General features: G+C 39.2%; 3 protein-coding genes across 5 annotated transcripts; all 3 read left to right on the plus strand.

Moving 5' to 3' along the window:
* Nucleotides 1-27,316: 27,316 nt before the first annotated feature.
* Nucleotides 27,317-54,919, plus strand: LOC136676767 (collagen alpha-1(VIII) chain-like). Its single transcript, XM_066653982.1, has 3 exons — nucleotides 27,317-27,440; nucleotides 48,717-49,023; nucleotides 51,948-54,919. Exons 2-3 carry the CDS (start codon nucleotides 48,726-48,728, stop codon nucleotides 53,855-53,857), a joined length of 2,208 nt encoding a protein of 735 aa, XP_066510079.1. The 5' UTR covers nucleotides 27,317-27,440; nucleotides 48,717-48,725; the 3' UTR covers nucleotides 53,858-54,919.
* An 805-nt stretch (nucleotides 54,920-55,724) lies between these two features.
* LOC136677106 (protein jagunal homolog 1-B) lies at nucleotides 55,725-61,967 on the plus strand. Of its 3 annotated transcripts, none has more exons than XM_066654522.1 (3): nucleotides 55,725-55,795; nucleotides 58,759-58,854; nucleotides 60,419-61,967. In XM_066654522.1, exons 2-3 carry the CDS (start codon nucleotides 58,766-58,768, stop codon nucleotides 60,879-60,881), a joined length of 552 nt encoding a protein of 183 aa, XP_066510619.1. In that variant the 5' UTR covers nucleotides 55,725-55,795; nucleotides 58,759-58,765; the 3' UTR covers nucleotides 60,882-61,967. The 3 variants fall into 3 exon arrangements, with proteins under 3 accessions (XP_066510619.1, XP_066510618.1, XP_066510620.1); XM_066654521.1 differs by lacking the exon at nucleotides 55,725-55,795 and adding an exon at nucleotides 56,661-56,809; XM_066654523.1 differs by lacking the exon at nucleotides 55,725-55,795 and adding an exon at nucleotides 56,668-56,797.
* Nucleotides 61,968-75,593: 13,626 nt separating this feature from the next.
* LOC136676239 (adhesion G-protein coupled receptor G7-like) lies at nucleotides 75,594-118,703 on the plus strand. The gene is made up of 15 exons (XM_066653092.1): nucleotides 75,594-75,906; nucleotides 78,374-78,478; nucleotides 91,083-91,183; nucleotides 92,131-92,271; nucleotides 93,317-93,408; nucleotides 93,673-93,806; nucleotides 98,540-98,647; nucleotides 104,583-104,755; nucleotides 104,950-105,117; nucleotides 106,908-107,020; nucleotides 109,974-110,299; nucleotides 112,049-112,130; nucleotides 112,547-112,705; nucleotides 115,854-116,013; nucleotides 118,225-118,703. The coding sequence occupies exons 1-15, from the start codon at nucleotides 75,672-75,674 to the stop codon at nucleotides 118,408-118,410; spliced, it is 2,283 nt and encodes a 760-aa protein (XP_066509189.1). The 5' UTR covers nucleotides 75,594-75,671; the 3' UTR covers nucleotides 118,411-118,703.
* Nucleotides 118,704-144,179: the final 25,476 nt, after the last annotated feature.

Here is a 144,179-nt window from a genome sequence, read left to right on the forward strand (position 1 = left end):
CGAATCACAAGGATCATTTACATGTGAAAATTCTGCCTGCAGCTCTTTTAGCAAGTAAGTGTTATGATTGTAGTCATTATGTTTATCATTGGTTTGTATGGATGGAGTGTGTTATGGTGCTCCTGTAGTGCTTATGGAGCAGGGCATCCTCAGAGAGAGAGAGAGAGAGAGAGCACCTCGCAGCTGGCCTTGGATAGGAGCAAAAGCAATAAACAGGCTCAGAGAGATGGAGGGCTTGTAAAGGGATGAGTTCACTACTTTTATGCCTGGGCAGATCTGCCTTTGGCCCCAATTTTTGGATGCAAACTCTCTTTGTAGCTCAGGAACAAAGTCTGCTGCGTATAGCCCTGCCTTCCTTGTCCTTGAAGGCTCAAGTGTCTTGTGGATCTTGAAGGTCATGTAATTCTTTCAGTTTAAGGTAGTTTGGCTATCTGCATTATATGGCCAACATTATTTTTTTGAATCAAGGGAAGGTTGTCCTCCCTTTGCTGCAGGAACAGCTTCTACTCTTCTGGGAAGGCTTTACACTAGATGCCAGAGCATTACTTTAAGGTTTATTGCATACATACACTAGTACATTGGTGTCGGGTATTGATGTTCATTCCAGAAGTAATGGATGGAGCTCATTTTCTCCAGAAAATGCAGTTCCACTGTTCACAGCCCCTTGCTGTTTTATTTTATTTATTAATTTTTTATTTTTTTGGATGATGAACTTAACTCTTGCAGTTGTATCCGACTTAATTTCCTGTATTTCTATAGAGATTATATAAGATGGATTGAGCTCTAAGTTTTTAAACCTGTCACAATTATGATTAAGATCTGCTGACTTGTCCCTGAAGTTTGCTTGCTTGCCCATTAAGGAAGATTTAAATATTTTTTTAAACATCCACACTGAGAAATTTTGACCCAGGCTCTGCAGAAGTTGTGATTCTAAGTTGGTATGAGTGGTTTAGATCAAATATATCAGTGCGGTAATTTAGGTAAATACTGTATATTGCTTCTTGCTAAGAAGACACTGCACATTCCAACCACAGGAATTGTAGGAAATGGAGCATGTAGGTATCACAGTCCAGCTCCCTATGACATACATGCAAACTTACACTTAGGTAACTTAAATTAATTAAAAAATCTTGTTTAAATACAGTATATGTCCAAACATTTATAGACATGCCCTTAAGACCAATTAGTAGGGACACGGGTGTGTTTTTTTTTTGTAGCATTTTTTACAACTCGTTGTTGCAAAATAACTCCATAGAATTATGGTGCTTTTCCACTGCATGGTGCCTGCTCTACTAGACTCTACATGGCTTCGGAGACCACAGCAACAGTGTCAGTTACATGAAATATTGTATACTCACTGTGTGTTCACATGTTGTTTTGTTGCTTTTCGGGACTGAACACAGCTCCGTGCCCGTATTTGGATGTCCAAAATGGACAAAAGGATCCAACACAGCTGCACACACCAGAGCAGCTCTGCTACATAGAGATGATGTTGGATTGTCTGTCCTCTGTGTATGGTTTGTTTTTAACACACAGTCACGATTATTGTTAAATCCTGGGACCTCACATCCTTTGTTTGGTTCATTTTAAAGCCTCTGATTCATGTTGCATTATAAAGGCCCTAGACACACATGCTCAGGTGGAATTGGTCCACTTGTTTGGTGCACACCAGAATTGGAAAGGGAGGGTTCACACATACTCTAACAAACTTCACCCAAAATCGTTTTTAGTATTCGGTACAAGAGATCTACGATGCGAATCAGAAAACCCACTGAATGTGCAAAAGCTGCCAAACATGAGCCTAATGCCAAGTGTGGTCTTGGCTATAACCGTGCCTTTGCACTGAGCTGTGGATTAGTGGAAAACTTTTTATTTATTTATTTATTTATTTTTGAGTGATAGAGCTCCATTTGGGATTAGTTCAGATGATTCAGAACTAATCATCCATATAACATGTCACTAAACATCTTTTGGATGAATGCCATCAAATCCTCACAACAATGTTGTAATGTCTAGCCTAAGACCTTTCCAGAAAAGTAGAGGGTGATACTGCAGCAAAAAGATGTAACATTACTTAACCCAATACCTGTATATAAGGAACATTTTTGGATCAGCAAGTGTTCTCAAAATTATGGCCACATAGAGTACATGATTATATCAGGATTTTTTTAACGTGAGAAAGTTACTGTGGGTTATCCATATTCCCTGGTAACCTTAAAATTCCCCGAAGGCCTGCTCCCAAGCATGATCTCCTGACACTGGGCCTTGTGAAAGGCTGTTATTATAATGATGAATGGGCGGCACTGGGAGTGGGGTGTGTTAGTGTAGCAGATTAGCGGCTGTTTTTCTAGCATTAGTGGTGAGTCGTCAGCCAGTGTCCATCCCAGAGATCTCAGGAATCTGACACGGCTTCTGTACAACAGTCCATCTGTCTGTATTTGATTATTTCAACTCTACTGACCTCTCTGTCTAGCGCAGGAGCTGTACATTCAGGATCAACTTGGATTTCTTGTTTATGAGTGATTTCTGTGCAGTCATAAGTTGAGGATTTTTTTAATTTTTTCGGTTTAAGAAAGGAGCAAGAAACCAAACTTGTATCAGAATTCAACCTCACATTGTTCTGAACTATTAAATAATTTCAACCACAGTCTTTTGCAAGGTTCAGCTTTTATTGTTATTACGTTGTTTAAGGATTTGTTGGAAGCTAGTAGAGATTCCAAACCACGATCTCTAAGAAGGACCCCTTTCGATGCACCCTATTCACCAGCACTAGAGGCCACTTCTAGTCCAAGGGCAGTTTGGGTAAACCTGGAAGGGCACAATGATACACAAGCATACCTGAAAGGGTCATGCTGTCTATGCCATGCCTCCACGACAGGGCTGCATTTCGTCCCCTGTTATATTTGCCTTGCTAGACTTGGAGATGGACTCAGTTTGATATACACAGCCAAAGCAAATCCCATAAAAGTATATTAGCGAAAAAACAAGAAAGCAAGACCTCAACTCCAGAATGTGAAAAGTATGCCACATATGATGATGACCCTGCCAAGTTTAACCATGCAGCAACGCAGAACAAAAGTGTGAAACTGTCTGCAGCACGGCTTTCGCTCCCAAATATGAAAGAAAGCCTTGGCCTGAGGAGCTGCTTGACAGCGTTATTTGATGTTCTGCTTAAATCTCCCCCAAATTACAGTAATATTACCCTGGAGCCTGTTGCAGACCACATTAGACTCGCCAAGCTCTCCGTAGGTGTGACCATGAATCAGGAATGAATACAATCAGGAGCGACCCGTTGTTTCAGATGGTTCCCTCTTAATTCTAAACACGGAGGGCACTGGAATTCATCATCTCTGAAGCAGCATGAGCTGTATTAATAGAGACTGTGAGACTTCTGGGAATATTAATCTTACAGCACAGAGTTCTGTTGATAGGATCAGAGCAGCATAGTTTAGTGTAGAGGAAACAATGTTGAGGTTTTTGTAATTCTCAACAAGCCACAACTCACTGGAGTCAAACTACTGGAAAATGCTACATATTGCAACTAAATAAGGCTAGAAAGGGTTTTCTCACAAAATTACATTTTATTTTCCCAGATTTTCTGATCGTGTTTATTGAAAATTAAAATTGGGTTTATTGAAAATGAATTTTTAACTTTCACTCATTCCTTGTCAAATTAATTTTAAGAAATACATATAATATTTACCTTTTTTTTTTTAGTCTGCAAGCATTTGTTTTCATAATTTTAGGCCCTTAAATCAATAAGCCCTTAAAAGTTTAATGTTTGTCAAATTACGGGTGGAGGGGGTGAACCTAAGAGTATCACTTCAGTACATATAGTTTGGGAACATAATGAAATACATTCTATTTTGAAATGTCACAGAACTGTAAAATTCACAAAATGAGTCTTTCCCAGTAAGAATATAATAGTATGCCAATAGTATGTTGTCCCTCCTTTCCCTCAGTAACAGCCTCTTCAATTGTACGAACGCTTTATACTAAATGTTTGAACATTTGCTACGAGGGTTGCATGAATGAGACCAGGTAATGGTGCTGAATGATTGTCATGGATGAAGCTCCAGATCTCTAGAGAACACCATTCCACTGTTCCACAGCCCAATGCCAGGGAGGTTTATACTGCTTTATATGATTAGCATGGGATTTGGTGTCCTTGAGGCTAGTTTATAACTACGCCACGACATCCCATTTTATTAGTAAGTGTTTTTCTATAGAGATTATTTATTGTCTGTTTTTATTGTCCCTTCATTGTCCATCTGTTGCACTGCAAAATTTGTTAGCCCCCTTTTATTCAACTCTTCAGTGGTCAGGGACCCCATAAGGTCATCAGCAGGTTTGATTTTGGTGGTGGATCATTCTCAGCCCTGCCATTGTGGTGTTGTGTTTTATTGTGCTGGCACAAGTGGATCAGACACAGCAGTCCTGTTGAAGTTTTTAAACACATTGCACAGTGCATCTATATGATAAATAGAGCTGTTAAAATGGACAATGTATGATTTTACTGGCTGAGCAGGGTAAAATTGTTTGCTCACGATATGTGCAGGTTTTTAAAGGTTTTTAAACTTCACTGCAAGTGTATGAACTATTTAAATAATACATTAGGGTACATCTTTTTGTACAATGGCAAATGTAGCTTTTTCCCTCTGATAGTGTAGTGAAAGATCTGTGTAGAATTCACACCTGTTTCACCAATGCACAGAGAAAGCAGTCCAAGTATAGAAAAAAAGCAGCTGAAGTCATTTATTTTTGCTTCTCGGCAAGGAATGCCTGCAGGAAGCAAGCAGTTTGGAGGGAGGAGGAGGGGAAAACGGGGATTGTTGAGTGAGCAGCAGAGAAGCATTTGAATAAAACAACTGAGACTAAACATTTAGAATCTGTCTGAACACACACACTTTTTGTCCTGTACTGCAAAAGGGATCAGGAGGCTGTTAATGGTGGTGACATGATGCATCCACCTCTTTGATAACTTCCTAGACCCCTGCATTCCCTAAACCTGGGACAGTAACGAGGTGTGTCCTTTTATAAGTATTTGCTATGTGGCTATTATTTTCCAGTGGATTTTGCTATTTGTGTTGTTTTGGGCAGATGCTCAAGCCTTTGCTGGGACGTACTGTTGAATGAATTCTCCTATCAGACTAAACATTTAGAATGCTGGCCGTTCAACTGTATACAACCTAGTTTGTGGCCACAAAGGGCGGAGGAAAGTGCAAGTTAATTGTCATATCTTGCGGGGCATCCAGGTCTGCTCGGGAATGCTGTTAAACTCTCAGTAGTTGCTAACGTTGGTGGTCTCTAAACAAGACTTCACACAAAGAGTTTTAAGTTCATTGTGTGGCTTTGGTAAACATTGCAGCTTGCACTAGGCTACACTTGAATGAGAAAAACAAATCTAAAGATTCAACCAATTTAGCTTGGTTTTGTCAGTATTTCTGAATATAAAATTAATTTCATGCCTGAAAACAAAGATACCACACGAGGAGACAGTTAGCCACAGTTGGTGGTCCACCACTAGCTTGTTCCTCTCAACCTCAAGACGTGTAATGTTTGTTTTGGTTTGGACATAAGAGACTTGGCTCCTAGATCTCCAGTGAAATATAGCTCACTCAGCTTCAGGGCCGACCCAGGAAAAGTCAGAGTTTACCCAAAGAGAGCATGGTAAACAAATCTGTTGTATAATTCATTGGGGCCAAGCTTTCCAGATGTGTGTAACAGATACACATAACCTGAGTAGCTGTAATCATGTAATTAAGTTAGCATCTGATCTTTGCAATCCACTATTTGATTTATTCTCTATAAGCCTCATACACTGTGGTAGAAGTTTTTTTTTTTTTTTTTTTTTTTTTTTTTTTTTAGCCCAAAGACTAGCTGAAAGTGCTTGTATGTATTGTTGCACAGTGTTAAGTTATTCAGACCTATGTCTGAGGTTTTGTAATACAGTAAGTGGGCTCCTGTTTCTCCACAGTAGCCCCCCTCCAGGGCAGCCCCTAGGGAACATTGATCACTATATATCCCCCACCCAGTTGAATAGCTCTCATTGCTGATAGATAGGAGGTAGCCGGGCAGTGTGTACACTGGCAAGAGACTTCTTTGAATATTTGTCCAATATGTGTCTGAAATATTTGCGGAGTTGAGACGCTCAAGCACTGTCTGAGGCGCTCATGGCTTTGGTATTCGAAAATAAACCTTTGGGATAAGGCGCAGGAGCGGGGCATACCACTGAAGCAGGGAACAGGGGTGATAGAGCTGTGCTCTACACTCTCAGAAAAAAGGCAAGATGGGAACATGTCACTAATGGTACAAACTGTGTAAATGTACCTTTTAAGGTACCTAAGTGGTTTTAAACTTAAGTTGTTTTCCCTAAATATACATTATGTTGTCTTCTTCAAAAATAGAGGTGAATATCTGTAATATTTTTAGGACTGTGTAAAAGTCCTAGAGATTAAATATATATGAAAATCAATACAATTTTCAAATCTACAATTATAATAGAATAAGGTACATCTATGTTCCCTAAATAAAGGTACAGAATATGGAACCTTCAGGGTACCACCACAGTGAAGGTTTTTCTGACAGTGTAGGACAAGCCTCTGGCCATTGTGCTCAATCTCCAGTTGATTGTCACTGGATTACATTCACAGTTATGGGATATTTTATAAGGAATAACTTGTTTACAGAGTGACTTACAGTTTGAATCTGAGATAAAGATAGGAGGTATCATTAAGAGTCTGGCTTAGGTACTCTTATTTGGTGTGATTTCCTGGCTTATGAATCACAGCACAGTCTGCCTAGGAATGCTTGAAGAGGAACAGGCCTCTTCAGAACTGTAGTCAATGTGGTCAAGGTATTTGTTATGGTCAAGTAGTAAGAATATAATGATCTCAGACTAAAATTACTTATTAAAGACAGGGATGATCTTTAGTACTTTAAAAGGACCACTAGGTAAAAGGTGGTGCTTTTACACTTGTGCTTATATCAAAGGAGACAAGGGAGGGAGGGTGATGGTCTCAAACCCTACATACTGCAGTTTCTGCAGTGCTAAACCCAGAGAAGCAACAACAGAGGCTCTATTCTCACTTGTACAGGTCAGTGAAACATCATAATAATTTTGAAACTGTCATTTTAAGATGAATACACTACCTGGTGTTTCTTTAATTTAGGGAACAGAATTTTGCCTTATTAAAAAATATTTTTAAAAAATTGTTAATGAAAGGTACAAATATAACCTTTTCCCCTGTGTACAAAATTAAGGTAGTTTTTAGCTATTTCAATATTCCTAACAACGGATCACCTCCCAGAAAATGTCAGCACTGTTAATAATGACTAAAAGCGAGAAGTTGGGGAACAAATACGTTCCAAAGGCCTTTGTTGTGTTTTCCTTCATGTAAATTTTTCCTCATGTTTAGTTAATCAATATTGCTATAGGCAAGAGACAAAGAACATTTAACATCCATCTTTATGACCATCTGCTGTCATGTGTTTAATTTCAGGCTCCAGGAGAAGGGTGCCAGGATAAATGTGCTGTATTCAGAGGTCAAAGAGAGCCCCCTCATCTGTCAGACGGTCAGTAAATACTCGCCCCAATATTTCTACCATCCACTCATTTCCTCTCAGAGATCCAGACGGCCAGAACCGTCAGCAAATTTCAAAGACTGTTTGCTTTTAGTGGTTCTTTCTATTTTTTTTGTAATCATGTGATGCGTTTCTTTCATGCACTAGTTTTATTTGTAGTATGTATAAATAGCATAAAAATAAACACAACTCTCCACACAATGTTCTGAAATACTGTTCAGATTATTATAGACCTGTCAATGTTACTACTCTATTAACACATTTTTGCAGCTCATAGAATGCATTTTTTCTAGTTTAAATTTTGAATCTTCCATTCCCATTATTTAAAAAGGGCCTGAATTTGTCTGATTAACTAATCAACTACTGATTGTTGTATGTTACATCACTAATCACCCCTCGTGCACCTCCGTTCATGAAAAACATGCAAAAACATCTTTACTCCGGGATATGACAGTTTTCACCCACATGTCAATTCACACTAGATTGATATAACCTGGAGTTCTTTTTGTCTGCTTGTTTTACAGTAAGTAAGAGGGTCTGTTGTGATAAAGCTCACCCCTTCACCATCGCAAAGTGAAATGGTGGAAGGTGTTCTCTATGGGTAGAGTCGGGCGAGAGGCCTGAGATGATATAAGGTCGACTCGAAATAACACCGAGAGGTTCGATTTTTGGTTCCCTTCCACCTTTATTTACACACCAGACTTTAAATTACAATTTACAATATATATACACGCGCGCTCCTTGTGAACAAAAAAAAAATAACAAAACAAAATTCTCTATAAGCAGAGACAAAAAGGATAAAGACAACTAAATCAATTGAGTCTTATTATGCCCTTAGGTTATGCTCCTCTCGCTACGGTCTAGCAGAGTCTCCCTCTTTTACCCTTGTGTGGTATATATATATAGGTAGCCCCGCCCCTTAGAATATACCATTCCCTGAAGAGGTAAAAGTTATTGTGTCTTGGATACACAAGTTTCATAAACAATAAAAATAACAATGAACTAACAACTGTACAAAGATTCAATTACGGCCATGGCATGTTTAACATTCATTCATAATATCACTATTTATTAGATAATATATTTTCCCACTTCTAGATGCTAGTTCCCCCTTCCCTCTGTGGAGAATGGATTCAACCAGGTAAGTAAAACTCAGCATCAAGAGATAGTACTCTTTTCCCTCTCACATGACCCGTATGCAGGTGAGTAAGTACAGGTAAGTATACATAATGGTTTCTCTTGGTGATGTGTCACAGGTACTGTACATCATCACATCTGTTTTTTTTTTGTTTTGTTTTTTTTTCTCTTCAAACTGGAATGCACAGTCTGGAAAAATGAATGAAATTGTTTATTAAGACGGGATTAAAACCTCCGAGACACACTGGTAATGATTAGGGCTGTCCCGAATAAAATTTTTTTTTTTTGGGCTTCAGAGCTTCGGCCGGAATATTCGGTGAATATTTAAATACTCAGAGAGTGGGATGGTGTATATTGTTGTCATTAACAAAATACTCTTCCAACCCATGCTTAAATATCCCTCACTCCAGGCTGCGCCGCGGCTCAAAGCATGGCTTCACTCACTACGCTCCCTAACCTGCTGACTAGCTTGCTAACTAAGGGCACAGAGTATACACAGTTTAACCAGTTTGAGTGGAGGTGCTCTAATTTCAGACACAAAGCTGAAAAAATAAACCATCACCTCGCTTTGTTGTTAGTGTGTTATTTTAGCATGTTAGGCTGTTTTATATGACTGAGGTTTAGGCTTCATTTGCACAAAGACTTTTATGTTGATGAGCCTGAATATGGGTGGAGTGGGGAGATCACTGTGATTACTGCTGGAGCATTGCCTTTATCGATAATCTCATTTATTCAAAAATATGAATCTCAAAATTAGAAACCGAATACATACCCAACAAACAAATGTGAATACCCGAATATTTGGGGCCAGCGCATATTGTTCAGAAAATCAGCTCTCAGCACCCACTGTAAAAATTAAAGCCGCACTTTGGCTGCCAGCAAGGCTCAGCTCGCTGGGTCGTTCGCTAACTTGTGCGCTACACAGTGCCACTAAGGGCACAGAGCTTCTTTGAGGTTCAAAGCTGACAAAATGTAAAAACTGTAGCTTTGTCATGCTTTGTTCTAAGTAGGTCGCTGTAGTGTGTTAGGCTGTTTTAGGCTTTGTTCATGACTGTTATATATGTTAAATACATGTGGAGTGGAGGGTTGTTTTTTTAACCAAAAAAAATTAATCTCAAAATTATAAACCAAATACCTACCCATCGAATGAATATCCGAATATTGGAAGCCAGCCAGAGTAATGATCATATTACCCTAAAACTAAACTTGTCAGAATTTTTGTGACTCCTGCAAACCTCTTTGGACCCCCCCCCCCTTCTTTCTCTTCCGTTTCCCAAAATGACCACTAAACACCTGTAGGTGTTTGTTTTTAGTACTGCAGAAAACAGCCAACTGACAGAGTAGTTTCACTATTTGCAAATACAGCTTTTTATTTATTTTTGAGCTGCAAATGTATTCCAAATGTATAATCCCAACATCACGCAAATGCAGCATGAGTTGCACCTATGACCAGCTAGAAGGTTATTTGTGATTGTAAATATACGGGAAGGAAACCAGAAAGCAGAATGGTCCACAGTGTCCTATAGCATGCACTGGAGAACAGTTCAGGTACAGACTTCAAGCTTTTGCCTGTAAATGCATGTTTGTTTGCATGTTGACTTGCTTTAAATGCCAAACCAGCAATTACTTAGGTGGCGCCATTCCTGTGGGTATACCAGAGTTTATTAGTAAGTTAATTGCTTCAATTTAATGAAATTTGACTTGGGCACGAAATAATTGTTTGACGTTCTTTGAAAAACATTGTTTACTCCTGTTTAAATACTGTTAGCTTCCTTACCCATGAATATAGATCCTAAGCCCCTGACTGGTGCTTATACATGAGTCAACCATACTATTATGACCACCTCCTTGTATCTACACTATGTCCTTTCACTCAGCTCCACTTACCATAGAAAAACACTTTTGTAGTTCGGCAGTAACAGTGTAGTTCTTCAGTTGATCTGCATTCTTTTTGCTCCCTTTCACCCTGTTCTTAAATGATCACAGAACTACCACTGAGCAGGTAAGATTTGTATGGTGGATCATTCTCATCACTGCTGTGACACTGAGGTGGTGGTGTGTTAGAGTAGAGAGTGTGAGGACATTCATTTGTGGCATTGCAAGACACACTCCTACAACCTTGTTAGTCCACTTTGTAGATGTAAATTCAGAGACATTTATGTGGGTCAACATCTAGTCCTTTATCATTGGTCATTGGCTGGATCATTTTGGTCGGAGGACTACAGTGCCACTGAGGGTTATAAAAATTACAGCAGCACTGCTGTGTCTGATCCACTCCTACCAGCAAAACACGCACTAATGCATCAGGTGTCACTGCAGTGCTGAGAATGGTTCAACACCCATAGAAATCTTTCTCTGTGGTGGTCCCGTGGGTGGGGCCTTACTAGGACTGGATGTTATGGTCAAAAGTTTTTAATTTCCGTTGATACAATATAATTCCGATAACAATATAAAAGCCAAACTGTCAAGAACAAAGAAGAAACGATCAAACATAAAATTCTTTGCTTTGTCAATATTAATATTTTTACATTTAAAGTTGACTGCAATGAACTGAAGGCAGCGCCCTGTAATGAACATCTGTCAATTACAGATGATGTAAATGATGTTTATTGAAGTGTTGCTAATGTGTTTAAAAATCATATCATTTTTATTGGATCATTGTATATTGTGATATATATTAATATTGAATTATTGTCCAGACTGTTTGAAGAACAGGGTGAAAGGGGGTAAAGTATGGAGAGCTACAGATGGACTAAAGTTCTTCTGTACATTGCTGTGAGAATTTGATTGCATTCAGTCTTGAAATGTTAGTTGAATTGTTCTTGATCACAAACACCATTCCAGCTCATTCCCAAGATACTAAATGGAGCCCCACTGCTTCATAGCACGTTGCTGGAAGTTTTATAACCCTGTGGCTTATATCTCAATAGTGCTTTGTTGTAAGAAAATGCAACACCCTTTTACCTAAACGTGAGACCAGACCATCCATATCTGTTCAAAATCATGAATAAATGCAAGAAAGCATTTTTAATGTAATCAATATCGCAGTGATGCGTTCCAGCCCCCATTTGGCGGGATTCATTAGATGGATGGTTTGTGCTTGGGAAGAAAGTGCTGGGTGTGTTTGGATGTTAAATTACCCATAAAGACTTGCTCCTGCATTCACACGAAGTGTTTGCATGTGAGGATGAAGGCCCCTGCCCATGTTTGATAAAAGTGATGAAACATAATCGTTTTGTATCAACAATGGGCACCCTTTGCATGCTGGCAAAATTCCTGTGAAGGAGCCAAAACAGATATTAATCTCAGAGACGCCATTAGACAGCAATTAACCATCAATATGAGCGATGTGAAGAAAATAATGGATGATTAAGGGCCCATCATTTTGCCGGCCTCTTGTTCTCAAAACAGCCAATTCCCAGAATTTTGGATTTAGGGGAATTTGACAACTAAAACTGGGATGAGACCCACTACAGTGGGGGTGTTCAACTCATTTTTGGTATTGGCCCACATTACGCTGCGATATCACATAGGTCAGATACCAAAAAAGGTCCATTAACTCATCTTGATTAAGGTACATCATAAAACACACCATATGCCCAAAAGGTTTTGGAAACCAAGTTATTAACAATTTCTTATTAAAAGCAAGGTATTATTTAGGGCTCTCAATCAATTAAAAAAAGATTAATTAAATGTACAATTTGCTGTGATTAATCACAATTAGCTACAGTGTTTCTCCTTAAGACTTAAGCTTAATGGATATTTGAATATATATTAAAGGATAAATGTAGGATTATATTTATATTAGTAGTGTATCTATTAAAATGTAATTGCAGCAAAAGTTATCAGTTAAAATTAAAATTGTACTTTTGGAAGGGAAATAAACATGTCATGTGCATGACAAAATGGTTACAGGAAACTTCAAAATTTGGTAAAATGATTAATTAGGATTTAAAAAATGAATGTGTAAATTTCTTGCATGCCATAACATGTTAATTCTAAGAGAATGAGTATTAATAGCTTTTACTATAAGAGTGCACTTTACAGCACAGTGCTGAAAGGTTTTATACACTTGTTGCCAACACTTGGCATTAAGCCATGTCAGGTAACGGCATCCGCTGGGGGTTCACTGTGTAACTGAATTCACTAATAAGTTATGGTGTCTTCAAACTTTTAGACATATAATGTAGTTCTAAATAATTGTTGGTTGACACTCAACATCAACAAAGTAAAGTTTCCTCTTGCAGCCAAATAGTCTTAGTCTAAACCAGTCTCTCTCTCTCTCTCTCTCTCCCTCTCTTATTCTGTACATTCCTCCCACACATGCTCTCTGTTTTCACTTCCCCCACGATGCATTCTTTTGCCTAACCAGACGTGTTAAGTGCACACTCAGCATTTAGCACTTAGTACATATTTGCCTTTTTGGATTACGTCTGCTTTTTATGTTTGCTCGAATTCTTGTATATTTTCTAGCTGTTTCTCATCTTTAAAGTCTTCTTTATCTTCAGACATTTTCTCTTTTGCTCCATTCAAGTGTTGTGAAATATCAACTAGTGATTAGACCTGTAACAACAAGCTGACCAAGCAAATTATTGATGATGGTGAGTATGGTTTATCTTAGAGCACTTTTTAAAGTGGTGGTTCTATCATCAGGTGATTGCAAGTTTGATTCTCAAGGATGCCACATCCAAAAAAGCATAATTGGCCTTGCTCACTGGATGGTCCCCCGTCACTTGACATTTTCAGGACTCTGTCAGAGGAGCTGTACCTGTGAAAGTAAACATCTGTACTAAAAAATACCCCAGACCCAGATGCTAAAAATCTCAGCCTGTGCACTACATGTGTGAAAGGACAACTCCGGAAAATGTCTGGACTTAATTTCCAGTGTTCATTTGTGAAACACTCTCTGTATGTCATAATCCTATTTTTACCAAGGCTTCTTGGATACCACTGTTCCCCATCGTTCCTGTCCTAACACTTCCAGATGGTCTATGTTTCAGTAGAGAGTAAGGAAATGTAGAAAAATACACTTATTTGGGAGAGGGGAACGCTGTCATTTCTCTTTCTGCTAAACGCACGACTACCTCATGCAACGATATGGATGAAAGTGTTGGGACTGTTGGCCTGACAGCCGTGGGGATGATCAGACAGTGAGTCAGCAGCCCTTCACATCATCTTTTGAGTTGAGGGTAGGAGAAGCTCCAGTCAAAACAACCCACCGCTGTCGTCCCTCTCAGACCACAGCGCAACAAGATCCCCAGCATGCAGGCTAGCCAAATAAATATGGAGCCATTTACAGAGAGGGAGAGAAGTCTCCCCCAGTGCCACGGTAGGCTGTCATAAATCATTCAGTTATCACATGGAGGGACAGATTCAAAAGAAGTTTGGCATAAATTAAGGCCCAGGATTTCAAACAGACTGTGAAAATTGCACCATGGACTTTTGGACAGATTTTTATTTTTGTGCTGCCTACTCTGCTCCTTCAACAGGATTTTGTCCTTGTAAAACTACAGACACGTGTCTTGCAATTGAGAATGTGCACAGCATGAAATGAAATGGGATAGTCTGGTGCAGCTGTATATGAGCATAATGTGACTTGAGCATGGTGCCGTGTCAGCTAGAGGGCTTTAAAACCACTCAGCATTGTGCTGTGGAGCAGTGGAAGTGTTTTCGATAGTGTTGTTTTGGAATGAGATGGACCTGAACCAATTCTTCTGGTCTTGTAACAGAATGCCATCAAATCCTCCTAAATCTATAAAATGTTGATATCAGCTTCGTAGAACATCTGATGGTGGCTTGTGAATTCTACTACAAGCTGGTTATAAATGTTAGCGTATTGTTAAATTTTTTTAAACATTATTTACTGCTTATGTACTTTATTTTTTTTATGAATTCTCTGTGTAGGTATCCTTCAAATAGTGTGCTACTTAATAATATTGCTGACCCTTTAGAAAAAAGCTTGGGAATCTTTTGGGAAGATTGTGAGGTTTTTACTGGGTGGATTCACCAGGAAATGTACAGAATTTTCTGGCAAAAGGGAAGCAAGTCTATCCTTTCCAGCCACTCCCTCATTCCGTCTCTAGTCTCTTTCCAATATCAGTGAATTATATGTTTTCTGTGGGATCTAAGGGCTTTCAAACATGAATACTGCAGTTGATGGCCCAGCTTTCCTAGTTTGTTTTTTGTTGAAAAAGTAGACGGCTAAAACAAACTGCTGTCGTCTTTAGTGTTCTTAAGTGTAGCTGCTGCCGGAGCGGGGTGGGGGGGGGGGTTGTGGCAAAAGGGTTTTAGAGAGACTTTCTAAGTGATTTTCACTTCAAGGTGCCCGCATTGTTTACACAGGTGATCAATTTTGAAAATGAATTTTGTATGATCTCCATAGAAAATTCACAAATGAAAAGAAACTGGATCAGCCCCAGAAGAGTCTAGGATACCTGCCCAATGCCAAGCTACAGATATTGTTGTGTAAAACTTGAAAGGTCACAGCAAGCACAGGCTGCCTCTGGAATGTGAAGCCATCCACAGCTTCATTTCAAACAGCTGCTAACTGTGTTGCTGCAGCTCAGCACTTTTGAAGGAGAACACTAATCAGCTCTGGTATATCACTTAATATACACCTTTGTTGGCTTGTACTACACTGAGTGATGGATGGAGAAAGATGGCCATCCTCCTCACCCAGAGAGAGAGAGAGAGAGAGAGAGAAAGGTAGGCCATCAGATGTGGACTAATTTAAGTATTGCCATTGGCTGACTTTTCTGAAACTATTCTGAGGCATTAACAGCTCGTAACTGTTGAAAATGCATACAGTGTTCTAGTGTTTGTGACTGTGGTGTAAACGAGTGAGTCAGTTAAAGGAACGCTATTCTACACAAGTCCGCATTTCAGTGAGACTGAACGCCCCATAATGGTGTAAGGCCTCTAGTTGGATTCCTGTTTGTTATGCTATGACATCATACTTGCATAGTGGTGTTTAATGATGATAGCCTACAGCACACTGAACACACACACTTTTCCTTTGCATCTGAACAGAGCGTACATTCACAAATTTAAGTCCAATGAGGGCCCATTTGTAGCCTTATACTGTGTTGATACACTTACTGGAATCGTTTTAACAAATAAAGGATATACACAAGAATAATCAACAAAAAATGAAAAACGAAATGTAGATTGAAAAAAAGATTGAAAGTAAAAGATTATTATAATTTTGAGGCTGGAATAAAACATCTTGGTTCAAGATGAAACATCCAGTGAGGTGTCCAGTTTAAGAGCAGTTGGTTTATTTGCACCCTCCATAATAAATTAGCAGGGTGTCAGACTTGCTGCAGAGAGAGAAATGACTCACTGGAATGCTAGCCATTTGTAACGCTATGCTAACATGATTTAGTGCTATGAGAAAGCCTATTCATTTACATGCAATTACCTATACTTACCCATTCATTTACTTTAGCAGCAGTAAAAGGAACCATGGCACTTATTGTGTAACCATCCATCATGTTGAAAGTGTTACTGAGCCAAGAAGCAACCCAGAAGTTTAAGAGTAGAGGCTGTTACTGCAGCACTCCCGTTTAATACCTCTCGTTATGAAAGAAATTCTGGAAGAGCAGGTGTCCACAAATTTATGTCAGTCATCTGTGTAAAACGTGATCTCCAATAAAACAAAAATATGTATTGAATCCAAAAAAAATAAATAAATTGGTCAAAATGCACAATAACTTTACCCCTCAATAACCTTAGTCCCTTAGGGGTGCTAGCAGGAATGTTTGTAGAGGGTTTATTTGTTTATTTATTTTTTTTCCTTCCCCCGTTTTGAATTTTGCCATTTATGGCCTAAACTGAAGGCCCAGCTCTAATAGTAATTCCATTGGAGGTCACTTAAAGTTGGCTTCACTAGCCTTTCACATACCTTTGTGAATATTTGTTTAAAAACTAGAGTTTGGAGATATTTCAATGCTGGAAGTTTCTTCCTTTTTTCCTTTCCTTTCTTTCTGAGGACTGTAGACAGCCTCCAGACCCATGGCTCATGTAGGTGCTATTCTGTCTGGGGATTAGCCTTGGAGAAGTCACCACAGGAAGCCACTCAGCCAGGTAATGACCCACTTCCTGCCAGCTGAGCAGCCGGATTTGGTTTGCTGCTAGTGGTTGGGAGCAGTTGTAATGTTTTTAGAATCATTTGTGTCTGTCATCTCTCACTCTCGCTCTCTCTCACACACACACACTCTCTCTCACTTTTCCTTTTTCCCTATTGGTTTGCCTCCACTATGAACTAATGTTGTTTTTATGCAGTGAAGCCTTTACTGGAGTCTCGTTCCATGAAAGGCAGCATAAAAACCTGACGTCTGACAGTTTGACTGGTGTAAATATTGCCGTGGTGTTATGAGAGCAGTTAGACTTGTTTTAGCAAAAAACATGGCCTTGTTAAAGCTCACCACTGAAGTCTGGGACTGAACGTTTACAGAACGATAGGACGTGTGAAACTTTTCCATTGTTGATTTATGTAGTGCCTTTGTCGGCCATATTTAGCTCTGTTTTGGGAACAGAATGGTCATTTTTTTAAAAGAATTTTGTTAGTCTGCATATTGGGGGCCCATGAGATAGATGGACCTAGAATGTTGGATTTTGCAGAGGAATTGTCAGTTTCATTGTTGAAAACAGGACAAGTGTGCCATCTTTTCAAATAGATAGGAAGGTTAAGCAAAGCGTCTAATGAGCCCTTTTCTAGGGGAACTTATATAATCCTAGATTGCTAGCTTGATATTTGCCTAGCAGGCGAGCTTAGAAGATGCTTTTGTTATTTGGCCTAATTTACTTACCCTGTTGAAAAGCTCATGTCTAAGTGTATGTGGCTGAGGTTTGGGAGAGGAGGAGGTTTGGATTTTTCGGGTTTGAATATTGATTGAGTAGAGTTATTGATTGCACTGGAGTTAGCTCACAGAGTGGGTGGAGAGAGTCTTAATTGCCCTGCCATAACTCTTGGAATAGCAAGTAAGGTGAGTTTTAGTAATCCCATAGCTCGTAGAGTGATCGTAAGACACCTTTAGACAAGCAAGGTTTATTTGCAGCCTGGATAGTTCATGGAGTGGCCTGAACAAATTTTCCTGCCTGTAGCTTCAGAACACGTTGCCATTTAAATTTTTATTCTGATTGTGTTAATTCATTTTTAGATGCTCTATGTTCTTTGTTGATTCTTTGTACTCCCCCACACTTATCTGACTATCTCCAGTCACAGGGCTAGACCTGTGTTTTTCTGAGAGTGCAAAGATGTTAAACTGAGCAAGTCACACACAAATAGTGCAAAAAAATAAGAGTACTGAGCAAAAATGAGAATGGTGAATAAAGAGAACCAGACAGAAAGTGCATGTAAAATATGTTAAGTAATTCCAATAAAATATGATTTAATTTTCACTGTTTAACATCATAACACAAAAGATATTATGAATGAAATTGTGAGTAACTGCTTCAAATTATATTTAAAACTATGGCCTACATTTTCAGGCTCTGAGGAAAAGCCTTTTTAAACAGGGGCACAAGAAATTAAACAAAATAGAAATAATATTTTAAGCCAATAAAGGAAAATACCCCTAAATCTAAATGACTGAATAAATTCTCATGAGAAGCATGTGTATTGTGGGCCCCCATGAACGACTGCTTTTCCACTACTGAAATATTGCTGATGTATCTGTGAAAATTTTTTAACAGTGTGCATTGTAAAACATTTTTCCTAAATTCTTCTTGGGTGTTTTAAAGGCAAAACATTATTTGATTACTGGAACTAGGGCTTCAGTTCATGTTAGTAATATAAAGATCTGATGGATGAACACCTAATTTCTGTTGCCATCCCTAAGTGATACTAATAGTATGTTAGCAATAACTTAACAGAATGTCCTTAGCAGAAATTCAGTTTGAATTATCTCCATCTGGACATTTAACTTCTTTGCACCATTCAAAAATTAACAACAAAATAAGAGTACTTGGAGAGTTGCCAATTGCATTTACAGCATCACACTTGCATCAAACATAGATTTGTGAGTTAAACTCGAGCAGACTTCTTTATGGTTTGACTTACCAATGCATGTTTTTGGACCAAGGTAAGAAGCCAAAGCACTTGAAGGAAACCCACTCAGTCACTGGGAGAACACACCTGTAGTGCCTATAGATTTGCTAAAATTACTGACAAAGAAGAAGAATTTGAGTGCTGTTACTACTATTTTTAGCCATGCAACATGCTCTCTCTAAAACTGGTTTTGTTATTCAGACCAGTAAAGAGAGTGGGCTATGAAGGAAAGCTCCTTCTTCATTGGAATGATGCAGTATGTTTCCAGTGAGTGTGCTCAGTAAGGAATAAGACCAGTGCTACATTGGAAGAGGCTATTCAAAGGCATGATGGTATTGGTGTAAGAGATACAGAGACTGTGAAAAACTGACCTGTCCTCCCTGAGCAGATGGTTGTTCTTAACATTTGGCACTAAGACCAGACGATACTCAATAAGCTTATAAAAGTTCTCAAAGAAGAATGGGCCATCCCAAATCAGTATTGGCTGATGGGGTTTATTTAATTGCAAGTGACCTTTTCAGTGTTTTTGTTATGAATTCTTTATGAAATAAACAATTCATGAATCATGTGACTTTCTTAAAAATATTTATTTATTTGTTTTTCAAAATTTTGTCAGGAATTAGTGGTAACACTACCAACATCACTCTAAATGAAAGACTTCTAAACATATGCTGAAAATCAAGTTATTGGCCCCTGAATACAAATGCATGGTGGACCCCTACCTGGCTACTTTTATTTTGATGGTCAAGGGAATTTTGTATGACTTCACGTTAAGTTATATAAAGGCTGTGTAATGTATGTCAGTATAATAAATACAGTGTTGGACTTTTAATGCATTTCCTGGTGCTTGTGGCATGGAAAAATATATCAGGTTATTTAACTTTCTAATAATTTTTCTCCATAAGCAACATAATCACCTTATCCCACTCCATGAACAAGAGGTCCTCTGTGATGCATTATGGATATAAAAAATACAAAAACTTTAAAAGGTTTACACATGAACAAAGTTAAAATAATCTAAACCTAGTCATAGTGGTGATACCCATTGCTGTTACTGTGGTTGTAGCCTCAAGGTACCTTTAGTTAAGGAACATAATTTTACCTTATTCTTTATAATTGTAGGTTTAAAAATTATTTTGGTTTCATACACCCATGTTCATCTCTAGGCCTTATTACTATTCTTTATTGAAAACAGTTAATCACCTCTCCTTTTGTAATAAGGAAATAATATAGCGTTATCAAACAAAACTGGGCTTTAAATCCACTGTTGTAGCACTGTTGTAAAGGTACATTTACACTGTACCTTTTTTTGGAGAGTGTACAAACAATTGCAGTGTGCATTTCAAAGTCCAGAAGAAATAGATGCAAACAATCAGATCTCCTAAACTAAAGCGACAGCTTACTGCTGGGTGAACAGTGTTGCAAAGGTTTGACCTGTTGAAGCTCTTCAGTAGGTGCTATTTGCTTAAATATTTTAGGTGTTTAGTGCAGCCATGAAAGTTAATTTTGTGTGTACAGAATGTTGTCCAGTTGTAAACACATATTTACAAAACACTGGCTCATTGTTTAAGGATTAGAAACCATATTCATTTTCTTTATTGCCCCCAAATAAACTAGAGCAATGAAGCTAAAGCATACAATATATTGCCAAATATATGTACACACCTTTCCCAAATTTTCTTCTGAAATGAAAGACATTAATGGGTCATTTGCCTGTTCTAGAGGGTTGGTCCTGCCCCTAAATTTCAGTGTCAAGTTTTTTTCTATACGGTACCACCTGTTTCTGGTCCATTTTTGCCCATATTGGCATCACCTGATAAACGTTCATATTCAGGATTTGTTTTTGTTCAACAGAGGCTGCAATGCATTCTCTATGGCTTCTGTGGGGGCCTAATGTGTTTCATCATGTGTAACTTGAGGCATATTCAAAATGGTTCCCTACAAACTATTCCCTGCATTAATCTCTATATGATGAATAGGGCATTGTGACATATGTGGCAAAAAGAAAGGTACATGTTGCAATCTCTTTGGTTACTTGTGGTATTTCTACATGAGGTAAACATTCATTCATTCATTATCTGTAACCCTCATCCAGTTCAGGGTCGTGGTGGGTCCAGAGCCTACCTGTAATCATTGGGCGCAAGGCAGGAATATACCCTGGAGGGGGCGCCAGTCTTTCACAGGGCAACACACACACTCACCTACGGACACTTTTGAGTCGCCAATCCACCTACCAACGTGCGTTTTTGGACTGTGGGAGGAAACCAGAGTACCCAGAGGAAACCCACACGGACACAGGGAGAACACACCAAACTCCTCATGAGGTAAACAGAAAAAGATGCCAGATGATTTGGCAGGAGCCCCACTAGCCTCTAAAGATAGCATTGATTTTTATTAAAATAAATATATAGATGCTCATTATTAACAAATAGCATTTATGATGTCAGGGACTGATGAAGCATACTTTGTTCTAGATCACAAACACCATTCCAACTTATCCCAAAGGTATTGAATGGTGTGCCATCACTCCAGAGAACTCAGTACTGTAGTAGTGGTGGTGGGAGGGGGGTTATACTTGGAATTGAGCATGGTGACCTTAGACTCAAGTGCAGCTGCTCCAAAATATTTAAAGGAGGGACCAGTGAGGTCATTTTTAAAAGTCAGAAAACTGTCAAGAACAAAGAGTCACCAATGATGTTATACATATTCCAGCTATTGGTTATGAGAACATGGAGGGGGGATAAGGAGTTCAGTGTGATTGTTCAACAATGTTCCCCATTATTTTTCCCAAGGAACCTCATTCTGTGTTCAACACAATGTCTCACCTGTCTGTGTGAAAATGAAGGAGTGAGAAGACATTACCTCAAGGGGTGTAAAAAATGTTTAATATTTCATCTTCTAGATCCAACCAGCCACAATATAATTGAAACATTGCAGAGGGAGGCTAAAAGTAGAGGCTAAAAATCCTACTCTGTGAGAATGAAAGAGCCTGGAGGAAAAGGGCATTGTTTAACCATATCAATAATACTCTGATTCACATGTGCAGATGAAAAACAAATGGACAAAAAAGTGAACAAATGTTGTTGTTTTTTTCAGGCCAGCTGTTGTCTGTAAAGCTAATTCATTCAGGGCTGTCTGTAGATCAAGCCAAACCCAGAATGTGACTCACACTGTATATTTTTGTGCTTCTCCCGAGCACATTACACGCACCATGGACAAGACATTTGGGGCTTGAAGTGGTTGATAGATATACTTCTAGATTTAACAGTTAGGGAGCTAAACTTCAAGGTTAATTTAAGGTGAGTGGAGGCAAATTCATCAAATTGAAAGCTGAAATGGTTTCCTCAAAAAGAGAGTTTTTGTGTCTAGACAGAAATTAATTGGGAACATTTTCATGTTTCTAGGGTCTTGTTTTCATTAAAGAAAAGAAAAGAAAAAAAAAGCATCACGATATAATGTAACGCTTCATACCTGTAGATGCCTATAAAATCGCCCCTTTACAGGAGCACTGTGTAATATTTTTACCTTAAAATTACAGCTTCAAAATCATTATGATACTTCACTGACCTGTAATAGGGAGAACAGAGTCTCTGCTATTGCTACTCTGTGCTCAGCACTGCAGAAACTGCACTATTGATTTCAGTTCAGTGCTGTAAAATGAATTACACTAAGGGGAGCTCCAGGAGCAAAAACCAAAATCTTACTTAGAGTTCCTTTAATAAGTTTTGCTTTTGCCAAATAGTGAACACCCCCCACCCCCCCACCCCTACCAAAAAAAAAAAAGCAAAAGCCTACAGAACTTTACTTTTAAAAGTTTCATTCCATCTTCAAGACAAAGGTGGTTTGCATATCCTTTCTCTGGGAAAACTGTTTACAGCAGATGTAGCAATATTTACATTTTTGATTGTGTGCTTTTATAAGAAAAATATTCATATGCGGATGCATTTTGTTATTGCAGAGTGCATGGGCTGTGAAGTGGATGATGTTTCCTTTGCCCGGTGATAGCCATCTGATGGCTAGTATTTGTTATTCACAGGCCATGTAAAGTCCACTTTCCTGACCGTTTTGGCTGAGACTAGGTGTTGAAAAGTGAAAAGTTCAGAGCTGGACATTGGAGGCTGCAGTCGTCAGGACTGGGAGAAAGCGAGCCGGGTCATAATGTGTCTGTGGCTGGCCCGAGCTGGTTCTGGCTAAAGCCGGAGTATTCTGGATGATCAAGGATGCAGAGTGGAGGTTTTGGAAAATGGCACAGTCTGAATATTTGAGGGGAGTCATGTGATGCCTTTTATGAAATATTCTCACAGGCGAGCGTGGACGTGTCTGTAGCTCGGCCAAACTCGGCAGCTGCAATGTCAGCTTTGGGACACAAGGGGCTCCCTATTTAGATATTTGAGGGTGTGTGTGTGTGTGTGTGTGAGTGTGAGAGGGAGAGACCCTTTTCCATTACCTGCATTTGAATCAAAACTGGACCATGTTTGTATGGAGAGATTAGTCTTAAAATACTTTACAAATGCATAAATGTTAATCCACAAATTAGTCACAAATATATTTCAGTATTCACAAATGAATACATCCCAATCTGTCTCATGGTCTGCAGTTTGTACAAATACAGTTACGTTCATAAATTCATGTGTTTGGTTTTCGTAGATATATATAATTTTATGTGAAAATAAATACATTGGTTTAAATTTACACGTGTTTTCCATGACGTGCATTGTTTTCGTTTCCTCTCGCAAGTTTTTGGATTTTGAGACTTTCCTTTCGCATTTCACCCGATCCAAATACAAATGCAGCCTGATCGACAAATGTGGCCATGGCAATGGATCCACAAATGTGGCTGCATTTGCAATAACATCATAATGGTTGTTTTGTTCATTTGTTTATATATATATATAATCTCCAGTTTCCTCCCACGGTCCAAAAAAAAAAGTTACTATTTTGGAAATATTGTTTTTCTTCCGACAGCAATGAGATGTCCGTAACACTTCCGTAACCACCTGTTCAGGTTCACGGTGAGACCAGCTCCTACCTGGAATCATTGAGCGCAAGGCAGTAACACACCCTGGACAGTGCGGCAGTCCACCACAGGGCATCACACACTCACACCTGTGGACAACAGGTTCAACATTCAACACAGCTTATCCTTCCACCAATGGGTTTTTGGACTGTGGGAGGAAACCAAAACTGACACAGGGAAAACACATCAAACTCCCAGAGGCAGGGATCCTTTGGCTTTTGAACAACCCTAGTACTTCCCTTGACGAACCTGAATCTTTTGTAATTTCTGAACAACTAGGTCCCTTTTAAAAGTGTAATCTTTTCATTTTTAATACTCACAATACTTGGGTCCTCCTTATGAAATGACTGAGACTGAATGAGCATAATTGCTGGAAATTGCTGACCCTGGAGTGCTGGCCTCTCTTATAAACCCAAAGACCTCACGTCTGCTTTCCATGTTCTTAGAGCTCTAACCGTGGACTTTGGCAGGTAAGCACCCACATTCATTAGGAACACTACACAAGCCTACAATAAGTGTAAACATTTCTGGCTGCTGCTTGTGTGTTGGCGCAGCAATGTGATGTTTACAGAAGATTTATCATTTTACCCTTTATCATTAGGTGTTCTAAGACAAATATTCCAATATAATCAGATATGGACAGTGCCTGGGCTGTTCTTTCATAGCTTTGGTATTGGGCGGCGTATAGGTCTGTAATCTAGCAGTTAGATGAATAGGCACCATTAGTGTAGCCTCTGTGGTCTTATGTTATCTTTAGCCTCCAGGAGAGAATGCATCCTCTCTGCTAGTTTGATGCCATGTTTTTACAATGATCGGAAGACTTTTGGCCACCCTGGAAGAGTCCTTTATTTCTGTGGTCGAAATCTCTGACTCCTTTGCCGAAACCACCAAAATGATTGCCGTGTATTTATAAAATTAACGTCAGCTCTTGCTTCCCCAATAAATGTCCCATTAAGCATCAGCTTACGCCTTGCTCACAAGAGAGATCTTGATTGCTCCACAGATTTTTTCCTACATCCTCAAACCATTGCCATTTTGGTCCCCTTTCGTGCCAGGGCTCACGTTGGAAGCGTGTACAAGGAGACTCTGGTTTCAGCGGCTCTCGAACAGAAGAGGAAAAGGGCTGCCTGTGAGTCCGGCTGCTCGCGTGAGTCACCGGCGCTACCTGCCAATGCCTGTAGATTAAAGCTTTGGGATCAAACAACAGGAAACGGTGCATTAATAACACTGCAATTTCCGAGCCTTGTGAGATAGCCACAGCATGGCCTTCAGATGTGTGGTGGGAAGAACTGAGAGAACACAGAGACTTTTTTTTCCTGTCATATAGTTATTTTTGAGTTATTAGCATCATCTGTTTGATTATGATTATGCTTCCAAAAATGAAGGTGCAAACTGGAGCAGGGAATTAGAGTGTATAACTCACGCATAACTGCTACATCCTGATTAGGGTTGCAGAGGGTTTAATTGGAATAATTGGGCACACTCATTGAGTCTCTCTCTCTCTCACACACACACAGACATATGGATAGTTTCACACAGATAATCCACCTACCAACATGTGGTTTTGAATTGTGGGATGAAAACTGAGCACCCGGAGGAAATCCACAGAAACACTGGGAGAATAAACCAAACTCCTCACTCCTCATAAGCAGTGACCCAAGGCGAGGATCAAACCCAGGATCCCAGGACTCTTGAGCTGTGTGGCAGCAGACACTGTGCCCCCGCAAGCAAACTCATGCTTTTGACAAATGTGAAAAAGCTCTCGTTGCTGTGGAGGGTACTGGGTATCTGCATATAACCACATGATTTCTGTATCATCATACAACACTAGTAAGGTGTTAAGGGGAATGTTAGCTGCTGTCATAGCAGGTTTAGAAATGACTTTGTGGAACTTCATGCAGTATTGAAGTATGATTCCAAAATGTTTTGCTAAGATGTTGAGGGTAAAATCTGTTTGTGTAGAAATGTTGAGTAACTTGGTGTAAATTTATGTTAAGGTGTGATTGTTGAAGTACGGTTGGAAGGTGTTTTTAACCATTTCATCTGGTGATGCAGTAAGGTGCAGAAGGCATTGATGAGTTCGGGATGTGTGTTTGGTAAGTAATGGTGCTTTTCCACTGCATGGTACCTACAATATTTGCCTTCACTTGACTTTTGGATACTTGAAACCTGGTTTATTTTTCATTACAACCCCCCCCCCCCCTAAAAATTTTACCTGTGACATTCCAAAATCCCATCAATAACAGGGACTGAAGGCTTTGGAAACCATGGCAGTGGCGGTAAAGTCAAACATTGTTTAATCATTGTGTATTCGCTTGTGCACATCATTTCTAATAGATCAGTGTAGTTTTGTTGTTCCATGTTGCACCATCCAGCTCTCACTGGATTCTTTCGTCAGCTACCAATCCAAGGAATGTTTGTACCTCTTCAAACGACTGTTGCGTAATTTTACATGCTGCTGTAGTGGGTCAGGGAAAAAAAAATCACGTTCACTGCTTGAGCTTGCAGAATTGAAAAATGGCTAGTTTGTGCCGGATGTCTGCATTCTGTGATATAGAATGACAAATCGTACTGGCAAATCAGCATTCTGTAGTCTGCGGTTTACACATCACAATTTAGTCCCTGCTCTCTAAAGTACCCAGTTCCATGTACTAAGTATGCCTAACGGAAAAGGGAAACATCAGAGTTGAGTCGACTACTGTAGGTACTATGCAGTGGAAAAGCCCTGTTACTTTTTCATGTGTATGTTTTGGGGTAGGACTGGAAGTTGTTGAATGTTGTCACAGCAGGTGTTGGGTCAGACTGAAAGGTGTTTAGGGTTTTCAGCATGGGTTGAGCTAGGATTGGAATGTGTTGCGGATTCTCAGCAGGCTTTGCTCTGGGATTGGAAGGTGTTGAGGGTTGTGTCAGCAGGTGTTGGGTAGTTTAAGAGATGCTAGGTAGGGGGTTAGCAATTCAGTGTTCACATTAGAACTGACAGTGCGATTTGAAGAAGCAAGGATCTGCAGCTTGGGCAGAGATACATGGTGTGAGCAGGGGGTGAGATGGTCCAGGGCTGTGATAATGTTTTCCCCATAAACAGGCCCAGAGCTGGGAGCAACACAGCAGGCGGCAACATTACAACACAAACAAAAACATATTTTCAGCACTGACCCAAATGGGAACCAGCTGCTGGACAGAGACCTTTCTCTTTCTCTCTCTCTCCCTCTCTCCTATGGCACTGTGTATTCCGCATTTATTATATGTTACTCTTTTTTTTTTCTCTCTCTCTGGAGGAGACTTGTTTTTTTTCTCGATCTCCAGATCTCATTATACCTTTATTTGTCTCCCACTCCCTCAGTTTTTCCTCTAATACCCACAAAAATTTCTCTCACTTTCCCTCTGCTCTCTGTCTTGCTCCCTATTTTTCTTCTCTCTCATTCTCTCTCACTCTCTCTCTTCCCACCTCTTCTGTGAGTTGGCCAGACCCCTCCCATCTGCCCATAAAAGTCTGCAGCATGCTGCCTGAAGTTTTTAACTGCAGTTCACTTTCTGAATTTCTGCCCTTCTTTATCTTTCTATTGAGGTCCCACTTCTTTTTACTTCACTGAGAGAGACAGAGACAAGGCGAGAGACAAAAGGGAAAGAGGAGGGCAAGGAAGAGAGGGAGAGGTAAGCACAACCCAGGCTCACACATTAACAGAGAATGTCACACTTTCCCACATGTTGTGAAGTGTTCCTCTAGGTGAAGATTCAGCTGGACAGACTTTGGCTTCTCTGAAATGTTGTGTAACATGGAGCAAACAGCAGGCAGCCTTAGATGCTCTGAATGCTATGTATGGTATGCGTGCAGTGTTTCTTACCTGAATTACAGATCAGACCGGGGCAAATCCACTTGTGACAAATTTAATTTGAGCAGTTTTAATGCTGACTTAAAATTGTGTGTGAGTCTTGCACCTATAATATCATGTTTCCTAGACCTGGTAATGGAGTTGATCTAGGATAATGGTTTTGGAGCCACTGCTCCATATTGGAACATGAGCTTGAACTGATGCTCAAACCTGATCTTACCTGTAGCCCAACTCTGGCTTTAAATACAATATTAATTTTGACCCCTTTAGTTGAGGGGTCAAGTAGCAGACTGCTGAAAGTGTGAGATGTTTCTTTACTGAAATGCCTGTGTCCGAATGTAGGATTGAGGGTTCTGATACCAGCTTGATATCTGTGGACTTGATATAAACCCCTAGATGGCCATTTCATTCTACCTGTTTCTGTGTGGCAATGCCCTGGCAGTAGCAGCAGCAGCAGTAAAACTGAAAAAAAGATCTGACTGTAGTTCTGAAGCCTTGGGCACCTATGTCCTGGATCATTGCCCCCTCAGGCAGCTGTACACAGTTACATAGTAACTCAGTTACACAGTACACACCTACTACATATTCCTGCTGGGATCAGCAGACTTTTACAGTGTTTGCTCTCTGGTGTTTCTAAGAGGAGAGGAGATGTTTTGCTGCCTTTCTGTGTCACCTCATGCTGTGCTAGCAAACAGGTCACAAAGATCAGGTGTGCTCAGACCAACCAACATAATTTAGTTAACACGTATTATTCATCTATATATTATTTCTTGATGACTCAGAATAAAGCTTCTGTGATTTAAGACTGATGCAAAATGATCACAAACACCTCAGTATTTAATTGTTTTTTCACACTATTTTTGGCACATTTTAGATCAATTCTACCGTTTTTAAAAATGTTTCTGCATAAGTTTGTAGTTAAATTGTAATCATATTGATTCAGAATGATGTGGTGACAAAGACTATTTGTTTTACAGTGGCAGGGATAGGAACCAGACGCCTTTAAAGCTGGGCATACATTGTGTTATTTAAATATGGTTATAAGCCTGATGTTTTTGTCAGCGACTAAGCTAAGGGATCAAGTTAAGTTGCAACCTTCATAATTTGAAGTGCAGTTTAAGCAGGGAAGCAATGTCTGTAATGAAATACACAATAACAGTGTTTTGGACTGAAAATGGTTCTGGATAACACCAAGCTAATCTCTATAAACACTAAGGAGTCAAAAGTTTGTGGACACACGTTCATTGTACTTTTTTTTATGTCACGGAAAGGATTGCAGTGTAAAACATGGCACAAATCAGCAAAGCTATATTCTTGCTCAGTGTCTGCAACACTGTACTGAATGGAAAGCTTGCTGGTCAACAGAGCTATCCGTATAGGGTTGAGGTTCATGCACAGTTTAAGCACCCACTTTGTGTCATGTCATTCAGAACAATTTCTCAGTGTGTGCATATGATTTGGGGGCATTGACTGTTTATGAGGAAAACATCACAAATACATTCTGACTCGTCATCAATTCCTAAGTGTTCTGGAATCTCATTCTGCTCAGCTTAAAACCTACTCACATAATGTTACTATATGAAATGGTTATGAATACACATCTGATGCCTGAAAATGTATTATATGAATGTTTTGAATATAAATTCATTCCTGCTGGAGAGGTACATTCAGGATGTTCAAGGGCCAAAAACATCCCCCCCAAATTATCTCTGTTTTGCCATAATCAGTATTGCATATACAAACTCAGAGAATACATGTATGTTCACTGTGGAGAGCAAGTGCCATATTTGTACTGGAGACATTGAGATGCCTGGTTGCCATCAATACTATACATCTACTATATAGAACATTATTCTTTAATGAACCAATGCACTTTAAAGCCACATTTATTTGGTTTAATTTCAGTGGTTGAATTATGCTAATACAAAATTATCCACATTTCCAGTTTAGTGAACAATATACAATGTTTCAATTGATTGATCCAACTTTTTCACAGTAAAAACAATTATTTCATTTTCAATTAATTACAATTCTTTCTTATTTTTAATTTTATGTATTTTTTTTTCCATTTATTCCTTCATACTTGAAACCTGCTGAGTATAATTGTAGCTTCATTCTTCTATAAGTAATTACAATTATATTGATATGAATTGTGCTTCTGGATGAATTTCACAAATTTCTTCAGACTCAGAAATTGAATTTAGATTTGCTTTATGTCCATGAATACTCCTCTCTGTCTTTTTGGCTCTGTTCTTTTGTACACTAGGTGGCCAAAAGTTTGTGGACATCTACGCATACCTCCTTTCTTCTGAAATTAAGTGAAAATTAGTCAGAAGTGTGTTCCACTTTTTGCTTTAGTTACACCATGTACCCTTCTAAGAACAAGTTTGCATGCTGGGACATTTCTGTGTGTGAAATTGATGAATTATGATGAATAGCTTGAATGTCCTCAACATTTACGATAATGTTATGAGTCCTAAAACCTCTCTACTCTGTTGGAATAGTGTAATATATAGCAGACATTTCTAAGCCAATATTCTGTCTTTCTCTGATCCACTGAGCCGTTTAGCCTTTTTCCAGCGGAAATATCTGTAAAACGAACTGCTTTTTCAAAATCCACAAAAAGAAAAAAACATCCTGAAGGATTCTATCAGGCAGTCCTTGACTTTTAAAACCCCTGGGAACATTTTGATATTTTGTGTTTAATTCTAAACGAAAAAACACAAATAGAAATATTCTCCAAAATTACCAAAATACACTCCTCAGAGCTCTCTGAGAATGGTGTGAGTGTGGTCAAGTTTACTAATGACTGTGCATGACTGACAGCTCTCTATCACTGGAGAAAAGAATTCTGTTCCCATTACCATGGCAACACACAGCCCCAAGAGCAGTCACTGGGTTTTTAATCTGAACTACGGTTGCCATTTTACGCAAGATAACAGTACACAATAAAATGGCACAGGTGGGTAGAATTGGCATTATACAGCCATTCATGTACGAACCTATGGACGTCTTTTATGTGTCTTTGGTGTGGTTTTATATCATTATTTATATTATTATATATATGTTAACATAATTGTACGAACGAGATACCTTCTAGAGTATCTCCAAATTGGTGCTTTCTACCGCTGCCACTCTGCTGTACTGCCAAGTGTGGCTTGTATCCCCGCTGCTACTTTGCTGTACACACTGGCCGATATCTCCGCTGTATTGCCGACCGAGTGGATGCCTTCCTCACTCGGCTCTGTGCGCCGGCCAAGTGCAGCTGATATCTCCGCTGATATGCTGAAAAACATGCCAACCGAGTGTTGCTACTATTTCTGCTATATTCAGATTTAATTAATTCAGGCTCGTTCTGTATTGCTTTGTGTTCTGTTTGCTCTGTGTAGCTCTTTCACTCCTCCCCATAGCTTGGTGAGTAGCTGGATAACTAGCTCATTCACTATTGGCTCCTAAGCTTTAGTCACCAGTCCCTTTGACTGAGAGAGGAGGCATGGCTGTGGTAGCCTTGTGATTGGTCAGGGTAATAGTGACATAAGCATTACCCGGTTTTAGGACTGCCCATTCAACATCGAGAGGAGAGTGGCACTGGTCATATTTGAGGAGAGATTTATCATATTTCTGTTTGGTGTTTTTATTTAAACTGGGGTTGTAGGCCAGCATCTCTCATGGTATTGCCATGCATTAGTGCTCATGTCATGGGTGACATGCATTTGTATGTAGCAGGGGTGGAAATCCTGGGAAAAACAGAGAGTTGTCCCCATCAGTATTCATTGTATACACAACAATTTAATTTTAAATAATAAAAAGTAATATGTATAGAAACATCAAAACTGCCTCATGTATTGCTTTTGAGAAATGTTACTGCTTATTGCCCACCCCCCACCCAAGCATTGAAACACCCTTGGCTTAAAGGCACCACTGATGTGAAGGCATCTATTGGGATTTGTCATACATGCTGCCATCAAGGAGACAACTTTTCCTGGAAAGTCCATGGTTATTTCAGCAAGACAGTAAAAGGTCTTATTCTGCACATGCTATAGCAGCATATCTTCATAGATGTAGAGTGCATGTCCTTTAGTTATATGGATTGAAGACTACTGAGCACAATGTAATAAGGCATCTCCACACTGCAGCATCCCCTGCAGGTAAAAATCTGGCTAAAACATGTAATCAATTCACAGTGGCTAATATTGTTAGTTTTGGTGCATGTTCATTTAATAAAGACAGAAACATTAGCAGATAAAAGTGTTGTTGGCATTTCACAAATTTGCATTTGTCTATTTTTGGTGACTAAAACTAAAATGAAGATAAATATTAGTATTTTCAGATATGTACAGATTCATGTGGGCCTGCATGGGAAATTCAACCCAGTCTTTTTTGAAGCACACAATGGTATTAACCACTAAATTGCACAAACTAATTCTGAAACCGTTTTAGACATACACCCACCAGCCACTTTATCTGATTTCCCTACCTTTTATTTCCACTAACTTTTTGGTCACCCACATTTTATGTCCAATAATTATTTGTTACATTTCTTTCAGTCATCTTCTAGCCTTTCATTAATGGTCAGAACACAGAGCTGCTCGTCTATATACGACTTTTTACCTTTTTACCATGAATGTAACCATAATTTAATTATATGTGTGTGTGTGTATGTTTGTATGTACATTTGTGTGTGTGTGTGTGTTTGCGCGTGTGTGTGTGTGTGTGTGTGTCTTTGTGTTTTTACAGTGGAGGGAGACTTTATTTATGGTTCAATTTGAGGTGACTGGCGACTGCTTTCCTATTTTGTACTGAAGGCAGTAAATTGATGGCACCTACACTTCCTTGGGCGAAAGAAGAAAGAACGTTTAAGTGACAGTTTTGGCTGCTCCTGTGCTCAGCCCTGTTTCTCAAGCCTTAGCTTTTCTCCTGGCACTGCGTCTAAGATCTAATCACAAAAATTCCTGTCTCTCTCACACTTTTCTTCTCACTCCAAAGCCAGGCAATCAGAATATCTTTGGATGTGCATTTGTCAATGAATTTCCACAGACAATACAAAACGTTCCCAGTCTAGGGCCTGTTTGGATAAATGGATGGATGGATTAATCCATTGTTTGATGAATGAATACATTGCTTGATAGTTGCATGTTGATGGAGTAATATGGTGGACTGATTGGTAGATTACTTTATAATTGAATGATTGGATAGATGGACAGATAAATGTATTGTTGGATGGTTTATGCCAGATATTATAAGGTAATGTCAAATAACACTTTTATAAAGCATGATTAACACAGGATTTGAGTGTTACAGAATAATTATATACCCTATAACTGTTTACCAGACCGTTTATTCAGTTGTAGTGGTCAATGGGCTAAATGGATTTTTAACAGGATATAGGCACTTATTTGTGGTAAATGTGTATGGCTTCTAATGCCAAAATCACACCGGGCCAAAGCTGTTCTGTCAACATTGATAAAGCATTGTTTCATTGACATTTAACCTAATCAGTGTTGAATGTCCATCAACACCAGGACACAGCTGCATCTGTAGAAACACATTAGCGTCCTTCGATTTCAAGGCTACTCCCGCAAAGTATTTATACAGAGTGTGTCCAACTGAGCACGCCCAATCATGGACAAGTTTCCATTCCAAAATTTTGCCAGGGCTTCTCGATCTGCACAAGTTAAAGTCATTGCTCAAAGTCAGAGGGTGTGTGTATCTTGGAGCAGTAACTGACTGGCTAAGATTATCTTATTATGCTTTGAAAATTTTTTACATTTTCCACACAGTTTTCTCAGTGTGAGGAGAGTAAAGCAATAAGCATGCAGTTGATTGAAAATTATACAGTTTTCCGTATTCATTGTGTCCATTCCTTGGACTTGATTCCAGCTTCCATTCTTTTTGGGAGACTTGTTTAAAGTTTTACAAAGAAATCTGGGCCACACCTCCAAAGTTCAGTCTTACAAGTTGATAGCATTTTCTGCTTCCCATGATCCAAGTCAACCTCAAATCTAGGTGGAACGCCTCCCATTTTATATTTAACCTTTTAATCTGTTTGAAGTCTTTTTTTTTTTAATATATACTTGCTCTGACTTTTCTCTTTTTTTAGGAAAGGGTATTATCTTATGCCCCAACTTTTCTGAAACAAATATGGCCTTTTAAACATGTCAACTGTAAGCATATAGATCAGTGCATTAGGTTAGTAAGTCCCAGGTTGCTTTACTTGTGGAGCAAAGTACAGGGACAGGGACAGACTGAGAGGGAGACAACTGGGAATGACACTCATCCAAGCAGGAGCTGAGAGATGGAAATGTTGGCAGAGGTTTTTACACACACACACACACACACACAAACAACTTTAACCTCTGACAGGTATTCAGCCTTTGTTTGTGATGAGATCACCATCATTATAGAAAGAAATGGAGCTACAGATACTCCACTAAGATCCCCTACGTTTACCTCTGTGCTCATACAGAATTCCCCTAATCTTCACTCGTGATGGAATGAGAGGCTTATCATCCAAAATCAGGTCAGCAACAAAGTCATCTCAACAATTAAACAAATCTGCTTTGCCTTTGTTCCACTTTTTATTTATATATATTTTTTTCAGGAGACTCAGTCTGCTGCCATGTCACCACATTCTTAAAATTAGCTTATATATTGTCACTGTCCAATTAAAAACATGTATCTCCCAAAATAGTATCTTTACAAGTGTTTTATTTGCTCATATGTGACACAAGATACACAAGATCCTGATTAAAATAAACGCATTACGACATAAGAACGAACGAGATAAGCTTCATCAGAATAGAGTTATTGCTGTTAAAGCCCATTGAATGTAGACAATTGTTCTATAAGGAAATAAGTATTAATAAGACATTTAAATATACTCTGAGATAATGCCTCTGTTTATTTCTGAGTGAGCTCAGTGTAGCATGAGTATACATGTTATCATCCAAACAAGAAAAGGAGTTATTTTAGATGGTGTTAGTTGCTGATAATCTAATTCACTGTAATTATACAGTGATAATATGTATTCAAAAGGTAATAAATAATAAATAATATGTAATATTATTAAATATATAATGTATATAATATGTAATAAATAAAAGTACAGGACAGTGAGTAAATAATATTTAATTAAGCTATTTATTTTATTTTATATTGTTAGTTTTTTGTACCATCTTTTTAAGTGCTATGGGTTCTTGAAATGTGCTATATAGATAAAATATATTATCAGATATTTTACATCTTTAAAAGATATTTACATCTTTGAGTTTATTAGCACTCAGGGGAATCTCTAGTCTTTTGCTTGCATCCTGTTTAGGTTATTACACAGAGAATAACTTGTAGACTCTCTATGAATTGTTCACAAAAACAGTAAATACAAGGTTTTATATATATATTTTTAGAAGCCCATGTGCACCAGTGCACTTGCAAGCATAAGCTTGAATATATGTGTGTCTATGTGTGTATGTGTGTGTGTGTGTGTGTGTGTGTTGTTTCTTAGGAAAGAGGAATGTAGAATCAGCTGACAGAACTGACCAAAAGCCAAAAGCATAAACTGCTGTAAAACACATTCTCTCTCTCTCTCACTCTTGCTCTCTTTCTCAATTCTTTATTTACTTAGCACCCATTTGGTCCCCTTACATTGCTATTTTGTGTGTGTGTGTGTGTGTGTATATATATATATATATATATATATATATATATATATATATATATATATATATATATAATATCACATTTATAAATATATTCTTATGCAAATGTTTAGGTCAAATTACATTTATTATCAAAAAATATGAACAGACTCTACAGAGATCACACCACTGCATGTTTTTTTTAAACATATTGAAGTGAAAATAAAAACAAAAAATTATAAAACATTACCTTTGCCATTATGGCATATTTTATATTGGTTTATATATTTACATAATATAAAATAGTATATTTGTGTTCTGTTAATGGAATGATAATAACAGTTGGTTACATTTCCATTAGAGTTCTGTTTTTCTTCCAAATGTGTTTTCAGACTCTTGTTTCATGTCATTTTTTTTACAGGGAGATGTATGGTAAATGTTAAAGAAGCCTTCTGTCGCTTTCTCCACTGATACTTTTTAATGTTATAAAATAGCTGTTACATTGACCCCTTGTGGCCTTGAAGATTGTATTTGACCAATTTTTAAGATAGCCTCTTCCATGTGAGGGACCCCCACTATGTAGCATAAACTGGTTCAATTAGGTACTACACAGCCAGGCTTTCTTCTCATGGGAATTTCAATTCACAAAAGTAAAATAAAAAATAGTCAATTTCAGAAAGGTTTTTTCCTTCTTTTGGTTGTAAAAGTCACTTATTGCTACTATAAAGCATCCCTAGTAGTCTCCCATGTTTAGCAGGATTGAGAATATAAGGGAACATCTGGAAACAGTCACAGTCTGGGGCTCGGACGGAGAACTGGAATTCTGGTGTTCATAGCAGTATTGGTGCTAACGAACATGTGGACAAGGCTCGGACGTCAAAAGTGTTGTGGTTGGTGCATTCTCCCCCCACACCCACCCATGTTCGATGCCTTAGAGCATGGTTTTGGGTGCTGTAACTGTGGGTGTGTGAGTATTTGCATGTTTTCCATGCCTGTCATTGTGGTTTCAACTGTGTGCGTGTGTGTATTTCAATGTTTGTCACTGTAGATTTCACCAGTGATGAACAATCGGGATGGGAGAATCAGTTACCAGCTTTATTACTTGAGTAGCTCAAGATAAAGAACATGATTCATGTTCCATAGTTGGCATGTTCTTGATCTATAGATGGCAGTAAATAACGAAGCCTGCAACTTTTAGGTAGATAAATAAAAAAATGCTGGGTCCTACAGTACTTTCCTTATGTACTGGCACTTTTCAATGATTTTTTTACTGTCCTGGATGACCATGTCTGTCTGTTTTTCTTGCTCCTCCCCTGAGAAATTTAGATGCTGAATCAGCTACTAAATACCTAACAGGAACTCTGGTTAAGCTGTCCGGACATTTTCAGCCAGCTGTGACCTTGCTATAGAATACAATATTTTTGAGTGGTGCTTCTTAGTGTTAGTATTTGATATATATATATATGGGACTGCTCTTGTAAGGTGGAACAGTATATATTTGAAGAAAAAAATGACTGTTGTCTATACATGTCTATGCAGTTCCACTTGAAATAATTTGAAACAGCAAAAATGTCAATATTACCCAGCTATGGATCAGAAATAGAGCAATATCCTCAACACTTTTGATGATTTTTTTTTAATCAATTGGAGATTTCTCTCCACCTTCAAGCCTAGCATATCAGACAGAGACCCTTTTTTTCTTTTTCAACTTCTTTAATGACACTAGAGCTTCGTAAACCCATCAGACTTGTGTCCAGAGCGTAGACTACCTGGAGAGCTAGCCAATAGTGAGGAAACATCCTCTGAGTTTTACAGTGTTTTTTTAGTAAAATCATGAATGTTACCTTTAACTGAATATTTACCCTTTAACCATAAAGATACTAAAATGAATTGGTATGGTGTCTGAATGGTGACATGATAAATTTGTAGAGAACCACTTACTTGTTGCTGGTAGCTACAGAGTTTGTTGTAAAACAAAGAATGGAAGATGTTAAATGTAGCACTGCTTGTCAGCTAGCTCACTAAAAAGACTACCCTTGCTGGAATGAGTGGGCACAAACAGATTTGGCAACTACCACTGGCACAAGTTTTTTGACTTTCTTTTCCCCTTAGAAATTTTGGGCTTTTGGCCCTGGCACTCAGAAACATATCAATCTTTAGCGTGCAATTTCGTCCAGGGCAAGACCACAAGGTAATAAGGTTAGAATTTGATTTTGTCTGTGTGAATTTGATCAACAAACAAAGAGGAGAACTAGGACTGGGAGCAGGTCAAGAATGGCCAAGTGTTTTGGGTTTGGAAGGAACTGAAGAACCAAAGTCAATGTGTGTTCCTGGCCTCCTTTGTCTCCCATGACCTTAAATGATCTTTGCTGGACCTTTGCCTGCCTCTTGCATGTCTTTTTGAGAAGTGCTTTGAAGAGGCAGATACAAATACCTTCTCTCCCTCTCTCTCTCGTTACATTCCTGCTACTATTATGCAGTGTATGATGGTCCATCTGAAATCTCTGCCCTTGGCATCATTACTTAAGATGGTTCTCCAAAAGCAGTGTCGTGTTTAATCTGAGTTCAGCACTTTAACAGGAGCTGCAAATAAAGATGTATTTCATGTGATCACTGTGTTTTTGGAGGTATTTTTTGATGGTGAAAATTGCACAAACTGCTCACTCTTATACTTTATAGAGAGAAAGAGTCAGGCTCTGGCCAGGGGTTCCACCCAAATCCTGGTTTTCCTTTTCCAGTGCTCTCGGCCTTGGATAAAGGTGGTGAGGAATAATTAGAGTGGGCAAATTGAATGAACCTCAGGTGAGAAATGAATTTCTCTCTCTCTCTATCTCTCTCTCTGTCTCTCTCCCTTACATGCACACATACACACACACATATATATACACACACACACAAACTGGGAATGTATTTTTTTTATCGGTCACCACAAATTGACCAATGATAAATGGGGTGAAATCAATAAACATTTGAAACATTTTATCTGTGTCCATACTTTTACACTAGCAGACAAGTCAATGCCATGTTTGATAAGTATCTTTCCATATACCCTTACTGAAAAAAGGAAACAAGCACATAAAATATTTGCACTACAACACATAACTTTTCATCTGAGGAATAAATTGTAAACAATGTGTATGACTGAAATTTGAAGATGTATAAAATGACAGCATCTTAAGAGAGCTTGAACTTGATGGTCATCTTGGGTGGCATGGTGGTGTGACAGGTAGTGTTGTTGTGTGTTCTCCCCATGTCTGCATGAGTTTCCTCTTGGGTGCTCCAGTTTCCTCCCACAGTTCAAAAACACACGACTCAAAAGTATCCATAGGTGTGAGTGAATGCGTCACTCTTGTTTCTCCAGTCTTTCAATACAATGTCATTAATTAGTCTGACATGGATGAACACAGCAGAAATGGCCAAAGATGAAATACAATGAATGATGTTATATTAACTATTACATACACTCAAGGTGCTGTCCCTTCAAACCAGCAGAGGTCGTTGTCTCCTGAGTATTAAGCCCAATTTCTGATTCTGTGTTGAACCTATACGGTAGGCAGCATGGCCTGGTGCACACCTCTCCAGAAAGAGACCTACACAGACCACAACGACTGTGATTGGTCTGCAGTTGGACGAACATGATTTAAGTTTTACACTCACTAAAGAGTGCACTTTAAAGATGAGTAATACTAATACCACTACACCACTACATTGTGTACTAAATAGGCCCGAAGATGTTTGAAATTCAGCCCTTGTGGTGTGGCGGTGTAATTGCAGAGCTATGCAGATGCCTAACGCACACATATAAACTTTCACTCATACTCATACTCATACTTTTACTCATATAAGAACACAGATTTGGGTTTTTTTCTGCTCCTGGGGCTCCACTTGTGCAGTTTTTACAGCACTGTACTGAAACTGGTAGGGAGGGGGAGGGAATGAATGGTTTCCTAGCTTCCTCCAAAAGTTACATAGTGGAGTTTCTGCAGTGCTGAGCTGAGATTAGCAACGACAGAAGCCCTATTCTCCCTATTACAGGTCAGTAAAGCATCACAATAGTTTTGAAGCTGTAATTTTAAATAGTGTTCCTTTAAGCTCTCTGTTTTGTCTACATAGGTGCAGAGTATAGTTTGAGCTATTTCTGCAATTCTGAGACACCTGTTTCTTAAACAGGCTATAGTTTTTGGATTATGGTTTTTCTGACTTTTTGTCATTTACTTGTTTCTGTTTTTTTTTTTTTTGGACTTGTTTATCACTCTGTTCTGATTTTACGGTTTTTGAATATTTCTTTTGGTTTTGACCTCACTTCGCATATTGTGTTTAAAAATCTCCAACTGACCCTCACCCTCAATGAGTGATTTGTGACATCTACACATCAGCAAACTGTGTATATGAATGAATTATAGTTACTGATGACTCATACAGGCAAATACTAAATGGTAAAAATATTTTTTTAAATTCATAATGGTTGAAGAACTGATGTAGTATAGTTAAAGTAAAAAGTTGCCCCAAATGGACATAAGTAAGGTACAGATACACTTAATTTAAGTAATGGATTACATTTACTAAGCTACTGTCTACCAACGAATATAGTGTATTTATTAAGAAATATGGAGTGCATAAAGTGGCAAGATAATGTTACTACAATGTTAAAGTAGATTGTGATACAACATGAGCAGGTAATATGATTGAAAATAACCCTGTGACTACAACAAGTTCTAGATTAAATTCTGAAGTGTATATTTTAACTAGCAGCACATTATGTCTGAGTCAAATATTGTTGACTTTTATGTTGTTTCTCCTGAAAAGAAAATCTCTGTCCCCTGAAAGTCTGAGAACTGCTTGGGGAGTGTCCTCTCTTGTAGATAAATGGTAAAATTGTATGTGGAGACAGACAGAAGGTCAAAAACGTATTTTTGTGTGTAGTACACCCTTTCTGTCCAGCATACCTGCCCCAAAAATGTAACTACAAGCTCCAAGATGTATCTGTATCTGACACCTGATATTTTGAATATGAATATCTGCCGCAATAGGACACACTCTATGTGTAAACCAGGCAGGACTGCTTTACAACGAAGGAATTAGTACCCATGTTAGTTTTTAACTGTAATATTTTGATCTGAAAAAAAGCACTTTCATCTTTTGAGTGTAGTAGATATAGTAGAAGAACAATTGTTGAAATATTTGTATTTTAAATAACAGTATGTCAATGGTATGCCAGGATTCCTTTAAAGAAGATGGACAATATTCAGCTTAGGTGGATTGGCTACTCAAAAGTGTAAAAAAAAAAAAAGGTGAGTGTGAGTTAATGTGTGAGTGTGTGTCGCCCTGCAAAAGACAGGCGCCCCATCCAGGGTGGTGTTCTTGTCTTGCGCCCAGTGATTCCACGTAGGCTCTGGACCCACCGCAACCCTGAACTGGATAAGAGGTTACAGAAAATGAATGAATGAATATTCAGCTTTGGACTAAGGCTATCAGTCTAACTGAGAAATCTTTGTAACATCTTTGAGAAATATCCACAGTTTAACAACTATTATTTGTTAAGTACACTGTCAAAAAAAATGTCTCTGTGGTGGTGCCTTTTGCTGTCTTTGTGATGGCAACTTCAAGGGGACATATTCTGTGTTTTGAAATAGGGAGCATAATTGTACATAATTCAATTATAATTGTAGGTTTTAAAATTGTGTTAATTTGATATGCCCAGTTTCATCTCTAGGATTGATGTTGTTTTATTTTACACAGTTCTATAAAGAAATCTTACAAATATATGCCTCTCGTTCTGGAGAAGAGAATGTAAATTACTTTTAGAGAACAGAACTCTACTTTAAAACCACTGTTGTCCCTTTAAAAGTACATTTACACTGATTGTGCCTTCAGTGACCAGTAATGACTGTCTACTGTACCTTTTTTTTTCCTGAGAGTGTATATTAGTCTTATAGCTAAGGTAGGACAAATATTTATTGTTTTTCTGGTTCCTTTACCTTACGAAGCTGCTCAGCTTCTTATTCCTCTCCTATTTCTTCACATTTTTCCATTTCACATTAAATGGTGCAGGCGCCAGGAAGTAATGGAAGTGACCTGGAAAACTGTGGAACATAGCTATGTAGACTATGGTTAATTATGCGGATGACTGTTAATTTTATTCTGACCATTTTTCTGATGGGGGGGAAAGTGACTTTGAGTCTGGGAAATAATGAAAAGCTCTCATTTAAGGTACTTAAATGAAGAAATCTGAAAATTGGGACGACCAAAAGATAGAGGAAGACTTGGTCAGTTTTATTCTAATTTTCCTGTCCACCTTAAATAATAAAAAGTACAATTTATAGCACTTTTTAATATATTTTCAAATGAATGAGAAATATATTTATTAGATAGTTATTAGACACATGAACGTTCTCTAAAATGTAGTTAGAATGTAAATTTAACTGAAAAAAGCAATAAACAACCTAGTAATATTCATGGAATTCGGACGCTGATCATATTGCTTTTGCTGCAGCTGTGATAAGTGCGCCATCTAGTGGCCATAATTGATCAGTGACTCATTCAACTGAATCAACTACAAAAATTCATAAAGCACTAAGAGGCCTGAACGCAATTAAAAATCACCCAGATTATGCCTAGAGCGAGAGGGACTAAATGAAATTTAAACATTTGAAACAGTGTTTTAAACACATCAAAGCCACTGATTTAATAGGCTTTTTAATCTTGTATGCATGACATGTGATCATTTTTTTTTGCTAAGATAGACACAAATTATATGTAGACTTGGGGGCTCTAACAAAGAATTACACAATTTATAGCAAGAAAAGGCCCAGATACAGTGCAACAAGACAATGTACACCATGAATATAACACAAAACAATAATATAAGCTATTATGAGATTTTAGAACTAATGCACGTGTTACCATGCAGAAAAACAAAGAGTGTAAACATAATCACCGTCAGCTTCTGAAACTGAAAGGTGGCAGGTGAGGGAGGAAAGAAGAAAAGACTGCAGCTGTCAAAACATTCCTTCATTTTGTTCAAATATTGTGAAGAAACTCAAGTTTTACCATTTCTTTTGTAGTGCAAATTATAACAGTTGCTTTAAATGCTGGCTCTGTGGCATATAAACTGCCCCTGACCAGTTCAGATTGACACCTCAATGAGTCTTTACTTTTCTGTTCTCCAGTTTCTGGCTTGGGCCACTTCCCATGTGCAGAAGTCTGCTTCTCTTCCTATAAAATGAATGTTTCCGCTCTGTCTAAAGTCTGCATTATGTGACTGTGATTAACTCACCGTCTGAAAGCAAATATGGCTCATTCATCTTTGTCATATTAAAAAGAGGAATCTGAGAAATCTGATCACACAATAGAAAATCATGTTCATAAATCACACACCTGACACCTGCATACTGCTCAAGTCTGTAGAAACAGTCAAATTCCCACAATATTTTTGTTTTGTTTTTGTTTTTGTTTTATCAAGTTTTTGCTGAATTGATTGTGACTCTGGGTTCCTCATGAAGCCAAGAAGATGCATAATTTTTTGTCCTTAATTATAATCCAGTTTTTATGTATTGCTTTTTAGAGTAGCTGTAGATTTTAATTCCAAACACAATGGGGCATGTTGGAATTCCCTACTTTTTTTTTCATTCCCCCCCACCCCCCCCCCCCCCCACACACCCTGGGTCACTGTCTGTGAGGAGTTTACTGTGTTCTTCCTATGTTTGCATGTATTTCCTCCCAGAGTCCCAAAAACACAATTTGGTGGGTTGACAGTGCAAAACTCTGTAACACTTTTTACAAATTACAGCCCGCTGATTACTGGTAATTACAGAGAAAGTACCTGTTAAGTAAACAGTAAGATAAAATAAGTACTGATTAAATAATCTACAGAAAAGTACCCGGTACTCATCTGTACTAACATAACACTTAAGGGTAAGTCTAGAGCGTGCACATTTACTTTATTTTATGGGTTGTACAAAGGATGGTAAATATATAAAAGGAATGATATAAGCCAAGGGCTTCTTGTTTGAAGACGATGACCCAAAGGTAAGTCTGCTGGGCTGAGGAAGCAGGAAAGTGTACCCATGTGAGCAGAAGAGAAACACCCATTCATCATTAGTCCGCTATGTATATATAATGCCCCAATACATATCTGCTAAACAGTGTAAAATATCTCAGAAATATGTGATGATGTTTATTGTGGTAAATCAGATGTTCTGAACCTGAGTACAAAGCACCTTGAAACTTTACTAGTGCCTGTAATGAAAGTAGCTGACCATGTTCTTCTCTGTATGTGCACTGTAAATTATTTTGAAGAATCTATAATTACATTCAGAACTACAGAGAGATCAAAATAGAAGCTGCATTATTTATATATATAAAAAATGACAGTAATTGTCAGCTGCATAAACTGTCATACTTTTAATTCAATTTTATAATCTATAATTATGCTGAGTACAATGGATTCAGAACATAGTTACGTGCCTTATTTGTAAAATGTTTGTAAAATACCCAGTAATAACAACATATTTCTAGTATCATACCCTTTACTTACTCAGTACTTATTTCATCATATGGCTAACTTAACAGGTACATATTCTGTGGCTTACTTAACAGGTACATATTCTGTACTTACCCAGTAATTATTCATTCATTCATTATCTGTAACCGCTTTTCCAATTCAGGGTCGCGGTGGGTCCAGAGCCCACCTGGAATCACTGGGCGCAAGGTGGGAATACACCCTGGAGGGGGCGCCAGTCCTTCACAGGGCAACACAGACACACTCACACCCACGGACACCCCTGAGTCGCCAATCCACCTGCAACGTGTGTTTTTGGACTGTGGGAGGAAACCGGAGCACCCGGAGGAAACCCACGCTGACACGGGGAGAACGCACCAGCTCCTCACAGACAGTCACCCGGAGCAGGAATCGAACCCACAACCTCCAGGCCCCTGGAGCTGTGTGACTGCGACACCACCGTGCCAGCCTTACCCAGTAATTAGCGAGCTGTAATTTAAAGTGTTACCCAAAACTCTCCATAGGTGTAAGTTTGTGAGTGACTGTTTGAGTGTGTGTTGCCCTGTGATGTACTGGTGCACTGCCTATGTTATGTTCCTGTCTTGTCCTCAAAGATCCGTTATGCTTCAGACCCACTGTGACCTGAACAGAATTAAGTGCTCATGTAAGATGAATGAATGTATGTATAGATGTATGTTTGTTTCAGATTTAGCCATTTAGGCTAGTCTAAATCCCAGTGTTAGTTGCTGTCCTTGCAGTCATACAGCCTTGAATGCAGTTTCCACTGCTGGATTTTGTCATCTATGTTAGGTTTGAGACTTGTAGCCAGGGACTTTTTTTATTCAAATATCTTGTTTCCACTTTTTTTTAACACAAAGGTCAATTAGTGAGGAAAGCAAATAGGAGAAGACTAATAAAGATTGTGTGATTCATATAATTTTCATGTGGGACTAATCAAGTTTACTGGCTGTGTGGTTTTTCTCTCAGAATGAAACTTCAAATCACTTTACAGATTGGCCAAAGTTTCCAATGCTGGTACAGCTCAGTGTGAAAATTTTAGTTGGGGTTTGTCCTAGAAGAATGGTCTCCTAGATTCAGAAGAGTAGTATATATTTATACATTTAGTGTTGGTTAGTATTGACAGATGCATGATATTTATATTAAAAACAGTAGATCGGTGGCATGGTTGTACAGCGGTTAGTGTTGCAGTCACACAGCTCCTGGGACCTGGAGGTTGTGGGTTCGAGTCCTGCTCTGGGTGACTGTCTGTGAGGAGTTTGGTGTGTTCTCCCCGTGGGTTTCCTCCCACGAACCAAAAACACACGTTGGTAGGTGGATTGGTGACTCAAAAAGTGTCCATAGGTGTGAGTGAGTGTGTGTCACCCTGTGAAGGACAGGGCCCTCCAGTGACTATGAACTGGATAAGAGTTTAGAGACAATGAATGAATGAAAACAGTAGATATTACATTTTTTAAATCAATCTGTTTATTGATTTTATTACCCAATTTTCTCTCCAGATTAAGTCGTTTCCAGTGGAAACAACAAAGTCTTCTGGGTGCGTGCTAGCAGATATAACAAAAACCATGGTAGAGGTAACTGCAAACTTGTTACCTCAGTTAACAAATGCTTTGGGGAAATTTACAGCACTCAGGAGCGAGCCAGCAAGCAGCAAACATACAAACAAACAAATAATAAATAAGTAATTATGAGAATATAACCCAAAATTCTGTTGTGGGTTGATATATATTTATGTCTACTTCAACTGGTCAAGAAATATTGTGATACATGTCATCATATTATGTATCTAGAAAATGTCTTGAAATGTAATATTCACCATATCCCTCAGCTCTGCTTGAATGATTGCGTGCAGTGATGCTGTACTGTTACTGATTTTATCAATGGAGTACATTTCTAGCAAGTAAGTAAAAGGTCGGCCTCTCTGGTTCGGGTACTCAGAGGCTGAATGGATGTGGTCAGAAGGGTGTTTTTCCTGTTCCAGCACACCTCAGTTCATTTTCGAGTCAAAGCAGCTGTGTGGACACAGAAAGCACTGAAATGTGCAGTGTTGGTGCCCTCCAGGATTTGAGCTTGACAAATGTGTTAAATGAATAACTCCAGAACACCCAGGAATTCTCTCTCTCTCACACACACACACACCCTCAGCTCTGCCTGTATAATCTGTGAAGAATTTTTAGGTTTCTGGAAAATGTGTCTGGACTGATGACTTGCTTCCGGTTGCCACTGAAGAAAGAGAGAGATTTTTGGTTAAAAGTGAACTATTTGAGTTCATTTATGAGTCCATAAGATGAAAAGATAAAAATAGACATTACCCAATTAATTAATTACTCACTAGATTTAATAATTTTGCTGCTCACAACAGGGCAAGCAAAAATTCTTTACTACTACTAGCGATACTGTCCGGCATAGCGACCGCAGACATGCTCCATCTCACTATCTCTGCTCACATCATACCATCATCAGGAAATACATACATCTGCACAGTAAATTCACCAGTGTTAAATCAACACTATTAGTGTCAACACTGAGAGTGTTAAAATTTTACAGTAACAGTGTTAATTTAACACTGGTGAATTTACTGTGTGCAAATAGCCAAGATGCTCTCCCTTAAACAGAGAGGGAGAGAAAGCCTAGCATACCATATATAGCTTATATATATAAACAACATTTAAACTTTTTTTCATTATTATTGCAATTGTGAATGCCGCCTTTATGGCCTAGCCAGAGGTCACTAATAGGCAGACCGCGGTCCGATAAACCGTTGAGAACGATTTAATTGTGACTGTTTATTTTAAGCAGCTGAACTATTCTTGTCTTTTGCAGACTGGAGAGTGCGGAGCACACAGGCGAGGTACAAAGCGAGAAGCAGCAGTCGGAGATTAAAGAGTCAGAGAAAGGCTAATTTAAATGAAGTGCCCTTAAAAAGAAAAAGTTATCAGTAAAAACCTACTTTTCAACACGGGAGCGAGGCGTACATCTTTATTCTTCCCACAGGCAGTTCTAAACCAACATGTCTCATATGTTCTGAGACTGTGGTGCTAATTAGAAGTAGTGTTGCCAACTAAAGGTCGGACACTAAAGGGTGCGTTCCATTTTGAACCAATTAGGAACGCGTTTTCCGTATTTTGATGTCACACTTTCATGTTTGACACAGAAACACTCAGCTCCCTCTCAGACGGAGGGAGGGGCAGTTTCTCCTCGGCTCCTAAACAGAGTACCGGAACCCAGAACGTGCTTTTCATTGGTCGTCACCTTTATATAGCCAATCAGCAGCCAGAGATATCAGTCCATTGTTCAGTGCTGCAGCCAATGGAGTCACAGTCCCTCCTACCGGGGCTTGTTTTGCGGAAACACTGGTATGGAAGCAAATCTGTCTCTTTGAAATATTACCACCTTTGAATTTGTAGCACTGAAATTATCTGAATTTTTCTGCACTGAAATTATGCATCTGAATTTTGCTGCTTTTGAATGTAAGTCTTCAGAATTCTTCAGTCCTCATGTAAGATTCAGAATTTGAGCAACTTCAAAATATATTGTTAGAATTTTTTTAAGCTTGATTTTTTTTTATCTGAACGTATTAACCGTGAATAATAACAGTGAAAATGTGTTCTTGAAAATTCACGATTTCAATTCAAGAGAAATTATATTCAGATACATAATTTCGAAGCAAAATATTCAGAGGTGGAAATCTGAAGACTTAAATTCAAAAGCAGCAAAATTCTGATGCATAATTTCTGTGCAAAAAAATTTTTAGTGCTACAAATTCAAAGGTGGTAATATTTCAAAGTCTGATGAGACAGATTTGCTTCCATACAATGGGAACTACAGCTCAGCATTCAGAAAGTAGAGGTGAGCGATACCGGGAATTTTGGTATCGATCCAATACCAAGTAAATACAGGGCCAGTATCGCTGATATCGATACCGATACCGCTATACTTCACCACGTGCCTGTGCAGTAGCAAAAGAGGGGCGGGAGGGGAGGGGAGGGCGGGAGGTGCACGTGCAGCTCTGTACTGAGTCACACACAGACTTTAGTGGGAAAGCAGCAGGACAGAAAAAAATCTTGAGTATCGATCTTTTTACACAAGTATTGATCAATACCAATACCAGCGTTGGTATGAATATTATCGATATTTGGATCAATCCGCCCACCTCTATCAGATAGAACTAATGTTACCACCGTGTCCTGAAGAAACTATATTTAATTCTCCATCAACATACCACAGACAATAATAATTTAAGTAAAATAGGACAAAGTGTTTCAAGTTTCAAACTTTACCTTCTGGGTATTTTTGCTTTTATATTTAGCTTCTATAACTGATTAAAACTGATTAATACTGTGGTGGGACCTAGAAACATATGTCCTTTACCTAATGATCTCATTGTCATATGTACTGGGTGAGAAAATAAAGATACAAATGTGCCAGTGATGCAAATTAGAGTCATTTTCATATGATGTTTTTTTTGTGTGGTGAAGAACAAGGTACATGTGGGAAGCATCATCAACAAATGGCAATAATTACTTCCATGAATATGCCTTTTTACATGTCACTGTTTTCTCTAGATGGAAATGGTTCATTATGTACTGGGCAAACGTCACCCAGTCAATATTTCTTCTGAAATCAAATGGTAGGCATACTGAATTTGTCTTGCCTTTGTTGCAGTTAAAGCCTCTACTCTTCTAGGAACACTTTACACTAGATTGTTGAACATGTAAGAACATGTAACATGCTGTAACAATGTAGGAACATAAACATAAGTGAGGAGAGATACAGATGTTGGATGATTAGATTTCCTTTTCAGAGGGAACAAACAAAACACAACAAAAATTGAGACACCCCTTACCCCTAGGCAAAACAGAGGGGTAGGTCTAAGAGTGAAATGGGATTCACCCATTATCTTAAATAATTCTAACTCTTAACTTTCTTTTCCTTCACTCTGCAGGATATAAGTATGCCTCTCCACTCTGCCTACTGCTTTGCCTTGGTGTTGCAGGTTTACCTGGTACATCAGGCCAAAGCAGGGGCCTACTATGGTCACAAACAAGTGCCCCAACAACTGCCCCAGCAACACCAACCATTGCTACAGTTACCTCACATGCCCCTAGGAAAGGAAGGCATACCACAGCAACAGTACAAAGGGAAGGAGTTGCCTCATGTGCCATATGGAAATGAAATGCCTGTACTGCCACATTATGGAAAGGAACAACCACAGCTGCCTCTTCAAATGGCCAAACCCAGTCTGGGCAAAGGTATGAAGACAGAAAAAAATATTGTTGAACGTAGTGGCTTAATGAGATGATGATGTTTATGTACTACTCGGTAGCCTTCTTCTAGTGGCACTAAGTCAAGGTGACAGAAAATTCAGCTTAATGTTGAATTTATTTTTCATCATCTGTACCAGTGGTTTTCTTTGTCCAAATATCCACACTCAAGGTGTGAATATCTTCAAATATGTCCAAAATGTGAGTACATGTGAACAGGTTTGAGACAAAGAAAACACAATAAATCAGTGAAATAAAGATTAAATTAATGAAAATTCTTTCCCACCAAATCTGCCAGTGTCCCACAGACAGCAAGAAAAATGCAGGCTGCTGCAGTCTTGGGTGTGTATTCATTGCCCTGTAGGGCACTTGTGCAAGTGTGTGTGTTTACTGCCACAAATGGGTTAAATGCAAAAGGCACATTTAGTTGTACATTATACAGTGACATATAATTGCACACTTGCAAATATAATTTTACATTTGCATTTGCATAATTGAATTTTTCAGATATTTTCAGCCTTACAAAACATTGTGTTGTTCTGTTGAGTTTTTTTCTATTCTGAAGCCTCTGAGTGACCCTGTTGCTGTTTTGATTATTGTTCATTCTGGGTTACCACAAAGCTTTCCAAAGCTTTTCTGAGATGTTAGCATTCATTGTACTCAGTAATGGACATAAAATTGCCACTTCACTATTAGCGACTAATTTATTTAGTTATCTGTGACTAACATCTTTTTCCATGTAGCTTTCACACTTGTTACCTACAGACTCCAAAAGTTGCCATATGCCTTTAACTCCCTGGACTGCTGAATTTGTCTTATTTTATGTGAGTGTTGTGTATTTGCCTAAAATATTGTAAAGAGAAATGTTGGGGAGACATTTTGTGGTGTTAGTGTTTTTATAAAACTCCATATAGCTGCTCACAGCCTCCTTAAACTTCACGTGCTTTAACCTGTTACATTGAATAAATAAGTAATTGTAATTCTTAAAATCAACAAAATGTTCTTGTTCTTTTTTGTTCTTTGGTGGTAGATCATCTAGTATTTATTTTTAGATGTAATGAACAAGAAAAACATGGATGTTTGTGTTATATATTATGAACAATACGTTGTGCTCCTTTTTTCATTTCTGCATTTATTACCTGCCCTCCATATTTTCTGTACAATACAATCAAATATAAAAAACACATGTAAACAAAGACATTGATATGAAGCACAAAATCTTCTCCATACCTTCCAATGACAATGGCATGTATTTTGGGCTTTCCTGTTTTTGAAATGCAAGAAACACCTCTGTGACAATGGCTATATGGCTAATGGAGGTCCAGCAAAATTAGGCTTGCCTAGTTTCTTTTTGCTATTGCTTTTTGTTAAATTATGATTACCACTAATCATACAGTCAAGTAGTTGAGTAGGTCAAGGCAAAACTGTAAGGTTGTCTAGCATGTATATGTGTCTTTGGACTGAGATTTGTGTAATAGGCAGAACAGCCAAAGCTAACATTCAGTCTGAATAAATAGCAGATTTTTTCTGATCATTATCGGTGTGAATGACACTAGCCAATTACCTCTAACTTCCCTGACAGGCTAGTGCAATTTAAAACACTTTAAACATACCACTCCCATTTTCAAGGCAGCTGCTATAAAAACAGGCATGCTTTTATCAAAACATGTTATCAAATAATTATCACTGAGCAATACAACCTCTACAGGTTTATCTACACAAAAATGTACATTCACATTATTAAAAAAGAATTTAGAGGTAAAATGTTTCACACAGTGTTTAAATAAATCCCATAACTACTTTATGCTTGAACAGCATTTTCTCTACCCAGTGCACTAAACCACTGCCACAAGAGAATAACATACAAATCCAGATTTGGGACATTTTGTAAAATACCATAAAGATACAACAAAAATTAAAACCTGTGATTTGTTAATTTTCTTGAAAATGTATTTATATTTTATAAGTACAATCAAATTACTTCTGGGAATACACCTTGGAGGGGGCGCCAGTCCTTCACAGGGCAACACAGACACACACACACATTCACTCACACCTACGGACAATTTTGAGTCGCCAATACACCTACCAACGTGTGTTTTTGGACTGTGGGAGGAAACCGGAGCACCCGGAGGAAACGCACGCGGACACGGGGAGAACACACCAACTCCTCACAAACAGTCACCCGGAGCGGGAATCAAACCCACAACCTCCAGGCCCCTGGAGCTGTGTGACTGCGACACTACCTGCTGCGCCACTGTGCCACCCTATATATATAATAATATATATAATTTTAATATATGTATAATATAATAACACACACAATACTGTGTCTTAGGCACCTAAGGTGATTATATGTATTTAAGGTAATGCCTTCTCAGTAATCGTGGTGCTTGTGTGTATGTGTATATTTTTGCACTTTTGCAGTACTTTTGCACAGTACTGTAGATATTTCAAGAAATGCAAACTGAAATTATTTTACAAGAAGTAAGCCATACATCATTTCTATGCCAAACCACATCTCACATGATAAGAAACAAAATGAAAACCTGTGCTGTGGTAAATTAGTTGACATTTCAGTTGTTTTAAGGAAAACTGAACATCAGGTTTTTAATGCCATTCAATAGACCATTAGACTTTTATCATTAAAATGTGCAAATGTCACATCTGGCATTGTATGGGTTGCATTGGTGCCCTTGCCATGGGTGACACGCATTTATTAAAATGTAGTATTGATGTGGATGCCTGTATTGAGATGCAAAATGCAGAGTGCTCTATATGCCAAGGAATAATAATTGATATTTAGTTTTTAATTTTTTTTAATTACAAAAGAACTAATAAACTAAATAGATCTGCATATTTGTCATTTTTATTTCAAGAAACTTTTTAAGAAATTGACTTTCTCTCCCTAGGTGAAAGTATTCCCAGAGGTGAGCAAGGCCCTCCAGGACAGATAGGCCCTATGGGCCCCCAAGGACCTCAAGGCCCTCCTGGTCTACCAGGCCATGGCATTCCAGGACCCTCTGGGAAACCAGGACCACCTGGCCCTCAAGGGTATCCTGGAATTGGAAAACCAGGTATGCCGGGTCTCCCGGGAAAACCTGGAAGGATTGGATTGCCAGGACCTAGGGGTGAGGTGGGACCAGGTGGTGGTGCAGGACCAGTAGGATTGCCAGGCCCGTCAGGCCTTCCAGGACCACCTGGACTACCAGGTCTAACAAAACCAGGTGTACATGGACTACCTGGACAGGTTGGGCCTCGAGGGGAACCTGGACTGAAGGGACTTCCAGGGATTGCAGGGATTCCAGGACCTAAAGGTGATAAAGGGATTGGCCTTCCTGGATTACCAGGTATTAAAGGACTATCTGGGCCCCCTGGGCCACAAGGTCCAGCAGGGTTACCAGGAGTGGGCAAACCAGGACTAAATGGCTTACCTGGGGTTCCTGGAGCTCCTGGTAAAACTGGTCTTCCTGGAGTTCCAGGGTTGAAAGGACTTCCAGGTGAAGAAGGACAACCTGGGCCACAAGGGCTACCAGGAATTGGAAAACCTGGTATTGATGGTTTGCCAGGGAAACCAGGCCTCCCCGGTGGAAAGGGTGAACCAGGCCCACCTGGTTTTCCAGGAGGTCCAGGTTTACCTGGACTTGGGAAGCCTGGATTTCCTGGACCAAAAGGTGACATAGGGCATGGGGGTTTACCTGGTCCTCCAGGTCTAAAGGGTGAGAAAGGTCATGGTGGATTTCCTGGAATTACTGGCCTGCCTGGTCCAGGTGGTATACCTGGTCCTCCGGGTCTTATGGGACCACCAGGAGGTATTGGCTTCCCTGGTCAAAAAGGTGAAGGTGGTGCAGTTGGGCCAAAAGGGCCAATAGGCCCAAAAGGTGAAACAGGACCTCCTGGACTTCCAGGAAAATCAGGTTTCCCAGGAGAAATTGGTCAACCAGGACCAAGAGGCTTACCAGGGCATTTAGGTCCTCCGGGAGAAAATGGGCATAAAGGTTTACCTGGTCTCCCTGGGGCTCCAGGGAAGCCTGGACAAAAGGGTGAAGTGGGTCTGCCAGGGGAGAAAGGTTATCAAGGGCCAATAGGAATTCCTGGACTCATGGGTCCAAGTGGACCTATTGGTCCTCCTGGATTTCCAGGACCAAAAGGGGAATATGGACCACCAGGGAAACCTGGACTGCCAGGCGAAGGAAAAACTGGTCTACCAGGCCCAATTGGTCTACCAGGGAATCCAGGGCCTGGTGGACTTCCTGGCAAACCTGGAATACCTGGCCAACCTGGTCCTCCTGGGCCACCTGGGCCACCAGGTCAGCCTCCTGGCATTGGTCAAATTCTCCCTGAGACACCTCTAGATCTGGATGGTGCCAAAACAGGCTACAAAAAAATCAGGCCTGATGGAGACATTATTGGCCTGCGTGGTGTTGAGATGCCTGCATTTACTGCTCAACTAACAACACCATATCCTCCTGTTGGCAGCCCAGTGGTCTTCAACAAGATTTTGTACAATGGCAATCAAAACTACAACCCTCAAACAGGAATTTTCACTTGCAATATACCTGGAATTTATTACTTTGCATATCATATCCACTGCAAAGGAGCCAACGTGTGGGTTGCTCTGCAGAGAAACAACGAGCCAGTAATGTACACATATGATGAATACAAAAAGGGTTTCCTGGATCAAGCATCGGGGAGTGCTGTTTTGCCATTACGGTCTGGAGACACTGTTCACATTCAGTTACCATCAGACCAAGCTTCAGGACTTTATGCTGGTCAATATGTACACTCCTCATTTTCTGGGTATTTATTGTATCCAATGTAAAGTATCAATAATCTGTCATGATTCATTAAGTCACAGGTGTAAAGAACATCATCTTTTTAAATGTATGAACTGAATGTTTGTACCATCATTTTTCCAATAATTATGACATCAGATATCAGTGATGTCACATGAAAAATTTCATTTTATTAGCCGTTATGTAGTAAATTCTGAGCAGTGGAAGTGTGTATAAAAAACAAAAACAAACAAAAAAAACCCTAAAGCCATAAGTTTTGATTTTAGGTCATTGAAGTTTGTCTTACAAAGTCTACATTTACAGTTCATACATTAATCATTAAATGACAATCACACACTTATTCGCATAGTTCCTTTATCTGCATATGTGTACATGCCTGGGGTAATATTCACTAAACACATTAGACATATTAACCATTCAAGTCCTCATATGAGAGGATGTTCAGTATTTCTTTATGCACTATTTCTGGTACATTATATATTTAAGGTACATTTGCCTTTCCATTTATCACATCACTTTACAGTAACTGTAGATTCACTATCATCAGTTTATCCAAAAATCCTTTTTGTTATAAAAAAAACACAACGAGGAAACCATGTCAGTTTTGTTTACTGATATAAAATGGGATACATCTGAAATATGTAAATGTGTATATAATTTGTTGCTTTGCTGTTAAATATCCCTCAGATGATCAAAAATGGTAATAAAACAAAGTTGTCAAACATTAGAAATATAGGCATAGTATTGTTTTGGTTAATCACTAGCAGTCCCAGTTGCACCTAAGCAGAGTTAAATTCTGAGAGGATTTTTTTTGGAGTTCTTCCCTGTAATTTATTTTGTTTTTTAGTTTTACTACTGAGTGCCTGAATTTGTATATGAGCTGAAAAGGTGACAGGGCACACAAAGAATGAATTTATTTTGTGTTTTCCAGTTTTCACAATGGTGCTAAACATTCAAATGAGCAATGAACATTTTTAAATGTTTTGTACTGTAAATAAAAATTAATTAATGGAAGTTAATATTTTTGTGTTCTTTCTGAATAAAAGTTTGAATCTGCTAAATAAATACATGTAACAAGCAACAACTAATAAAGCAAATAATTTGAGACATTCTTGTTAATGCTTTATTGATTGGGTAAAATCCTATAGAATACAGTAGTGAAATAGTTGTATTAAAGCTTATATGTCCTCAAATTTTTAAACAATATCACTGAATAAATGTTTGCAATGTGTACATTTTATGGTAAGCAAACGTTGTTAGAAATCTTTCAAATGCACCATTTACTTCCCAGTCCACATATTTAATCTAAGCCCTACAAAAAGTTCCTGTTCTTTGTGACATTGTAAAAATGGGTAAAAACCCGCAAATTTACATACATATACTATTTCCAGAAAATTTGGGACACTGGGCAAAATATAAATAAAAATAATGCTATGATTTGCAAATCATTTAGACATTATATTTTAACTGCAAAAGCCACAAAACGTATATTTCTAATGTTACAACTAAGAAAATATGGTAACATTCTGTAAGGATACAATAAATAAATTAGGATTATTGGCAACATGTAAATGATAATATTAGGTTTAAAAAAGGATGAATGAATGAATGAATGAATTTTGTTTTAAAATACTGACTTAGTATCTCAAAGCAATAACCCATTTTCCCAACATGTTCATTTTACATTTAAAATAATAACCTTTTTGAAGTATTAAAATCACAGGATCTTGTGATATCTTACTGAAAACCTTTGCCATTACATTTTAAGAAAATTATGTTATTCCATAAAAAATAAGTCAGTTAGTTTGTTACCGACAATTTGAAAAACCCGTGTTGATAGGCTGACTGGCAATATATAAATATCCACAGGTGTTAATCGGTCCATCTGAGTGAGTGTGCGATGTCCTGTGATGTATTGCTGCCCTGTACATGGTGTGTCCCTGCCTTCTACCCAATGATTAAAGGTAAAATCTAGACCCACTGTAACACTGATCAGGGGTGAATAATTCAACTGGTTAATCACGTATTTAACTATTAAATACTAGGCATTTATTTTGTCATTTCTTCCTGTGACAAACACTGATCATCCACAGCATTATTATCTCATTGTACATTTTCTTAGCTCCACTCATCATGCAGGAGCACTCTGTAGTTCTACAATTATAGGCTATGGTGGTGGTTTGTTTGTGTGTTTTGTGCTTGTACAATTGGGTCAGACACAGCAGTGCACCTAGTGTACGCTATTGAAGTTCTAGACATCACAACATGGACTGAGGACAAAACGTTTTTGATGATGTCCATATGATGCTAAAATTAATGTGAACAAGAGAAAAGGGTACATTTTAAGACAGTGTATAAATAATACACATAATTATCTTACTTCCCAAAACATTAAGCCATGAGAAAAATAAAATTAAAGGGTTTTAAAGTCAAATTACTATGCTAATATCAAACCTACAATTGCTTTAAAGCTCTAAATGGACTGGTGCCCTTCTCATGATATGTTTCAGCTTTGCACCCAATGATCCACACTAAAAACTCTGATCAGGGCATAATTCATTAAAGAATATTAATGGAATTAATTACATATTTAAAAACATCATCAGATTACACTTATGACAAATCAATATACCACAAACCAGGACACATTCTTTTCTGGTCCTGGCAGGTCCTTCTAACTCTAACACAGTTCCAACTTAATTTCTTTATCCAAAAAGGCTACTAGTGGGCTAACATAGCACAAATTCCAAGGCTTTGCCTGGGCAATCAGCACACAAAGGCACTAGTGAGCTGTTCTTGGGCCTTGAAATGTGTTCTTTGGGTGAAGAATATATTTCCCTTGATTACCTATAATTTAACTCTGTGGGGAATGAATGTACTTTCCAGGCCAAAGGAGGCAGTAATGAGTTTAAACATGAGACAAGTGAACGACGAAGAACATTGCTGACCATTTCACTGTGCTTGCTGTGAGTTGTGAGGTAAAATTAATTGCTTTAAATTAACCGCAAAGTGTTTTTAAGCTGGCTAGATTTAAATGTTTAATTTCTTGCTCTCCGCATTACGCGTTTTGTCATTTTTGATCGGGGTATTGGCTAAAGAATCGTTAACTTTAGAGAAGTTCAGTCGTTCAGGCGTCGAAATGAAGTCTCAAAATGAGAATACAATACAGCTTTTTGTCTTCGGTATTTAGTTATAGTTCTCCGTCTTTTAAGACACATATTGGTATGGTACTGCATCACCGTTTAAGGTGGAATGGGGGAACTTGGACCGCTTGAACACTTAGAGAAAAGTCAGCATGAACTTGCACTTCAACGTTTTTCGCTTTCTCTGTAACATTTGATCCGAAATATCCAGGTTATTGAATATATTCTTAATTGTAAATGAAACAGCTGAGATGAACCTTACGCCAGTAACGTTTTATGTTTTTATTTGCAACCGCCCACGATTTTTTTTAATGTTTTTGGATATATATTTTTTTGCATTTCATACTCCAGTATATCTGTCAGTAATGGTGTAGGCTCTCAGCTGAGTTTCTGTGCAGTTATGATAAATGGAGAATGAAATAAGACACTAGAAACCTGGACAAGGCCATGTTCTATACAGATAGAATTTGCCCACAATGAAGTCACAACTGATAAATTCACAGCTTACAAATGAAATAATTCAGCAGTATAATTTAAGGATCTTCAGAATCCTACTTGGAGTCTTATTTCAAATGTTGGCAATGTCATGACATGTGGGTGTAAGGAGCAAATGACTTCAATTCAACAGAAAGTATACTTTCTCATTTTATCAATCATTATGGTTACAGACGTATAATAAAAAGAAATATGCAATAAATGTTTGTAACTGTGGTACATTTAGGGAGGAACAAGAAGTGGCTAAATACTCCAAATTTAGTATTGTGAATTTCTGCTGCAGTCTCTGATTCAGACTCAGAGTGAAGTTAAGCAATGCATTAGCATTTATTTCCCTGCTAAGCCTTCCTAAGTTTGAAGTTAATCCCTCTGTCAGAAACAGTACAAAGTCAGTCTGGTTATGAAGTGTCTAATTTGTTTGCAAACAAATTTATCTACTTAGAAACATGGCAGAGAAACTCTGACAAGTGTAAGTGTATACACTGCTTTTTCTGTGTTTTTATGATAACACTGGGGGAAGAAATGTAGAAATAAATTAATCTATTATAATTATACAGTGGAAAAGATGTTTTAGCTTCAACCACAGCATTTCTGTTATCACCTATCGTTGAACATTTAAAAACCACACTTATCCACTAGGGTTGTTGTGGCTGTTTATATTCCAATTAGCAACCAGCAACACTGTACAACATTTAAATGAAATAGCATCTTACACCTAACCACTGAAAATGCTGTGGTCGTTTATGATCTGATCAGCAACTTGTTACACCTAGCTACTATAAGGAAATGTAGAAATAAATGTATTAAATGTAGAATTTATCATTTATTTATTTTTGTTTTGGTTTATTAATTAATTTACTTTTTCCCTGCTACTATTTTATACATTATTATATAATATATAAATTTATTGCACACATTTATTGATTGGCACCGTTTGTCCTCTTTAAGCATGGGATACGTGAACATAAAGCCCTCCCTGCAGTGTGGTGTGGATCATTGAATCTCAGTCCTCCCAAGTGACAGAATACCATCCAATACTTTTGAGATGATTTGGAGTGGTGTTTGTTATGCAGATCTAATCATCCATCATCAGTACCTTAAATCAAGTGGCTTTTACCCATCTCACTAATGCTCTTGTTGCTGAATGCAGTTAAATTCTCACAAAGACTAAACACCAGTATCCAGTATTTTACAGACTCAGACATGTGCTTAATTCAGCCCAAACAGAGCTATGCACTGCTCCAGTAAATATTTGCAAAATATGTGATGATGCATTTGTGATTGTTTAGGGCTGCTATGGCTTCACGAGCTGGACCAAGAGCTACAGGGACTGATGGGAGTGACTTTCAGCACCGGGAACGTGTGGCTTCCCATTATCAAATGAGGTCTGTCTGTCTGAATGCGTGTGCATTTGTATTAACTGGGAGGATGATCTAAGTATAGATTTTATTGTGTATACTACTCTGATGTGTAAATTATTTTCACAGTCACATGTGTATATAAAAAAAGGACCAGTTCACTGGCAGACTACTAGACGGTAGCGACAGGCCCTTTAAAACCTTGATTGGACCCTCATATATATATATATATATATATATATATATATATATATATATATATATATATATAATAAAATGGGAATGGTTGGTAATATTAACTTCCTGTTTGTGGCATATTAGTATATGGGAGGGGGGAAACTTTTCAAGATAGGTGGTGACCATGGTGGCCATTTTGGATCCAACTTTTGTTTTTTCAATGGGAAGAGGGTCATGTGACACATCAAACTTATTGGGAATTTCACAAGAAAAACAAAACAATGGTGAGCTTGGTTTTAACATAACTTTATTATTTATATATTATTCTTTTTTGTTCAGCCATTCATTCTTGTTAACTGTTCCAAATCATAGTAGAACTGACAAAATAATAATAAAAAATTAAAGTAGTTTTCACAATGACATTGATAGTATTATGTATATATTCTGAAACAAATAATTTGTTCCTTCCCAGGAGAAAACTTTTTGATCTTTAGTGTTCTGTATGTAAATCAGTTATGAAACAAAACATTGTGAATCAAGATAGCAATGCAAATATTTCTGTTATGGTGGCTTAATACATAAACACTGGGTTTGTTTGTTTTATTAAATCATCCATCCGCATTGTCCCATGTTGTCAACCTGCATTTCAGCATTAGAAACGTTTCTGATATCAAAAATAAAAAAAAATAAAAATAAGTTAATAAATAAGTAAATGTCACTGTTTGGGGTGTTGGATACATGCTCCTTCGTCTGTGTGGGTTTCCTCCCTGGTGCTCTTGTTTCAGTCCAAAAATACATTGGTAGGTGAATTGATTATTTAAAAGTTGTGAGTGAACAGGTAAGTCTGTGATGTCCTGCAAGTAACTGGTGCCGTTTGTGTTTATGACTACACACAATGGTTCCATCTAGGCTATGGACTCATAAATGGACTAGGCTATGGACTCATAAATGGACTAGGCTATGTGTTCATAAATGTATTTGAATTGATAAATGTGTTTTGATTTGATCTTTTTTATGACTTTTTCAGTTTTATTCACTTTTCAGTTAATTGGATTAAACATCTTAAAAAGAACACCAACACAAAAAACTGTTTTGCCTACTTTTAACTATTATCTAAAAACGGGACTAATGATGGGATGGCAGTAATGTTTGGAAAAAACTAAAAAAATCATTATGATCAAATCTGATACCCAAATTTAGTACATTTGCAAATGTATTAGACAATTACTTAAGAACTGTATACAGCTTGAGGCAACTTCTATTACATATTAGCCTTACATAATACTAGGATCCAGTTCAAAACTAAAGAATCAACCTTCATACACCGTGCACGATTTGATTTTATTTGGATTTAGTAGAGTGACTGAAAATGAAAATTTAACTTGGTAATAATTCTGTACTGCTCTCTCCCCAGCGTGGCTCTGAAGTCAGAGATCAAAAAGCTGAACCTGGTCCATGCTCTGTTGTGGGCTCTAGTGGTAGCTCAGGTGCTGGTCAGTCAGTTGAACCTGGTCTCTCACAAAGTTGTGGCAAGTCCATACCAGTGGGAATACCCTTACCTTCTCAGCATTATCCCCACATCTATCAGCTTCATGGCTCTTCCAAGGAACAACATCAGCTACCTGGTCATCTCCATGATCAGTGCTGGACTTTTTTGTGTTGCACCTATCATTTACGGGGGCATGGAGATGTTCCCCGTGGCTCAGCAACTCTACCGGCATGGCAAAGCGTACAGATTTATCTTTGGCTTCTCTGCTGTCTCTGTCCTCTACCTGCTGATGGTCATTGCTGTTCAGGTGCATGGTTGGCAGATTTACTATAGCAAAAAGCTACTGGACACCTGGTTTACCTCCACTCAGGACAAGAAGAAAAAATAAAGGGGGCCAAGGACAGTTGTCAACAAGTGTTTTGCTTTGTTTATGTTTGTTGTCACAAAATGTCTTTCTTCATTGTGTTTTCAATGAATACCCTGTAACTTAGGGATGCACCAGTTATTCATTTTAACCAAAAATCATAGGAAGAAGCCAGTGTCATTTATTTTTCTAGGTGCATATTTACATAAGAATATAGCAATTCCAGGTTGCTGTCACTGTTGGAAAAAAAATGTTAATGTTACAGGATTAGGAAAAAACATTTATTACCTTTTAATACAATGCAGAAATTGTAGAGCCACATAATTTTGAAAAATTTCATATTAACACTGTTGCAACAGCCACAATGTACAATCTATAAATTGCAGATCACACATGCAGTGATATGAATAAAATCTGGTAGTCCTTATCTCAGCATCCAAATTCAAAGAATACAGTTAATGTAACAAATCTAAACATCTTCAATGCAGATTTCTTTAAATTCTGATCCTGCAGCCCATGATTCTACTGTTCTTAGGAGCAGCTCATCCTGTGCAATCTCTCTGTCTGATGGCTTTAAACCCAGATAGGGTGTCCAGGCACTAAACCGGCATCAGAACAGCCCCAGGGAGAGTGAACAGCAAACGCACCATAATGTAATGTAGTATGGTCATTTTGCTATGTTTCCTGGTTTGTAAACCTTTCATTCTGTCCCTCTTTGTCTCTGTTTCATGTACTTTCCTGGTGCTCTTGGGTTCATAAACCCAAAAGATCCAAGACCACCCGCAAAAGACGAATTTCCGCGAAGTAGCGTATATCTAAATTTTTTTAAAAAATGTATTTAACGAGTATTTTAAACCCTCCCTGTACTGTTAACAACCCACCCTTTCCATTAAACAGTCATTCTATAATGTTTTTCAGCTGGAACTACATGTGATATCCTACCAGTTTCTTTAATAGAGTAATTCCTAAGCTGTGATTTAGCGTAAGTAAATTTCACTCTGATGTGGACATGAACAATACATGTACTGTACGTAATAAATACTTGCAAATGATATATTTTTTCACCTACAGGCCCAGTCTAATACATGTAAATAATAATAAAAAAATACTTTTGGCTATTCATCTTTCATGGTTTTCCTAGATTTTCCCTCAATATCCGCGATATAGCGGCCACAAGCCCCCTTGAAAAAACCTGCGAAAGATGAACCGCAAAGTAGTGAGGGATTACTTTAATTCAAAATGTGAAGGAATAGAAGCAGGGTATAATTGCATATTCATAGGTATACATGCTGAAAGAAGACAAAGGTGAAAAGTAATGAAGGCATTAGTGGGATAACTTTTCTAGGAATTTACTTGATGGCTAGATGTCCTTGAAAAATCAGGTTCATGGCTGTGCCAAGAAACTATATCAGCTATTTGGTGCTGTCTGTGAGTTATATATTATTATCATTATAAATATTATTTTTTGGACTAACAGGCTATCATAAAATTTTAAGAGTGAGCAAATAACCAAAGTAAGTAACAACCATTTCACACAATAGCTTAATGAACACAACTAGTTGTATTAGTACATTTAGTGATAACTAACCTTAGCACACTGCTACGACTGTCTACAAGTCCAAGTGGCTGCATTGTTTCACATATCCAATTAATTATAAATGGAGAACTCCAAGTAGCTTCTTAATAAATCCAGTTAGCTGCCTTTAGACCTTACTGAAGTAGATGTTTTGGCAGACAAACCAGAGTAGTCACTTTGGTACAGAAACTCAACAAGCCGCCTTTACGCACAAATATAACTAGTCTTATGGTCTCATTCATCGAACTAGCCATCCTTTCAAACTAGTGGTGGAGATTTGATTCTTCGACTGAGATTTGGCCAAGAGTGCATATAGTGGGTCAAAATGCTAGGAATAGGCTCTTATTCTGTTATCTGTATTTCTAACAAAAGATATTGAGGCATGGATAAGTTTGAGGGTTTTTTTTTTTTTTTTTTGCCCCCCCCCATTTTTTTTGTATCAATTGTAGCCTTGATTATTGCCAAATCCTTGTAATAATATGCGTATGATATTAACTTCCTTATAAATATAGCACAAAAAGGAAGGACATTTGTGTTTGGTAGATTATTTTTTATATATAAAAGTTACCAAGCCTGTTATACTGCTGAAAACACCAAATGAGTTAATGGCAGAATAAGCTGTTTGGCATTGGCAGAAAGGATTTGGCAAATTTTTCATGGGTGCAACCCACATACTGAACTCTACTGCACATCCCACAATGTTCCTGTCAAATGTGGCACCATTTAAAAAGGAGATTAAGAGGCTTTCGATACAATATAAGATTTCTATGCATATGCATATTACAACAATGATTTGGCAACAATCAATGCTACAGTTAAAACAGACAAAAAACTAAACACTCTTTTAATAATTTATTCACGTTTTATCATTCTATGAACTTTCTGGTTTTCATCAGGTGAGTGACTATAGAACCAAAACAGGACATTTCACAAGAAGGCCGTTAGAGCCTGCCTTGACAAAGACTGTTAGCTTACAGTATTTAATATCCTACCCTATATTCTACTATATGCATGACTTGCAACTTCTACATATGTTTCACTGTTTTTGGAAATTTTTCCTTTTGCCTTTACCATGGAATCCTTTTGCTTTCCAATTCTTAACCACTGATTTGAATACAGCCACAGTTGTCTCTTTATGAAGAGGTGGTACATCGGGCTTGGCAGGTTACAGAATGTCTAGTACCTGACACAATATTATAGCTTGGTTAGACCGTGTCCAGATACATGTGCCTATATTTAAAATTTTGGAATTTCAGATTATATCATTGTGCAGTTCCTTTGAACAGGTAAGCACGCTTCATTAATCATATTTATGGCAAGATTTCTTGATTTTCTAACTGAAACTAATTTCCTTTTTCACCCCTGTGCCTAAAAACAAAAACATGAATGTAGTTGTTCATTAATACATTAGATAATTCTGCATTGTTGCATTATAAATTCAGCCAGTAAATATAACTAACTACTGTACCTAACATATCAATATAATGATTCAAAAAGCAGGAATAGTTGAATGAGTATTTTTACAGCACATTTGACATGTAATTTAAGCAAAGCTTCTACATGGTTTTTGAGGTAATGGCCCTAATATTACAAAATGGCTACAGGTGGAGTTCTAATATTGTTATTTTGGAATTAGATAAGTGAAAATATATGGGTACATATACCTTACTCTACTTAATACAATATTAACAAATGTCCACTTATTTGCAAACAACATTCTAACAACGCTTAAACTTTGTGATACTAAATGCTAAATATCCTATATGCACTGACTAATGTATTACATGTCAGCCCAACAAAGTAGAATTCAGAATACATATAGACCATATTACATACAAAACAATAAATGCAGTATAGTAAAAATCACATAACCAATCTTGTTGTCAAAGTGGGATTCATCAGCCTGTCAACGACACTTGTTTATAAGGGCACTCTTGTTACTAATGGATATTAAAACCTTCAGTGTAACCCCTTGTTGTTTTCATCTAAATACCACTTAAACTGGTCTTAGAAATCTACAAATGTACATATTTACCAATCTTGCACATTTCTTGTTTATTTACTTTTCAGTTCCTGGGTTGTGTAAAATATTGTCTAAAAAATGTGAGATTTAGAAACTTGAACAATGAATTAACAATCCTTGAATCTCATTTGCATTTCAAGGTCAGCAAAATACAAGTTATACCTGAGTTTTAACCTGTTACCGTTCTTTCTTGTATAGATGTGGACTGGATTTAGTTGCTTTAAAGCGTAATTGGGGGTTTTGCGTGCAGTCTATAAACATGGTGAAACTTCAGCTGCTGTTGATTCTTGCCTCAGGTAAGTGTTGTTTACACATTCAAAATTTGTTAAATAGCAATTCACAGTGATTTTTCAAGAAGCTGGAGATTTGAAGAAGTTTAGTGAGTGTCCTTGGGTTAAATTGTTGATGGTAACACAAGGCACCCATCATACACAATAGCAATTCAACGTTTACAGAAACAAAAAGAGTAAAAAAAAACAACTAATTAATAAGGAATAAGAGTAAAAAAATAATAGGTATTTAAAAATATTAAGTGTGCGATAAAAACATGATTCAAACTAATAAAGTAAAAGAAAACAAAACATTTATGTGTGGCAACATTTAATGGTGTGCCTCATTGGGTGTACAAGTATGCACCTGAGGTCTTGAAGTTTTTGTGGAGGTTGATGGTCATAGTTTGAAAGAAAGTAATCATTCCAAAAGAGTAGAGAAGAGCAGGTGGTATCCTTATCCCTAAGGAGAAAGATGCTGTGGGTATAGAACAGTTTCGGCCTATAAGTCTTCTTAATGATTTTATTTAGTGTGATAGCGCAGAGACTTATTTGAAAGCAAACAAATTAATATTTCAGTGCAAAAGGCAGGGTTTTCTCACTTTGCAGGATGTTTGAAACATAGCAGCATTATCTGGCATCAGATTCATACAGCAAAGAGTGTAGAGATCTAGAAAGAGTGTAGAGATCCAGGAGCCAGATAAAGTTACTAAGCTTGTTAAAGCATATTTTGAGGACATTCAGTTTTACTTTTGTACAGGGGAATTTGTTATGTCATGGCAGCGTTTAGAAATGGGTATAATGGCTGGAAGTACGGTTTCACCGTTAACATTTACGATGGTGATGGAGGTAGTAATCACGGTCTGTAAGTGGGTCGTAGGCAGGGAGCGGTTGCTTGATAGTACTCGGCTTCCCCTAAACAGGGCTTACATGGACGACATGACGACCCTGACGACTACTGTGCCTGTGCATATGGTGGTTCCTTGGGAAGTTAAATGATAATCTAAAGTTGGCTAGGCTGAAAGTTAAACTGACCAAATCTAGAGGTCTGTCGATTGTCAAAGGAAAGCTTGTACAGGAATATTTTTGGATGGAAGGAGAAATGATTCCAACAGTACCGGAGAGACCAGTGAAGAGTTTAGGTAGATGGTATAATGCAGTGCTAAATTATACCGACCAAGTTTTGTGAATAAAGGCTGAATTGGTGAAGGCTATTAATAGAATTGATAGATCATATCTGCCAGGGAAGTTGAACTTGTGGTGTCTGCAGTTTGGCTTATTGCCTTGTATCAGATGGCCATTGACAGTTTATGACAGTTTCGATCACAGACGTAGAGAGGATGGAATGGGTTGTAAGGAAGTGGCTAGGGGTGCCTCAGTGTTTAAGTAGTGTGGCATGGTATGAGAGAGGGGTACTGGAGCTATCACTCGCAAGTTTATTTGAGGAATTTAAATGTGCAAAGGTGAGCTGTGACACGATTTTGTCAGGGTCTAAAGATGCAGTGGTTAAAGCAGCAGCACCAGTCACAAAAGCAGGAAGGAAGTGGAACCCACGAGTAGCAGTGCAGGTAGCCAGGATGTGATTGGCCATGTGCAATGCGGAAGAACAGGCCTTGGGTCAGGTGATTCTTGGAAAGCGTTTAGTAAGCATTTGGTAACACCAGAGAGAAGGCAAACGATGACTAGATTTATTCGCGATCAGGAAGAGGAGGCATGTTGTGCAATAGCAGCGTAACAGGTGTGGCGAGGTGGTAGTGGTCAGGAGGAATATACACTAAAGTGATGTAGCACGACTACGCCACCTAAGGGACTTTCACCCCTAGGAAATAAAAAGGGAGCGTTAAGGCCCAGAGGAAAGAAAAGAGATGAGAAAGACACCCAGGTTCGTTCACACCAAGAGGCCAGAGATGTATTTCCAACACTTCCAATTTTATTAACAATAGGTTTTAAAACAGTTTCATGTAACCAACAGGACTGGGAGAACTATCAGCAGTAAAATAATTACTAGACAAGACCAAGTAGTAGAACAGGGCTGGGCTTACCACGGCAGAGACTGAGCTCAGAGGGAGTCCCCTATACCACCACCATATGTAATCACACCACACAGGTTACACACCCAGTGCTCTACACTGCAAGACGAGTGACCGGGACTCCACAAACCAACCCTATAACCTCCTGCCGTGACCCACAGCGCCTGTCTAACAGGAGAGAGAGAGAGAAGAAGAGCAGAGAACACAAATGTAGAAAATAAAAGAAAAATCAAACTCACTCCAAAAAAACACCACTCTTCACATCAAACACACACACACACCGAGCGCTTGCGGGTAATGATGATAACTTTAACAAATTCAAATGAAAAAAATACAGAAGAAATCACAGAAACAAAACAAACTAAAACGAAACAATGTAGTCTTTAAAACAAAACAAACTAAAACAAAACCAAGGCACAACAATGTAGTATTTGAAGCAAAACAAAAACCCAAGACAAAGCAGCAGCACCGCAGGAACTGGACAAAAGCCAGGACCACCCAGGCTCAGGAACCTAAAAAAAACACAAACACTAAACAATACATTCGACTAAAATCTCATTTTTAAAAGTAAGATAATCGGCATACATACCAACAGACAGTAGCACAGCGTTCCCCACTGCGGTCAAAATCAGAGAGTACAGCAGCAGTAACGACCCAACCATGCAGCACGGTTGCTACTATCACGCACCAGATTAAAAGAAATATTAGTATCTCCCAATCTGATCATTAATAAAACGGGTCAACTAGCGTTAACATACCCTCGCTATGATGCAAACACCGGAATCCAACCAGCCGACACCGGCAATCCAAGCACAAGCCAACGGTTTCCGATCGTCACGGAGCAAGCCACAAACTTCAGCGACGTTAAACACTGCCAATACAGGGATCAGACGCCGGAAGAGAAACAGGAAATGCCTTGGCAAGCAACCCACCACTGCCGATACATATAGCGCAAGGAAGGCCCGCCCCCCTCATTAATTTGAAAGTCCCACCCCAAAATCCTCAGACTGGGGAGTATAGGAGGTAAAACCAATGGCAGAACTCCATCCTGCTACACAGGCAAAACAAGACTAGTAGCTTTGCTGTGAGAATCTAGAGAAGTGGAAGGTCACTTGGCAAGAATTGGGTAATGGAGGCAAGTCGTATTATGTTTTTGCTTGGAGCAACTTATGATGTCCTTCTAACTTCACAAAATCTTGGACAGTGTGTAGGTTAAGATCCTAGATTTAGATTATATACAGGGATTGGCATGCCCAAGAATATTCTATCAGCTTATAAGGTTAGTTTGTCACAGGGGAGGTGTACATGGAGACATGCTAAGGGTTTTAGCATGTTTGTTGGACAGCAAACGGTTAGAGGTAAAAAAAACTGCAGGTCCCAGAGCGCATTGCATTAACTACACTGAGGCCAAGTGCTGTACTCAAAGTAAATGGATAGTTTATTTCATAGTTAACAGTTCCATTTGAGGACACAGTAGATGAAGTATTTGAAAGGAAGAAGCTGAAGTATACAGACTTGGCAGCTGAGGTGAGGGAATGCGGGTGGCAGGCACGTTAGACCGGTGGAGATATGTGTTAGGCAATTTGTATCCAAGTGTGCCACATCCCTGCTTGTGCAGTTCGGCATCAGGGGCCGGGAACTAAGGGCAGCTGTGAAGGAGTTATCAGAAATAGCTGAAAGGTCTAGTCAGTTGTTGTGGATAATGAGAACACAAACTAGTTGTGGAAATGCACTGTAGAGGTGCTGTGGTGGTGGTTAGTGATGTAGCAGGTAAAGATCACATGGAACTGGTGCCACTGATCATGCATTAACAGTGCCAGTGAGGCCTTAGTTACCAGGGAGGCCAGCTGTTGATGCTAAAGGGTAAGGTAGGACTTTAAAGCTATCTTGGAGGGTGGGCTTAATTCAGTAAAACACTGACGAGGGGAGGTGCCTATCTAATGACCCCCTGTGAAGAGCTAGAGATGCATTGATTGGTTTGTGTACTTATGTGATGGGCTCAGTGAGTAACAGCAGATGTTAAGGGTAGTTGGTTTAATTAGGAACCTTTAGAGTAACCAATCCTGCTAGACAAAGGCATGGATGAGTTTCCTGAGGTCTGGTATAGTTAGCAAATCTCTAATCTTATGATTTAATCTGATTGAAGACACACTTACACTCAGAAATTTCTTTACAGTCGTGGAGTATAGGACCTGGCCTCTCCATACCTACAACACAAATATAGCATGTTATTACTGCTACCACAACCAGCAGTGAAATGTGTCTTTTGAGTTTATAAGGAGTGTTAATGATGATTAACACTTGTGTTGTAATGATGAAAAAACTTGTATGGAGGTATTATTCTCAGCCAAATATAATGTTAAGATTGTTTCAAGGCAGATTTAAGCATAATAACTTAATTTTAATTTTAGCATAACTAAAGCACAATTTAATGTGGAACAGAACATCAGACTAAGAACCTGGGGAATAAGCATTTTATTCAGATTCATTACAGGCTTGCAGTAGCTTGTCCTGATGGAGCGGAAACCCTAGGCAGCAAAGTGCTTGGAAACTAAAGTGTGGCTGTGGAACTATGCACTCTGACAGAGTTTATAGTTCTTTTACTGTGATTGGTGCAGAATGTTGTCTAAAAGAGCTCACTATAAAGCACTTTGTCACTAATGTCAATGTTTTACACAGAATAATGCGTATAATGTGAGTGTTCAGTGATATTTCTCATAGTCAACATTGAGGAAGCTCCTCTGTCTTCATTGCTATGCTGTCAGTCATTATACCATGCCCCTCTCTGCTGATGTCCCTCCTCCCACAGGTCCAAAACTCTGAAACTGAAAAACACGGATCCAAAATTGAAAATAAGACCTGTGACCGAAAAAAAGATATGAAACTAAAAAAAATAAGATCTGAATCTGAAAACTTGCAACTGAAAAACATAAGACTTCAAATATCTAAATATATAGGAAACTGAAAAATCTCAAGATTTGAACTCAGTTTCAGATTTATTTTTTCAAATAACCATACAATACCACTTTTTCCAAGAACCAATATTTCATGTTCAAGTATATGATGATACTGAATACGGACACCAATTCCATCTATCCTAATTACTAGATAGGTGCCCATAAATCCAGATATTTATACTGCTATACAGCTTTTATTTTATTGAAGCATTATTCTGTATCGCTCATAAGATATAATACGTTTGAATGAACAACGTTTACTTTTTATTAACTGATCATTAAAATTTTTAAAGTTTCAGCCATGAAAAAAAAAAAAAGTATTTCCACAATACAGTAGGACTGCTGCTGACCTGTGTTAACATGGTTCTTTGTGGTTGTTTGAATGAAGTCAGTGTTCTTTGGCATGCCTTAAGCTGGGGTTACTCTACATGACTTTTAGCCCAATTCTAAATGTCTTTGACTCAAAATCGTGTTTCAGACTAGTCGCTTCATATCAAATGTTTCAGAAGAAATTTCCATTTCAGCTCAAACTGAGAAATTACTGTAGCCCAAGTAGAATTATCCGTTTCATTTTAAATGCTGCACTGTAAGTTATAATGAAAAATTCTTGCAGACTGAGCAGATAAAGAAATGAATATTGTTGCAGTCTTCTTTAACTAAATAATAAATTTATGGATATGGCATATTATCTTTTTTGTTTGTAGTGAGGAAAGTCTCTTGAATCATGGACCTCATTCATTTATTTTAATGAGTGTATTACTAATTACTAAGGGGTGGTATCCCAGGGAGTTATTAAGCTTAGCCCTGTATTATATCCTTTGTTCAAAAAAGGAAACTCACAGTCCAAAATGTTGTGAAGTCCAGGAGTAATCCCTGTCTAGGAATTCACCCCTATAAGTTTATACAGTTCCTTCTCAATTAGCTTTTTAAGTCAGAAACATAACATGTTGCAGGACTGTAGACCAAGTATCTAAATAACTTAATAATTTTTCTCAGTGATTCAGTGTAGAGTTTTTGTATAGTGTTATGTCAAATATGATCTGCTTTCCCATAGGAAATGACAGCCTGAATATTTGGCACATTCAAGTTTATCTGCAACAAACTAAGTCTGACTGTTACTCACACAGCACATACCGACTCGCACATTTACCATCATAATATAGAAACCATTTTGATTACAGTATTTTCTACTCCAGTTAAATTGTAAGGATTTATAAAATTGTAATCATTACTTGGTGTTGCTTTAATTCTGTGCAGTTAACGAGTAGAATCTACCACTGCTAGGTATAGCTGTACATATCTGTAAATATTTAACAAGCTGTACAGCAATTAATTATAAGCTATTTAGGTACATGCTACAGTGTTATTTATATAATAGTAATTTCTACAGAAACTCTGTTGGGAGTATGGGGTCTGTAGATGTCCTGGCATGGTCATTCGCACATGTAGCACACAGCGGGAGATTTTCTGCATAAGGAAATGAAACACGTTTCAGGTGTGTGTAGGAAAAACTTTGGAAAATTTCCTGTGCTTTTTTCACATGCGCTGACTCTGACTTCACCAGGCGACTTTACTAGTGTGTGGGAAGCATAAAGTCTGGGTAGGGTCCAGGACATTAAACTCTTCCATGTTAATTCCGGAACTTTTCTAGATTACTCTGCATGTGTGAAAGGGCATTAGAGAACTGTGAAAAAGTTCCAGTGTTCTACAGTGTCCAGTTTTGGCTCGTTTATCTTCACAGTCACCTTTTCCAGTTTTCTAGTTTACACACATGCACAGACATTCACTTCACACATCATTTACTACAGCCATAATATAAATGTCTGTCATTTGCATAGGTTACTTAAATGGAAGGCCAACTGAGATTAATTCTATTTGAAAAGTGTTTCACTTGCAAATTAAATTCTGGGAAAGTGACCAGTCCATTGTTACTTTCATTTTCTCAATAAGAGCTTCATCAGCACCTCATCTATTCAGACCCATAGTACTGATTTTTTTAAAACTTGCCGTTGAAGGCTCTAAACAAACAAGTGTAGATATTTTCACATATGACGCAAGAGTGTTTTAAATACCAGATCTTGCATGGTTGTTAGGAGGCTAACTGCCTAATTTTCCTAGGATTATATATATCTGAATGTACTTTATAGGCAGTGCAAATATTTTTGTGTGGTATAAATTATACATGGACTTCTTTGCCTCCACATTGTGTTTAGTAAGCTTGCATATGGACTTTTAGGCCACAAGCTTTCTACGATGTGGTATTTGTCCACACCATGTACATGTCCACACAGGGAAATGACTACTTTGCATTGGAATTATGTTAAGTTTTTAACATGCTGAATTCACAAATGAATCATGTATTAACAAAGACTGCAGGATGGAAACCATGTCTTGTTTACACCTGTGGGATCATCATATGTTCTAACATGTAGGATATTAATAGATAGTTTTAATTCCCAATCCTCTATTCTTCTGAGAAGGCTTTACACAAGAAATAAAAACATATTCTTATATTAAGCATTCATATACCATAATGTTTTTGTGTCCTAATTGGGGTCACTGTGTTCTTAGCCTACCCAAAATTATTGGGCACAGGCAGGAGCACACACTGTACAGGGCACTTAATGCAAATTTTATGAGAGCTGGGACATGATTGTGGTTCTCCTAAGGCCCACATTTGTTTTGTCTGATGTTTGAAATCTAGCCCAATTTTCTGAGGATATCCTAAATTGTACCAAAACCAGCATTTTGTACAGGCATAATTTTTGCTTTCCACTACTGCTGCAAACAATTTTTTAAAAAAACAATTTTTTGCCGACTCAACAGCATTTTATAATGTAGTGGACTCAGGCCCTGAATTTTTATTTTTTTTTTTAATCTCTCTCAAGGTCATCAATATGTCTCCAGATAGGACCTCTTGATTATTCCAGGATCAAAAACATCATTTTGGTCAAGTCACCATCTGCTGCCTTCTAGAACATCAAAGAGGAGACATTTCCCCAACCCTTTTGTATTGAACTAATCTATATTCATGGGCAATTAACTCTTCTCCTCACACTTCGAAATACAACCGAGATAATCTCGTCACTTAGGGGTCTGCAAGGTGACCCACTCAACATTGTCATTCAAAAGGACTTCATCAAGACAAGTCTTGAAGTCTTCCTGATCAAGCCATAGAATTTCTACACTAAAAAAGTAATGAAATCTCTTTTCTCATATTCTATATAGAAAGTACAGTGGAACCTCTACTAACAAACTTTCCAAGTTATGAACCGGGCATTTGAATATTTTTTGCCTCCACCAACGAACCATGACTCTAGAAACGAACCCGAGCCTCCGCCGAGCCGGCGGCTGGAAATGGCCACTGACCCCAATAGGCGAGTCTCCCAGCGCGCCCAGACTTGAGTCATTGACCCATTTTCTCTCGCTCTCTGAACCCTCGAGCTTTTAAGATTAGCAAATGGTAGTTTTAGCAATTTAGCATTAGTGCAGATAGCAGACATCGAAATTCGTGCTTAGTTAAGCCGTATCTACGCTTCGTCTCCCCACATTCACCACCTACTCTGTACTCTCCGTTATTCCACCCACCCCCCACCTCCTGTCATACAGCCAGTGCCTGTGTTACTCCTCCAGCCAGTTGTCACGTCAAGTTAGCGATATGTAACCACTTAAAACTTGTTTATTTCTTTTTTATTACTGTTACCACTGTATTTCTTTTTTTAATTTTTAGTAATGCTACATGTATTTTTTTTTACTAATTTGAGAGTTTTGTAAACATATATCAGTGCAAAACGGGTGACATTCGGGGTGGGCAGGAACGCATTAATTGCTTTTCCATTATTTTAAATGGGGAAAATTTACTCGAGAAACGAACTTTTCCACTTACGAACCGGGTCACGGAACGGATCAAGTTCGTAGGTAGAGGTTCCACTGTATATCACAACCTGGCAAGCATCCAGGACAACTGTGCTCCCACATGGAACGAGAGCGCCCTTCAGTGGCTGCCCTGAGCTACAACGCCACACAACATTGCTGTTAGATTGCAAAATCTAGGATCCAGTTGTTTGGTAACATGATTTTGGAAGAAACCCTTCCTTCTTGCATTATTCTGTATTTGCGCTAAACTGTATTGTGTATATGCTGTGTACAACGCTCTGCAGAATTACACACCGATAGACTATATATCAAGCTACTCAAATTTGTTTTATCCACAAATCTTCAATAAGTGGAATGAATAATTAGTGACTTGGTGCCGTTCCTGCCAAATCCAGAAGATAGAGCCTCAGGACTAAACTGTGACTGAAATACTGTGGACCAATCACCAGCGGCTCAGCAAAAACCTCAGAGTCCAATCGGAGCGCAGGCTCCTCCCTTGAGGAGGGAACTATGTAACCCCTGAAAAGCCAGTGCGCGGATGGAGAAAGTCAGTTATAGGCAGAGTCAGTCGGAATAAAAGGCAAAGTCAGAGGTCGAGTCAGAGAGAACAGCGAGTGAGAGAGCAACTGCAACGGCATAACCTCAACAAAGGAGAATTGACTCGAAGATCTACAGCAACAGCAATCTAACAGCAGTCTTCCCAGAAATGCTTGACTCCACCAAGAAAATCTCAGAAAAGAACTGACTCCATTTTAAGCACTGATCCTTCTGCAGAAAGATACTATTTTTAATTATTATTTATTTTGTTTACTCGTTCTGTATTGCTTCACAAAAGCTCATACGCTGGAACTGATCCACAGCTTGTAAACTTGGTTTGGCCAAACAAGTGAATACGTCTGAGATTAATTTATAGAACAGAATTGTAATCCCTGGATGTCGGCATTCACGCATGAACAAGCGCTTCATCGAGCGGTCGAATCCACTGTCCAGAGCGTTGAAGGACCAGCCAGCCCAGATCGAGTACTACCAGCTACTTTTAACGACTACACACCTTTTTTGTCAGTTATAATTAATTTCTTAATTCAGTTAATGCACTATACATATTAATTTCCTTTCATCGCACACTGTTGAAGGTCATAAAAGGGGTTGGTTCACCAATTAGTCCCATGTTGTGAAATCTATTGTTATCCAAATAGATAACTTTTCTATATTATACAAGTGTTCAGTGTTTGTGTGCTGAATTTGATTATAAAATCAAGTGTAATCCCCGGTCCAAGAACTCACTTTTTAACCTAGGGAAATTGCATATTGAATGAAGTTACATTATATGCTTTACCTGACCAGCAGATTAATTAATTAGTAATTAATTAATGACTAATTAAATTGCTCACTCCGCTACTACATGTATGCTTCCAATGCTACAATAACAATCTATTAATAGTAGGTACAAAAATGCAGTTGATATCATTATTAAGGAACACTGGTGTCATGCTGTGGTTTGCATAAAATTAAAGTGAATATTGTTCTTTTACAAAGAATTACATTTTATCAAGACTAGAGGCTATTACTATGGTGAGTTTTGGCCCACACAGAAACACAACAGAAGATAGAGTACCAAAACACTTGATTTGCTTGACTCTTACTTTCAGGTCACAGACATCTGACTAATTGTTTGGTATTTTTCCCCTCATCTACAGTCCCTCAAAATATAGTAACTACAATGGCCCAAATGACCACAAATGTTCCAACAACTACAACAGTCCCAACGACTACCATGGCATCCACAACTACAACAGTCCCAACGAATACCACGTCATCAACAACTACAACGGTCCCTACGACTACAACGGCATCAACAACTACAACGGTCCCTACGACTACAACGGCATCAACAACTACAACAGCCCCTATGACTACAACGGCATCAACAACTACAACAGTCCCAACGACTGCAACGGCATCAACAACTACAACAGCCCCTATGACTACAACGGCATCAACAACTACAACGGTCCCAACGACTACAACAACAACTACAACAGTCCCAACGACTACAACGGCATCAACAACAGCAACAGTCCCAATGACTACAACGGCATCAACAACTACAACAGTCCCAACGACTACAACAACTACAACAGTCCTAACAACTACAACAACTACAACACTCCTAACAACTACAACGACAATTACAACAAGCAGTTCTATTTTTATTAATAACACTACCACACCAGCTCTACTGTGTATGCATGGTGGGCAAACACAAAATGGGTACTGCATTTGTACTGCTGAATACTCTGGAAAATCTTGTGAAACACGTAAGTCATTTTGTCTCATTTTTGTTGTTTTTCTGTTTTTTGATAGTTTGGCACTGACCTCAGTTATTCCACAGCTTCCGGTGGCATAGTAACAGGATTAGTCCACCTTTAATTTTGCAGTATTCAGAGAAGCAGTACCATAAAATTTGTTACTCTTGTTATACACAGGTCCCCCTTTCATTTATTTACATTTCCACTCAAAACAGCTATTAGGTATACGTTTTATGAGTCATTTTTCTTAAGTTATTTCTGAGGAAGAATCCACCTGCTTAGGGAAGGGGAAAGTTCAATAATGCAGAGAGTGTAATCAGTAACAATAATGCAAGACCTGCTGTTGCACAAAACCTGTCCCCATTGTAGAGGAACCAGTTATAATTAATAATTTGATCCTCTGATATATTCCTGGCCCTGAAATTGAATCTGACCAGAAAGTAAGAATTCCATACAAAAACAAAAAGGCTGATTAAAACTCCTGACCCACGATACCAATTGCCTAGTCACAATGTCTTTGCACAAGAAGCCCTGACTCACATGTACATTTAAATCAGACAGACCCTTTCCCACCAGCTTGCGAAAGTAAAACATTTTGCCTTGACTCAAAGTCGCACCTGTGAGCCATATTTGAGCGTGACTATCAATTTTATTGAAGATTGGTAGATTAATAACTGCAGTCTGCAGTCAAGCTTTTTCCGAGAAGTCCACACTGGAAGCACATAGCCGAAACCATTACACTGTTCTTAAAAGCACTTTATTACAGAATGACCAAAATAAAAAAAAAATCCAGGAATCAACAGAAAAAATTTCATTTGTAGTTCTAATTATATTTAGGTTGTTTTTACTCATGTTTTTCTCTCCCACAACGTTATTCCTCTCTTCTACAGCGTCAATTATAAAAGGATGATTATGCAAATTAGGTGATGATATTACCTAATATTTATTTAGCAACTTCAAGTAATTTTATGCCAGCCAATAGCTACTTTCCTATAGTTTATTCAAGAAATACACTCAACACAAACCTCTGAGCTGTGAAATGAACCATGTTACCATGGAAATTACATTTCTCCATGGAAATGACATTGGGGAGGTGTTAGCAGAGAACTTCCCAGACGCACAAATCATTGGTCCTTTCAGGAGCCATTGGCCTGGTCATAGTGCAGTAGCGGTCCGCCACTATTTCTCTTCTTCTCAGGTCAGAGACCAAATAGTAACTCTGAAGGAGCCTGAGGCCTTCTCTATTGCTGGATCTGCGTCCTATGGTGATTCACGAGCACATTAATACCCACATTTAACACATGTAAAAAAGTGAAAGTCGCTAAAAGTCGTAAAAAAGTGAAAGTCGGAGATGTGTATTCTTAATGAGACAGCTATATATTTATATATCTTGTATAGCTATACAACTATATATGATCTTATGTAAAACAACAGGTTTCTTTTTATTGCTATCATTAGTTAATGATCAAATGACCAATAAATTAACCTTTTAATAACACTTAAGATTATCGTAAGTAGTGTTAATTGTTGTTTAATTGAGACGTTAGTTAAATATTTAGTCATCCTTAATTAATTCAATAAAATCAATTAATATTTAGTTGAAACGTTATTTAACCATCTAGTAATGTTTATTACTCTTGTAAATACTGTTAATTAATGACACCCTTATTTTAAAGTGTTACCATATATGCATGATATGACAGCTGAGGAGATTAAATCAGTTTATTTGTAGATACGGATAAAGGAAAATTTGATTCTGTAGTTTTAAGAGTCTTTGGACTTAGCTGTTTCACAAGGAATAAAGTGTTGATTATTCACAAAGTCTCTGGCTGGGGTCAAAAATGGGGCCAACCTTATGTGAGTCCTATCTGACTGGTAACCTCGTCAGCCAAATTTCTGAAGATATCCAAAAAGTCAAATTTCTGATGAGACAAATTAAGCCATATTCATCTAGAGCAGGGGTGGGCAATCTTATCCGCAAAGGGCCGGTGTGGCTGCTGGATTTAAGTCCATTCAGGCTCAAGCACACCTGATTTCACTCCTTTAATTAGTTGGCTTGAGTAAAACAAATGATCATGTGACCTCCTAGTTGGTTGGAACAAAAACCAGCAGCCACACCAGCCCTTTGCGGATAAGATTGCCCACCCCTGATCTAGAGCTACACCATCAAATAAACATTTAAGGTTTTCATATTTGAGAAAGAGGAGAAAATCAATCTAAATATTCACTTCAGATCTGAACAAATCCACAGCTGTTTTTTTTTTTCATTCTTCCACTTTTTTTTTTTCATTAATGAGAAAAGTAAACAGGCAAAAATGGAAGAACAAATAACTTGTATTGTGAGCATAAAGAAGTAGAAAAATTAGGAGTTTAAACAGGTTTTTGAAACTCTTGTAACTTATTTTCCTATTACCTTCATTTTATTCAAGTGGACTATCATATAACCTCAAATAAAATGAATTTTTTTTTCTTACAGCAAACTTCTGTGACCCAGACACGCGTGATTCCTTTAGTTTTCCCAAGACTATCATAGGTCAATTTACCTATTCAAACACGACGTGTGGACCAAAATCAATAAATGGTAAAGTCCTCCAGCTCATTATGGGTTTATATTGAGACTTGTAGGTCCAAAGCTAATTAAAATAAATAAATAAGTTCTGAAAACTATACATTTTGTAATATAAAAATAGTTTTTCTGATTTCCATTTTTAGATTTTGTTCCCTCCACAGGAATTTCTGAAAATTAGCTGTTTAAACATCTTTTCATTTTCAGTTTTTACATCTTGTGGAAATGAATAGACAAGGAACAAAGAACTGTACCATCAACAGGTCATATAGACTTTCTCTTATCTGAAGTTGGTATTTAGCAGGAAATAACCTCTTGCAATAATATGGTGCAAACGTGTGGTGCATCAATGGCAGGATATATGCATGTTTGAGAAAAAAAAATCTAAAATAAACTACAGCCAAAAAGCAATTAGTCTAATTAGACTAATCTCTCCCTCTGATGTAAACTTTCATAAAGGCAACAGTGTTTACCCTCTTATTTATATTGATATATTGTACCAAGTCCAAGGTAAATGCAAACAAATTCATAAATTCTTCAAACATAAATACATATAACTACATCTATATCTTTGTCTATCTCTGATATGTATGTGTAAATGTGTGCACCAAAGTAGGGCAGAGAAATTAACCAATAACCCTAGATCAAAATGACAAAGAAAAATATAAACTAAGAAATTGTAATATAAAGCTATAGGTGTATCCTTTATATCTCTCTTTCTCTCTGAGAATTCTTGTGTCCACCTCTGCTTTACCTCATTTACATACGAAAGGGTAGCTAATAGTCCACTAATGGGCTGCAAGAAGGGGGTCTTGTCCTCAGGTTTTTCTGTCCTCAGAAAATTTCAGCCTTTCTAGTGTTAAAGATCCATTGCTTCTGAACTAATACAACAAAGTGAAACATCACTTCCACATAATAGTCCATATTGCCTTTCAGTCACACATCAGAGTCGAGTAATAATTTTACTGATATTTATTGTGCTGAGAACAAAAATGATGCAACAACAGTCACCAAAATCATCATCCCACAGGGGGCTGGATTCATAAACACACTTCAAATTAAAATTAAAAACTAAAAATTATAGATTGATCCAATTAAGAATTTATAGGGAATAGAGTAGGGGGGCATTTGGAACACATCTCACATTGATGTTTGACAGTACAACAAACATCAAGTTTGGACTGCCGTACTTTGTAGTACAGACTTGGCAAGTTTGACATGCTACTGCAAACTCCAGAGGATGAGAGGACGCTGTATGATTATTCTGCAACTGGAATGCAGGTATACTAATTCCAGAATTAGTTATAATTAATTATTAGAAATTATGGTCGATCTGCTGAAGGTTTCTTGGCCCAAAATTGAATATGACCAGAAAATAAGGAATTATATACAAAAATAGGGTACACACAAATAAATAACCAAGGATTGGTTTTATCAACACAGCTGGTTTATTAAATGTAATATCAAATACTGGATCTTGATTTTATGTTATATACGTTACGTTATATAATGAAATGGACAACAGCGATACATGAGAGAGGAGGGAGATTAATACATGAAGGAATTTCTCTATGATAACTAGTCTAAATTCTAATAGGGAGCTATAGTTTATCTCAATTATGCTGAACACCATCCTCTGAGTTATGAAATATGACCTTTTGGTTCTCCCAGCCAATGGTGCTGGGATGGTATGAGCAGAGACATCCACTATTCCTGTTCTTTCCAGGGCTTTGGTCAGAAACACAGCTGTAGTAGGACGACCACGCTAAAGGAGCCTGTGGCGTTATCCATTACTGGATCTGCTTCCTTTGGTGATCACTGGCATGTCTGTCCTGGGCTGCAGACTGGGGCCTTACTCGCTTGTTCCATAACTTTCAGTGCTCAGAAGTTTGGGGTGTTTTTCATGCCCAGGGCATGGCGTTGACTGTTGCTGGACTAAACTAAAGCTCTAACATAGTTGACTTTTCTGGCTAGAAGTAGTAATTCTCCTCTTTCATGCCATTTCTGCCTTTCCCTCTCTTACCAACTCTTTGCCATTCTTTTTCTACTCTACAACCATGTTTCTCTTACCAACCCATTTTATTTGACACTTCAACCACTCCATTTTTTCTAAAATGCTTGAGCACCAGTGCTTTAAACCATGGTCTCTTTAAAGGCCTGATTGGTCCTGAAAGACTGAGGGAGAAGAACCCATCCCTGGTTCTCAAATCTAATTGGAGGACCTCAGAAGTCTCTTCAGACTAGAACCTTCCTGAAGCGATGACATCACAGATAATTTAAGACATTTTCCAAGACAAAGAGAAGAGTAAATGGCCAATATTTTTACATCTCTGGATCATTCCAATTATAAAATCTTTCTACAAATAAGTTTCTCATGAGCATGTGTATTTCTAATTTTCTTAGAACAAGTTGAATACATTTGAGAAAGATTAATCAGGATGCAATATTAAAGATTACGAGTATGTAAACACAAACTATCATCATTCAGACTAACATCATTCACCGCGGCATATCCATACTCTTTTATATCTGTTACGTGCACAGTGTGCAACTGCTCTCAGATAGGAAGAGGATGGGGTGCCAATTGCGGACTCTGTGTGTTCTCTGGTGAATGCCAATGTCACGCCTTCGTCCTGTCAGTTTGTTGTCCCCGCCATGTGCTTTATTTGCACATGGCTCCGTTTTGTTTATGTTCGAGTCTCCGCCTTTGTTCCGCCTCCTCGTCCGTGTCATGTGTTACCCGTCCTCGTTATCTGTCCAGGTGTGTCTCGTTTGTCTCTGTATTTAAGCCCTATTGTGTCACGTCCTGTTTGTCGTACATTTTGATTCACATTCTCGTTTGTCATGTTTAGTCAGTCGTGTTTTCAAGTCTGTCCGTCTGTCTCCACAGTTTCTCCTTTCTCGTTTGTTTTGTCGTGTTCTCCGTGAGGTCCTGTCGTTTAGTGTTATTCTCCTTTTCGTTATATTCCAGTTCTCTGTCTTGTTGTTTAGCTTAATATGTCTAGGTTCATCTCTGTTTGTCTTGTTGCCGCTGTTTAATTAAAAGAACCCGTGTTTTAGCGAATGCGTCCGCCTTCCTCAATCCGCCCCTCGATCCTGACAGAATGTACGACCACCAGGACGCAGCTAGCACAGACTCTATGTTCGACAGGGCTGCGATGTGGAATAGCCGGCTCCGACAAATGCATGCCACAGTGGCTCAACGCCTTCGGGAGGAATCGATTCATGAGTCAATTCATGAGTCGAGTGATTGCTCCAGCGCGAGTCGTAGGAGCCGGCGGAAGAAGCGTGCTGGAGTTCCCCCCTCGCTGGAGGATTACCCCCTCAGGTCCGGGGAAATTTTTGGGGGGGCGTTAAGGGTAGGGGCTGTTAGCCTCACCTCCGTAACTCCGAGGTCTGAGGCTAACAGGGGCGCACCTCGAGGTGATCTGATGGGTGCGCCTGTGAAACCCCCTAAACCCTTTACAGCTCCAGCGCGAGCCCGGCGAGCAGCACGAACTCCTGTCCTCGAGAGCGCGGCTCCTCCTGCCGCGCCTGTCTTCGTTAACGCGGCTCCTCCTGCCGCGCCTGTCTTCGTTAACGCGGCTCCTCCTGCCGCGCCTGTCTTCGTTAACGCGGCTCCTCCTGCCGCGCCTGTCTTCGTTAACGCGGCTCCTCCTGCCGCGCCTGTCTTCGTTAACGCGGCGCCTCCTGCCGCGCCTGTCTTCGTTAACGCGGCGCCTCCTGCCGCGCCTGTCTTAGTTAACGCGGCGCCTCCAGCTGCGCCTGTCCTCGAGAGCGCGGCACCTCCAGCCGCGCCTATCTTCGTGAGCGCGACACGCGCCTCTCCAGTCTTCGTGGACGACGTCGCAGATTCATCTGCCTCCGTGGACGTCGTCGCACGTTCTTCAGTCTTCATGGACGTCGCTGCAGGTTCCCCTGCCTCCGAGGACGACGTCGTTGCAGGCTCCCCTGCCTCCGAGGACGACGTCGTTGCAGGCTCCCCTGCCTCCGAGGACGACGTCGCTGCAGGCTCCCCTGCCTCCGAGGACGACGTCGCTGCAGGCTCCCCTGCCTCCGAGGACGACGTCGCTGCAGGCTCCCCTGCCTCCGAGGACGACGTCGCTGCAGGCTCCCCCGCCTCCGAGGACGACGTCGCTGCAGGCTCCCCTGCCTCCGAGGACGACGTCGCTGCAGGCTCCCCTGCCTCCGAGGACGACGTCGCTGCAGGCTCCCCTGCCTCCGAGGACGACGTCGCTGCAGGCTCCCCCGCCTCCGAGGACGACGTCGCTGCAGGCTCCCCTGCCTCCGAGGACGACGTCGCTGCAGGCTCCCCTGCCTCCGAGGACGACGTCGCTGCAGGTTCCCCTGCCTCCGAGGAGGACGTTGCAGGTTCTCCTGTCTCAGTGATGGCGGCACCCGCCGCTCCAGTGTCCGTGATGGCGGCACCCGCCGCTCCTGTCTCGGTGATGGCGGCACCCGCCGCTCCAGTGTCCGTGATGGCGGCACCCGCCGCTCCAGTGTCCGTGATGGCGGCACCCGCCGCTCCAGTGTCCGTGATGGCGGCACCCGCCGCTCCAGTGTCCGTGATGGCGGCACCCGCCGCTCCTGTCCCGGTGATGGCGGCACCCGCCGCTCCAGTGTCCGTGACGGCGGCACCCGCCGCTCCAGTGTCCGTGACGGCGGCACCCGCCGCTCCTGTCCCCGTGACTATGGCGGCTCCCGCCGCTCCTGTCCCCGTGACTATGGCGGCTCCCGCCGCTCCTGTCCCCGTGACTATGGCGGCTCCCGCCGCTCCTGTCCCCGTGACTATGGCGGCTCCCGCCGCTCCTGTCCCCGTGACTATGGCGGCTCCCGCCGCTCCTGTCCCCGTGACTATGGCGGCTCCCGCCGCTCCTGTCCCCGTGACTATGGCGGCACCCGCCGCTCCAGTCCCCGTGATGGCGGCACCCGCCGCTCCAGTCCCCGTGATGGCGGCACCCGCCGCTCCAGTGTCTGTGATGGCGGTACCCGCCGCTCCTGTCCCCGTGACTATGGCGGCTCCCGCCGCTCCTGTCCCCGTGACTATGGCGGCTCCCGCCGCTCCTGTCCCCGTGACTGTGGCTACGGCCTCTCCTGTCCCCGTGACTGTGGCTACGGCCTCTCCTGTACCCGTGACTGTGGCTACGGCCTCTCCTGTACCCGTGACTGTGGCTACGGCCTCTCCTGTACCCGTGACTGTGGCTACGGCCTCTCCTGTACCCGTGACTGTGGCTACGGCCGCTCCTGTCCCCGTGACTGTGGCTACGGCCTCCCCTGTCCATGTCCGTAGGTCGGCCCGAAGGACTTCAGGGCCGATCCCCAGAACTGTGCCCAGGCTGGTTCCTCAGACTGCCACACAGACATTAGCCAGTCCTGGGCACCCCCCTGTTACTTTGGTTCCATTGTCTGTCCCTGTCCTGGTTCCCGTCTCTGTCCTTGTCCCTGTACCCGTTTCTGCCTTTGTGTCTGTCCCGGTCCCTGTCACTGTGTTTGTGTCTGTCCCCCTGAATGTCTTGGTCCCTGTTCCCCTACCTAGTCCAGTCCAGTTTCCTGTGAGTCCTGTCCAGTTCCCTGTCAGCCCTGTCCAGTCTATGTTTCAACCCCCTGTCCAGTCTCAAGTCTCGTCTCCTCTCCAGTCCCCGTTTCAACCCTCGGTCCTGTCTCCATTCCAGTCCCCTGTCCTGTCTCCTGCCCATGTCCAGTCTTTGGTCCCCAAACATGTCCAGTCCCCTGTTAGTCCTGTCCAGGCCCCATTTCAACCCTATGTCCCGTCTCCTGTCCAGTCCTTGTTTCAACCCTCTGTCTCGTCTCCTGTCCAGTCCACTGTCCCCAAACATGTCAAGTCACGGTATCCATCCCGCGTTCAGTCACCTGTCCCGTCTCCTGTCCAGTCTCATGTCCAGTCCCCTGTTAGTCCTGTCCAGTCTCTGTTTCAGACCCCTGTCCAGTCTCATGTCCAGTCCCCTATTAGTCCTGTCCAGTCCCCGTTTCAACCCTCTGTCCTGTCTCATGTCCAGTCTCCGTATCCGTCTAGTGTCATGTCACCTGTCCTGTCTTCTGTCCAGTCACATACCCCTGTCCAGTCTAATGTTCCTATCCTGTCCAGTGTCTTGTCACCAGTCTCTGCTCCCGTCCAGTCCCAGCACCCGGTCCTGTCATCAGTCCCGTCTCCATTCCAGTCCCCTGTTCATGTCCAGTCTTCTGTCCCCAAATGTGTCCAGTCTCCGTATCCGTCCCACGTTCAGTCCCCTGTCTTGTCTCCAGTCCAGTCTCCCGTCAATTCCCATGTGTCCACTCCTGTCCTGTCCAGTCCGTTCTCGTCTCTTGTGGCCCCCCTTTGTCAGTCTCCTGTCATGTCCCATGTCCCGTCTAGTATATTCGGTCCTGTCGTGTCCCCAGCTCCTGTGTCTGTTCCCGTCCTGTCCTGAGTCCTGTCACCCGTTGGTTTGTTGTCCTGTCTTGTTTTCCGTGCCCTCTCCTGTGCCAGCTCCTGGGGGGTTTAGGAGTACGCGCCCAGGAGTTGCGCGTTCTTGGGGGGGGCATCTGTCACGCCTTCGTCCTGTCAGTTTGTTGTCCCCGCCATGTGCTTTATTTGCACATGGCTCCGTTTTGTTTATGTTCGAGTCTCCGCCTTTGTTCCGCCTCCTCGTCCGTGTCATGTGTTACCCGTCCTCGTTATCTGTCCAGGTGTGTCTCGTTTGTCTCTGTATTTAAGCCCTATTGTGTCACGTCCTGTTTGTCGTACATTTTGATTCACATTCTCGTTTGTCATGTTTAGTCAGTCGTGTTTTCAAGTCTGTCCGTCTGTCTCCACAGTTTCTCCTTTCTCGTTTGTTTTGTCGTGTTCTCCGTGAGGTCCTGTCGTTTAGTGTTATTCTCCTTTTCGTTATATTCCAGTTCTCTGTCTTGTTGTTTAGCTTAATATGTCTAGGTTCATCTCTGTTTGTCTTGTTGCCGCTGTTTAATTAAAAGAACCCGTGTTTTAGCGAATGCGTCCGCCTTCCTCAATCCGCCCCTCGATCCTGACAGCCAAGGGCACTTTTTTCTGCAATTAATAAACTGCAGCAGACTGCTGATGATTTTTTTTGTCATTTTTTAATGAAAAGTTTATCTACATATATTCTGAGTTTGAGCTCTCTACCTGCTCCTTGGATCTTGTAGAGTCTTGTCCTCCATTATATAGTTACTTGTCTACTTTTTACCCGGCTGATGATTGCTCAATTGCCAAGCTTATTAAGGGGTCTAAATCAACAACCTGTATTCTAGACCCTTTGCCCACCTCCCAGACTTGTCAGTCTTTGCTTTGTTTACATATAAATCAGATTATCAATGCTTCTTTTAGCTTAGGCCTTGTTCCTCCCACTTTAAAAGTGGCTGCCATTACTCCTCTACTCAAGAAGCCTGGACTTGCCCCTGATAATTTTAACAATTACCATGCCATATCCAACCTCCCCTTCCTTAGTAAGTTACTTGAATGTGCATTATCTGCTCAACTCAAAGAAAACCTGTCCACCAATAACCTCTTTTAGCAATTTAATTCAGGTTTCAGAACAAACCACAGCACCATAAATGGCCTACTGCTGGCAGCTGATTCTGGCCTAGTGAATATTCTGGTTCTCCTAGATCTTACTGCAGTGTTCAAAACAGTCTGTCATGATATATTGTTGCTCAGGCTGGAGACCTGGACTTGGATTACTGATGCGGCTATTTCCTGTTTTCGGTCATATCTTGCTGATCGGCAACAATTTCTTTGTCTCCCTGGGCAGCCACAGATCTGATACCTTGACCTTGCCTTTTGGTGTTCCACAGAATTTAGTTCTCTGCACCCTTCTCTTTATCATCTATATTTTTCTGCTTAGCAATATTATCCAACAGTATGGTCTTCAGTTCCATTGCTAGGCAGATAATACTCAAATTTACATCTGCACCAGGCCCTCTGATCCACTGCCTCCAGATGCATCGGTCAGTTGCTTGGTTGATATCAAAATTTCCTTATATTAAACAGTAATAAAAAAATTAAGGCCACCTTTATTGCATCCCCTTCCACCTTTAAGAAAATTCATCATCCTACACTGTCTATCCCAGGTTTCATTATATCTTCTGTGGCCAAGGTCCGCAATCTTGGTGTTATTTTGGACTCGCTCTATGGAGGCTCATAACAACATCATCATTAATATGGCCTTTTCCCACTTCAAAAGCATCTCCAGATTGTGCCCTTCTCTTCCAGACTCAGTAGCTAAAACCCTTATACATGCTTTTCATCACTTCCAGAGTGCAATTCTGTTCAGGTTGGCTCCCTACCAGTAGTCTAAAGAATCTCCAGTATGTTCTGCGGCAATACTTTTGACTCAAACCACATCCTGGGAACACAGGTTCTAAGTTGAAAGACCTGCATTGGCTTCCAGTCCAGTACTGCATTCAGTACAAAATACTTCTCCTGGTTTATGAATTTTTACACGGCCTGGCTTCTGCTTACCTTTATTCACTGTTGTCCAGTGACAACATGCTCACTCCACTCTGCTGATGGTCATTTGCTGTCTATACCTCCTGCCAGGTTACGTATGTACAGTGAAAGAGCTTTCAGTGTTGTAGGTCCAAAGTTATTGAACTCCATCCCATTGTATCTTCGTACATGCACATCACTATTCTGCATTCACATCACTATAACTAATCATATTCTGTTTCATTCATTTTGTTTTTTTCCGAGTAATTTTAGTGTTTGTTTTTATTATTACTCATTCTGCTTCTCTTTGGGTTGACTTAATTATTTCTACAATTCCAATTCCAGTGAAGTTGTGACATTGTGTAAAACATAAATAAAAACAGAAAACAATGATTTGCAAATGCTTTTCAACCTATATTCAATTGAATGCACTACAAAGATATATAAGCAATATAAGCAATATTTAATGGTCAAACGGATCCATACTCATTTTGAATTTGAGGCCAGCAACACATTCCAAAAGAGTTGAAATAGGGGCAAAAAAGACTGGAAAAGTTGTGAAACACTCAAAAAAAACCCTGTTTGGAACATTCTACAGGTGAACAGGTTCATTGGAAACAGGTGAGTGTCATGATTGGGTATGAAGGAGCATCCCCAAAGGGCTCAGTTGTTCACTAGCAAGGATGGGGCGAGCTTCCCCACTTTGTGAACAACTTTGTGAGCAAATCGTCCAACGGTTTAAGAACAATGTTTCTCAATGTACAATTGCAAGGAATTTAGCGATTTCATCATCTACAGTTAATAATATCATCAACCAAAAATTCAGAGAATCTGGAGAAATCTCTGCAAGTAAGCACCACCGAAAAACCAACACTGAATGCCCGTGACCTTCGATACTTCGGGTGGTACTGCATTAAAAACTGACATCATTCTGTAACAGATATTACCACATGGGCTCAGAAACACTTCAGAAACCATTGTCAGTGAACACAGTTCATCGCTTCATCTACAAGTGCAAGTTAAAATGCAAAGCGAAAGGCATATATCAACAACACCCAGAAATGCCACCGGCTTCTCTGGGCCTGAGCTCATCTGAGATGGATTGACGCAAAGTGGAAAAGTGTCCTGTGGTCTGATGAGTCCACATTTCAAATTGTTTCTGGAACTCATGGCCATCGTGTCCTCTGGGCCAAAGAGGAAAAGGACTGTCTGGATTGTTATCAGCGCAAAGTTCAAAAGCCAGCATCTCTTATGGTATGCGGGTGTGTTATTGGGGGGCTTATTGAGTGTTGTTAAAAGGAAAGGTGATGTAACACAATGGTAAACATTCCCTTTATAGGCACTTGTGTGTGTGTGTGTGTATATATATATATATATATATATATATATATATATATATATATATATATATATATATTTATTAAATAAATAAAAATGCAGAGCTCTGTGCACAGCCCCCAATGGAAGATGGCATGCTCTCAGACCACCCTCAGGGAATATGTTTGATCAGAAACACACACACACCAGTTGCCTGCTATAGGTCATTTTGTAGGGCTCTGGCTGTGCTCCTCCTGTTCCGTCTCACGCCAAGGAGCAGATACCAGTCCTGCTGTCTCCTCTATCTTTAGACTGTGCCGGGAGCACAGCCAGCTTTATTTTGACGACAGGTGTGGATGTGCCATCCTGGGGGAGCTGGACTACCTGTGCAACTTCGATGGGCAGAATGTATCACCTCATGTTCCTATGCCCAGTCCTGTTCCATCTCAGTCTTCAGTCCAGTATCCTGTCTCCGCTCCTGCCTTGTCCTGAGTAGAAGTAAAGTAAAAGGATTGTTAATTGGCTAAGTAAAAGGCTAGGAACAAATATGTTTGTATACACCTTTCGATAAGTATTTGTTTTTGTTTTCACTGTCATTAATTTTTTAATATTTGTTAACTTTATTGCGTTCTTATTATTGCGTATTATTTGTGTTCACCTGTACAGCCACACCAAAAAAAAAAAAAAAAAAGAAAAAATTAATCATGTTCAACCCTGAAGTTAAGATGCCAAATCACAAACACACTATTTTCAGCCCTACAACCACACTGACCAATGACAAATATGAATTATGTGCAGCCCTACTCTGCTGATGGTAGAGTTCTCCCACTTTCTCTTTTCATTTCCACAAGATGCAAATTTGGATTGTAAAGGACCATTTTCTATTGAAGAACAATTAAACCAAAAATGTTGTAAATGCCGTTGTATTTGCACCCCCTTTTTCTGGTCACACAATGAAATAGACACACTTTAAAAATCAAGCGAGGTTCTGTTCTATTTACAAAACTCTGGGTATCAAAGCATGCACGGTATCCTGTCTGTGTATGAAACAAGCCTACTGTTACCATTGTCACCAGTCTCTAACCCACAGCAAAGACTGGTGTAATTCGTGCCATTAAAGAAGGAAGGCCTTTGGGCTTTAAACAGATTGGACTCTTCGTCTTAATGTTTATAACTTTTTTCATGTTACTACAGACAAATTTGGCACATTAACATGCAAAATATTTGCATGTTAACACGCTGAAAAGTTAGCACAAATATATTTAGTGTGAACATATTACATTTGTGCATTTGATTTTTATTGGTGTTATTGGTGCTCCTCCTTAAAGGGGACATATACAATTTGATGCAGTAAGCTGTCTCCCGAATTTGGAGACATTTCCCCTTGAGTGATCCAAAAAGAGCAAAAATAAGTCAATATTACCCACCTATGGAGTAGGAATAGAGCAATATCCCCATCTTGGTTCATGCTCATGCTTTTCAAAAGTTGAAGTTCTCTCTGTTGTCTAAAAACTTCCAGATGCCTTTGCTGTGCCATGAGCAGAGAGAAAGAAAGCCTAGCATCCTGGACAGAGACAGTTTGCTGTTTTTAGCCATTTAAATACACCGGGATTTTATAAACACAATAGACAGGTTTCAGGCTCAGGAGAGCTAGCTGAGCTAGCAATTCTGAGGAAACATCCTCAGAATTGTATAAAACGTGTATTTTTAAAAATTAAAATTGTGAATGTCACATTTAAAGGGATGCTACCTTCATCATTTCCCTGTCTGAAGATGTAGGCGCAGTGTAGCCGTATATAAGCGCTCAGCTCTGTACATTATGAATAATTCAAATGAACCAAGAGGGCAATGTTCACATAAGTTTTCGCTTTAAGTTTGGTTTTTGGGTTATTTTAACAATTTGAATGTGTGTGTTAACACGAAATTATATTATACATTAACTTGGAGAATGGGCGGCACGGTGGCGCAGCAGGTAGTGTTGCAGTCACACAGCTCCAGGGACCTGGAGGTTGTGGGTTCGATTCCCGCTCCGGGTGACTGTCTGTGAGGAGTTTGGTGTGTTCTCCCTGTGTCCGCGTGGGTTTCCTCCCACAGTCTAAAAACACATGTTGGTAGGTGGATTGGCGACTCCAAAGTGTCCTTAAGTATGAATGTATGAGTGTGTGTGTTGCCCTGTGAAGGACTGGCGCCCCCTCCAGGGTGTATTCCCGCCTTGCACCCAATGATTCCAGGTAGGCTCTGGACTCTCCACGACCCTGAATTGGATAAGTGGTTACAGATAATGAATTAACTTGGAGAATCCAACATGTTGTGAGCCCAAAGGTCTTCCATATGTCCGGGTGAAACTTGAGCCCGGGCAAAATGGTCTTTGCTGTGTTTTTTTTGATGCATGATAGCAGTAAGAGTAGGCTTGCTGTGTGCATGGACAAGTCACACCTATTCGTGCAGGCTTTGTGTTTATTTTGTTGAATATAACTTTAAATACAAATTAGAAATTTCCATTGATGAAACTTACACAGCTCATACATTGTTTTTCATATTTTAGCATATATTGCAAATCCCATCTGCTCTTTTTTTGCATTGTGTTAAAATTCTGTATTGAATTGACCAACAGAAATGGCCAAAAATTATGTTCCACCAAATTCCACTCACAGTCCTCTTGTAAAGTCACCATTTTATAAAGATTTACTGAGACAGCAAAAATCTATTGTTAAAAACATAGGTGACATAATTATTTTAGCAGATTCAGTTGTCTGTAGGAAATGAAACATGTTTAATTTCATTTCAATTCATTAAAATGGATTCTTAAAAAATGTTCAAAGAGCAATGTTCAAATGTTTATTTTTCTTTGTGTTACAGCTGGTGTGCCAGTTGCCACTGCCCTTTGCATGAATAACACTAAGTTTGGTCTTATTCAGAGTCTGGACTGTAACTTGACTTTTGATATAATACTTTTAAATGTAAGTTATTTAGTTTTGCTGCACATAAAGCTACATAACACCTACATAAGCCTTTCATAACAAATAACATAAACTTATATAAATACCCATAAAGTTTTATTCCAACAGATGTCAGTTATTTTAGAAACTATCTAGGATGTACCAGACAAAAGCAGCAAAATTTGCATATAAAAAAAACAGTGGAACAGTCATTGTATTAATGCATTTGTTTTACAACCCCAATTCCAATGAAGTTGGGACGTTGTGGAAAACATAAATAAAAACAGAATATGATGATTTCCGTGTGGGTTTCCAGTTTCCTCCCACGATCCAAAAACACACATTGGTATGTGGATTGGCTACTAAAAAAGTGTCCATAGGTGCGTGAGAGAGTGAATGTGTGAGTGTTTGTGATTCCAGGTGGGCTCAGGACCCACGGTGACCCTGAACTGGATAAGTGGTTACAGACCACTTCATTCTCCAGTCAATTGTACTGCATCACACACACAAGCCGTCAGTCACACCCTTACAGGTGTGCAGTTTCATACACACCCAGTATACCTATAATTTTTGGCCTGTGGGAGGAAACCAGAACACGTAGAGGAAAGCAGACACAGGGAAGAGACAACAAATTGGATTAAACCCACAACCTTTCTTGATTTTCCCCTGAGGATCAATAAAGTATCTATCTATCTATCCATCCATCCGTCCATCCATCCATACACCCACCCACCCACCCACCCCCCTCCCTCAACAAAATGGAGCTGTGTGGGTGTAACACTATATATGTGCTGCCCTGTTTAACAATTATAATTTCATACCAATTTTTAATTGCTTGAAATGTACATTTCTTAAATTTAACTACTAAGGAGAACATGTCTTGAACTTCTTTATAAAATATTTGAATTTATTATACAACCTGATGAATATTTTCAGCCCTAATTAAATCTTTTTTTCTTGCTTTCAAGCTTTCTAGCCCTCAGAACCAGCAGAACTTAGCATTCAGTACACAGATCCTGACATCGGTACCTGATAAGCTATCCCCACAAAACATTAGCAGAGCTGCACAGATCGCCAGTACTCTACTCTCCTCTTCAGAGGTCACTCAGGTAAAGTCAATGTCAAAGTAAACTTTGTCATTCAGATTATCGAAACAGGAGTGCGTATCTGAATGAGACTGCGCTCCTCCAAGCTCTGATGTGCAAGTATAAACATAAGGCAAAAACACAGACAGACAAACTAGTCATACATTAGTACAGGCAAGACATAAGTGTAAACCTAAAGGGAAAAAATATATAAACAAATAGGCATTTTTTACAAAAACACACATATTGCACTTTATGTAGAAAATATTGCACAGTGTTCGAGTGATGATATTATTGGTTGGTAAAGTCATTTGAGGACTTTGCACAAGTGGGAAAATAGTATATTACCAGAAGTTTCCACAGAAAATATTTGCATACTAAATTGTTTGTTTGTTGACATTTAACTTTTTGTTTGTTTGTTTGAAAACCAGGAAAAGTACTAACAAACACACAGATATAAACTCCAGAAAAATGTTATGCATGCCAAACTGTTAAACTTAGAAAATCAACAGAAACATGGACTTCCATTAGTTGATGTAACAGAACTATCCATTAGTGTTGTTCTCCAAGTGTGTAAAAGCACTCTGGTTGCACTTTAAAAGGAAGATTGTCTGGCTTCACAGTCTCAGAGGAAGTCTATGCTAGACCCCCCAGCCTAGTAGCATAGTGTGATTAGGGGAGTCATAGCTAATGTGAAGAATTAACTGGCCTTATCACTGATGCATTTTAATATCTACCAAGGTGTTAATATTTTGTCCATAGTGTCCATAGTGCTCACCTGAGCATGTATCTTATTACTGAAAAGAATTAAAGGTTGTGAAGCTGGTTGGTGTAATGTAGTGTTTATCACTACTTATTTAAAAGCAACAAACCAGGGGAGTCATAACTAATATGACCCTCAAACCTGCAATCGCCTATTATAGTTACATGATAAGAATTGTAAGTCACTCTGGATAAATGTAAAACTGTATTTTTAAAAAAGGTATTTATTTAATTATTTATATATTGATTGATTCATTGCTATATAGAACTTTCCTGAATTAAATATAACTGTCATTTCTCTGCTCAGAATATCACGCTGGCCGCAGTGACCACAATCAGTCAACTTCTCAATATTGGTGTGAACAAGTTCACAGAGGACACTGTTAATTCTACCAACTGGTACGGAGCTAATTAAAATCAAATAGTGAATTTAAAAAATGCTTAGCTGTGGTTGAAACTTGTTCCTCATGCTCCAGCTTATCTGAATTTTCTAATGCTGTGGCCTATACCACATCCCACTTTTATTTGACATTGAGCACATTGACATCAGGCTGATGTTTGTTTTAGAGAACCATATTTTGCAAATATTTTTTGCATATAGTGTAATAGATACAGAATTATTCTTTTTTTTTTTTATCTTTTTTTCCCATCTTGTCTCCTCAGGCTAACTGACACTCTGCAGAATTACTCTGTGAGTTCAAACAGTAATGGATCCCAGCTAATCCAGCCAAATGTTGCAGTTCTGTCGATGAATGTCACAAAATCTTTAACACACGTGCAGTTGAATGCTTTTAAAAGTGAGTGGGAGTGGGAGCTGTGATCTGTGAGTTGGTTGGTTTGCCTAAGTAACAAGTGCATAATATAACCTTTGTTATGATTGTCACTGGTTATTTGTGTGCCAGGTCACCAGAAGGCAGCTTAGCCTTGTGGTTGTTCTCCCTGTGAGCATCGCAGACTGAGCCTTATACCTGTAAAGACACACTTTACATGAACCTATAAATGGGTCTTACACATGTCACTTGCCCTCTGAAAACTTCTCACCTGACCATAACTTGTCTGAAAGATAAATGACTCTGGAATTTATTTGGCACTCATAGAAACACAATTTACATATATAAAAGTGTTGCTTAGCCTTGTGGATGACTCCATACCAACATAGTTACGAGGACCAAGTACTACTAAGGGTAGGCAAAGGTTGACAGTCACTGCTGAGCAAATGACCTGGGATACCCAATCGGAAAGTCTGTGCTTAGAGAGCAACCTACATAAAAAAAGATAAGCGCCAAAGCAGACAAAAATCTGGTTGCTGTGGTGGATAGATTCCATTGGACATGTACTTGTCTTAGGGTCAGAAGACTGCACAAAGTGAACTGACTGATTAATTGATTCCTTTATTAGTCTCACACAATCAGCTCTGGCATTTTGGACCAGATTGGCCCACGACATTTGATAAAGCACACCTTTTATGTCTTTTTGGTCTCCTGAATGTGTACACCAACTGTGCAATACTTCCAAAAATGTAATTAAATGTATAAAAATGTATACTCCACCACTCCATCAGAGTAATGAATTTAACATAAGCTACAGATAAAATTGTATAATTTAAAAAAGAGGGATTTCTGTACATTGTCCCTAACCACCTACATAAATACTGCCTCTTACATTTTTCCAGGACCAAAAATTAGCTTAGCCTTGGCCTAGCATACTACTCACCTCACAAATAATTACAGTATAATAATATTTATAATAATAATAATAATAATATAATTCTGCCTGCTGACTTACAGTTATTGTTGCTGAATGGTGGTTTTAAAAAGTGTTCACATTTAAGAATATATAGTTCAGGATGGAAGACATAAGTACTAACAAAGGCTTATATTCTCTTACAGTCAGTGTACACAATGTCTTATAAATACCTAGTGGTAAGGATGTTATTAGATGATTTCACCTGCGTTTACAATACAAACTTACTTGACCATAGAACATTAGCCAAAATAATTTTATTGACGTTTTATCATTTTATCAGATTTACCAAGGGGTTGGGTTGCTTTAACCTACTCATTACATAGCCTAAGTGTTCTGAAAGCAGTCCAGTTTACTGCAGGTTCTGCATATTACTGTTCACAGTGAATGCCACTGCCAGAACCGTCGTTACCACCACCATCACTGTCATTAGCCACGGGAGTTGATGAAGGCCCTGTTGTGGCATGTCTGTAATTTTGGCACATTTGGCAATGTTTGCTTGAAAAGCAAGTTTCTTTTTTTCTTGTTGTTTCTCTGCACCTCCTTTGCATTTTCTCTCCATCTCAGAAGATCCTAATAGATAACGTTATGTTCAACAGGGCGGAGGTGTTTCGAACTATGCCGACCCTGTGTCAGTAAAGAATATAACCAATGGGCCGCAAACCAGTGTGTTTCAAGTGCCGGTGGTTAGGAAACAAATTCTTGTGCTGACTTTTTTTATTTTGCAGAATGGGCCAGCCCAGTGTCAATCGGGCCGATAATCTACTGGGTTTATGGGCTGGTCAGATAAATAATAATAATAATAATTTTAAAAAAGTGTCTTGGCTGTTGGCCCAAATAGCATGTTGGCCTATCGGGAAAATGCCCAGTTTGCCAGATGGCCAGTCTGTCCCTGGTCCCATAGTGGGGAAATTCAAAATGATATATCAGCAAAGGGACAGCAAATATGCTAAGCTTAAACATTCATTCATTCATTCATTATCTGTAACCGCTTATCCAGTTCAGGGTTGCGGTGGGTCCAGAGCCTACCTGGAATCATTGGGCTCAAGGCAGGAATACACCCTGGAGGGGGCACCAGTCCTTCACAGGACCACACACACACTCACACCTACGGACACTTTTGAGTCGCCAATCCACCTACCAACATGTGTTTTTGGACTGTAGGAGGAAACTGGAGCACCCGGAGGAAACCCACACACCTCACAGACAGTCACCTGGAGTGGGAATCGAACCCACAACCTCCAGGTCCCTGGAGCTGTGTGACTGCGACACTACCTGCTGCGGCACCGTGCCGCTTAAGCTTAAACATGCTGAGCTCTAAGAACGGAGAAGCTGCTTGCAAGTAGCAATTAAATATAAACAATGTACAATTCAGCCTTGGTTGACCGTTATCTTGCTTCGGAGTGATAAGCAGGCTTGGCCTACATGTTGATCTGGATGAGGAAAACTGCCTGTCTGGGTGTGTGCTCTGCAGTCCTGGTAGCCCAGCTCTGTGTCTTCTGTGCTTGGTGAGACAAATTGCCTCACCAACGTTGATCATGTGGTCCAAGGGTATAAGGTTCAGCCCCAGAAATAGGGAGGTACAGTGGCAGTTCTGACAAAAAAAAGCAGTGAAAGCCACCTGTGCCAGCACAGTGGAGAAATGAGGCTAGGCATTTCTCAACATTGTAAAAGTTACAGATGAACTTGTTAAGGACCATTCCACTTGTCAAACATAAAAAATAGAAGCTGCATGAACTCTGAGTGTAGATGGTACTTTTTTCCGTCCTCCAGTAGATGCTGGAGGATCCTTAGGGGCATTGGAAATACACAGCTCTTCTGTGATTCTCCAAGAGCTAGACACCAATCAGAAAATAATTTCCATCTATTATCATACAGGGGCCTTGTAGTAGGGGTTACAGCTGTAGATATACTGGTTGACATACTCTGCCTTCACCCAAGAAAGCAAGTATTTTCTCTCCTATAATGTCCCTTAGAGTAGCACCACCAAAAGAAGAGGAGTCTGAGGAAAAGCAGGGAGTAGACAGTGTGGACAATCGTGGGCCAGCATCTCCAGGCCCAGTGCACCATCTTCATCAATGCCAGAGAAATGCTATGGACAATGTGTGTTTTGTATTTTCACAAAAATGTCCACCATCGCTTCTGCAAAGAGGCTTCATGTATGATAAACCAAAACAGGGTACAAATGCCTCTCCTCCAGATCTAGCTTTGCCTTGACAGGGAGTCTGCTACTGAATGGTGATCCCTTGGCAGGGAAACCTCCCTGAGCAAAGTCAGTCTGGAGCTGCCCAGTATATTAAGCAACACTTAAAAGAATAGGGCTGATGGGGAAATGAGTCCAACCCTGGTGTTAGTTATTGTATGCTGCTATAATGTTAGGAAAATTTCTCACAGTTTCAAAAGGTTTATTAATCTCAGTTCCAGCAGAAGTCTGAGGGTGGCTCCTAGCAGTGAGGCATTGGTGGTAATCACTTCCATACACATGAAGACAGGTCCTAATGGTGTTTCTGCTGTCAGAGCTCCATTACCAGATTCTGAAGGCTGATACACATGAAAGATTGACTGTCACCTGTGTACATTTGTGCCATACGTATTGAGACTGATATCAAAAACTGCAGCATCTGTAATTCCATGAGTAACTGCATTAAGCATCTCATGGAGGCATAAGAGCAAGCCAAAATGGATGTGAAGACCCAAGCATACGCGCGTCCTGGATGTCTACCACATGCTTTAGTTATAGTTTTCCAGTCAGGACATGGTATCCATGCAAAATCCTTGAAATGCAACAAGGCTTACTACCTCATGTAGTAAGCACCTTTTACCAGGATATATATTCAATTCTGCCTTCAAAATGTCGGCCTGAACAGGACTTTGCACAAGTGTTGACTGTAGATAGTGAGAGCATAAGGGCCAAAGGTCTGAACTGCCCAAACTGCCAGTCATCAATTTTCTGCACATGCTCAAAAGTCATGTGTGGAGCTGATTGTTGTTCTCACACAAAGCAGCAGGTGTTCCTGAGAGTGAAAGTATAGAATTAGAAACGACCAAAGTAGCAGCAAGCCAGCATTGACAGGTGGATAAAAACATGTCCATGCAGTGTGCACAAGGATCAGTCAAAGCCTCCCAAAGTTGATCCAAACCAAGACAGGAGGGCCATTGTGCTATTGTAGAAGTGTAAATTTCAAGTGGCAGACAGGGTTATCCACTTGAAAAGCACAGTCAATTTGGGAAAGACATAGTAAGAACTACACTAGTGTAGTTCACACTAGTGTAGTTCACACTAGTGATGTGAACTTGTTGGAGAACCAAATGTGAAAAAAGCCAGCCAATCAATCAGTCGATCAATTAGTCAATAAATAATTTAATACAAACTTACTTTGTTTCCACGGGTGCCCCTGTTTCCTCCTATGGCCCAAAAACATGTTGATAGGTGTGAGTGCATATAATCCTGTGAAAGACTGGCGGCCCCTCCAGGGTGTGTTTCTGCCTTGCGACCAGTAATTCCAGGTAGGCTCCGGACCCACGGCAACTCTGAACTGGATAAGCGGTTACAGATAATGAATGAATGAAAAAGCATACACTGTTTAGTGTGCAACATACCATCTTTATCTTCCATCATGACATCACATTATTAATAACAAATAGAATTAACCATATTTTATGTGGCACATTTCAGAACAATGTAAATTGTATAGTTAATGCACTTATGACATGAATATTACTCAAAACAACAGGATTAAATAAAAAAGTCTGACTGTTTTGTCTATATCACTTTCCTCTCCTGTAGGTTTGTCAAGCACTTTTTTGCCCAAGAATATAAATGTAAATAGCTCCGCCAGTGGCTTTCCTTCTGATCAGTTTCCCATTGATGTGCAGATGTCCGTCCAATTGAAACGTAGGCATATCTTACATAACAGCTATCATTATAACTTTCTTCCATTCACTTTGCAATGTACATTCTTTCTAGATTGAATTTTGCTGTTAATTTGAATAGTGTTACCAAAGTATTTGTATTTATTGACTGATGAAACTGAAGCTATGTTGACTCTATCAATATGAGGTTATTAGTTTGGTGCTCAGCAATCAAAATTGTCCTCTTTCTCACTCTGGGTCAGAAGGATGTCCCTCTCTCTCCTACTAACACTCAGTGTGATGATAGCTTCTGTTTGCTTTTGTCATCAAATTAATTTAGTGTTCTCCTCCAAGCCTTTTGAATCCAGTGACATTGTGTCAGTAGTAGTTCAAACAAAATGTAATTGGCTCAACTGAAACATAATGTGGGTAAAATGTTTATTTTTGTTTCAATCAAGTAATTAGACATTGTTGATTAAAAATAAAACATGTAATCCTTCTGTGGTGTTTTGCTACTCACCCAAATACAGGTAGTGGTCATAAAATTAGAATATCATGAAAATGTTCATTTATTTCAGTAATTCCATTGAAAAAGTGAAAATTGTATATAATACTCATTCATTACACACAGACTAATATATTTCAAGTGTTTATTTCTTTTAATTTGTTGATTATAACTGACAACTAATGAAAACCCCAAATTCAGTATCTCAGAAAATTAGATTACTTAAGGCCAATACAAAAAAAGGATTTTTATAAATGCTGGCCAACTGAAAAGCATGAGCATGTACCACACTCAATACTTAGTTGGGGCTCCTTTTGCCTGAATTACTGCAGCAATGGCATGGCATGGATTTGATCAGTCTGTGGCACTGCTTAGGTGTTATGAGAGCCCAGGTTGCTCTGATAGTGTTCTTCAGCTCTTCTGCATTGTTGGGTCAGGCATATTGCATCTTCCTCTTCACAATACCCCATAGATTTTCTGTGGAGTTAAGGTCAGGCGAGTTTGTTCCAATTAAGAACAGGGAGACCATGGTCATTAAACCAGGTACTGGTAGCTTTGGCACTGTGTGCAGGTGAACATGAGATCTGCATCTCCATAAATTTGGTCAGCAGCAGGAAGCATGAAGTGCTCTAAAACTTCCTGGCAGACGGCTGCGTTGACCTTGGACCTCAGAAAACACAGTGGACTAACTCCATCAGATGACATGGCACCTCAAACCATCACTGAATGTGGAAACTTTACACTGGACCTCAAGCAACGTGGATTATGTGCCTCTCCTTTCTTCTTCCAGACTCTAGGACCTTGATTTCCAAAGGAAATGCAAAATTTACTTTCATCAGAAAACATAACTTTGGACCACTCAGCAGCAGTCCAGTCCTTTGTGGAAGCAAGACGCTTTTGACGCTGTCTCTTGTTCAAGAGTGGCTTGACACAAGGAATGCGACAGCTGAAACCCATGTATTGCATACGTCTGTGTGTGGTGGTTCTTGAAGCACTGACTCCAGCTGCAGTCCAGTCTTTGTGAATATCCTCCATATTTTTGAATGGGTTTTGTTTCACAATCCTCTCCAGGGTGTGGTTCTCCCTATTGCTTGTACACATTTTCTATCACATCTTTTCCTTCCCTTCGCCTCTCAATTAATGTGCTTGGACACAGAGTGAACAGCCAGCCTCTTTAGCAATGACCTTTTGTGTGTTTCCCTGCTTGTGTAACGTGTCAAGGTTGTCTTTTGGACAACTGTCAAGTCAGCAGTTTTCCCCCATGATTGTGGAGCCTACAGAACTAGACTGAGAGACCATTTAAAGGCCATTGCAGGTGTTTTGAATTAATTAGCTGATATGAGTGTGGCACCAGGTGACTTCAATATTGAACCTTGTCACAATATTCTAATTTTCTGAGATACTTAATATATGGTTTTCATTAGTTGTCAGTTATAATAAATTAAAATAAATAAACCCTTGAAATATATCACTCTGTGTGTAATGAATGAGTATAATATACAAGTTTTACTTTTTGAATGGAACTGCTGAAATAAATAAACTTTTTCTTTATATGGTAATTTTATGACCAACACCTGTATTCTTGTCTGATGGACCCAATACATTATAAACAAAGTTCTTAAAAAAATACATCCATAAAAATATTTGTAACATCCCAGTATGTTAAAGCAGCTATGCAGTGTTTTGTGATAAAATGTGATTCACATAAAAAAAACAAAATAATAAATACATATAATAATAATGAAGACTATACATACAGGTACATCTCTTAGAATTGAATATATAGTGGAACCTCTACCTACGAACCTGATCCTTTCCCTGACCCGGTTCGTAAGTGGAAAAGTTTGTTTCTCGAGTCAATTTTCCCCATTTAAAATAATGGAAAAGCAATTAATTCGTTCCAGCCCACCCCAAAAGTCACCCTTTTTGCACTGATATATGTTTACAAAACTCTCAAATTAAAAAAAAAAAATACATGTAGCATTACTAAAAATAAAAAAAGAAATACAGTGGTAATAAAAAAGAAATAAACAAGTTTTAAGTGGTTACATATTGCTACCTTGAAGACGTGACGACTGGCTGGAGGAGTAACACAGGCACTGGCTGTATGACGAGAGGTGGGGGGTGGGTGGAATAACGGAGAGTCGGCGGGTGAATGTGGGGAGACGAAGCGTAGATACGGCTTAACTTAGCACGAATTTCGATGTCTGCTATTTACACTAATGCTAAATTGCTAAAACTACAATTTGCTAATCTTAAAAGCTCACTCAAGTCTGGGCGCGCTGGGAGACTTGCCTATTGGGGTCAGTTGCTATTTCCAGCCGCCCGGCTTGGCGGAGACTCGGGTTGGTTTCTAGAGTCATGGTTCGTTGGTGGAGACAAAAAATATTTTGGTTCGTATCTTGGAAAGTTCGTTAGTATAGGTGTTCGTTAGTATATATGTTCCACTATATATATATGTTCTAAGTTAATTTATTTTAGTAATTCTATTCAAAAAGGTAAACGCATACATTATATAGATTACTTACAAACAGGGTGATCTATTTCAAGTGTTTATTTCTTTGAATTTTGATGATTATGGCTTACAACCAAAGAAAACCCAAAAGTCGTTAATATTACATAAGACCAAATTAAAAAATGATTTTTAATACAGAAATGCTGGCCTCATTTTGCATGAATTACTGCATCAATGCAGCATGACATGGAGGCAAGCAGCCTGTGGCACTGCTGAAGTGTTTTGGAAGCCCAGGTTTCATTGATAGCATCCTTCAGTTCATCTATATTGTTGGGTCTGGTGTCTCTCATCTTCCTCTTGACAATACCCCATATATTCTCTGAGTTGTAGGGCAGGCATGTTTTCTGGCCAATCAAGCACAGTGATACTGTGGATATTAGACCAGGTAGGCATATTTTGGCACTGTGGACAGGTGCAAAGTCATGCTGGAAAATAAAATATGCATCTCCATAAAGCTTGTCAACAGAGGGAAGCATGAAGTGCTCTAAAATTTTCTAGTAGACAGCTGTGCTGATTTTGTACTTGATATAACAAAGTGGACCAACACCAGCAGATGACATGGCTCCCCAAACCATCACTGATTGTGGAAACTTCACACTAGACCTCACTCTTCCTCCAGACTCTGGGACCTTGATTTCCAAATGAAATGCAAAATTTATTCTCATCTGAAAACAAGACTTTGGACCACTGAGCAACAGTCCAGTCCTTTTTCTCCTTGGCCCAGGTAAGACGCATCTGCCATTGTCTCTGGGTCATTAGTGGCATGACACAAGGAATGCGACAGTTGTAGCCTATGTTCTGGATATGTCTGTGTGTAGTGGCTCTTGAAGCACTCCAGCAGCAGTCCACAGTTTTGAATGGCCTTTTCTTGACAGTCCTTTCAAGGCTGTGTTTATGCTTGTTCACCTTTTTCTACCTCACTTTTTCCTTCCACTCAACTTTCCAATATTATGCTTGGATACAGCAGGATGGTGTCAGTGACTGCCTTATGGACATCTGTCTTTCCTATGATTGTGTAGCCTACTGAACCAGACCAAGGCACTATAAAAGAAGGATAAGGAGACCTTTGCAGCTGTTTTGCATTAATTATTCTATTTTTCTGAGATAATGACTTTTGTGTTTTCATTGGCTATATGCCATAATCATCAATATTGAAATAAATAAATTCTTGAAGAAAAATAAATAAATAAATAAATAACTATATATATATATAATATATATATTGTCCAACCCCTGTGTGTGTGTGTGTATATATGTTGGACAATGAAACTGAAACACCTGTCATTTTAGTGTGGGAGGATTCATGGCTAAATTGTACCAGCATGGTGGCCAATCTTCATTAATTGCACATTGCACCAGTAAGAGCAGAGTGTGAAGGTTCAATTAGCAGAGGGTAAGAGCACAGTTTTGCTCAAAATATTGCAATGCACACAATATTATAGGTGACATACCAGAGTTCAAAAGAGGACAAATTGTTGGTGCATGTCTTGCTGGCGCATCTGTGACCAAGACAGCAAGTCTTTGTGATGTATCAAGAGCCACGATATCCAGGGTAATGTCAGCATACCACCAAGCAGGACGAAACACATCCAACAGGATTAACTGTGGACGCAAGAGGAAGCTGTCTGAAAGGGATGTTTGGGTGCTAACCCGGATTGTATCCAAAAAACATAAAAACACGGCAGAATTAAATGTGCACCTCAACTCTCCTGTTTCCACCAGAACTGTCTGTCGGGAGCTCCACAGGGTCAGTATACACAACCGGGCTGCTATAGCCAAACCTTTGGTCACTCATGCCAATGCCAAACGTTGGTTTCAATGGTGCAAGGTGCGCAAATCTTGGTCTGTGGACAATGAAACATGTATTGTGAAACATGTATTGTTCTCTGATGAGTCCACCTTTACTGTTTCCCCACATCCAGGGGAGTTACGGTGTGGAGAAGCCCAGACTGTTGCATGCCCAGAGTGAAGCATGGGGGTGGATCAGTGATGGTTTGGGCTGCCATATCATGGCATTCCCTTGGCCCAATACTTGTGCTAGATGGGTGCGTCACTGCCAAGGACTACCGAACCATTCTGGAGGACCATATGCATCCAATGGTTCAAACATTGTATCCTGAAGGCGGTGCCATGTATCAGGATGACAATGCACCAATACACACAGCTAGACTGGTGAAAGATTGGTTTGATGAACATGAAAGTGAAGTTGAACATCTCCCATGGCCTGCACAGTAACCAGATCTAAATATTATTGAGCAACTTTGGGGTATTTTGGAGGAGCGAGTCAGGGAACGTTTTCCTCCACCAGCATCACGTAGTGACCTGGCCACTATCCTGTAAGAAGAATGGCTTAAAATCCCTCTGACCACTGTGCAGGACTTGTATATGTCATTCCCAAGACGAATTGACGCTGTATTGGCCACAAGAGGAGGCCCTACACCATAATAATAAATTGTTGTAGTCTAAAACCAGGTGTTTCAGTTTCATTGTCCAACACCTGTATATATATATATATATATATATATATATATATATATATATATATATATATATATATATATATATATATATATATATATATAAATGATGTCGTGTGTTATCATGAAATAACAGCATGGCTGAGATGGACTACTCGCCTTCGGCTCGAGCTTGCGCTGTATCACAGCCGTGCTGATAACACACACCCTTATATATATATATATAATTTTTTTTCAATTCTTTTAATTTTGCTGCTGTTATTTTGGTATTATATTATCATTCATACAGCTACATGACACCTGCATAAGCCTTTAATGACAACTGACAACCAGGCTTGTGACCACTAGCATTTATGGAAATTTTTAAGCATTTATAGAGGCTTATATAGTTTTACAGGACTAGCTTTATGGGTCATGGCAGTAAAATATAATTGTTGTTTCTACTGCTAAGTCAACAATTTATTTTTATTCTGTCTCACAGCTCCAAATACAGCTGCTCCTGGTATTAATGTTGGCTTTGTGTTGTACAACAATGATCTGTTCTTCAAATCTCATGTGTTTCAAGACACTCTGGGCAGCACAAGGAAAGTGATTTCAGGAAAAATAAACCAAACGGATGCCCTTGAAAATATTACATTCAGCATGAGTAACCAGGTAAGTAATGGAACTTGTAAAGATATTAAGTCTAATAGTTGTGATGTCACCAGTATTTTAAAGGTTGAGTCATCAGTAACATATAACACCGGAGTTTATCATTAGTTTAAAAACAAAGGAGGAATTTATTAGTTGAGAAGTGTGAGATGCATTTGAATAATGTTCATTTTGGAATGTTTTGCTGGGTGTTTCAGAACTTTTCCTCCTTGAGTTTACAAGATTTTGCATGTGTGTTTTGGAACTACACTCTAAATGACTGGAGTACAAAGGGCTGCTCCAAAATCTTAGTCCCTGCTGATAACTCAGATGCCCCTCTGCTGACCTGCAGCTGTGGACACGCCACTAACTTTGCTGTGCTAGTGGTGAGTCTGATATGTTATCATGGGGAACAGAAGATATCATATAAGAGGGTTTAGACAAGTAGATTATATAACACCCACATCCTACCCCTTATCTATGAAATTCTTAATGTTTTAAACAGTGGTGGAGGAGGACAAAAATTATGTACTTCAATTAAAGCACCTATATCCAAGGTAAAATATTATTCCAGTAAAATAAAAGGTTAACACTTTAAATTGCAGCCCGCTAATTACTGGTTAAGTACAGAGTATGTACCTGTTAAATAAGCTGTAAGATAAAATAAGTACTGAGTAAGTAAAGGGTACGATATTAGAAATATGTGGTTATTACTGGGCATCTAATAAACATTTTACAAATAAGGAAGAAGAGCAAAAGAGAAACACCCATTTTCTCATTAGTCAGCTATGTATATATAAATTCTTAATACACATAGGCAAAACAGTGTAAAATATCATATAAAGTATGCGATGATGTTTATTGTGGTCAATCAGATGTTCTGAACCTGAGTACAAATCACCTTGAAACTCTACTAGTGCCCGTAATGAAAGTAGCTGACCATGTCCTTCCCTGTATGTGCACTGTAAATAATTTTAAAGGATCTATAATTACATTCAGAACTACAGAGAAATCAAAATAGAAGCTGCATTCCTTATTTATAAAAACTGACAGTAATAGTAACTTGCATAAACTTTCATACTTTTAACTCAATAACCACATATTTCTACTATCATACACTTTACTTACTCAAATTGTCTTTATCTTACACCTTACTTAAAAGGTACTTACTCTGTACTTAAGGCGTGCCTTATTTGTAAAATGTTTGTAAGATACCAGTAATAGATATATAATTCTAGTATCATACCCTTTACTTACTCAGTACTTATTTTATTTTATGGTCTACTTAACAATTACTTACTATGTACTTTCCCAGTAATTAGCGGGCTGTAATTTAAAGTGTTACCAATAAAGGTTCTGTGTTTTGATTTTCACTTGAGTGAAATTACAAAAGTAATTGCCTTCAAATGTACTTAATTATCAAAAATAAAGTATCCCAATTTATTATGGCTTTAATTTTTGTAACAATACTCTTGATTAATCAATTAATTTTAGGTTAAAATGCTTAAAAGTCACTACTGGTTCAATAATATTTCAATACAATGTCCTTAATTAGCCTGACACTGATATCTATTACAAGTATCATAACACATAAAACACTGAAAGCAAACTTTGTTAATTAGGTAGAACCAAATTGCTGTGAAATTGCGATTTGTGAACAAGTTTTGGTTTAAAATTTATTAGCAACTTAGTTACAAATTCTTAATGATAATAATTACAAAAAAAAGCATTAAGCATTGTGGGCCTTTGTTCTTAAACATAAATTAATAAATAAATAAAAATAGCAAAACCTGCAAAGAGTTTGTGTAAATTCACAAATAAGATGCATGACAATAGGCAAGTAAGGATTTTCATCCATCCTTTTGGCATATGAACTCCTGCTGGCAATCAATGCTGCTGATTTGACGTTAATGTTGAACAATGCCCAAAGCTTCTATTCTTGGTTTCCTATATCATCTGAACACAGTTTATTTATAAAACACTTGTTGAGGCATTCAGTAGAAATGGGTAATGAGTATATGGCTCTATACCATAGTGGATAACACCACTGCCTTCACTCAGCAGACTGGAGTTTGATTCTCTGCTCTGACAGCACATACCAATAAATTTAACATCTGAAAGACTCTGCTAACAATTTCACAATGACTGTTCATGTAAAGTATTTGTGTCTTTACAGAGCTTTGGCCCAAACTATAACTACTCCCCACCTTTAGGAGTGATCAGTATAATTGGCTGTGCCTTGTCTGTAGCAGGTTTGGTCACTACAATACTCTTCCAGATCTTGACCAGGTAAGTAGTAGACACAGTTCACTATGTGGTAGACATTGAACCATTAAGTTTTTTTTTTTTTGGTGCTGCATTACAGCACAGTCCTTATAGTGCTAACCTGGCAGATACAAACAGAACGGCCAGTTAGTGTTCTCCTCCATGCTTGTTGAGTGCGTGACTGAAAAAATAGCACAAGTCTTAGCTTCTTAACATGGCATATTTAGGGGAGGCATATTGGTACAGGCCCAAGTTTTTCAATAACAAGGATGCTATGATATTGGAATGGATGAAAAAGCGTCCACAAACTATTTGGCTACACAGTGTGTCTGCTAAAATATCAGACGTCTGTATTTCTGTTCGTGTAGCAGCTTGAGTCCACCAAGTTGTGGCAATGAGCCTCCTAGATCCAAAAATCTTTCATTCTTCATCTAATCAAAGAACCTCTTCATATATAAGCAATTCTTCACATACACTAGGGGCAGTGAACACACACACAACTGGAGCAGGGGGCTGTCAACCACCTTGGTGCCAAGGAGGGAAGTTTAGAGGTTAGGTGCCTTGCTCAAGGGAACTCAGGGAATTTAACTGGTGACCCTCCAGCTTCAAGCTCGCTTTTCTAACTTTAATGACACAGCTGCCCCCAAGTCAAGATTCAAATTGTGTGTCTTTGCACAGGGATAAGCATTTTTTTTTTTACATCTGACAGACAAAAATTTACAAATAATAATTTGTGCCTAATTTTTCTGTGTGATTTACAGATATTCCATCACATTAATGGTAATATTAAATTTAAAATGTAAAGAAAATAAGGCAATAATTGTCACTTACACCCACACTAAACTAAAGAAGCAGAACACCAAACATTTTTAGATTTACTTTTGTCAACTCATTGATGTAAAGAAGCAATCTTACATTTTGAAGAAGGATTCTGATAGGTTGTAATTATGACGTATAGTATAATAAGTATAGGCTTGTTTGACTTCATCTGGCGCTTTGCAGACCGATCATTATCTGTTTCGGTGGGGTGCATGCCGGTTGGTATTTTTGACCGATTTGCGTCTACACCAGCGTCAGAGCCAGCCGCTGCAGTTACTTTCCAGGAGGTGTGTGGGACAACAGACAGCCTGATGATGACAGAGCTTTATCCTCAGCATCCTGAAACCTATGTTTGTTTCTTTTAGTTCTAGAATGTAAATCTCAATTATCTCATTCAAAGACGCTGTATGTGCAGTAATAATGTCATGGTCTCTCGTAGAGTGAGTTTTTATACTTTATTATTTTAAATATTTTAAATTAGTTTATGTAATGATCTATCAGAGCTCACGTGGGTGGTAGGTGGCTACTGTCCGTTTGACGGATCATTTCTACCCTCCTCTTCTAACTGCAACCTGCTCGCTGACCACCAAAGTGAGGAGCAGTTCATCTTGAACAAGCCTAGTGTGTTGAACTGAAATGAAATGCATCAGTCTGCAACTGGGCTTGTGCAGAGTATTCTTCCAAAGGTCATCAATCAATATTTTGACTTCATTGAAGCAGCAAGTCACTGTCACCTTGAAGGAACTACATTACTTTGAAGGTAAGCAATAATTTTTTAAGCTTCTGCAAATCTGAATATATTAACTAATTTTAAGCAAAAGTGTTGACATTCTTTGCCATGATATCCTTATTGTGATGCTAGATAGCTTTCTAAATATATCTTGCATGTCCTATCCCTAAGTTTGCTAGTAACATGTATATTACCTTATTAAACAAAACAGATGCTACAAGCTTCACAAAATCAACATGTGATTGTTATTTTTAAAGCAATGCTTTATGGTCATGTTCTTTCATTTGTTTACTTGGGCAGTAAGCTTGGGCATCTTGATATATGCCTGTGGATGCTAAACAAATACCTAGATTGAAAAGTTTCTTTTCATTTTTTATTTATACAGTTCTAGACTTATTGTAAAAAAAAGTTCACAAGTTCATAATTCACAAGTGCAGATCAACATTTTAGTGGTGGTTTAGCTTGAGAGCCTGAGTGGATTAATTTATCATTTGCAAGCATCTTAAAAGGTTAAGAATTTGTTTATTTGTTTGTTTACAAAAATAATGTATGAAACATTCATTTAGAGAATAGCAAAATGATCAACAACTTTTTCTTTCTCAGTATGAGTAATAATATTTGTTTTGGCTGTATTTAGGATGGTTTCATATGCCAAGACATAATCTGTTGTATATATCTGAAGTGTATACTGTAATGCTCTGGAGAATGTGTGCTGATGCTTGTATTATTTCATGTCCAGGGAAGGGTTCTTTTACAGAAGAGGGATCAAAATGTCCACCCTGGAAATAACAGATACCAGAGCTGAGGAAGATCCTTCTGAAAACTTTACTTTTGTGATAGAGGAGACTCTTGCTGTGGAAGGGCTGATTTTCTCACAGCAATTATGACAAAATTTGGACTTTTATGCACTCAACATTGAATACACTAAAGTATTTCAAACATTTGAACAAATGTTTTGTAGAAGTGCAGACTTTCCTTGTACTGTAAATAAATATATAAATGTGTGTCTTTATTTCAGCAGTTTAGATTAACACAAAATTCAGTTTATTTGTTTACTCCTGTTTGGCAGTCTTAAAATGTTTTAGTAACTAATTTCAGGGCATTTTTTGTTGGCATATGCAACATGAAATTTACAGTCAGCTATCCTTGATATATTAAGTTCTGCCTACTTAAAATATTAGGTAATGTTTACATATTGAACGAACTAGTTGAGATGACATAGCTATATGTTTAATAACCTTGAAAGAAACTGTTATACCATCTTAAATTTGCAATATTTATATATATATATATGTTGGAATAACATGAAAATGGTGATAAAATCACTTACTTATTTTAAGTTGGAATCATTAAATTGATTTTTACAGTGTAGATATTTGTGGAAAAAATGAATGAATACTCCTTCAAACACTTTTCTTCCATTTGCAGAAAATCCAGAGGGGTCAGTCCCACTCTCCTGATGGTCAGCATCTGCGTGTGTATGACTATTTACTACCTGCTTTTTATTTTTGGCATCAACAACCCGGTCCAACAAAACTATGTACCTTCTGAAAATAACTCCATCCCAAAATCCGATTTCTACAACGCACCGGACAAAGGGCCATGCACTGCCATGGCTGCGCTGCTTCAGTACTTCTTGCTGGCCTCCTTCACCTGGAGCTCCCTCTATGCCGCACACATTTTCTTCCTCCTCAAAAATGCCATCTCTGGACCACCAAAAAACTTCAACACCATCTGCACTGTAGTCGGCTGGGGTAAGACCAGACCATTTGTCCAAAAGTACACATACAGCTCTTGTTGTGCACTGAAGGAGTGTAATGGTGCACTGATGAAATTTTGTTATGGCCAGAGCTTGGATAATTTCCATAGAAAAGCACATCCCCATACTAAATGCCAACAGCTGGTTGGAGAAGTGTAAAGGATCCAACAGTAGGTTGTGGAACAGCTCCATCTATTAGTTTTGGGATGAGATCTAGAGATTAGGGTTGAGATTAGATTGGGAGTAGAAATGATCACATAAAAGCCATCTGGAGTATTTTAGACAACAGATTTTTAAAAAAGAATTTGCAAATCACAAACTGAGATTGAGGATATTGATTTATTCCTGCTTCATAGGTTAATTCAACATGATAAAATAATTGATAAAACCCCTTTTTTATGTATAAACTGCACAGCAAATTTACAGGTGTGAAATCAATGTAGTGTTAAATTAACATTTAGCATGTCCACGAAATATTAAATTTTAATACTAATTGTGTGGATTAAACACTAGTAAAATTAACATCAGACCACATTTCGTCCCATATAGAATATAGCAAATAAATACAGGAAAACATTTATGGAGACAAAAGAAGAGGAATAAATAAATAAAACATCACTTAATCTATTTGGATTTGACCATAAAACTAAATCCACATAGAGGAATTAACTGAGGGGTGTACTGAGATAAAGCTTCCATGGCCATGCTGTATGTATGCAAATCAAATAAATAAATATATATATAATACGAATTAATAAACAAATGGATTAAGGATGGGAGGTTTATGGTGGCAGGTACTGAATTGAAAAAATGTGGAAGCTGATGAAGCATATTTTGGAAGAGAGCAGATCAGTGGAAGGATATATTTTCACAGATTGTCAAAATAGCTCCATGCCCAGTGGTCTCTCTCTCAGTGACAAAAGGACTTTATTGAAAAACTTTTGAAAATGGAATTACTATTAATTGCATCAGTCTGTGCAGTTAGTCATGATTGATCACAATTTTATTTATTTTCTCCTATTTGACTCCTATTTGTCTAGTTAAACAGTCCAGTTTGATGGGCTGATATAAAAAAAAAGGCACAGTATATAACTGTCACGCCCTCGTCTCGTCATGTCTGTTTTCTCGATCTCAGCACATGGCTTTGTTTTGTTGTCGTTCATGCCCCGCCTTTGTTCCACCTCCTTGTCTTTACCCTCGTTATCCGTTTCAGGTGTTTCTCGTTTGTTGTTGTATTTAAGCCCCCTTGTCTCACGTCCTCTTGTCGAATATTTCACCTTTGTTTCGTCGTGTTCCTAGTCAGGTCATGGCATTCTCGTTCTCCTTTGATTCCAGTTCCCAGTCTCGTTGTTTTGCTTACTTTGTGTACTGTCATCTAGTCTGTCTGTCTCTGCAGTTTCCCGGTGTCTAGTTTAGCCTGCTTGGCTCCCTGTTTGTTTTCCTTCTGTTAAAGTTTCTTTGTTTTGTTATATTTCGTTATTAAAGTTTGTTGTGTTTTAGCGAGTGCGTCCGCCTCAGTCAGTCCGCACCCCTTGAGCCTAACAATAATATTCATTTATTTTACTTTTCCAAAAGCAATGTAGTCAACATACACATTTTTCCTCATTAGCTGTTATTGAGTCTTCAATATTTTTTCCTGTGACCAGTTTCTTTTCAGTCTCCATCACTGAGTGAAATAAAATGGAATATAAAATCATGGCTGATTTGAATGTTTGACTTTTGCTTTTAACTCCTTCAATCCCAGGTTTCCCTGCTGTTATTGTCGGCATCACATTGGGAGTCACTTATAGACCAAACGCACCTTTAAACTACCGACAGGAGGAGTTGTAAGTAACTTCTCTCTTTGATTTGATATAATCTTGTGACTTTGTTCCTGTCAAAATGTTGGCCCTGTCATATGCCCAGGATCTACTCTCCTTCCTCTGCCCCAACGTTCAAATTGATGATAGCAATGCAGACATAATTTAGCTGAAATAATAGACAAAGGGGTAGTTAGTGTTCCCTTACAAGCATGATTCAATGACATTGTGTAAGCAGCTAAAAATGTATGGCTTAAAGGTAACAGAAACAAATTTTGATTTTAATATAAATGAACCTCTGTATAAAATTTTCTGTAAAGACTCTATTTTGAAGAGGTTTTTCTGACATTATGCAATATTCAGTCATTCAATTATAAAAAAAATTATTATTACTCGTCTAATGTAGCCTATGCTGGGGTGTATAACTTTGTGTGTGTTTGCAGTTGTTGGCTGGCTGGGATGGATATCAATAACAATTTTAATTTGAGTAAGCCCATATTTTGGGGCTTCCTCCTCCCTCTGGCTGTTATGATATTTTTCAACATTTTTGTGCTCCTTTACTTCGCAAACACCACCTGCAAGGCTGACCCATCACTCAGCAGGTCAGTACTGGTTATTACATTGGCAGATATGTCCCTGTGGAACATGTAAACATGTTTAGCTGTATTTGAATACATACAGAACAGTGCTACCCTAATGACTGCAAATATCTACTATTTATCAGCTATGTTAAGTAGTATTCTCCTCCAAGCATGTTTAACTTCTTTTGACTGGGCTTTCCAAGCTTTGGTATACAGCTGCACCTACTCATAACTAGGACATAATTGTAATTCTTAGTATTTACATAATGCATAGTATTTATTATTTTGTTATACTATTTGTACTAGTTCTTGGAATATACACTGTTCACAGCTTTGTTTATTTAACATGAAGGCTGTTAATAGGTAGTTTGTCATAGGCTTTAGACTAGATTTTGGAATTTCCTGGCATTAGGCATTCAACATTAATGAGAGCAGGTACTGATGCTAGAGTATTCCAGATGTATTGAATGGGGTACAATGAATGTACACTTCCTCTGCTGTCCAGTTCTGGTGAGATTTTATAGCACTTTAGCCAAGACTTTGGAATTGGGCATGGTGACTTCGGCTGATGTGACACTGCTCCTCATAGACTCTACTGATTTTGTGGGTTCTTTTCTATGGAAATTATTCAAGTACTATGTGTAGCTTAAATGCCCAAGTGCTTGAATACACTAATTATCCCCCTGTCTCGGTTGTTGGTCTAAGCCCTAAGGCCTTCCTGGAAGTATGCACTTTGATGACATTGTTGAAGGGCGAACAAAGGGGACACGAGGGTTCAAGTGTTTAGTGGTTCAGAGCTTTAAGAGCAGAATGGGACACTCGCACCCTTCAGGTGTTTACCTCACTATAGCTTAAACATGAAACAGTGGAACCTGGCTTAACTTTAATGTTTTATTAGATGCTTAAACATATATATATATTTAAAGTTGATGAGATCAATTATTATAATAACCTTATGAATATTTGGAGACTGTGACTCACAAGCTTTTTTTCTTTCTGCTCTTTTACTAAATACAATCATCTCGTCTCTCCCTCTAATTCTTAGTAATACACTGGGCACACCTGTTAATGCCTTTGTGATGACATCACCACGGTTTTCTGTAATATTTTACATGACCTATTCAGATTATTAAATCCAGACCAGAGAGTGACTTGCTCAATATATTTGACCTCCATAGAGCACTATTTATCAGACTTTTTTTTCCACAGAAATGTAAATATTTGTGCATATATGTCTGGGTACAAGCAATGTCCTGTTTCTTTATATTACTTCTGTTTGATAAAATATAAAGGAACTTGCATTTACTAACATTAAAATAAAACTACTAATATGGACTGCATGACGATTTTATATCACTACAGTTAGAGGGCTTTTCCCTTAAAGTCTGCATTTTAAAAACATGTCTCAAACCACACAGATATTAATAAAGATAAAAGATTCTAGTTACACTTAATGTTTAATATTTCTCAGTTTTGAGGTGTCTTGTTATTGGGTCATGGGTAATTCCCTTTGCACACTTGCACAGACAGGCATGCACAAATGAGGTGCATGAGGGGGCTAGTTCAAGTATTGGAATAAGGGGTATAAGTGGTGTCTACAACAGTTTAAACACAGCATACATACTGACACTGCAGTTGCTTGGGTTAGGTCATATCTCGCTGACAGGCAACAGTTAGTCTCCCTTGGTCGCTTCATGTCTGATGCTTCAGCTCTCGCTTGTGGTGTCCCACAGAGTTCAGTTCTTGCCCCATTTCTTTTTATAATTTATATGTTCCACTTGGTGATATTATCCAACAACATGGCCTTAAGTTTGGCTGCTATGCAGATGATGCTGGAATTTACATCTGAACCAAGCAATCTGACACTTGACTTATTGATTAGCTGGTATTAAAAAGACTGAAGCCATTTTTATTGCATCCCCTTCCACTTTCAAATAATTTGCTCAAACCACGCTATGTATCCCAGATTTTATTTTGTCCTTAGTGGCACATATCTGTAACCTAGGTGTTATCATGCATTCTACACTTCTCTAGAGGCTCACATTAATAATATTAACAAATATATTTTTTCCACTTTAAAATCATTTCCATACTATATTTTATCTCTCTGACTATCTGGCAGTCATTCAAATTAATGCCTTTATTACATCCAGACTCAGGATTTGTTGGGCTCCTTGCTAGTCATATGAAAAAAAAAAATAAAAAAAAAACATGCGCACAATTCAGCAGCAAGACTTCTCACTCACACCAGATCATGGAAACATGCCACTCCAATGTCATAAAACCTACATTGGCTCTCAGGCTATTATTGTATACAATTTAAAATCCTACTTTTGGTTTTTAAATCTTGACATGTTCTCCTGGTTCCTGAGCCCCTCTGCTCTGTTGTCCAAATACAGTCCTTCATGTTTGGTCTGCTGATGCTCATTTGTTCTCTGTCCAAATTACATATGTATGATGATAGATCTTTTTGCCATTGTAGGGTCCAAATTTGTCCCCCCTGTATCTCCGTTCATGCCTTTCACTAGCCACATTCAAGAGATGCTTAAAAACTTTCAGTATGCTTTTCTTTAAAGCATGCTTGTAAATGTATCTTATTCTTTTTTTATTGCCTCAGTTCTATTGTTCTCTGTAAATGTTACCAGGTTTGTTACTGTTTTAGCTATACTGTATTGTCTTGAGTACCCTGACTGGTGCTTATAAATACATGTACAACTACTACTACTTCTACTACTATATTATTAAACGACAAACAAATGCACAGCTGAAAAAAAAAAAAAATCACTGATAACAGTGGCAGAAACTAGTAGACAGTGAGCAGGACAGAACTGTGGGGGTATAAACAGGCTCCCTAAGTTGACAAAGTACATACCAGCAGTGAAAGCAGGCCACTAGCTGGAGAGCAGTGGCAATTAAGACAGGCTCCTTTGGTTGACATAAGCAGCATCTAACAGCAGTAATAGCAGGCTAACTGCCCAGCAACTGCAGAGATGATTATGGGTTTCCTCAATCAACAGTCCCAGCCAATAGCCGTGGTGATAACAGACTTCAGTCGACATTAGCTGCAGCTAGTAGCAGTGACTGCAGGCTACAAGATGCTCTGTAGTAGTAAATACATAATACTTTAATAGAATTACAATAATGATTTTTTTAAACTTTTCTCCTGCAGTTCACAGGTGACCCCTCTTCGGAAGAAATTGCTGAGCAGCATGTCTCTAGCCGTGGTATTGGGTCTGTCCTGGGTTATCGCCTACTTCATGTTCTTGCCTTTTGACCTGATTGCCCACAACATCCTTATGTATGCCTTCTGCATCTGCAACACCACACAGGTGGGATTCAAACTTATTTCACATATGGGCATTTCTACACTTTGCTGCAAGTCAATCAAGCACTGGCCACTCTTTGAACTTGGCAGGGAAAAGCTGTTGTACCACTGGTAGAGCCAATGTGCTAGACTAATACTGTCTGTATGTGTATTAGCTCATTAATATTATAGAATTAGAATGAAATGACAAGATACGAACAGATAATTGATGACCCCCCCCCCCCCCAACTCCTAACGTGTCTTGTGTGTGTGTGTGTGGTCAGCTAGTCAGCCATGGATGTTTAATTGTTTTTCAATTAAAAAATAAATGACCGGATGCCCTAAAAAAAATTGTAGTAGTCCTTAATGCTGAATTAATTTTTTGTCAACAGTAACTGTTTAGCTGTAGAATAGCTCATATAAACAGGCTAAAAATGAGAGATGTCTATATATTGTAATCATTTATATTAATTACATTTTTTTGTCTGTTAGATAAAAAGTCTTATTTGTTTTGTTATATTTGCCAATTGGTTGGCAGCAAAAAGGGGGAGGGAGAATGTGGGGTGGATTCCTATGGACTCCACATGTCCTGTCATCCTGTCATAAAATATGGATTCTCCCCAACCACCTTTTACTTTTATTTAACTCACTGAAAAACTGTTGGTTTGGCCTATTTATTAATTTTTATTTGTACTTGTGTAATTTTTTAGTCAAATTCATTAATTTGTGCATGATTGTCAGTGCGAAGGGGGAGAGAGAAGGATAGGGAAAGGAGAGATGTAGAGAGGAAGAACCAGGTGAGAAAATAGACATATAGTGAATAGTGGCAAACAAAACAATTACTGTCAGGCAGAGAAAGGTATACTTCCTGTTCACAATATAAATGTATGTATTTCATGGAGGTTATCCATTGTCCCTTTATCTTTTCATCTTAATTAATTGGCAAAACATGTTAATTAATGACTGTGACTCACATGCTCAGCATTAAAGGAAGTCCTCTCAGATTTGTTTGTTTTTCTAGTCACCATGTTTTCTCATGTAACCCCCATCCAGTAATTTTACACAATTATTTTAAGATTCAAAAACATAAAATAACCAAATAAACTTCTTGGAATTGAAGGCACACAAGACTCGTTAACGGCTTACACTGTAGAAAATTTTTATTTATTACAGGGCGGAAAATAGTCAAAACACTCAAAATACAATTAATCCTTTATTTTAATTTCCAATACTATTTTAAAAATGACACTCAACCTTTAAAACATTGGCTAAGGCCAGATACTTTAAAATAGTGTTATGACTCAACAAAACCCCCACAGACCAGTCTTTAAAGGGAAACAGGGAAAATAGGAGAATATGGTGGTCTCAAATTATATGGGATGCCTGTGTCTATAGGCCTTATAGTAACTTCCCACCACAGTCAACCAACAATACAAGTTTACAGGTGTGAACTCTAGGCAAAGAAATTGTCCAAGATAAACAAACCAAAAAAAAAAAAATCCAAAACCATGTACCAAACAATAAACCTCAAAATAAATATGCATTTATGTCACACACACCACACTCAAGCGACAGGGGGACTACTATAGGCCAATATCACACCCAGATCCCTCAATTCCAGAAATTAAAGATTACGTCCGGACTGATTTTAATATACTTGTATTTTGGCACCCAGCCTATTGATGCTGTTACTGTATACACTCAACCAAGCTTAAAAAGGTAAAAGATATAGGTAAAGGGAAAAACAATGACTACTATCTTTGCTGCTATAGTTACTGCTGTTACACCAGGCAGTAAAATCTGTTCTTAGTCTACTCTTCATTTACTAAAATCGTTCTTAATCCAGTCATTATTTACAAACCTTTTTCTGATGAAACATTGCTGCAGTATAAACATTAGTGTGGTCAGGAACTGATGTTGGATGATTATCAAGTCCAGCTAGTCCCAAAAGTATTGAATGGAGCTCCATCGCATCCACAGTTTCCCCAATGCTAGGATTTATATCCCACTTCATGTCATGCTTTTTTTTTTGTCGGAATTATGCAAATGATACAAACTTGGGTCCACAATGAGTCTACACATATTGAAAATTTTGCTACAACTGCAATCCAACATTAGTTAAAATTTAAATCCTATATATCAGGATTTTTTTAAACATACATATTAACAGCATATATTCTACCAAACTGCATCTTGTTACTAAGTAAACCATCAAACATGTTCTCTCTTTCCAAAGGGCATTCAGATCTTCATTTTATTCACCTTGAGAACACGATTTTTCAAGGAGAAATTCCTCATCTTTATGAAGACCGTTCCTGCTCCAGAGATGGCCCTACACAGGATGAGTTACGAGTTGTGGCAAGTCAGGGAGAAAGAGGTTCCAGAAAGCTACAGGTCCACAGACTTTGACAATAATAAATAAGCAGTGATAATAATTAGTAAGTTCATGGACAACACTTTCCAAAAAAAAAAAAAAAGTCAGTTGGTGGCTGACTGTGTCTCTACACCGAAGACTGGGTTCTGATTCCTGATCTGGATAAACAAACCCTGGTTTACTATGAAAATCTGTTTGTCACCCTGCATTCACACTAGCAGCGACTTTTTGCTTCTCACTGCCCAAGTCGCTTTGCTCATTTGCCTTTGAGTTTTTCTGGCTGACCAGAAAAATTGATTGCAAAACTCAATTTTCACTGGTATATGCCACAACATTTTGTATCAAATGTCATATAAATATAATTCAAATAAAATAGATAAAAATAATATATATGCCATGTCTGAGGTGATATGACATGCCTTGATATTTTAACAAATATCACCTGCCTAAAAACTTTGTTCCCATAACAAATACACATGCTAATATTCAGTACAAACCCAGCAACAATAATGTGAGAGAAGTATATATGTCATTCATCTGTTTTTTGTTTAAATTAATTCTAAACTTGGGCTTCCCAAAAACCTATTTGTATATGCTGATATATAGTGAAAAACACATTGTATACTTTGTAGACGTGTGTTGGCTACACACTTATTGATATATTATTTAGTTTTTCTTCTATATTACTATGCATCTGACATGACACTGTATTTGTCTATACCTGTGGCTTACACACTTACTATTCATGAGATAGGTGAGAAATCCCCTCCCCACTGTCAAAGATAATGGCCCATTAGCCCCCACCCCCACCCCACCCCATCAGTGAGAACAACTGAATCGTTTGGTTGTAAGTGGTTGTATTCCGTTATTTAGCAAAGACACAGACTGCTTCGGAGCACCAAAGACATTAATATGAGCTTCAGATAACTGCTCGAAAACAGCAGAAGGCATCCTAACTTTACTACCAAACGTTTTTTTCCTCTTTCAGCGGAGCTCTGTGCACTTATGAAACATTTACTGTTAGCCAATGCTAGAATATAGTAGTGAGCTGGAGTAGAGTTGAAACTAACTAGCTCCAAACATGCTTCAGAAAAACGAGTGAAATATATTTCACAAAATGAAGCCATTCCTCCTCAGGCAGCTGAAAAGTGTTACTGCACCATCTTGGATCTCCGCACTCAGTGTGAAAGCATGGTAATGTGCTTCTGTTTATATGACTAAAATGGGCATATCCACACATTGTGTTGTTGTCATAATCCTCCAATACTAGTGGCCGGATAAGCATGCTATTTTCATATGAATATGAATCAAGGCTCACGGTCCTGAGTCTCAGAGAGAGACGTGCCTTTTGATTGTTATCTTTCTATAACAACAAGCTAAAGATAAATTTTTCAACCTCATATATTTGCAAAGTGGACCCTTTAAGGATTCTGGGGGTATGCTTATTATGTTTCTAGGACAAGAACTTGCTGAGTTGTGTAAGTGCTTTGGCACAAGTTCTGATTTATCCTGCTGGCGGGAGTGCTGGCTCCAGAGGGTTAAGAAACAGTGTAAGTTGAAGCACTGGTCTTAGAGAGACCAGTGCTGAACCAGTATATTCTATTGGTGTTTGCCTAAGATCCTGCCCTCGGTCCAATGACAGTACAGTCCAAGCCCACTGGGTTGCTAGGTACACACAATAGCTGACACAAACATAGCTTCATTCAGGGAAGTATAGATCTCTGCAGACTGATGACCAGACCGAAGCAAATTGGATGTAAGTAGGCAGAGACCAGCAAGTGGGATGTTATGGGATAGGTTTAGTGTTGTACCTCCACTTGGAGCTTCCATACTTCAGCTATGAAGTGACCAAGCAAACAGAGGTAATATTAGATTTTACCAGAAAACCACCAAAAAGCCTCAGTGTCTGTCCATGATTCTAAAAATGTCCATGATCAGGAACGGAGTAGAGCAAGAGGAAATACAGGCCATGTGTTTGAAAGATGGAGGCAGCTTAGAAGCAGCAAAGCTACAAAACACACCCAGAGTGGTTAAATTTCTCCTGAGCGAGTAAGGAAGTCATTTCCCAAGCAAAATATAAAAAGCCTATGTATAAAGGTGTAAAAGTTTGTGTGTTATATATAAAAGAAGTGAGATATAGCATTTTAAAACTAAGGACTGTGTTGTGTGTATTTTATATGAAGAACATGAAAAGCATGGTTTAAGAAAAGTTTAAGAAAATATCATTTATTGTTTAAAACACAATGAGGCAGATTAATATGATTCTCCATGGTGTGTGTGCCATGGCTTTGACTGGCAAAAGTTTGTATTTAAAACGAAACTGGTACAGTTTAAGAACATAACAGCACCAGGGAAGCAGATGAAATAAAAATGAAGAACTGTTGATGAAGATGAGCCAGAATGAAAGGTTTAAAAACCAGAACAAAAACATGGGACAATGCTGATGAATTTCTGAAAGATTTGTTCAGCTTGCTTTACATTTTAATTTTTTCAAGGAAAAACATATTATTGTTTGAGAACATAAATATTATGTGCTGTAAATTTGGAGTTTTCATTCATTCATTAATTCATTATCTATAACCGCTTATCCAGTTCAGGGTTGCGGTGGGTCCAGAGCCTACCTGGAATCATTGGGCGCAAGGCGAGAATACACCCTGGAGGGGGCGCCAGTCTTTCACAGGGCGACACACACTCACACATTCACTCCAGGCCCCACTCCAGGTGATTGTCTACGTGGGTTTCCTCCGGGTGCTCCGGTTTCCTCCCACAGTCCAAAAACACACGTTGGTAGGTGGATTGGTAACTCAAAAAAGTGTCCGTAGGGGTGAGTGTGTGTACCTAGAGACTGGAATACATCACACTGTAGTGCTGTTCCCAAAGCCTGGATAAACAGGGAAGGTTGCATCAGGAAGGGCATCCGACGTAAAAAAAAAAAAAAAAAACCTGCCAGATCAATGGTGTGGATCGCGATTGATCCGCTGTGGTGACCCCTGATGGGAAGGGAGCAGCTGAAAGAAGAAGAAGAAGAATATATCAGGGTCAAACAGTGTCTATGAATCAGATATGGTAGGATCAAATAAAGTTTCCTGGTGTCGAAAGTCACTCGCATCAGCTCATGAAGACATAGCAACCCTAAACAACCACAAATACCACCACCAAGAATACCACTATATTTTGAACATGTTTACTGGGGCTGGACATAGCTCTGTTTGAGCTGAATCAAGCTCATATCTAAACAGACAGATCTCTGGCATCAACAGACAAATGTCATTTCAGTGTTCCACTCTTTAATGAAAAGACCAGTTTTGAACAGCAAATAAAGTATTTAGCTAAATATAAAGAACCTGTTCTTACAGCTCTTATTCCTAGGATGCAGAATAAGATTTTACACAAAATATTCTGTGAGAATTAAATTGTATTTGGCCACAAAAGCCTTAGTGACTTTTCAACTGACTTGAGGTACTGATGATTTGTTCCACATCACAAGCACCACTGTGGGGAGCTGTAATCTAATGGTTAGAGAAGAGGGCTTAGGACTGAAAGGTCGTTGATTTGATTCCCACAACCAGCAGGAAAAACAGTGGGAGTGAAAAGACAACACTGTTCTCTTGCCTCAATCCATAACTGAGGTGCCAAAGCACCTAGAGCATTAGCGTGTATGTACTCACTGCCACAGATGAGAAAAATGCAGAAGACACATTTCGTTGTACAATGACAAACAATTACACATTATACTCCAATATACTAAAAATCCTTCCTGTATTGGATTATTCTCTGTTACTTGGGAGAACACAAATGCATGCATGGCTTTACCCATGTAGCCTAAGCAATAAATCAAGCAATAAATATGTGGCATATACCTATAAAATAAATAAATGAGTAGCAGAAAAAGATGTAAATAAATAAATCATTTGATACCAAAACCTTAACAAACTAAATGCCATTTTAATTATTTATGCATTTTAGTTTTTCTACATTTACGTATTAATTTATTATTTCTATCTTATAGATGAATCAATTTCTACATTTCTTCTTCCAGTGTTATAATGAAAACACACTAAAGGAAACACACAGCAGAGGCTAGTTTGTGTGTACCTTTATTTGTTAGTGAACAAATTCACTAGCACTTCCAGCTAGCACTCATGCAGTGCTCAGCGCCAGGCCAAACCGCTGCTACACACTTCTCCTCTGATGCGCAGCATCAGACAAACAAGTAATGTATTTGTGCAATCCCTGATGTTGTTTGGTGCAAAATTAACCACAACAGTTAACATTATAGAGGCCCTGAAGGCAGTATGTGACTGGCCCTATTTTCCTTTAAAAAAAAAGTGTGGGTGGGGTTTCATTTGGCAGCACACCTACTGAAAATGCAGTTTTTTACAAAGTGTACCCATGCATAACACACATACATGTTTAATGCATAACTACATGTGTTTTACTCATGAGTCATAAAATATATGCAATTTACGCAATTTGATAATTTGAGTTATTTGATCAGATGTGTATTGATTGTGTTAACAAAAATAAATATATATGTTAAATATGCTGCTGTCGCTATCACACAGCTCCAAGGACCTGGGCTTGGGGGTTCGAGTCCCACTTTGGGGGACTGTCTCTGAGGAATTTGCTGTGTTCTCCCCGTGTCAGCGTGGGTTTCCTTTGGTTGCTCCAGTTTCTCTCCACAGTCCAAAAACACATGTTGGTAGGTGGATTGGCAACTCAAAAAGTGTCTATAGGCATGAGTGTGTCTCCCTGTGAAGGACTTCTACAGGGAATGGACTTTCTGTCGTTTGATCAATAAGCTCATAATTTAGAAAATAAAGGTTTTTCCACAACAATGCAAAAGATGTGATAAAGCTATGACCCAAAACACTGAGCTGTAATGTTTGTAGAAGTTCAGTATAATCCAGAAGCATAGAGATATGCCCAGCGCTGCTCAAAACAGTTTGAGAGGTTTGTGGCAAATAAAAGTACAGTCTCTTAATTGTGGTGAAATGTTTCAATTTATTTTACACGCCTGTAACACGGCTCTTGATTAAGCCAAAAAAAAAAAAAATTATATATATATGCTAATATTCAGCAAAAAACCAGCAACAAAAATGTAAGAGAAGTATATGTGTCATGCCCTGCCCCTGTCCTGTGTCTGTTTTCCCCACCATGTGCTCATTTAGCACATGGCTCTGTTTGTTCTTGTTCATGTCTCCGCCCCAGTCCTGCCTTAGCTCCACCCTCTTGTTGTGCCTCCTGTGTGGCCCTGCCCCCTCGTTATTTGTCCCAGCTGTTCCTTGTCTGTGGTGTGTATTTAAGCTCCCTTGTGTTAGTGTTTGGTTTTTGGATATTTTCCCTTTGTGTACTTGTCTGGTCTGTCTGTATCTCGTTTGTCTTTAGTCTACTTGTACCATGCAAGTCCATGCCTTTCTAGTCTTTCCTGTTAGTATTTCCCTTTGTATGCCTGTTTGGTCTGTCTGTTTCTTTTTCTGACCTCAAGTCTCAGTTCCTGTTTGTACCTTTGTTCTACCGTTATACCTGTCTGTATCTCTCCCTAGTCTGTTAATATTGTTGCATACCTTCCTCTAGTCTGTTTGTGTGTCTCTCTCTAATCTGTTGGTGTATCTTTCTAGTCTAATGGTATCTTCACTGTCCATCTCAAATCTGTCTGCATCTCTCTCTAGTCTGTTTGCACCATAGTGTCTGTCTAGTTTTCACCTCTCTCTACGTCCCTATCTAGGTATTGTCCCTCTCTAGGTCTTCTGTCTAGGTGTCATCCATGTCTAGGTCTGAGTGTCTTCTGTGTAGTTCTTTGTTTGAGTACCATTTGTCTGAGTGTCTCTGATCATACTTTGTTATAATAAATCTGAGTTATAGCATTTGCGTCAGCCTCAGTCAGTCCACCCAGTCGTGACAATGTCATTCAATTGTTTTTAAGTGAACTCCAAACATGGACTCAAAAACCTATTTTCAAAAGTGCTGATAGTGGAAAAACACATTAAAATTTATGAAATTTTGTTTATACTTCTGACTTTTGTGGTCATGTTTAGAGCTTTCTGAAATTCTATTTAGTTTTTGTCTATATTGCTGTGACTCTGATGTGCCGCTGTTTTTCTCTATACCTGTTGCTTACACATTAACTATTCATGAGATAGGTGTCCATTAACCCCCACACCAGACCACCAGTGAGACCAACTGAATCATTTCGATGTAAATGTTGGTATTTTCATTATTTAGCAATGACAAAAGCTGCTTTGGAGGTGCAGATGACTGAAAGCAGCAGAAAGCACCCAAATTTTACTACAAGCCATTTTTTCCCCTCTATCAGCTGAACACTGCGCATTTACCGTCAGCTTTGCAAAATCTGTCTCTGGAGTGCTGGACTAGCATAGCGTTGAAGCTAACCTGTACCAAACATGCAGCAGAAAACTGAATCAAATATTTTTCATTTATCACAAAATGAAGCCATTCCTCATCAGGCTGCTGAAATGTGTGACTGTGCTGTCTTGGAGCTCTGCACTCAGTGTGAAGGCACAGCCATGTGCATTTGTGTATATGACTAAAATGAGCATTTTCACACGTTGTAATCCTACAAAAAGAGAGGCTGGATTAGCATTCTATTATCATATGAATGGGTGGGTCGCAGTCTGAGTCTAAAAGAGACATGCCTCTTGTTACTTATCTTTCTATAACAACTAGGTAAAAATACATTTCTTTTCAACCTCCGTATATTTGAAAAGTAGACCCTTTAAGGTTTCTGGGGATATGTTATGTTTCTAGAACAAAAACTCGCTGAGTTGCATAAGTGTTTTGGCGCAAGTTTCGATTTATCCTGCTGGCCGGAGCACTGACTCCAGAGGGTTATCTCAAATTGTCATACCCACTGTTTATTTGTACAAGAGGACAGACAATATTTGATTCAAGAATTTTGCTAAAAGCCGTGAGAATGGAAAAAGCCAATGTGGGAATAAGTCATTGTTATATGGGAAGAATTTATGATTTAACTATAACTTACATTATCACATATAGAGTTTCAGAATGCATATTTAACAGACAGCTTATGACTGGAATAGAAATATTCTCCAATAATGTTGATAACTAATGCCAAACTGAGCACAGCAGGCTCTAACCAGTCTATGCTTGCGTCTGTGCATCAAAATCTGTAAATGTTGCACAAAAAGCTGACAAGGTAGGATGGAATGCACTTTGGGTCTTTACACATACATTGACGTTTGTGTTAACACGTCACTTTTGGACATTTAAAATTGAGTGTTACCACTCGATCAGCTTCTGAGAGGGAAAATCCAAATACTCCAAACCCCCCGTCCCATCCCCACATTCTGCACCTTGTGAAATCAGCTTAAGCCCATATTATACTTCTGTGTCGAACCTATGCCAAAGGTGTAGGTTGTGAAACTTGTGAAAATGTGAAACTTGTATATTGTACTCATTCATTACACATCGACATATTTCAAGTGTTAATATCTTTTAATTTGATGATTATAACTGACACGTACACACCAGTGGCGGATGCTGGTCTTTCAAAGAGGGGAAGCTCAATTTCGGCCTACATCATAAGATGTCCGTTCCTTTTCAAGAAAATGATCTGTGACCCTGTCGTACCAACAAGGCGTCTTTTCCAGGGACTTGACTAGTGTCCTCTCAGTGGCCAGCAGAGCTAGGCTGCTTAAACGACCTTGGCCCATGTGAAGTGTGTCTGCCTGTGAGTGCTTTGTGACGGTGGAGGGGTTCAGCAGCACCCGCTGGACACTGCGATAGAAGTCAGAAAGAGTGATAGAAGTCAGTCTCCAAACACAAGCAGCTACAAAAAACCCACCAGAAATAGAAGCTCAATCTGTCGCTAGTCGTTTTTAACAAAGAAAATGCCGCTAAGTCTCCGGTTCAACTCAGAACAGAGCGAATATGTAATGCTCCCACGGATCTCTACACCAAAGGATCGCTGATTTGCTCATTTCACTATCCATCAAAAAGGGATTCAGCCTCAGACAAATCATCCAATCATCATGCAGAAGCTGAGCGGCCGGGCCAGCCGAGGCCAGCCCACTGCCCCATAGACCCCCAAGAGACGCTGAGCATCCGATGGGCGGGACAAAGCCCGGCATTTATCCAATGGATCGTCTCGTTTTGCGGCATTTCGCTCAGCGTCCACACTGTTTAAATCAATGTGAAGCTGCGGGAATGATTGAGAGGAAAGCCGCGTCTTTACCAGTGATAAGAGGCTGATTCTCAACAAAAGTTGAGCGCGTTGTAGTGCATATTTATTCAATGACATGTACACACAACAGTATATATTTGATCACTTATTTTTTGACATTTTAGGGGAAGCTGAGCTTCCCTTGCAGTCTTAGAGCAATCACCACTGGTCTAAACACTCATTCACTCACACTAGGACAGTTGTTAGGAAAGCCAATTCACCTAACCTCAATGTTTTTGCACTGTGGGAGGAAACTGGAGACCCTGAAAGAAACCCACGCAGACACAGGAAGAACATGCAAACTCCACCCAAATAGGACTTGAACCCAAGTTCCCAGCACTGGAAGGCAAACGTGCTAACCACCATGCCACCGTGCCACCCATAGTCAGACTACATTTGAGATGATTTTGTTGTACAATACCTTTTGGCAAAAATTGATTTCATAGAATAATAATGGCAGAATTAATTATCCAAAGTTTCACAACACTAATGTACTGAATGCTCACAGCAATGTTCCAACATTGTATAAGACCTTCCCAGAAGATTGGAATCTATCACTGCAATAAAGAAGCAATATTTGATTTTGGAAATGTTTTTTAATCCTTATTTTGTAATCAATCCTGGTACCAAAGTAGGCTTAAAATTAGGCCTCAGTTCTCAGTTGATATATGACTGCATAATGTCTGGAATGTGGGCTGCTTTTAGCTGGACATTTAAAGAAACAAAAAGCAGAGTGTGTAATATTGACATTACTAAATGGAATGTGACTGTCCAGCTGTTGGAGCCAAACCTCAGTACTATGAGGTAGCTGGAGCTGGGCTAGCATGTGGTTATGGGGTAAACGAAGAATCCTGGTGTGTGTGTGTGTGTGTGTATGTGTGTGTGTGTGTGTGTAGGTAGCAGGGCTTTCTAATAATTTAAAATCAGTACATTTCTGGATACCTCATGGACCAATGCCATAATTTTCATAAAGAAAATGTTTCATAAAGAAAATGCAGCCTTTCCTCTGTTACTACAGCAAATGACATAAACTATCTATAAATAACATTCTTTTAAGAAGAAATAATGGATGAGCAGATGTTTAAACATCTCCAATATGTTCACTTCACAGAGAAAAAGTCATTGTGGGGCATATCTAGTGGTCCATTCATAATTTGCACCCATTCTATAGCAGTGGGATTGTTTTTGGTGTGTGGGTTCCAGCTATTTGTGGTCTTACCTGCTTTCCTCCTCTTCCTGTGCAGACAATGATCTCACACTCCTCCCTCTTAATGCTAAGCCAATTCAAAACCAATAGGTGAAATAAAAAATTATGCTTTTTGTTCATTACATGCACAGTTCATCCCAACAAATCTGCTGTTACAATAATGTCCACTAGAGGGCACTAAAGACCATCATACCATAGAGCCACCATCAAATCACTTCTCCTAGAGATCCATTGTACAGCAGATTGGACATCCAACTCATATTCAGCTAATCAGTGATTTCTAAAAGCAAAGATCAGATTTATCAGGTGAGGTCACTTAAGTTTGGAACTAAAGTCGAGGTGCAAAGATAGATTTCCAGACGTGAGGTTGGTGACCAGTGTTTCTGTCTACCAACAAGTAGGAATGTAGGCTTCATCTCCCTACACTGGCCATTGGACTCGTTTTCTGCTGCTCCCGACCATCACAGTCTAATAGCTATGAATGTCATACACCTGTGTAAACAATAGTTAGATTCCATTTCTCTACACATTAATCATCTGACATCAGTTAAGTGAACCCGAGTTAGTAAAATCCCGTCTTTGGGAATGCCATCTCATGAAAGACAGCATTGACAGCAATGTATGACCAGTCATTTACTTTCTAAAATAATTATTAAACTATTTAACTGAAGCCATGTATCATACTGTGTATGTAATATGGGAATAAATGTGATTTTATGGAGTGATTTTAGATTAAACCTCTGTGTTTTTCTTGTGCTTTGTTGTGTTTTGATGTTTTTCTATAAGAGGCACTATGGACTGGCATGATAATGCAACCATTTTCGTATTTGTCTGGACACGGATATTGTCCAAGCAGGAGGAAGGAAAATCTCTGTTGGTAAAAATATCTAGATCTATGTGAATGGGGTCTAAGTCTAAAAAAACAAAACAAAACCTAAATTAACCCCCAAAACAACCCAGAAGTAACAAAAGGATAGGCCCCATTAGATCCCAGCCCCTGCAATACTTAGCATCACCACACTGTGGTGGAAAATATCACCTTGCAACTTTGACTGTAGGTATCAGCTTTATCATCTCACTGGAAAAAAGTCTGTTCCAGACTAGGTTAACAACACTTAGTATTTTATTACATGATTTTACAGTGAAGTGTGTTTGTGTGTGTGTGTTCTGGCTGGCATGGAGTGAGTTCTTAGGCTACATATTGGCCTGAAGGTTTCTGAGAAGAGCTGATACATTAATTTAATACGCACATGTTGCGTTTTACTACAGGAGTGATTAACCCTCTGTGACTCCCCCCCAAATTTCCACTCCTTCCTGGATGTATGCATCAGCACTTTGTTCTGGGAAGCCAGTAGAGTAGCTGATGCGTCTCTGTTGACTTGGTTAATGGGCATAAGTGTCTCATTAGGGATACATAATGTCCATTTTTTTTCTACCCATCACTCATTTACTGCAAAACAGTCACCCTGTGCCCTGCCCCAAATAGTGCCCTAAGCCCTACAGCTGTTCTTAAGGTAAACACTTGGGTGGTTTCATGAAAATGCAGGCCAATGTGGCATGCTTCACCATGGAACTTGATTCAGATACTTGTATACTTGAAAGAACTGTGTAACATGCCTCATTTGGCATATAGGTTGTAGTGTTTTTGATGAGTTCATTTTCTTGTTTACAGTAGCTAGATTCCGTTTAGTAGAACAGTATATCTCAGTGCATTTATAAAATTAATGAACACATCTTTACTTGCATCTAAACATATTTCTCTCTGCCATATTGCAAAGATCGCTGGAAACTCCTGTTTCTGTACCTGGTTATAAGTATTAGGCTCTATTTATAAGGTATAAGCAACTTGACAATCCATATTGTTGTGGACTTATATGCTGGAATTAGGGAACACACTTTAACTTTTTAGTTTGTTTTGGTGTTCAGGGTTCTAAATAGAACCATTTTCGGTAACACTTTAAATTACAGCCCGCTAATTATTGGGTAAGTACAAAGTAAGTACCTGTTAAGTAAGCCATAAGATGAAATAAGTGCTGAGTAAGTAAAAGGCATGATACTAGAAATATGTGGTGATTATTGGGTATCTTACAAACATTTTACAAATAAGGCACGTAACTATGTTCCAAATCTATTGTACTTCTAAGCATAATTTTAAATTACAAAATTGAATTAAAAGTCTGACCGTTTATGCAAATGACTATTACAGTTCTTTTTTATAAATAAGGAATGCAGCTACTATTTTGAATTCTCTGTAGTTCTGAATGTAATAATAGATTTAACATTATTTACAGTGCACCTACAAAAAAGGACATGGTCAGCTACTTTCCTTACAGGCACTAGTAGAATTTCATGGTGCTTTGTACTCATTAGTTTCAGTACATGTGATTTACCACAATAATCATCATCACATACTTAGGAGATATTTTACACTGTTTTGCCTATGTGTGATTATATGTACACGGATGACTAAATGATGAAATGAATAGTAAGATACCAAGTAATAGCCACATATTTATAGTATCATGACCTTTACTTACTCAGTCCTTATTTAATCATTTATGGCTTACTTAACAGGTACTTAATTCTGTACTTACCCAGTAGTTAGCAGGCTGTAATTTAAAGTGTTACCCCATTTTCTTTACTAAAAAACCCTTACAGAACCGTCATTTTTAAGTGTGTAGGGTCAGCCGAGTATTGGATACAAAATCTGTATTGGTTAAACGGCATGATCATGATTTTAATAATAAAAAAAACACTTTTTTTTTCAAAGGGTGTTTCCTCAACATTTGCAAGCTCTCCAGTCTGTTTGTGTACTGGAAAAAGGTCTAAGACCTTTACAAAGCTCTGTTGTCAGTAAATGGGCAGAGGTGTTTTGATGGCAAGCAGAACTCAAAAAAGTATGAAAATAGACAGGACGTTGTGCTACTTGTGCTCCACAGGTGGGTAATAGACTTATTTTGCTGTTTCAGATTACGTAAATTAGAAGTGACTCCAAATTCAGGTGACATGAACAAAAAAATTTCCCCCTCAGACATACCATTCCACCTTAAAAGATGCGGCAGTTCTGAACATAAACAAACAGCAGAACAGCAGTTCTTCAAAAGTGTCATTGTTGTCTTTCTGGATTTGACAAGGTTCATGAGTTTAATCAGAAATTGCTTTTAATAAAATTTTTAACAAATCACAACAGGTCTGTTGTTTTTACAAAGCTACAGTGTCAGTAAATGGGTAAAAAAAAGGGTTTCAGTCTGGTAAGCTACACGTCCTCTCTGCATCTAGGCATTTAGACAATGAATAGCTCTCCGAATGTTAAAAACTTGAACTGAAATTAGGATAGTGCTCTTTTCCCTGCTCCATAGGTGGGTATTATTCACTTATTACTAACGGCATTAAAAAGGGCTACAGAACTAAACAACTCAAGTTACATAAGAGTTTCTGTATGCAAGCTAACAAATTTTAATGTAGCTATCTGTCAGGAATCGCGGGGCGGACTGACGGAGGTGGACGCACACGCTAAAACACAGATACTTTATTAACCAAAAGACTATAACAAAACAAAGAGACTTTAACAGAAAGGCAACACACAGGGAGCTAACAGAGACAGACAAAGGGAGCTAAACTAAAATACAAAGAGCTGGACAGACTAAACGTAAAACGGAGAACTATAGCAAACGGGAAAGACAGACAGACTAAAGACCTAGAAAGCTAAATAAACACAGATAGCTAACGCTTAACATAAACACAGTGCTAAATCAGAAACTAAACACAGAGGGCTAGAGAAAACAAGACAGACAGACGTAATAATGAGGAACTGCAGACACAGAAGAACCTGAGTAAGTGCATGCTTGTGCATTCTGTATTTATTTACCAACTCAACTGATCTTGTGGACTTCCTGTGTTGTGGCTCCAGTCACCTGACTGCAAGTTTCAACTGAAACCCATACTAAAGGTGTTAAGTACCACTACTGATTCAATTAGGGAAACAATCAGCTCGAGGGAGTTTCAGCTGTGACCACTCCCTCAGGCCTTTTGTTCTTTACCAAACTGTCAGCGGGCGGTCTCAGTCGGGATAATCACTCACTACCACAGGACAGCTGTGTGAGATCTCCATTACAAAAAAGAATGATCCCTCTGAAGCGTCAGCCTTCGTGTTCAGCCTTTCTGGTGTGAAGACATTCTGCGGTAAAGACATAACGTGTCTCCCAATCGTGTCCCCCAAGTGAGGCCATCAAACAAACAAACTAAGCCCAATTTTTCTCTTTCCACAATGTGTCCCTACCCCATCTCTCCTCTCTCTGGAACTCGCAGGCGCTTTTACTTCCACAGACGGAAACGAAACCTCGATAACCTTTGCTCACTATATCACACATCCACACCCATAACCAATTCCTTCTCAATAGGTCTATGGAACTGTCAGTCTGCGGTAAACAAAGCAGACTTCATCTCCGCCTATGCAAACCATCTTTCGCTAGACATCCTAGCCCTCACCAAGACTTGGATCAAACCGGAAAACAGCGCTACCCCTACTGCTCTCTCCATCAACTACAGATTCTCCCATACCCCACGGCCTGGTAAACGAGGTGGTGGTACGGGGCTGTTGATTTCCAACACATGGAAATATACCCAGTTCGAATCATCAGTCTCGTACAGCTCCTTCGAATTCCATGCCATCTTGATGACTGCACCTGTAAAAATGTATGTGGTCGTTGTATATCGTCCCCCAGGGCAACTGGGTTATTTCCTAGAAGAACTAGACACCCTGCTTTCATCCAACCCTGAACATGACTGTCCCATGCTCATTCTTGGTGACATGAACATCCACCTAGACACTCTGGCCGCTGCTGATTTCTTCTCTCTGACCCACTCCTTTGAGCTACAGCAGGTATGCACCCCTTCAACTTACTTTATTCAGCTCAATGCTTGTCTCCCTCAGCAACCCACTGTGTCCGCTCCCTCTGTCCCCTTCCGACGCAATGTCCGCAACCTATCTCCCACCACTTCTCTGCCCTTGTGACTTCTGCTATCCCACCCCACAGCACCTTCTCATATCTTGAGGTCAATGACGCCACAGAGTCACTCTGCACAACACTGAGCTCCTGCTTGGATCGCCTGTGCCCTTTGACTACCAGACCCACAAGACCCATGCAGCCCCACCCGTGGCTTACTAACTCCCTTCGATCAATGCGCACTAACCTCAGAGCTGCTGAGTACAGATGGCGAAAAACAAAAGACCCATCAGACCTGACACAACTACAACCCCTGCTCTCAGCCTTCTCAACAAATGTCACCACTGCTAAAAAGAAATTCTACCAAGACAAAATCAACAACACTACTGACACCCGGAAGCTGTTTTCAACCTTCAAGTCTCTGTTGAACCCCCCACCTCCACCCCCTGCAACCAACCTCACTGCTGATACATTTGCTGATTTCTTCACCAGCAAAGTTGCTGCAATCAGCAGCCGGTTTTCTGACCCTTCTACACAGCCTCCAGCTCTCCTAAACCTACTGCTTCCTTCCCTTCTTTCACTCCTCTCACAGAAGACGAGGTATCACATCTTCTTAGAGGCGGCCGTCCTACATCCTGTCCACTGGATCCCATTCCAACCACCCTACTGCAAACCATAGCTCCGTCCATTGTGTCCGCAGCCACTCATGTAATCAATTCTTCGTTAACCTCTGGAACATTTCCAAACACTTTCAAGCAAGCACAAGTAAGACCTCTACTCAAAACACCTTCTCTTGCTCCTTCTATAGTAGAGAACTACCGACCAGTCTCTCTCCTCACCTTCCTGTATAAAATCATTGAAAGAGCAGTCTTTAAGCAGGCAACAAAATTCTTCTCTCAACATAACCTTCTTGACTCGAACCAATCCGGCTTCAAGAGCGGCCACTCGACGGAAACGGCACTTCTGTCAGTATTGGAAGCTCTTAAAGATGCCAAAGCAACAGGTCAGTCCTCAGTTCTCATTCTGCTCGACCTATCAGCAGCATTTGATACGGTCAACCACCACATCTTACTAAACAAACTTACTGACATGGGCTTCAAGAACAATGCACTCTCCTTGTTTGAGTATTATCTCACTGGACGATCCTTCAATGTGTCATGGCTTGGACAAACATCAGCGTGTCACCACCTCACCACAGGTGTGCCCCAAGGCTCAGTGCTGGGTCCCCTCCTCTTTGCCCTGTACACCACCTCTCTAGGCCCAATCATACATTCGCACGGCTTCTCCTATCACTGCTATGCAGATGACACACAGCTCTATATATCCTTTCCTCCAGGTGACACTTTAGTGGCAACTCAAATCTCTGACTGTCTCTCTGACATATCTACATGGATGAAGGAACATCACCTCCAATTGAATTTATCCAAAACTGAACTACTGGTCCTCCCAGCCAAGCAAGCTATTCTCCACAACATCAGCATCAAGCAAGAGTCCCTATCAGTGGCTCCCACCAAGGTTGTAAGAAACCTGGGTGTCATGGTTGATGACCAGCTGACCTTCGCAGATCACATTACCGCTGTAGCTCAATCGTGCCACTTCTCCCTATTCAACATAAGGAAAATTAGGCCATACCTAACTCAACATGCAACACAGCTCCTTGTTCAGACGTTAGTAATCTCCCGTCTAGACTACTGCAACGCCCTCCTGACAGGTCTTCCGGCCTGTGCTGTGAGACCGCTACAGATGATCCAGAATGCTGCAGCACGCCTGGTCTTCAACCAGCCTAAAAGAGCACATGTCACACCCCTATTAGTTGAGCTGCATTGGCTACCCTTAGCTGCTCGCATCAAATTTAAATCACTAATGATGGCCTTCAGAGTATTCACTGGTTCTGCTCCCATCTACCTCAATAAACTCTTAAAACCATATGTTAGCGCCCGCCCTCTCTGTTCCTCAAAGGAGCGCCAACTAACACGACCAACCCCCCGTACAGGTCAGTTGAGGCTATTCTCATCTCAGAGCAACAGGAACCCTCTCCGCATTCAAGAAATCCTTGAAAACCGAGAGTATCTTTTACCCTGAAAGTCTTTCTTTAATGCACTTATTACTTCCTGGCATATTGCACTTAATGTAAGGTATTTTGTATAATTTGTGCTGTAGTTTGAATATTAGATCCTCTTTTTGTAAGTCGCTTTGGATAAAAGCGTCTGCCAAATGCATAAATGTAAATGTAAATGTAATAACATGACAAAGGAAACGACTGAGACAGACAGACCGGACTGGGTAACATGACACGACAACATTGGAAGAGGAACATGACTAGAGGAATGAAACGAATGACCGACAAACAAGTAGTGAGACAAGGGAACTTAAATACATGACACAGACAAGACACACCTGAGACAGATAACGAGGAGGACAGACAAGGAGGCGGAACAAAGGCGGGACAAGGGCGGAGACATGGACAATAACAAACAGAGCCATGGGCTAAGAGAGCACATGGCGGTGAAAACAGACATGACAGGACGAGGGCGTGACACTATCAAATAATGGAAATACCCCATAAATTTGAATTGTGCAAACTGTACCAATCTACCCTTGACTTATTGACTAATTTGGATGTATGTAAAACAAAACTGGCTAAGTCAAAATGATTAAAAAAGTTATAGTGCAATGGTTGCTTAATGAAACCACCATTTTGAACACTATCCAGGAGCTGCTTTAGTAGCCTAGCAGTGATTACATCAGCATGTGTAGTGATGTGTTATTCTAACTAGCTCTGTGCTCTATTCTATTTGCTCTGTGCTCTGAGAGTTTTGCCACTTCCTTCTTAGAAGACAATCTGTTGACAAGAGCAGCCGTCATCAGATTATAAGTACATGTAATGATTAATGGCTCATCAGGGTTACACCAAGCATGCAGTCCTGTGAGGAGCTCCTGACCACACAGTGCATCACCAGTCTTGTTGTATGACGTCTGCTTTCAGCAGTACTCCTCTTTAATTTAAAAAGTATGTCTGAACGCATTCGCTGCAATTTAACACTGGTGACTTCAGTCACTTTCTAAAGAAACAGGATCTGGAAAGTCCTCTATATCATCATGCAGTCTCTTGTTACACTCCAAGCAAACGCTCCCTCTCACACTCGCTCACATCAAAACATAACAGTCTGTTGCCATGGCATCCCCACTGTCTGTTTCCACGATCACTGACAATAAGGTGTGTGTGGTTGTGATGGTGGAGAAGGGGAGCATGGGGAGAATCCCTGGCCATTGGCCTGTCCTAGCACATAGAGGGAGGCACATAGCCTTAATTTGGACCATTCCAGAGCCATTAGAGACACACAGAGCAGGGTTTTGACTTATAGGTAGTTCTACATTCAATTAATCATTCAAAGGTTCATTTCATCTAGTTGAACTATTGCAGTTTTCCTGATATTTTCAAGAGACAAAATTACCAGCACTTTCCAAGGCCTAAAAGAGATATGAGCCACTGAAGTAAGAGACAATGATTGGGATCCATGGAACACTCACATTTCAGTCTGGTCCAGAGTAAATTCTAATGCACAGGTTTTCTTCCAGAGAGAAGCACAGAGCCCCTGTCCTGGCACAGAGAGAGAAAGAGAGAGAGAGAGAGAGAGAGAGAGAGAGACCATTCAACCTGCTCTAAATCCTTGAAGGAGAGATTTAGAGTTTTAAGTACACTCTTAAAACTGCTACCTAATGTGATGAATCAAGTTATTTGACCTGAAAGATTCAAGAGACCTTGGATTCTTTTTGTCAGTTCCAGGTGTTGGGCCACTGAAGAGACACAGTGCTTTCAGGATGTCCTAGGACTTATTAAATCTAGAATGCATTAACTGTTTTCTTCCCCCTGAAGGCCTCATTTGCCAGGTCTTGGAAGCTTTGAGCCCCCTTAAAAAAATAAAAGTCAGTATGCAAAGTACCAATACGCATATACGCAAGTACCAGTATGCATATATTTAAAAAATCAAATAATCCCATTTGTCTTTTATTAATTGGCTAACAAAGGAAAATTACAATACAATCTGCAGCAAATGACAAAAGATCTTCTTCTATTTTCTCCACATATGAATAACTCTGGGTAGGATTCTTTCCTCATTCATGTGTTAAGCAGCCTGAAATCCATAATGCTAAACTGCACCACTTTATTTAGAAACATACTGAGACCCAACTCCTCATGGAGAATTGGTCCATATGTTTGATGCACACCAGCGTTCAAAAGGGAGCATCCAATAAATCACACTAACAGAGCAATTGCACAAGAGTTCGTTATAACCTTGGGTTAAAAAGAGTTGTTTTTAACCTTGGCACAGTCGTTGCAAAATCATAATCTTTAACTACAAGCTCATTGTCTTATGCTTGGATTAGACTATATGATAGTTTTGTCTTTCATGATATTCACTATGTCAGATTAGTGCTATAAATTTGTGCCATGTCTTGGTTAGGAGACTGGCAACACTACACATTTGACATGGACCATTCATTCCTCATTGTGTGAGTTCAGAGTTTCTCGGGGAGGTGGGTCAAGAAACTGTCAATCATAGCTACAGAAGGGGTGTGTGTGCTGTTGGTGGTCTTGTGTTCCAAAAGAAGAAGCAGAAAACACAATTGTGGACCCGTTCCTGTGTGTTTCGAGGGGGAGAGAATAGACTGAGAGAACTGTTTGTCCTGCAAAGAGATCTTGAGATAATGTATGAACATGTCAAAAGCATTTCCACAGTTTGGTTTTTCCACCTGACAGCTGCAGCTAGCCTCCCTCATTCTCTTCTGTGTTTACATATGCGCGCCAGACAGTGCTCTGTCCTCCTATTGGTCATCGTCAAGGAACATGCCGTAGGATATGTTAGACTAGGCAAAAAGATCCCAAAAATGCTAGACTTTTCATTGTGGTGTTGAGGGGTGTCCCAAACTCCACATGGCTGATCTTTGATTATCTCACATTACACAATTGTTACTCGCCCTCAAGGCTCAAATTCAGTTCTGACACTGTAAAATTGTCAGATATGACAAAGTTGTCATGCCTAAATTAGTGTATTCTGATCCTGGCATCAGGATGTAAAAGGGTGTCACATTTTGGTATTTGTAAAAGTCTTTTTAGTGTCTTTTCAATATCTTTTAGGGTTAGGTTACATAAGCCTTTCCCAATCACAATTGTGTATTCTTAGAATGCTGGCCTCAAATGGCTGAAAAACAATTTGCAGTAATTGGTGTGCTCAAGGACCATGTTCCACAAGGCTGAAGGTTTGGACCATTCCAAAGCACAGACACATATATCAGTATGTTAAAATATCTAGAGCAAATATTTAGGTCTATTCCTGGACCAAGGGAGGTTTTAGACCATTCCAGAGAGAGACAGAACTATATCTCAGAATTTGAGGTATCTTAATCCTTCAACCTACTGCAGATTCTAGAGTGTGACCAAACCACATGTGGAACATATGGCCTTCTAGCTGTTACTGTGCAACTATAACACCCCTACTAGACATGTTAAGGTTTTTGTCTGTTTTGGCCTCCTGTCCACACAAAAGCAGCATTTTAGGTCACTGAAAACTGAGGTTTTTGAAAATGCTCATCATGCTTCATGGTTTTGATGTTTCCCTTAAAAGGGGTACTATGGCCTCTTACTGGAATGGTGTGATAATGCAGACATTTTTGTAGTTATGTGGGAAAATCTCAGTTTTAAAAAATAAGTGAATCCATGTGTATTGGGGGTGGCACAGTGGCGCAGCAGGTAGTGTCGCAGTCACACAGCTCTAGGGACCTGGAGGTTGTGGGTTCAACTGTCTGTGAGGAGTTTGATGTGTTCTCCCCGTGTCCGCGTGGGTTTCCTCCAGGTGGTCTGGTTTCCTATCATGGTCCAAGACCACATGTTGGTAGGTGGATTGGCTACTCAATAGCGTCCGTAGGTGTGAGTGTGTGAGTGAATGTGTGTTGCCCTGTGAAGGACTGGTGTGTTTCCGCCTTGTATCCAATGATTCCGAGTAGGCTCCAGACCCACTGCAACCTAGAACTGGAAAAGCCATTACACATAATGAATGAATTTATGAATGTGTACAGGGGCCTAACTGATTTGATAAATCAAGTTTTTACGTAGGAAAATATCATGTGCAGAACTCCAACACACCATGTCCATCATTTCCCCATCTCTACCCTTGAGAATGACCAATGTGTACCAAAGTTTGAAGGTAAAGTCTCTGTATGCAGTTGATTCCATGCCAGATAAAGAAAGACACAACCTTCAGTTGGTCCAGGAGCCTAGAAGAAAGACACAAAACCTTTACACTGTTCTAGACTCTACAGAGAGACTCAGAATTACAGGCCCATATGGGAAACAAACGATGTCTAGAGAACCGAAACACACAAATCAGAGTATGCAGAGTTTTGTGTTTCCCCTAATCCTGTAGTCCCAAAGTTGGGTGGTGTGTGGTGGTGGGGAGTGGGGGGTGGTGATAAAATGTATGGAAATAAGCTGTACTGCTTGCAGGGGAGCTTGTAGGAATGCTGGGAAACGTTGTTCAGCAGGTGTGCATGTGCTTGAGCTTCTCTTGGGACTTTTGACCTCACTGAATGTGAAACAGAGGCTTCCAGATGCTGCAGTCATTCATTCCATCTCTCTGTCTTTCTCTGTCTCTAATGGCTAATGGATGGAAACCTCCAATGTTTTGTTTCATAGTGGTGGCTTAATGTAGCCAAGACAAGTAATTCTAATCTGCTCCAACATTCTATTATAGTTTTTCACCACTTGCTGGAAATTACCTAATAAAAATCAGCAAGGAAACAAATCAATCAATCTTAGAGAGAAATAGGTTTCTATAATAATGAGTCTTATACAGGTAGAAAGAACTGGTTCAAAGTTACAGTGAACTATTCACATGTTAACAGTGTTTTGGTGTGAAATTTGACAATATTTTTTTTCAATCTTGATGAGGTTAACCAGGCTTTTCTTTGTCTAAAACACAAATATAGCATTTTATTTAATCTCCAAAACCACAAGGGAACTATACCAGTTATACTGAATTATATATGGAATGGCAATTTTGGGAACTAGATGGAAATCTGTAGAAATAGGTTTTCTTTGAGAACTGAAACAATGTTATCTTTATGTAAGACGCTTTGGACATCTGTCTTCATTCTCCACACTGTGAACAATTTAGACAGAGCTTGTTTCTTCACTCTTTTGACTAACAGCAAGGAATATGTGTGAGAAACAATGTGTGTGAATGTGCTTTTACCAGGTACCAGGAATATATCACATGGTGGGGACCAGAACCATTGTGGGTTTCCTCACTTACTTTGCGGGGACCTTCTTCCCATGTGGAGACCACAAGTTGTAAATCCTTAAAATGTAAGGTGAAGTCCCCACTAGGTAAATCCTTAGGATGTAAGGTGAAGTCCCCACTAGGTAAATCCTTAAGATGTAAGGTGAAGAAAGGTTTTAAGGTTACAGTAAGTTTTGCATTAGGGATAGGCTAGGGGCATAAGGGAAATGTAAGATGACTGTCTATGTAATGTTCCCACAATGCATAAAAACAACCTTCTGTGTGAATGTTTATCATATTTAGGAAAGCAACAAGATACCAGAGCAACAAATTAAAATTCTAAAAACCAATGTGAATTTTTATAACATTAATAATAAATATGTTATATATGTAACATATTATTTCATGTAGTATCCAAAAAATATACATGTGAATTGAGAACCTTCTTACATTCTTACAAAAACAAAACAAAACAAAAAAAAAACTGTCAATTATGCACAGTAACTTTTACTCACATTTAATTTTTGATGGATTTGATGTATATGACTTTTGAGTTGCTGACATTTAGCATTAGTGCTAACATCAGTTTGTCCTACTGGAGGTGCCTCTTGCAGTTTATGGAGCAATGTGCTATATTCATGATATGATGAAACCTTAGCTGTGGATTAATGTTACACAAACAAGTGTTCATTTTATGAGAAACACTGAACATGTACTTCCAGTCACTGGCCACTTTCAGATATTGGGTACAGTGTTGCTGCTGGGGTTTTTGTGGTCCACCACCTATAAATATTCAGCCAAGAGTAGCTTAGATATTGACCTCTGATTTGGGGCTTCAGAAATTATCTCGATGGACCCTATATATATATAGCTATTTTGCTATTCCGTTTTTTTGTCAGTGCCTCTTTCAGTTGCATTTAAACAGTAATTATGTGACATAGCCATATTCAATATGTTGTTTTATTTTCTAAAGAACCTTTGCTACTCAAATACGTAATCACTTGAGGTTTTCATGCTGACCGATAAATCAATTTATCTATAAATTTGTCATGTTTTGACCAAAATTTTACCTAGCGCCTGCTTTTTTTTTTTCAGATTTCTCAATGTACAGCCTTGAAATCATATTCCCACATCAGATATCTTGACACAGATTGTTAGTGTGAGGTGTCTGTTAGTTGAAAACATAAGCATTTTTTATGCAAATTTATTACATGTCATATTACTGTGACAAAATAAATTTGTAGCATCAGACGGCCTTTTTTAGGGGTCCAAGCACTGCAAGTGCTGGAGCCCTATTGTTTTTGTTCCGTTTTTTCCGCTTTTTTTGTTTTTTTTTAGGGTTCAAGCACTCAGTGCGTAGAACCCTATTGTTTTTGTACCGGTTTTTCTTATTAGGGGTCCAAGCACTTTTTTTTTTTTTTGTTCTGTTTTTTCCGCTTTTTTTTTTTTCTTTCTTCTTTTTCTCCGATGAAACGCGATGGGCAGCCCAAACCGTAGGTCCTACAGACTTGTCGTTTGGTCAACTGGTAGTAAACCCTCCCGCTACTCAGACACAAAAAATCAGCCCGATCAGCCTGATGGTGGCGCTATAGCGACGCGGAACGTGTCGCTCCCTATATCTCCTACCCCGTGTGGCGTAGAGACGAAATTCTTTTTTTCCCAGATTCCTCAGGTCAGACCCTACAAAAAAGCCTCAAGAACCCATAAGCTCCGCCTACTTAGATTTTGAGCTAATTTGCATAATACGCAAAATCGCACAAATTTTTGAGCGCGAACTAGTCTCTGGAAATGTACCCAATATGGACATATGTGGTATCAGCAGAATCCTAAGAACCTGAACTTTAATAATTATCCAAAAAAAGTTGGAATTTCATCACTGCTTGGCTTCCAGACTCCGCCCAAATACAGGTGTAGAGCTCGCGTTCCAAAAATCTGACAAATACAGCTATAACTCACTAACGCTTTCTCTGAATGTTACGATACTTCACATGCTTGGTCCCTATAAGGGCTGGAAGACATGAGTACTTGGTTGTGCAACTGCAAGCCTAGGGGGCGCTATAACAGCAAAAAATTTGTTACGCTTCACAGGATTGTCCCATTGACATGCCGCTTGGTATGCTTGTAGTGTGTGATGAGCTGACTCAGATTATATGACGATGATGTCATATTCAAAAAAACATGTCCGCCATCGGCCAATCAAATTTCAGCAGCTGTTTCATGACCTTAACAAAGTCCTATCATCATGACACTTGCATGGTATGTCCATGGCCCCACTTCCTGAGGACATAAAATGTTTCATAACGATAGCCACTAGGGGGCGCAATTAAATTTTTCAACATGCAAATATGGAATATCTCAGCGAAATATAAACATATTAACAAGCAGTTTGCTTTATTTCATACTCTGCAAATTGCCTTACAACTTTGTAATTACAACTATTGTCAAAAAATGCATACTTTATCCACAATAGTCAGGTATGTAAAAATGGAGCTTTTCGCACTCCTCCCTGGAAATTTGTCTTATCAATAAACAACTGGTATTTTTGAAGTCTGTATAGACTGTAGGTAAATAATTATCAAAAAAATCTAGAACTTTTGACACGCTGTTGTGGCAGTTATTTAACAAATATGCATGGGTGGGCCTCAATGCACTCTTTGAGCTATAACTACAACAAACTTCACCCAAATCAAACACAACTTGGTACACATATGTACGTCATTACTCTGAAGTAGTGTGCCAAATGTGACCACATTGCACAGAAATGGGGCGCTACAATTAGACAGCAACTGGTTGCACAGGTTATTAATTGATTACACCGCCACCTAGAGATGCAGTACCAGCACAATGAGATAGATATATTCTGAACATCATGGAAAAGGACCTTGTGCATTTTCATAACATATGCCTAAAGCATTTTTGAGTTACAGCTGTTTTTTATGTGATGTTTCAACGGCAAGCTGCACATCTCTATTTAAGCAGAGGCTGCAATCACACAGTAATGAAAGTTCCACATTTTTTTGATAATTACTAAAGTTCAGGTTCTTATGATTCTCATGATACCACATATGTCTATATTGGGTTTTGATCCAAGGACTAGTTCTTGATCAAATATATGTCCATTATATCTCATTTATACCCACACATGCAGACTCGCTATGCAGATTCCCCCCTCAGCCCCTCCCTCTCCTTCTCACACACAAACTGTCACCTCTCCCCCTCCCCTCCCCCCTGCCAGTCAGAGAGGGCCAGAGGACAGAGACAATTGAAAGCATATCTAAACAAATCAACAATAACATCATGACTGGTTCCTTATTTTTGTTTCAGTGTCCAAATTTTCATTCTCCACTTTCCGAAGGAGCACTTTTACAGAAAGGGGTGCACCTCTTGCTCTGCATACTTTAATTGCTCCCTTTCACATGTTCTTCAATGGTCAGGACACACACTCAGCAGATATGCTGCAAATGTATGACCTACTGTCTCTGCCTTTTTTATCTATAATGTGGACCAACAGAGTATGTGTGTGTAACTTTGTGGACAGTGAGTGGAAACAGGTTTTAAAATTATCCAGCAGCACTATTCTGTCTGATCCACTCATGAGAGCACAATAAACACTGACATAGCATCACAATGTCAAAATACAATGCTGAGAATGTATGAGCAACTGTGTCTGAATTTATGTCTATAAGTTTGACCAATAAAATATATGTATCTCAGTGTGGACAGTGAGTTGACACAGGTGTTAAAATCTCTAGCAGCACTGCTGTGTCTTATCCACTCATAAGAGCACTACACACACTGACCTATCACCACAATGTCAGTGTCACTGCAGTGCTGAGAATTATCCACCACCCATATTAAATATACTTTGTGGATGTCCTGAACATTGGGTCAGAATCCATGGTGAAATTCCAGAGTCAGTTCTGTGCTCTGTGCTGTCTCTGTAACCCAAGCCCCATGTTCACCTGCCTGCAGAACAGAAATTCACCCACTCATCTACTACCCCTTCTTCTTACAATCCAGATCACCAAGGATCACATTTTAAAGCACTACAAAATCTATATTAAAGTGTGGCTCCTGTATCAGGAACTGTCATATGCTACGCTCCTGCTCTGCAAAGACTGCTCGCTTTCACCCTGCTCTTCAATGGTCTGGACACCCATACCTCCATACAGCAGGTATGA

Source organism: Hoplias malabaricus, chromosome X2, assembly GCF_029633855.1.
Source record: "Hoplias malabaricus isolate fHopMal1 chromosome X2, fHopMal1.hap1, whole genome shotgun sequence".
Taxonomy (NCBI): domain Eukaryota; kingdom Metazoa; phylum Chordata; class Actinopteri; order Characiformes; family Erythrinidae; genus Hoplias; species Hoplias malabaricus.

Bases quoted from the DNA above. Each gene is read 5' to 3' on its own strand.
- LOC136677106 (XM_066654522.1), top strand. From the start codon at position 58,766: ATGGCTTCACGAGCTGGACCAAGAGCTACAGGGACTGATGGGAGTGAC. The intron at 58,855-60,418 runs GTCTGTCTGTCT...CTCTCTCCCCAG, and splicing joins GCTTCCCATTATCAAATGAG to CGTGGCTCTGAAGTCAGAGA.
- LOC136676239 (XM_066653092.1), top strand. From the start codon at position 75,672: ATGACTACAACGGCATCAACAACTACAACAGTCCCAACGACTACAACA. The intron at 93,807-98,539 runs GTGAGTGGGAGT...CCTCTCCTGTAG, and splicing joins GCAGTTGAATGCTTTTAAAA to GTTTGTCAAGCACTTTTTTG. The intron at 98,648-104,582 runs GTAGGCATATCT...TCTGTCTCACAG, and splicing joins GATGTCCGTCCAATTGAAAC to CTCCAAATACAGCTGCTCCT.
- LOC136676767 (XM_066653982.1), top strand. From the start codon at position 48,726: ATGCCTCTCCACTCTGCCTACTGCTTTGCCTTGGTGTTGCAGGTTTAC. The intron at 49,024-51,947 runs GTATGAAGACAG...TTCTCTCCCTAG, and splicing joins CAAACCCAGTCTGGGCAAAG to GTGAAAGTATTCCCAGAGGT.